Source organism: Anopheles funestus, chromosome 2RL (assembly GCF_943734845.2).
Source record: "Anopheles funestus chromosome 2RL, idAnoFuneDA-416_04, whole genome shotgun sequence".
Classification (NCBI taxonomy): Eukaryota; Metazoa; Arthropoda; class Insecta; order Diptera; family Culicidae; genus Anopheles; species Anopheles funestus.
In genome coordinates this window covers 74,566,445-74,670,176 of record NC_064598.1, presented here as the reverse complement: position 1 = coordinate 74,670,176, position 103,732 = coordinate 74,566,445, and the positions used below count along the sequence as shown (strand labels likewise).

At 42.1% G+C, this 103,732-nt stretch overlaps 4 protein-coding genes and 1 pseudogene across 12 annotated transcripts; 1 reads left to right on the top strand and 4 right to left on the bottom strand.

Annotated features, from left to right (window-relative positions):
* Positions 1-4,614: 4,614 nt before the first annotated feature.
* LOC125766595 (protein adenylyltransferase Fic) lies at positions 4,615-7,189 on the bottom strand. Its single transcript, XM_049432779.1, has 2 exons — positions 5,140-7,189; positions 4,615-5,066 (listed from the first exon to the last, which is right to left on the bottom strand). Coding segments are annotated over exons 1-2 (1,626 nt in total). The 5' UTR covers positions 6,765-7,189; the 3' UTR covers positions 4,615-5,065.
* Positions 7,190-7,487: 298 nt separating this feature from the next.
* On the top strand, positions 7,488-87,824 carry LOC125766578 (nuclear pore complex protein DDB_G0274915). 9 transcript variants are annotated; one of them, XM_049432669.1, is made up of 12 exons: positions 7,488-7,695; positions 48,637-49,117; positions 73,687-73,834; positions 73,909-74,072; positions 74,135-74,355; positions 74,427-74,677; positions 74,768-74,850; positions 78,491-80,221; positions 81,639-81,938; positions 83,138-83,599; positions 84,687-84,898; positions 84,982-87,824. In XM_049432669.1, exons 2-12 carry the CDS (start codon positions 48,942-48,944, stop codon positions 85,101-85,103), a joined length of 3,870 nt encoding a protein of 1,289 aa, XP_049288626.1. In that variant the 5' UTR covers positions 7,488-7,695; positions 48,637-48,941; the 3' UTR covers positions 85,104-87,824. The 9 variants fall into 9 exon arrangements, with proteins under 9 accessions (XP_049288626.1, XP_049288627.1, XP_049288629.1 ...); XM_049432670.1 differs by having other exon boundaries at positions 48,430-49,117; XM_049432672.1 differs by having other exon boundaries at positions 7,488-8,989; positions 48,430-49,117; positions 84,696-84,898.
* Positions 15,296-22,002, bottom strand: LOC125774962 (uncharacterized; annotated as a pseudogene).
* LOC125766599 (uncharacterized) lies at positions 22,575-25,760 on the bottom strand. The gene is made up of 2 exons (XM_049432784.1): positions 24,080-25,760; positions 22,575-24,006 (listed from the first exon to the last, which is right to left on the bottom strand). The coding sequence occupies exons 1-2, from the start codon at positions 25,418-25,420 to the stop codon at positions 23,995-23,997; spliced, it is 1,353 nt and encodes a 450-aa protein (XP_049288741.1). The 5' UTR covers positions 25,421-25,760; the 3' UTR covers positions 22,575-23,994.
* Positions 87,825-88,205: 381 nt separating the features above from the next.
* On the bottom strand, positions 88,206-98,213 carry LOC125766575 (collagen alpha-3(V) chain-like). Its single transcript, XM_049432656.1, has 13 exons — positions 98,047-98,213; positions 97,058-97,456; positions 94,399-94,961; positions 93,621-94,334; positions 93,196-93,558; positions 92,199-93,125; positions 92,086-92,130; positions 91,819-92,025; positions 91,180-91,755; positions 90,302-91,111; positions 89,491-90,223; positions 89,232-89,416; positions 88,206-89,157 (listed from the first exon to the last, which is right to left on the bottom strand). The coding sequence occupies exons 2-13, from the start codon at positions 97,212-97,214 to the stop codon at positions 88,792-88,794; spliced, it is 5,646 nt and encodes a 1,881-aa protein (XP_049288613.1). The 5' UTR covers positions 97,215-97,456; positions 98,047-98,213; the 3' UTR covers positions 88,206-88,791.
* Positions 98,214-103,732: the final 5,519 nt, after the last annotated feature.

Below are 103,732 nucleotides of genomic sequence, written 5' to 3'. Positions count from 1 at the left end.
TAAACGATGTCTTGTTGGTATTGGTCCTTCTCTCTTGATGCAAGATCTTCCTCCTCTCGTAAGTAATAACTATAACTATCATTAAAAAAAACTATAACACTCAAGAGTGATTGGATATTCGGACATTCCACTAGCAGACTCCCACTACTTTACACTTTCGTTTTACATCATTCTAACACTAGTTAGTTTTATTCGTCTTGCTACAATCAAATTTGTATCATCTGTATTACTTTCGTAGCCACTATCCTTTAACTTCCTTCCCCCGATGGTCGGAACTCCTCTTCCGAAACAGCACAGCGTATGAGCTTGTCCATTTAATACACCTTCACAAATCTACGTGACAACACGCACAATTAGTGATGAGAAAAAGCACATACACGTAGAATAGTTGTGGTCACAGGAAAGATTGGTTTGCACAGTTTGGAAGGAGGGGAAGGATGGTTTATGAATTATACAAAAAAGAAGCAGAATGCAACATAACTTAAAAGCTAAAACGTGTGTACAAATTAGCAGACAAACAACAACGACAAATCATTCGTTTGTACCTCATTTTCCATCGGATCGAGAGAAAATTTGCATACACGGTTCTACACAGAACCGAGATAGATACTTTGCTCCCCTCCCGGGGACACACCACAGTTTCCCATACATGTTCTTACAATTTAAAAAATGAAAAGCGAATCAAGAGTCAAAAAATATGCAGACAAATACGCGAAATTACAAAACATTACTCTGTGGTGACCGTTAACTAACCACACCAACACAGAAGAGTGGAAATGAGGTGGGAGGAACTGGGTAGGGGGGATGAGTAGGGTTTAAAGTTCCTTCTTAATTCGCTTGGTGAAGCGTTGCTTTTGCGCTTGCAGGCTCGGTGCCAATCGGTGTATGAATTTGGTTTTCGTCTCCAGCAGCAACCCGATACTGCTCGTTCCGGATGGTCCCGGAAGGGATGGCGCATGATGATGATGATGATGATGATGATGCTGTAACAAACCGGATGCGGTGGAGTAGGACATGGTGGACGAGGAGGAGGAGGAGGAGGATTGGGGATTCGCAAACGAAGGACCCGCCTTAAGCTGATTCCACGGCAATGAAAAGCTACCGCTGGGTGGAAGAAGCGGAATAAGCTCACCGAACGCCTGTACCGGTACGTCGTCCGTCACCTGAATATACTTAAGCGTGTCCACCGTCGGGTAGAGGGTGGTGATCGTTTTCTGCGTATCCTGTTCGGTCGGTTGTTCCTTCAGCTGGCGCTTCTTCAATCGCTCGATATTTTTCTGCTCGCGTATCCGCTGGACGTCCCACTTCTTTCGACGCCGCTCATCGATCTCGAGCTTGATGTGACGTTTGGAGTACGCCTCATCGCTTATGTTTTCGCGCGAAGGTTCACTAGCCGAAACCGATTCCTCCTCACCAGCTGCCCCCGGTGGATGATCGCGTCCTTCCTCCGTCGGTTCTTCATCGTCGTCCTCGATCACCGTCCAGGACGGGATCTCCAGCTCGGCCGCCTCGTTCGAGAGCAACTTCTCCAGCTCGGCGGTAACCGCATCGTCCTTCCAGCTGCAACTGATGTACTGCTTCTGCGTGACCATATAAGCCGGGGTCGGTTTACAGTTGCGCTTTGCCGCCATACTCCCATCGGAAGAGTTGCCCGAAGGACAGTGCAGCGTTGGATTGAAGCGCTGACGAGAACCACCCGGATTGTGACGCTTTTCATGACCATTTTCACTACTCTCCGTCGGTTCACTTGTGCAGCCGTACTCCGTCTCCAACGAGTCCTGTGTACCACCGGTTGTTACTTCCGTGGATTGGGCCCCATCCTCTACCGGCATTCCGCCACCTTCCACCTTAACCACCTTACAATCATCGTCCTCCGGCTGTTCACCCTCACTACCGACCGTACTCTCGACGAAGGGAACGTTCACTTCCAGCCCATTATTGCCGCCCATGGACGCGTGCTGCGATGAGTTCTGCGATTCCTGGTACACCTGCGACCCTTGTGAATCTTGCGAGTCTTGCGATTCGTGCGAATCTTGGGACGATTCTTGCGATGCCGGAGAATCGGTTTCCATCGTAACTTCCACAGCTCCATCATCGATCATTACCATCGGTGTGTCGTCGTAGTTGCCACCCTGATCATCGCTGGCGTACTGCATCGGATTATCATCTTCCTCGCCCATACCATTCGACTCGTATCCACCCTCCTCTTCATCATCCATCACTTCCGCCTGCTGCTGCATGCCGTCGTAATTCTCGTACACATGTTGAGGCTGTTGAAGCAGCACATACTGTTGTTGTTGTTGCTGGTGCTGCTGTTGCTGTGCCTGTTGCTCGTTGTACAAATCCTGCCCTTCCTCCTCCTCCCCATTATCCTCCTCTTCCTCATCCTGCTGCTCATCGAAATCGTCGTTCATTCGGGGCGAAAGAGATTCATCATCGTCCGATTTGGAATAGTTTAGAAAGATTTCCCCATCCACTTCATTGTTTTCCGTGTGGAATTCTTCCTCCTCTTCATCGTCCTCATCCTCCTCTTCCTCCTCTTCCTCCTCTTCTTCGTCACCATCATTATCGTCCTCGTCATTGTAGTAAGGAGACTGCAGTGCATCACTCTGTAGCACTATATCGTCCGCGAGATCTTCCTTCGCAGGGGATACAGTGCTACTAACCTCCGGGTTGCGTATCGGTAGGCACGGTCCGAAAAGTGCACCGTCCGTTACGCTCGACGAAACGAACGGTGGCGATGAGGACGATTTCATGATGATCGTTCTCAACCGTCCATTTTCCATCTGGCTGCGAATTGTTAATGGTGAAACGGTTCCTTCCTGCTTCGGTTGTTGCATGATCATCGGCTGCTGCTCATCGACCGGCAGTGCCAGACCGTTCTGTTGCAGCTGCAACATCAGCAACGAAACGCGTCGATTAGCCATATCGAGCTGGTGCTTCAGCACCTCATTTTCATCCTTCAGCCGGATGATCATCTTGTCCTTGTTCAGTATCTGGTCGCCTTGTTCCTGTATGAGATCGAGATGCAGCAGCAGGATGGATTGCAGCTGCTTAACCTCCTTTCTTGCCACTAACGCTTCATCCATTACCGGACCATTGTTGCCATCACCGGGATCATCTCCTTGCTGATCGTCCGTCAATACTCCACTGTCCGAGGCAACATTGTTCGAATAGTAATCATCCTCATCGTTACCGTCCTCCTCACTTTCCTCCTCATCGTATTCGCTTTCGTCCGGATTGATCAGTGGGGCGTCGTTTCCATTGTGCGCCCCGTAATCATACACGTCGTTCACGAACTCTGCCTCAGCCTCGTTCTCAACGGCTGGTTCCACATTACTATTAAGCTGCACATTCCTTTCGTCCTCGTACGATGCATCCGCTTCGGTTTCATCGTCTTCCATCATCAGCGTCTCGTCCTCCATCGAAGGCAACGGCGAAGAAGGTGCTGGAGAGGAAGGAACGGACGACGACGGTACCGGTGAGGATGGTCGCGGTGATGCCGGCTGCGGCGAAGATGGCAACGGTGATGATGGTGACGGTGAATACTGTGACGGGGACGACTGTTGGAATTGGTCATCGCTGTTACACGATTCCTGTGCCACGATTGCCAGTTTTGGAAGCTCGCGTGACCCGGCTGCCACCGTTGTCGCCGTGGTGGAGGTAGTGACTGCACTCGGTGAAGTCACCGTAACCGGAGCGGCTACCGTGGTCGTGGTCGAGTTGCAGTAAACGTGGTCATCCATCGTATCCATCATGTTGATGGCACTGGCGGAGCTGGCACCCATGTTTGCCGGCCACCAAGAAACATGTACGCCTCGCCTAAGCCCGGAACAGCACAGATCGTCGCCAACAGTGCACAACGCACGTGGATGTAAACAAATCAAAGCGATGCACTTTACTCGTTCGCCGCTGCACACCCACCACTGTGGTTCGATGGAAGTTACGGAGTAGTACACGAATTCACAACACTAATGCAATGCATCGGGTTCGATGCATCCGCGGGGATAACATTACAACAAACGCGTTGCCGCACAGGAAAAACAAGCCAAAACTTTTCGCTAAACGACGCAAAACAACGCAGTAAAAATCCGTTGACGTTGAACTGTCATGTGCGCGTTGACAGCTGCACACTGGTTGGTTAATGGACGAAATGAATGTATTGCTTTCGAGTGTTTTATTCCACAGTTTCATTATTAAAATTTCGGTGTGAACAAAACAAGAATAAAATAAAAATATAAAAATTCTACATTTTGTGTAGTGTGTGATAGATTGATAATGAAATATTTGTGCGCATAACTTACCTAAAATAATTGCGCCATCCCACTATGCAATATCCAGTTCGGACATTTGCGTTTCTTGATTAAATTTGGATTGGCTAAAAAAAATTCTTCAAAATTGTTTGATATCTTCTTTATATTGGATTGATTGTGCATTTCATATTTATGAAAACCAAACATTAAATAACTTTTTATGATACACCTTTGAACACCGTTCAGAATAGTAGGATACGAACCCTGCACAGCACTTTGCCACATTTTCTGGAATTTTCTTTTGGCTCTCTTTACATGTTCGGTGTTCGATAATTTCCTATGTCCTTTAAACTATACTGTATGATGATTAAAATTTGCTAGTTTATTGTACATTTTGGATTCTACTATAGTTTCTAAAAATAATCACAGTATCACAAAACAGTAGTAGGACTCATATTTGTAGTTTCGATTGACTATATACGGATTGTTGTAATTCCGTTTCTGTGCGTTTTGGTAGGTTCCCCGTAATATAGCTTCCCCGTTCGCGGGTAACCTGCGTGATTCGATCACATGGTACTTGACGCTCATTTCATAACGGACTGTTTCTTTGTAAATGGTAGAAGGTAACGAGAAGACAGTTTAAAAACGGACAATAAGTTAACAAGCTTATATGAGAAGACGGCATTTAAAATACGTGTGCAAAATAACAAAACTATGTACAAACAAAACACACTCCACCAAACGCTTGTGATGATGGGAAGATGTGGTGCACCAAAAGCCACTGTTCCAGCCAGGGCTAGTAGAAGCCAATATCTGTGGGGAGGGAAGAAAAAGAATAACTCTATTAATAAAAAGCACTACGGCTTAAAGACAATCGTTAACCAACCAAATAACACCTATCCGTATCGTATCACCAGCACCGCTACCAACATCGGCTCCGTAGTCGGTAAAACTGTTAAAAATTAACGGCATACCCTCCATGCTTTCCTGCGCCAGCAAGGGAACCGGATGGGACAGTTCACTCGTTGCCCACAGATAAAGATCCAGCGTGCGCTCCGTACAATCCGCAATAAATCGCACAAACGGACGAATATCACCCTCGTTGGCCAGCTGCAAAAAGTTGTAGTACTTGTGCCGATGCTGTTTCTGTATTATCACCGGCGGATAACCGGCACGCATTAACAGCGTGTTCATTAGTAATCGCGACGTGCGACCATTACCATCACTAAATGGATGTATGTGTACCAGTTTGTAGTGTGCCATTGCCGCATACTTGACCGGATGCATCAGAAACACCTGCTCCGAATTGAGCCAGTTCTCGAAGCGTCCCATCAAGATCGCCAAATCACCGGGTCCGGGTGGGATGTGACCGCCGACGTAAACCTGCGTCCGACGAAACTCACCACCCTCGATTGGATCCACGTGGCCAAGCACACGCCGATGTATCTCCAGGATGTCCTTCAGGGTAATGTAATCGTTTTTGTTTACCAGCGTTGCGTTGATATACTTCAGGGCCGCGTCCAGACCAAGAATTTCGTTATGCTCGTCGATACTCTTCCCATCGACGGCCATGCGCGTCTCCAGAATCGAACGCGTTTGTGCTAAACTCATCGTATTACCCTCGATACCGACCGAATGGTAAATGTGCTGAATGTAAGCTTCCTTTTCCGCTCGTTTCAGTGCCATGTTGGATGCGTGCACCGAGCTTAACGCATCGCGCTTCCGATCCAACGCTTCGAACCGTTTGGCATCCATCTGCTCCACAATGTGTGCCGTACGCTCTCGGTTGGCCAGGGCTTCCGAATAGTACGGATTAACCGTGAGTGCTTGGGTGTAGTACTGATCGGCCGACACTACGTCCTGCTGGTTGTGCTCAAGGAATTCACCGTATTTGGTGAGAATTTCCGGATGCTTCGGGGATAGTGCGAGCGCGTGTTGAAATAATCGTAGCGCCTTATCATCCTTCCCGAGCTGCTTCATTTCCAGTGCCATTTTAAGCGACCCAAGCGCTTCCTGTTCGTTCGTTAGTGTGTCTTGTTTCTCATCGGACGGTGTGGCTAACTTCCGTGCCGGCAGGTACGGTTCCATTACGCGCGTCTCATCCGCCAACCTAAGCATCGATTCATCGGGAAGATGCCGCGGAGCGTACAGAGCCCGTCCACCCTCGGAACCGACGCGCCGTATTGAACCTTCCGGCTGGCGGTGAGGCGATGACGGGACAAAGTCCAGCAGGATAAGCATTAGCACCGAAAATAATACGCCACTGGCAAAGATGGTGATAACATGGCACTTGGTCTGTCGCAAATGCTGCTGCCATCGTTGTTTGTTGGGGCTGGGCTTCGTTTCACTTACGGATCGTTTCCGGTGCCTGTGGAGTGTGGATTGCTCGGACGAGGTGGAACTTTTCCTTCGCTTCCTTTCGGTCGCCTTGGTGGTAGAGGTGCCATTCGCGTTGGTACCAAACGTGCCATAGCACAACTCCAAACGCTTACGCTCGATGTCGAAAGTCATGGTAGTGCTGGTGAGTGCATACTACTGGTACGGGCAGCTGCTTGAAACGAGACTTCGGGCGTTTGAGGGGATTTTCTTTTACGCGATGGGCGTTCTAAGAAGCACTAAATCAGTGTACGTGTCCACCGTTCTCGTTCTTATCACTTGCAGTTTGGATTTGTTTGAATTTTCTCGCGCAATTTACCAGCTGATTAAACGCCTGCTGCATTGACGTGGTGGTGTATGTTTATGGTTGTTTTGACAGCTGGTTGACTGCCAACCACTTTCCTAGCACGGTAGGGTAGCTAAATTTCGATTAATTTTCAAGCTTTGCAAGTTGTTTAATAACAAAATTTTTAAGAAATTAATGAAAATCAACAAACCACATATGCTCAGAATTAGATTTTGTATAATTTAATAAAGTTTTTGAAGCTGACAGCAGTAAACCATTGCACCACGGTTTGGCAACACTGTCATCCTCGATGTAGTGATGGGCCGAAGATTTTAAAACCTAATTTTAAATATTAATTCTCGTAGATATTTGTAAAACCTCACGAAGCGATTAAAATTAATTTAAAATTTAATTTAAATATCGCTTTCGACACGTTGAAAATGTTCCCCATGACTTCGTTTTGCAATATAGAAAAAATGTTTTAAAAATATGATTTTGATTTCAATTCCTCCCTCCATTAGTTCGCTGTGTAGAGGAGCGTTAAGATTATCTGAAACGACACCGTGCGTCAAACCGTTCCTCGGTCTCACTGTGTGTTTTCGCGGCCAGTGCAAAAGAAGGGTGGATGTGTTTTGTGCGTGCTGAGCGATTTTTTTCGTGGCGCATAACTATCGCAAGTGTTCATTTCAATGTCTCCCATTTCGAGCTGATTGGATTTTGTCCCTGTGAACACGGTTTAGCTTGATTTGCAGAATTAGTAACAGTATTTTCTGGCGTGAAGTGAGTAAAAAAACCAAATATCTTCCACCTCATCAAACCAGAAGAAGGAATCGTTGCTTCCCGAGTTGTGTTGCTAGTGAAGAAAGAAAAAAAAAATCCAGATCTTTTATCCCACAAGCATAGCGGTGGTTACAGACTCGCGACTGTTGCGTTTGTTTTACCCTTTGCATCGGTCAGCTTTACGGAAAACCCCTTTTCTTTCTCCGTGAATAGCATCACTGTCTGTTCTAGTATTTTCTTGCGCTGGTGCTTCGAATACGCGTTTCTTCAGCAGTATCAGGTTCTCGAAAGGTGTTTCGCTATGTGTATATGAGCGTGTATGCGTGTGTGTGTGTGTGTGCATATGACCAATGTCTGCAAAAGCAGACAACGCTAGCCACAAAGGGTGGAAGAAAAACCAACCCCACAAAGTGTGAGGGCGCTAAAGTTAGCTAAAGTTAAAGCAAAACGTACTACTCTATCTTGGTGCGCGACGTGATAAGGAAAAGGGATTTCCACTGATTCTTTCCCGATGAAAGAAGAATCCATGGGTGAAGGAAACAGCCAGTGTTGCAGCAAGTGATGAGTGTGTGTATGTGCGGGGTGGTGCGCAGTCTGTGAAAAATACGTTTTTGGTCGTTGCCTATACTTTTCCTTTCACATTACGATCGCGAATGTCAAACAGGTCCCGTTCAATTTTGACAGTCGTCGCTTGAAACAAAAAAAAACCAAAATAAAGAAAAATCCCCAGCCTGCTTCGTGTGCGCGTGTGTGTATGTTGAGCGTACGTGCCCAGTCCAACGCGTTCGCGTGTGTGCGTGCATATGTACGGTGTGTTCGTTCATATGAGCGCAAGTGTTTTTTTTTTGTTATGTGTTTTGATCGCTGGTGGAAAATGTTTTCTGCACAGTTTTTCTTTTGTTTAATGCGCTCTCTCTCCTCTTCGTCGAGGTTGTTGTGTTGTGTAATGTAAAATTGTAAAACCCATTACAACCCCACACCCCCAAAGGAGGGTGCACACGATGTTTGGCGTTTTCACGACCACCCTCTCGTTCCCATCTCGCACTGTGCTACGCACCGATCAGCTGCAATCAATAGAAGCTCATCTAAAGTTGTCTCCAGTATATCATTGTTTTTAATTGAAGCAGAAGAAAAGAAATTAAGAAACGAAAACAAGAGAGTAGTTATGCGAAAGAACGAAAAGGAAAGTCATCAACAGTAACCATAACAACGTGTGCGGAATCGAACAAAAAATAAAACTAGTATTCGATTAACTTCCCCTTTATCACTGCAGCGGTACGGGAGAAGAGAAAGGGTAAGTGCATTTCGAAGAAGAAAACGGTGGTGGGAAAGCGTATTCGTTGTAGAATATTCAAGCAACCCCTTTTTCTCACCCTTAAACACACACACACACAAATAGGTATACAACGTTGGAGAAACACAATCAGCACACTTGCGGGCTTATTTGTTGGTGGTGGAGTTTTTCGCGAAAACAATTTATCGCGCCAGTTATCGCTGCAATAGTATGCAGCAAAAAAAAACAAATGGAAGGCAATGCACCGGGCACAAGGCAAACTACTCTGGTGCGTTGCTAGTCGCTAGTTGTGTAAACCAGCAGTCACAATCGTTGTACCGTCCACACACACACAAAAGCACACACATAGCGACAGCTGTAACGAGTCACGTAAACAATATCGATGATAAATGTATTGTGATGCGGGCTAAGCAACAGCGCCCCAGCATCCAACATGAAAAGGATGGTGTGTGTTGTTTATTTCAGTGAAAGCTAGATGCAAATTTTGGATACGTTATATAGTACGTCTGATTAGACTTTTATATTGCAATGTTAAATAACTGTTTTAAATCAACCTGTTTGTTTTGCAAGAAAATATATACAGCATACACTTGTAACGAAAGAAGCAACAGAACGAGAGAGAGAGAAAGGAAAAGAGAGAAACAAAATGCAACGCCTGCTAAGAGATTGTGACTGACCCTTTCTGTTTGATGAAATAGAAAGAGAGAGAGAGAGAAAAAGCAATGGGATGCTGCATAAGTGAAGATGCATATTGCAGAAGAGAAAACTGCAGACGAAGAAAACTGCATAGCAAAGATGCTTAGAAACGATGGTAGAAGGAAAAAAAAGACAATGCAAAGCAACAATTCATTTCACACGCACACACGCACCCACACACACATACAAGTGGGGAAAAGCAGCTGTTGAAGCCCCACAGTACAAACACTTGTTTTACGTAATATTTTTTTGCGTAAAAGCAAGGAAGGTGCGCCATAGCTGAGCTTGGGAAAACAGTTTAGATGACAATCTCGTTTTGTCACTGTGACGTGTATCAGTTTTTTTTTTTTCAAAAAACTTACATGTGCTGTTTTGTTATTTTTTTATTTTCATTTTATTTTTTGGATATTTAGTTCACGGTAGTGACCTCGGTATGCTGTGTAAGAATTTTTCGCGCACGCCTACAAACAGACCGGGATTCCTCGTTTGGCATCTTCCCGGTATGGTGGAATGTGCCCATGTCTAATAATAAAACAAAAACCAGACGGAAGTGAGATATTGTGGCGCTTTTGAGTAGGTGGGCGTCATTATTAATGCGTACGGGATTTATGTCTTTTTTCTTCTGTGGATTACGATCTGCAATTTAAAACAATGATATTTTTTTAAAGGTTATCTTCGTAACGAGCTTTTAATGTTTTGTTTCATGTTGATTAGATATTGTAAATTATTTCTATAAGATTTTTTTTAAAGGTCTTGTGTTCTAAAATACATAATATTTATTTACACAATAACATTTAATTTTGTTAAATGATCAAAGGAAAAAAGTTCATTAGAATCTTCAACACCTTATCAGTATTAACATAATTCATGTTCAACGATTTATTCCAGTTCCTTCAAACGTACTTAACAAAAAACATTTCCTCATTTGAATTATGACTGATAAAAGTAATGGATTGCACCCAAAAATGCCTCCCTTATCGCAGTTCTTTGATTGTTTCCAGCCTTTACCACTTGTACGTTTAAAAATTTCATCTCAAAAACGTTTGAAACACAAAGCTTCACAATCGAACCACTTCTGCGCAGTGTCTGCAGTCGAAGAAAATGCATCCCACAACCACTTACCTATGCCTCCCTTACGCCCTCCCTGCACCATCATCGAATGGTTCAAGAGCATCATGGAATGCAACAATCAAACAAACTTCGTTTCCACCTTTTTTTGTTTTGGTTGCGTTTGATGAAAAGTAAAGGGAAAACTATTTGCCACTGGCTCCATCATTCACTCGGTTCTAAAGTTATGCGGAAACACATCAAGCACAACTTTTGTGGTGCGTTTTTCCGCACTCCCCCGATATGGACATCCTTTAGTGGAGAGTATCTTTGTTTCTAGTGGTAGTCCTCACACCCAAATGCATTTCCACGGGGTCGGTTAGTCAATGTACTTGCATTCACACTGTTTCCGCATTTCCGTGTCAATCAAAAAAAGCGAGGGAAAATGGTAAGGAAAAACATGCAAGAAAATAGCGCCATGTGAGGTCGGTAAATGAAATTAATTTATTTGAACTTTTGCTTTTCTTAAAGGCATCTGTTTTTCACACGGGACAAAAAAAAACACAAGTAGGAAATTGGCTTCCACTGAGCTAAGCGACTGTAATCGATTTTCCTTTCCCTCGTTTTTTTCCGTTTTTTCCGTTTCTTAACTTGTATGCAACAGGGTAAGAAACACACAAGGAAAATGCGTCACCTTTCTTACTAACCTTTTGCCCATGAAAAGTAGAGTAATTTCCCGCAGCGGTTGTAAGGAAAACTCGCCTTAGGTAAAGTAAGAAAAACATGACAAACCCACCCTGTCGGGTGCTGGGGAAATGTAATAAAGAACCGTCCATACGGATGTCTACGAGCGACCGGAGTGTGGCTTAACAGCATTTCCATCGAAATTAAATCGGACACACACAGCAAAACCACCCGAACCCCCCGCGAACGAATGTGGAAGGGAAAAATTGTCCAACCGGATGAAATGTAACATCTTCACCGGGAGCGTCGGAATCGAACGACCAGGAATACCGGTGGCAGTTCGTTGCACCGGGGGTTTTTTTTTATCAGTCAAGCTTCTGTTAGAGCTCCCTAATAGTCGTTGAACTCTCACTCTTTTTCTCGCTTTCCTTCATCTTTTCTTCTGCCTGGTAAAGGAAAACCACTTTCTTCCCCGCGTGTTTGTCGCCATTCCCCTGTCTTTCCATGTTGGTAGTACACCGGTTCTTATCGACGAACCGTTGTGTTAAACTATCAGCGAAGGGCTGAAGAAGTTGTGTGACTTGAACCGAACTGCATTCCAACGCTCGTTGGAAGTGCATGAGCAAAGTGGTGCAAGTGACACACTCACCATCACCACCATCACCGACGGCCAAGGCGCCTTGACACAACCGTCCAGTTCATAGCACTCTGCGCGAAAGGTGTTTGGACCGTAAGGTTTAACGGAGCAACTGGAAACCGTCCCGTTGATTTGGTCGTAAGCGCCGTGAGAAATCGATCCGCGTCGAAACGAGCTTTTCACACTCCGATACGAGCGAGAAGGAAATTTAACACGGCACTAGGACGGTACTTTTGCAGATGCAAGTGTTGTTTAATAACGTGTGAAGGAGTAATAAGTATAAATGTTGGTATTTGTTTAGGAATTACAAGATAAAATTTACTACCAGAGCTGAAACAAAACTTCGATACATCCGCACAATCAAATCAGTTTATAACTTTCAATTGATAAATTTAACTTCATTACCTTTTAATATTTCTTATAATTTCTCTTCTTATTCTTCTTCTTGGCTTAATGACCTCTAAGGTCACGCCAGGCATTTCTGGCATACTAGACTTATTTTTACCGCGTACCCGGATAGTCAGTCTTTGCTACAAGGATATGGTCCTGACGGGATTAGATCCCCGGTTCCGTCCTGTAAAACCGGAGCCGTTTATCAAATTTACCACCGGGTCGTCCCAATTTTTCTTACATTTTCTAAAACTCTAATCCAATTTGTTAACTAAAGTTTGTACAACAGGGATCGATTTTGGATTCATTTGATGTGAAAAACTCATAATAGAAAACCGAAAGCTACTCCCACCGCAGGGTCGATTATATCAACCGCAGAGTTGATATTTAAGTTGCTCTCCTCAAATAAAAACCATGGTCACAATTAAAAGTCGCCAGAATACTGACTCATAATTGGAAGATTAGCAAATGTTTCAAATGTTCGCAATATACGATTTTTGAATAGGCCCACCGAAGGGGTAATTTGCGAAATGCAATTATAATTCTTTTTTTTTTTTTGTAAATTAAACTCCTTTTAAAATGATGCCTTTTCCCTTTAGTTTAATTTTTTCAATCGTATTTGTGTCACATCATTTTTATAATATGGTCCTTTCATATTGCATTGTATCATCCGCATATTCATTGATTTTTTTTTTTAAATATGAAGTATCATATGATCTTTCCGGAATTATGTTGAAAAGCAAATTTTTGCATTGCGAATGCAGAAATACGTGTATTTACTTTCCTTATTATGTGTTCGTATGTGATCAGCAATATAATAATCCGAGGTAGAAACGTAAGAAAAATGAGATTAAATTACATACAATCAGCATGCAACATTATACGCTGAAACGTTCCCTACCTCATCGGCGGTACGATGGTCAGGTGCGCTAGGGTCGAGGGCTCTTATAGCCCTTGAAAGGGTCATTTATATTGTGTATGCATACCAACCAAGAGCATTTCTGTCCACTGTGCCACACACATGTAAGAAACGGACACACAAGTTTGATGATCGTTTTGAAAAAAAAAACAACAAAATATGGTTTAACAGACGGTTTTGTGCGAATTTAAAGACATCGCAACGTTTACATTCGCTTGGTGGTCTCTAGTGTCTTTAAGCGTTTAGTTTTTATTGCTATTGGTCGTCTATTTCGCGTTGCCTCACATACATACCTTGTAGTGTTTTTTTTTTGGAGTCACAAACTGAAGTTAAACTTCGGTTTCCAACCGGCTTCCCGTGTTCTTGAGCAATACCGGTTTTCTTCCATTGGGTGTGTTTCGATTTCCTTTTGCTTGCTTGCTTGCTTGCTTAGCTCATTCCTTAGCTGTGTGTGATTTGACACAAGATTCGGCACTGTATGCGTGCGCCCGAAACGAAACGCGACTTTAACGATCATCTTGCGCGATGATGCAATCCAATGGGAAGCTAGATTTAGCCAAAAAAAAACGCAAAAGCAACCCCTTAAAGCGGAAACCACCCCGAAACCCCGAAGTAAAAAAAAATGACACCAAATGTGGAGTAAATCCTGGAATTTCTTGTACATGGTGGCCGACCATATGTTCCTATGTGTATAAAACCACACAAGGCGGTCGCGACTACTTCTTTTTGGGGAGTTTTTGTTTTTTTTTTGTGGTGGCCAGTTTTTGGCCGGTAGCTATTGGGAAAGAACGCTTAGTGTCCAGATTTAGAATGTTTTTTCTTCGTCGTTGTCACCACCATAAAACATGTTGATGATTGCTTTTTCGGGCATTCAGCTGGAAAAGTCAGTTTTTGGAAGGTGGAAATGCATAAGGAAAAGAAGTAGACCTCAAGTCCAAAAACAACCCTGCAAGACATATAGAGTGGTTCTCCCCGGGGATTCATTTGGTGTGTGTGTGCTCTGTTTGGCAAGGTAATATTATGGCGTGTTGTGTCCTCTTCAAACGAAGAAATTTGCTCTGTTAAGCAGGATTTCATTAGAGAGCGGTTCACAGTATTCGGTCCTTTCTTGTCCATTTCCTTTCTATCGTCCATTTTTTGTTGGGGCAACCTACGGACAACGTTTTGCGAAGCACCAAAATAACTTCCAACTTTAATCATGACCCATTATACGGACATCCGGTTCGTTTGATTCGATTTACGGCGGTTCAAAGTGTGCTTGAATTCTGTTGAGATTACAAAAAGATCTATAGGAAAGGAGAACTTTAATTAAATTATCTTCTTGGAGAGAATGTAATACTTCTGAACATTATATTGAGAGCAGAACTCTCTGTGCCCTTATCAGGTGTATTTTATAAATATGCATCTCTAAAAGGTCTAAAAGGTTAACCAGTGGGTTGTTTGGAATTTGTTGGCCAAAACCATTATCTATGACAATAATTTTCAATATAATCTCCGATTGTCGGCGGGATTTATCAGTACGTTATGATTCGTTATCGCACATCCAGTATGCGGATAGCAATCCATACTTCGAACGATTAGCAACCATTTATTCCATTAAACGAAAGTAACCCCTCTCTGGTCATGTGACGACCGCGCCGATCAACGAAACGTACTCTTTAATTAGGCGAAGAAAGTGAAACTAAACAAACGCGAAATGGTCCGTAGGCAGCAGCAATTAGTAGCGCCAAGCAACGAACACCTTCATCGTGGGTGTCGTAGTTCCTTCTACTTGTCTCGATGTGTTTCAGCTAAAGCAAAGCTGCTTCGGTTCTTTTGCTGCTGGAGGGTGTTTTTTTGTGCGTAAGAAAACATTATTTTAATCAACAAAAATTAGCGTTTACCTTCTGGTTTGTGTCCCGCAGCGATACTGGACAATATAACATTTCTTTAATTAGTGCTTTCCATTCTTACTGTTGGAAGTTTCTTCCTGAGGGCCTCCATGAGCGCTGTGTACAATTTTGGGAAGTTAATTTGAGAGTTATTTTTAGAGTAATTTGTTTAAAAAAGGCAAGAAGTACGCAATTCAGTCACTAATGGAACAAAAATGTGTTTTATAATTCGAATGGTAAATTATCAAGACGTTTATACATGAGTGCCTGAACGTAAAACACACTTTAGACGAATCATAAAGGTAAAATGTTATTTTTTTAATATCTCACTTTGAAAACAGAACATATGTGCTATCACAAGCCATCTTTTTGTCCCCTCAAAAAACATTTTTTTTAATTTGATAAAATGCGTCATCTATCCTGTCAAGAAGACAAATGATCTTTTTTATCTTTCTGTTCCTTCCTTATGAGGATGTCTTTCATTGAGAAAAATGAAGAAAAAAAAACGATACAAAAACAAGTGACAGAGAACCTTTTTGTAATATTTCCAACACTCTTTTCAAAACCAATAGTTTCGCTTATAAAACGGTTGTTTTTTTTGGTGCAAAACAATTTAACGTTTGTTCGCAAATTTTCAAAATGGTCGTTTGTCCTTTTATATTTCGTTACCTACCACTTACCTATTTTTTGTTTGGCGCTTCTCTTTACGGGGGAGAGAGAGTTGTCCTTGACTTAAGTGGAGCACATACATATTATGTGTGAACGAAAGCGCAATTCGATAAATGTTATTGTTTTTTTTTTGTTCGTTTCGTTTTGAATGGGTTTTTTTATTGTGTGTTCACGATCGTACAAAACCAAAAGGAAAAAACGCAGCACATCCGACATGGCGTTTGTCTCTGAGTATCTGCAGAGTTTGGAAAAAAAGTGTCGAAAACCGGTCAATATAATGATGAGTTGCGTAGCAGCGTACAGCACGAACAATGTTGATAAATTGGAGCCCCTAAAGGGAGACGCAACAGCAAGAGCGCCATTAAAGGTTGTGAGAAACCTCACGAAACCAGTCGTGCGAGATTGTTTCTTTCGCAAAATCTTTCCGGATTCCTTTTAATACGTGTAACGCGCGCGATGATCGGTTAGCTACTGTGTATTCATTTGTCCTTAAGTTCATTTACATCGAGTTCATTTCCTAATCCTAATAGTTCATTAATCATTGCCCTCGATCGGTTGTCATAATTATTCATCTAGTGCAGTTTTTACCTAAGGTCTATATTGCATGTAAATTTCCGTGAAATATTTCAAATAATTTTAATTAATTCAGATAAATCTCAACATTCCGGCCACCAAAGAAAGTATTTCTTTAACTAATCTAAGAAGTTCAATATTGGCTTATCTATAATGATTACATGCAATTCACTGTTCTAAACCTATCATGTGTGATCTCATGCCAAGTGAAGTGTATGTGTATGTGTATGTGTATGACACTTGTTTTGTTTATGACATTTGATCGAAACCGAATGATCCCTCGTGGCTACTTATCTTCAAAAAGATTTGGATTCGGAAGAATAGCTAATCTAGCTGCTGCACGTACTATTTCCTTCCCTGCACCTGTTCTCAAAGTGACAACTCGAACCGTATTATCTCTCCCTGGGTGTAATTTCGTTATTCTGCCCATTGGCCATAAGGTAGGTGGTATGTTGTCTTCCTTGATAATAACTAGTTGTCCCTCTTTCAGATCTACCGGTTTTGATGAAATATGCTTTGCACGGGCCTGTAGCTGTTGCAAATATTCTGGGTACCACCGTGCCCATATACACTGAAGGTGTTTTTGAACGAGCTCGTATTCTTTCAACCGATTTGACGGAGTGTTCGTACAATCAACCTGTGGTGGTGCTAACATGTTTGACCCTACTAAGAAATGACCCGGTGTCAACGGTTCCATATCAGTGGGCTCGCTCGATAACGGAACTAATGGTCGAGAATTAAGACATTGCTCAACCTGGGCCAACAATGTCAACCAGCCTTCTTGGGTGAGGCTCGCCGTCCCAATCGTCCGTATAATGTGATGTTTTGCGGACCGTACCGCAGCCTCCCACAGTCCACCGAAATGAGGCGCCCGTGGCGGAATGAACTTCCACCGGATTTCGTTGATCGCGCACCAATTGAAAATTTCCGCCCGTTCCGTGTTCCTGCACTTCAGCATCTGGTACAGACGATGCAGCTCGTGTGCAGCCCCCTTAAATGTAGTCGCGTTGTCGGAGTGAATTTCCGTAACCAGACCTCTGCGAGCGATGAATCTTCGGAGTGCGGCTAAAAATGCAAAAGTGGTTAGATCGTTGACCAATTCTATGTGCACCGCTCTCGTCGAAAAGCATACGAAGATCGCGATGTATGCTTTGGTTGCGCTTCGATTGCGGATGGCTGACTTGATCATTACGGGTCCGCAATAATCAACCCCGCACACTGCAAACGGCCTTGTCGGTGACACTCTAGATGTAGGCAAATCGGCGGCAGCTTGTCTCACCAACGAAGGTTTGCTCTTGAAACACCTGTGGCATCGATGGAAAATAGACTTCACTAAAGTGCGGCCTCCAATTATCCAAAATCGCTGACGAAGTGAAGCTAGCAAAAGTTGCGGTCCAGCATGCAACAGTTTGCGATGATACCAACAAACCAGTAATGATGCGAGCGGGTGTTTCGACGATAGCACAATCGGATGTTTCGTGGCGTCTGTAATCTGCGCGTTTCGAAGCCGGCCACCAACACGCAAGATTCCATCATGATCAACGAATGGTGACAACCATTTTAGCCGTGAGTGTCGTGGTATCTCGTTACCACTCCTTATCGCATGAAGATCCTCCGGAAACGAATCTTGTTGCGCAAGTTTACACAAGCACATCTCAGCGCGATGTAGTTCATCCTTGGATAGTGCTAAGATCAATGCGATAAGTTCTGCAACTGTTGTATTTTTTCTGCTAACTGCTGTTACCGAAGATACGCTATCCTTTAAGCATCGAAGATAGCGCAAGGCGTAGGCCGTCGTTCGAAGAAGTTTCAGGTAGCCAGAAAACCGTGCGAAATATTTGCTGCCAAAATCGTTCCTTGTAGATGTTGCAGCAATCAATTGTGTAGCTCTCTCCTCGTCATTGCAAACGATTTCTTCTGTGGTAGGGTTATGTGGCCAATCTGCCTCCTTGCTACTTAACCAATGTGGCCCATGCCACCAGCGATGAGAAGATAGTAGCTTGTCTGGAAGCAGCCCACGAGATATATCATCTGCTGGATTGTCCAACCCAGGAACGTGTCTCCAGCATTTGATCCGAGTTTCCTGTTGGATTTGTGCCACTCTGTTGGCGACAAATGGCTTCCAGCGACGTGGAGGTGACTTCAGCCAATATAACACCGTCATCGAATCAGTCCAACAGAAGATGATGATGGGAGTGTTGAGTGACGTACTGATTCTCTTAACCAATTGTATGGCTAACCGTGCAGCGCAGAGCTCGAGTCTGGCGATCGAGTGAGTGTTAGTTAGTGAAACAACCTTTGACTTTGCGGTCAACAGGTTCACAGAAATCCCGTGATGATTTTCTGCCCGGAAATAGCAACATGCTCCGTATGCTGCTTGAGAAGCATCCGCGAAGACATGCAATTGGGTGGTAGTTGCATTTGGAAGCGATATGAACCGTGGAATGTGCAACTCACGAAGAGAATGTAGCGCTGAGTGAAACCTGTTCCACTCTTGTTGAAGATGCAATGGTAGCTCACTGTCCCAACCCAGTGCAACACCATTTTCCTTAAGCGACCATAACTGCTGCATAAATAGTTTGGCAATAACTATCGTTGGGCCGAGTACTCCGAGGATGTCGAATATTTTAGCGATATACGATAAAACCAAGCGCTTTGTCAACACTGATGCGGAAGGAGGTAGTTCGATGCGAAACCGAATTACGTCTGCTGCTGGCTCCCAGATCAATCCCAAAGTGGACACAAATTGCGATTTGTTCCATTCGTGGCATGTTTGCAATGCCAAATCCTCCTGAGGGATCCCGTGAAGCGCCTTAGGATTGTTCGATGCCCACTTTTTCAGCGCGAACCCAGCTGACTGCAACATGGATGAGATTTGTTTCTGCATCTCGATCGCGTCTGATATCTCATCTGTCCCCGTCAACAGATCATCAACGTAGAAATCTCGAAGCACCGGAACGACTGCTCGAGGATACTGTTCCTGATGATCGTATGCAGTTTGCTTCAATGTCCGTGTGGCTAAGAATGGCGCAGATGCGGTACCATACGTTACGGTTTGTAACTCGAAGGTTGCTATTGGTTCTGACGGATCCTTTCTGTACCGAATCCGAAGAAAGTTTTTATCTGCAGGGTGATGTCGGATTTGACGGTACATCTTTTCAACGTCAGCTGTGAGCGCAATAGCATGTGACCGAAATCGAAGCATAATAGTGTACAGATCTTGCTGAACGACAGGTCCAACCAGCAGGGAATCGTTTAAGGAATAACCTGACGACGTCTTACACGAAGCATCGAATACTACACGAACCTTTGTCGATGTGCTGGATTCTTTTACAACAGCATGGTGCGGTAGGTAGTAATGTGGACATAATTCATCAATTGGCTCCTCGAGCCTTATCATGTGTCCCAAATGTTCATACTCTCGCATGAATGACGAATATGCTTCCCTCATTTCAGGATTAGCCTTCAGTCGCCGTTCCACCGCTAGCAAACGACGATCTGCTATCTGCCTTGAGGCTTCTAAAATGATATTGGGATTAGACTTGTGTGGCAAGCTAACGACATACCTTCCTGAACCATCCCGAGTTGTATTAGCGATGAAATGATTCTCACAGATGTCTTCTTCCACAGATAGAGCGGGTTCATCGGAGATGGTTTCGCTCTCCCAGAAACGTGTCATGATTGCCTCCAAAGGACATTCGCTCGTTGCAACATGACATACACGTGGAGCTGGTGATGACTGCACTGTATTTCCGGAAACAGCCCATCCAAATCGGGTCTCCACTAGCCACGGCTTGCCTGCGCCTAATGATCGCTTACGTCCAGTATGAACCTCCCAGAATGGATCACTGCCGATGATGAGATCCACCTTACCAGGAACGTGATAAGTGGGATCAGCGAGGGTCACGTTCGGCATATCCTATGAAGAAACGTCTACCGGTTTGGTAGGAATGGCTGCGATTGGTGTGTCAAGGATGAAAAACTCCATCGGTGTGGTGAAGTGTAGGTCCTTAGATCGAACACTAGCGGTGATTGAACCTTTCACCTGCTGCCTTGCTGACCCGATGCCAGTAACGCACACATTCACCTTCGTACGAGGGGTGAGGAGTTTCTGAGCCAATGATTCCGATATAAAGTTTAACATCGATCCCGAATCAAGAAGCGCTCTAGCCTCGTGCTTAATTCCATAATCGTCTACGATGTAAACTATTGCCGTCTCGAGAAACACCATTTCATCGTCGGATTGAGCCGCCAGAGTAACTTTCGGTTGAACAGTTACGGATGAATGAGAAGCGTGATGAAGTAGGCTATGATGACGTTCACGGCATGATCGGCACGAGTAGTCTGATCTACAAGATTTCACTTGGTGTGAGCTGCTGAGGCAGTTCCAACATAGACCCTTTGCTTTGACAATGTCACGTCGTTGTTGTATCTCCTTGTTGATGAATTCCGGACAATTGCGTAGTAGATGAGGTTCCGAACACTGCAACGGACATCGCTGTAGTTGTGGTGAAGTAGAGATGGATGCGTTCTTCTGCATTGCAGCTGCGCTCGTGATCGACTTCCGTGATGCAGGAAGACGATGTGCGCCGACCACCTTGGTCGGTGCAATCTTTGCGCATGCAAAGCTCTTACTCGATTTCAATATTTGAACACGATCCTGCAGGAATTCAATCAGCTCACTGTACTTATCCCTTTTAAACTGCACGGAGTGTTTTTCCCACGCTAAGATGGTTTCGTTGTCCATCTTCATTAAAAGCATGTTAGACAGAGGTGTGTCCCACGATTCGACTGGTTCTTGTAGTTTCACCAATCCATTCACATGCCGCGTGAATTCATCCACCAACGATGTCAAACCGTCGACACTTTCTGCTTCTATTCCCGGAAGGAAATGAAGCTTCCGCCAATAATCGCGAATCAGCATCCGTGTATTGTCGTAACGCTTAAGAAGTGACGCCCACGTCACACCGTAGTTCTCGGTAGTCAAAGCCACATGTTCAAAGGGCACCGCTGCGTCGCCCTTCAACGAAGAAAGCAAATATTGTAGTTTTGCAATGTGTGGTAAGTCGGGTGAAGCGTCGATCATAGCGACAAAACGATCGCGGAATGACAACCACTTTGTTGAATCCCCATCGAACGTCGGCAGTTCGATTTTTGGCAACCGAAGATTGGGTGCGTTTGGCCGTCCAAACGCAAGCGTTGAATTTGCCAAAAGAGTGGATTCGTTTAGCGGGTTGGCGTCCTTCCGTTGGTTCTCTCTGAGAAATGATTTCAGCCGCCGGCACCGTTCTTCCATATCGATCCTGTCGTTGATACAGGATTGTATCGCCTCACTGCTGTCGTCGCATTCCTCCAGTTTCGCCACTGCGGTGAAAAACTCCTGCTTGTACTGCTCCAGCCCTTCCAAAGCCTCCGGAATTTGGCTTGCATCGTCGCTGCTGAACGCCTGTGTAAACCGCTCCAGCGATTTAATGTTCTCCAACGCGATTAGTTTTTGATGCTGGGCAGTTTTGATCTTTTTGTCCATTTTAGTCACTTTCACTGACTGATGATTCATGAAAAATAACTACGACCGAAAAGGACCGAAAAACACGATGACACAAATTTGAACGATGGCGCAATTTCGACCGTTGCCCTTTCCGTAGGGCGAATGAACTTTCACGCGCGAATTCGGAATGGCGCGTAAGATGATTTGCACCTTGCTCGTGATGCGGAGCGTACCGAATATACTGATGCTCTTGATGCAGAGCGAAGAAAGAAACAATTCACACACTAATCCGTATCTATCCGGTTCGAAGGACCAAAAATGTGAGAAACCTCACGAAACCAGTCGTGCGAGATTGTTTCTTTCGCAAAATCTTTCCGGATTCCTTTTAATACGTGTAACGCGCGCGATGATCGGTTAGCTACTGTGTATTCATTTGTCCTTAAGTTCATTTACATCGAGTTCATTTCCTAATCCTAATAGTTCATTAATCATTGCCCTCGATCGGTTGTCATAATTATTCATCTAGTGCAGTTTTTACCTAAGGTCTATATTGCATGTAAATTTCCGTGAAATATTTCAAATAATTTTAATTAATTCAGATAAATCTCAACTGTAATACGGATGTATTACGGAAGATTTAACTTTTCGGAAGGAGGCTTTGGTAGCCTAATAACAAAGACGGAAGGTATAACGGAAGAACGGAAGACAGAACGGAAGAACGGAAGAACGGAAGAACGGAAGATGTTGCTTGTACAACGATCCAATAACGAATATCTTTATTCAGCATGACAGTTGCGCAGCACACTGTCATGTCCAATGGTCATAATTCACTCTGACATTTCGAAAGCTCTTCACAATGATACCGGTTGCGGACCTGACACTACAGTATATTACAGCTCGGCTATCCTGACTTAGGATTGACCTCAATCCTACTTGACTACATACCTAATCATATCTACGTATTAGTGGCCCACTTCCTAAGCTTATCAACTTCTAGAACGCCATCATAGGTCATTTGTGTATGCTGACATCCCTCAACATCTCTAACAACATAGCGGTCATGAGGAAGAATTTTGTGAATTATATAAGGGCCGCGAAACCTACAGTTAAGCTTTTTGTTGACACCGCTTGTGTCTGTATATTTGATAGCTACTAGATCTCCTACGGTGAATTTAGGAGCTGGCTTGTTCCTATCGGCTAAGTATTGCTCATTTCGATTTTGCGATATTTCGATATTTTCCTGTGCTTCGGAACGGAGACGATTAAGGTCTCGACTAACGTCTTCTGTTTTGGACTCAAGATTAACGCGTTCGACCTGACCATTCGCTTGGGGAGAGGCTGTAGCATTAAGTACATGGGAGATATTGTGAGACTCTTGCAAGACGCATCCATTAACAGGACCGACTTCGAGTTTTCGTTTTAAAGAGTCAATGGAAGGATCTCTTGATTGAGCTACCTGAAGTTGAAAGTCGAGGTCTAATTCACTAATTGCACCTACTGCTTCAGTTCGGCTTAATGCATCCACGTGAGCCATAGAAGTCTGATGAGTGAGATTGATCTTCATTTTATGGTTTACTAACTGAGTGCATTGAATAGAATCGTCGAGATAATTTTCCTTAATGATTGATGGGACAATAGCGGATTGCTTTGAAGATAATGTGGGGCCAACATCAGGCTCAATTTCTGATTCATAAACGTCAATAGCAGAAATTTCATTGGTTGCCACATCTAGTGAATCCTGGTTCTGGGTTTCAATTTCCCCCCGAGGGGGTTGCATAAGAGAGACGTAATTCTTAGAGTACGTAAGACGGACGTTAAACGAAGGGAGTATATCTTTACCTATAATTATTGGCCAGGCCATAGAGTTCTCGGGTAATATAACAAATGAATGATTGAGGATCACCTCCTTAAATTTTATACGGCACGTTACTTGACCACGAGTATAAAGTCGGGAGTTCCCTAGGCCACGAAATCGAGAAGGGGCTAACGGAGCCAGGAGTCCAACTGGCACTATGGATTCATTTATAAAACTTACAGAACTACCTGTATCAAATAGAGATTGTATTCCTTTTACTACCACAACCGGTTTTCCTAACTTAAGAAAAGAAACACTCACCTCTTGTAATTCATCTAATGCCAGAGTTTCATTATCATCACCCGCAATACGAGCAATTGGATCCGGATGAGCAGCAGCATTCGCGACCTTCTTTGGGCAGTTTTTGTAGTTATGCCCCATCTGGAAACACGTGAAGCATGCCCCCGGTGGTCGGTTGGGGCGAGAACAGGCACTCTTAAGATGTCCAAACTCCGAGCAGTTGTAACATCGAATGATGTTCTGCGTTGCTCCTCGATTGGTCGAAACAGGAACTTTCTCCGGAATTGAAGATGATGTCGTCGTCGGCTTGGGGACTCTTCTGGACCGAATAGTCTCGAATTTCTTAAGCATAGGCTTCAGATCTTCCACGTTGTTTGCCATGAATCGCATCCCAGCAGTAAGAGATGGGCTATCCAGACCATCAAGGATAATGTTGATCAATTCAGGTTCCGGGATGGGGGCTCGGCTGGCAATACGTTGCATATCCAACACATAACGTAAGGCGGTCTCCTTTGGGGAGAGACGACGGGATCGTAATTGTCGAAGAACGGCTTCAACCGTGGGCGGCACACTCAAGGTTGAGATGAGTTCTTCCTTTAACTGTTCCAGCGTAAGGGCACGAGATGACTGGGCAACAATAGCCGCAGATCCTTTAAGCAACCGACGAGCATGAACGAATTTATCAGCATCCTTCACACGATGTAGGGAGAAAGTATAATCGAGGTCATCCAACCATTGGATGATACATCTGTCGTCGTCTCCCGTGAAGGGTTCGATTGTTTTATCGAGTTTTAAGTCAGCAATCGGTGGTGGAGCATATTCAGACTGGTGTTCCAAAGCCTGAATCTTACGGCGCAAATCCACTAACTCCAATTGTTGCTGCAATCTGCGAATTTCGTCATCGTAAGTAGCCTGGGTGCATTTGTTAGTCGGGTTACGTTCTTTGGCCGCACTATCGATATCAACACGCTCCGCTTCGGTAGCGTCCAACATGGCAACACCGCACTTTACGGGGGTAACACTTGAAGCGTCCAAAATGGCGACATCACGCTTCGCGAGTGTGGCACTCGAGGCGTCCAAAATGGCGGCATCGCGCTTCGCAAGTGTGGCACTCGAGGCGTCCAAAATGGCGGCATCGCGTTTCACGGGTGTAGCACTCGAAGCGTCCAAAATGGCGGACAGGCACGTGGTAGGAGCATCGGTCAAAGGCGCTTCGGAAGCTGGTTCCTCGTCGGGTATCGGTGTGGCGTCAATTCCCATAATTTCAGCAAACAATCTCCGGATCTGGGCAACGGTAGCGGAAGGGGGAACCGCAATCCCAGCGTCCGACAGAACGCTCAACATTTCATCACGGCTGTGCATGATCTAAACCAAGATGACACAACGGCAGCACGGGGCGAATCCCACTTCTGAGATGTAATACGGATGTATTACGGAAGATTTAACTTTTCGGAAGGAGGCTTTGGTAGCCTAATAACAAAGACGGAAGGTATAACGGAAGAACGGAAGACAGAACGGAAGAACGGAAGAACGGAAGAACGGAAGATGTTGCTTGTACAACGATCCAATAACGAATATCTTTATTCAGCATGACAGTTGCGCAGCACACTGTCATGTCCAATGGTCATAATTCACTCTGACATTTCGAAAGCTCTTCACAATGATACCGGTTGCGGACCTGACACTACAGTATATTACACAACAAAGGTTTTGCTTTGTTTGTATTTTGTTCTTTTTTTTTGTTTTAGTTTGAATGTTGGTGACTTAAAAAGTTGAATGACTCTTGACTATTTAATGTTCATTATACATGATCTAATAGGAGTTTACTCTGAGTTCTTCAGGTTCAAATATCTAATATTGGGATTTGTTTTTAATTATCCTATTAAAATAAGTTCTTCAAAAGCTTTACTTATAAAAAAATATTTAAATATTTGAGAATATTAAATATTTGTCGTAGTACATAAACGCTATGACAATCCCATAAAGTTATTTACTATAGCTGATACAAATAATGAACGTTTAAGGTGCATTTTAATCAACTTTTGACATTATCCCAATCACTCTGTGCCTTGTTTCCAATCAATCTTTTACGGTGTGTAATTATATCTGTTGATCTCTTTTCAAGGTTATTTTGGGGTGTGTTACGAAATAATGATCACGCTTCTCTAGCATTAACCTATATTTAAGCCCAATTTAAATCCAATAAATGTGAATCCCATTGGGCAGGTCGTTTTGCAAACCCGTGCAAAAATATAAAATCTTAAGCGATCGCTGACACTGATGTGATTTAACACAAACGTTACATAAAATATTCATTACCACACTACACCCGCAATAAACCATTCTTTCTTGGGTACGGCGTCCAGTTAGTAGTAAGGTATACATAAAATATACATTCCCAAAATTTGTCTCACATCGTAACCGCTTAGTTGCGTACACTGTCGGTTCAGTTCAGGTCACATTATTGCTGTGGGAGGTTTTCCTTAAGGAGGGCAAAAAAAACACAACCATAAGCACACAGCCCAAACACACACTTTCCCAGAAGAAAAGCCGCATCTTCCCTTTCATAGTCAGCAAGCATAATGCTCTCGTTGTTATGCTTCATTCGGTGCTTGATTACTTGCCCGAAAAGACCAGAGGCGTAGACGATCGGAAGATTTGTTCATTAAACTTTACGCCTTTTTTGGGGCCTCACACCCCCTATGTTGCTTCCTTTCTTTTCTCACCGCTTTTATGCAACCTGCGGGAGGCTGTTTAGTTCACACTTGTGTTTTCCTCCTCCTTTTTTATGTCACAACTCTCTCTTCTTCTTCTTGGAACCTTTTTGGACGACGAGATGGTCAGGACAGAGCATGTACTACAGTGGTACAGATAATTTATTAATGGTCGTTAGCTTTCAGGCAGAGTCTTCAACTTTCTGCCACTAACGATGGTGATGATGATGCAACAGAATGCAGAATGAGTCTTCACAGCTGTACCTACTACACCCGCCCACGAGTTGTGGGTTGTGTTGGGCTTCAAAATTGTCCTGTTGTGTGTGAGTGTGTGTTCTGTTATCGAGTTGGAAATGTATTTTCAGCAGACGACTGCAGGTCCTGCTTTTCCCCTAGTGGATCGCTCTTAATCGATTTGCTAAACTTTTGTGATGTTTTCCCATGCCTTAAGGAAAGGTACAGTAAGGTGTGTAGAGTTCAAAATGTGGGAAGTTTGTTCATACATAGCTTTTCCGTATGTAAACGAAAGTCCCTTGAATCTGTGAAGAACCGTATGCATGGTGCTGATGAAGGCAGAATGTTCGAAAATTCCTTGAAAATGGGTTTGGCAAACCATTACCAAAGGTTAGAGCGTATTTCTATATAATTATTTAAAAAAAATCAATAAAAAGAAATAAAAATCTAATAAATCTAATTATAAATATTTAAATACGTTCTCAAAAATGCGTGTACATAACATGTAATAACGAATTGTTTTAATTTAAACAAATATTAAACAAATTAAACTTCAAAAACCGTTGAAGTTTATGTATCTCTGTATTTATTTATTTATTGCCATATGTCTGCCATAAGGCGACCCAAAAAATATTTCAAGTAACTTAAATAGTAATATAAAAGTAGTAAACTAAAATCAGAACTAAGATAAAAAGTTCATGGAAGTAAAGTTACAGATCAATGATCAATATATGAAAGATTAAAACGGGAATCTTAAACGGCAGTGGCGTTACATATATGTATAAGTTATGTAATATTCAGAGTGAAATAATTATGATGATGATGATTAAAATGATTAAAGTGACATTGTAGTAAGGATTTTAAAAAAAGTTTTATTTAATATGATATTAAATATTAATCTTTACAATAAATCTCTTAAACGTAACTTAATTGTGGATATAATTATCAGTAAAAATCATATAATTTGAAAAATATACAGTTACTCAATTGTGTAGTAATTAACTTCGTTTACAGATGATTGTGAATAATTTCGATTTAATTGTATTGAACTCACAAGTGTTCTGTGTAAATCTGGAACGAACATTCCGTCCACTTTTTGGTCGATTTCATTGGCAACAGAACATCACCTGTCGGTGTTCTACTTTCTTTCCACCAGCCAAAACACCTCGATTGGCCCCGTTTCGTACCCAATCTTACACTAATCAATATGGTGCCACCCGCGCACCACAGCGGTGACCATTTTCTCCATTTCCGATGGCGGCTGGAGCTGAAGTGTGTGTTTTTTTTTCACGGTTCACCCCTGGGATTTCACTCACCGCTTCACGCATTCAATGTCATTCTAACGGATAATCCCGGCCATTGGTGCGGGATGATCATCTGCACCCCAAAACATTTGTTCGCTGGCGAAGTGTAAAGCCAATCGGTCAAGCAAAACAGCGCCAACAGTCGCTGCTCACCGTTCCCATGCACATGTGGTGGTGCTGGCAGCCGTTCGAAAGCTGTTGGTTTGGCCTACATAATTCGGTACAAAGCACCATATCGACTTTTGGGCCGGTCAGTTCTGTACAAATCGACCAGCATGATCCGATCTCTCGATCATTCAAGTGCCGCCGCCGCGGGTTGAAGTTTGGGGAAGAATTTCATTAAATGCACATTGGACACACACATGCAGGGCACATTTAGGGTTGTTTGGAAGCGGGTTTTTTAATTGACGTTTTTACCGAAAAAAAAATGTTGTCTCTCCACGGGTGTTCCAGCCAAGTTCAATCACATTTCAGGGTCGGTATCGGTTGGGTGTTTCAGTTAAAGAGGTTCGCCCATGACTGTTATTTGGGACGGCTTTTCAACAGGAATCCATCAGAAGGTTTTCGGAAGCCAGCAAGATGCACGATGCGGGCGAATGTTTACAATTCTTTTTAATGTACTTTTTATTGCCCGCCTCGTCGGTGGTTTAGGCATCTGTTTATGGTTGGGGCCCTAGGGTGGGTAATTCCAGCTTGTGGTATGTTCTTCAGCTTTGGGTATGTGAAAAACACATGTATTCATACACAGACACACAAGCAACTTTTTTGCGGATTGTTTGGGTGAGCGAAATTTGAAAATCATCTGGAAAAGTTGGAGCTACATCAAGAATCTAAGAGGATTCGTGTTGAAATAACAAACTCCGGAATCATTCAAACGCAGCTGGAGAATGTTAAAACAATGTATTTCGTTTGCCTTCGTTGTTGATTCTGTTTCTTTTTTATGAGTTGTGTAGAGTCTGTTTTTTGAATGAATATTATGTTTAAAGCAAATAATGAATAATGTCTTGTTGAAAAGCAATAAAAAAATGTTGCAAATAAAATTAGGAAAAATACAAACAAAATTCTAAGATAGAGAAAACACCAATAAAAGACTATTAAAAAATAAAATAGAATAATCAAACCAAGGAAAACAAAACAAAAGTATACAGAAGATACAAAAGTATACAGAAAAAGATATGCACAAATAGAGATTATATTAAACTAAAGAAAGTAAATCAAATTAAAGTAAAACAATATATTAAACATTATTATGAAGAGTCCAATATAAACAACAATAAGAAACAAAACACGGATAACATAGAAGTTAATGAAAAACAAAAACAAACATAACCAAACATGAAACATAAGCTTATGATGTAGCTAAATAAAACAGTCTTTATATTATTATCGATATTGATTTCATTCTGTATAAAAAAACATCAAACAAGTAACAAAACAATAGAAATAAAAATAGTTTGTAATAATATTCAGTTTCTGTAACTGTTCGTAACATTGCACTGACGTTCCTTTATTGTGATGGGCCTCGGTACCGATGCTTACTCGACAGATATTTATGCCCATATCCTTTTTGCTCAACCTTACAATCCTTACGGGGAATTTGTGATGTTTGTGGGTGGGAAATCCCTCACCCATATCTGTTCCTTAAGATCTCATTTCAACCAACCGACACGGACGTTGGCGCCATTCTTTATCCAGCTCCATCCGACAAGGGACCAATTCAGCCTTTGTTTTTCCACTGCCCTTGACGTAGGCGGCACGCATGTGTTTGACCGCGGCATACACCCACACACTTGGTTGGATGGAAATTCCACCAAACAGCGTACACGGTTGTCAGTTGTTGCATGTGTTCTCCACCGTCCGATGAGCCGCTGAGTGATTGCAGCGCTGTCAAAACTTTTGGGAAGAATTCTGTGTGGAAGTGTGGAAGTGACGCCCTTTATTACGGTAAGCAGGATTTTCCCTTCGAAGTCGGTGAAACCGTTTTTGGGGCGTTGCCGGGTACACGTGGTAGTCGACATGTCCTGACGATAAAGTTCGCTCCATGGTTCAATGCATCACGGGGCAAATATCGATCACGATTTAGCAGGACATGCTCTTGGAGCTAATTGAGGATAAGCCCTTCCCTGATATGTGTCCATCTAGGGACGTGGAGTGGTGAAGAGGGGAGCTGAAGGCGGGGGGATCGAAAACCATGTTATCCTCTTTGTTACCTCTCCCTTTTTGAGCCGGCTCAAGGTTACCCATTGAGAGGAATCAAGCGCCTAAGAATGGAGCAAAGGATTCGTTCACAAAAGCCATTCCGTCGCCCACGGAGGAGACCATTACGGATGCCTCCGCTGTTTGACCGCGCATCCCGTGTCGCGCTGCTGGCTCCTTTTCGTGCTCTCGTCGCTGACACTCGGCAGCTCTCTTTTTGGTCCCGACGCATCCAGACGGGATTTCGCATGTGGCGCATGTGCAGGTGCAGCGTCCGACTGCGAGCAACAACCATCTTTCCCTCTGTGTGTGTTTGTGTGTGTTTGATTGAGAAAAAGCGCGTCATGCTCTCCCTGTGTAAGACACAGACACAAACACACGCGGCCGTCCATGTGACCGTCAAAAAGGAAATTGCTCTCTTTATGTAACCACGATACACAACGTACCAAGTTCGGCATCAACTTCATTCAACTCCTGTATTGGGCCAGTCGGTACTCGGCAGTCCACAGACATGTAGCTCGGCAGCAGTCGTGGTCTATTCGTTGGACACAGTTTAGTAGTTACGGTGCGCGTCGACTGGATACGCGACTCCTGTGGGCCAAAACGTTCCGAAGTGATTAACCGTTCGTGCGTGTGCTGTTTGCCATAGGGTCACGGAAATGGTGGTCAAATCGGACTCCGGAACACAACATCGACCACTGGGAGGTAGCCGCGGTAGGTGCCAGGTTGGGTTATTACGTAAAAAACTCCCTTCTTCCTGTATCCAACCTTAGGTTCGTGTGTCTGTACGGACATACGCTTGGTACGTTCACGTTCGTCTGGAGTGTGCGGTTGTTTCGTGACTTTTTGCAAGGCCACGGTTGAACGGCGCGACCTCTTCGCTTCCGAAAGAAAAAAAACCAGTAGTACAGCGCGAAATCGAATTATCGGGTGGGCGAGTTGTTTAAGTAGTTTCAAGTTTCGCGTGTTGTGGGCCCCGCGGTTGACTAGTGTTTCCTGAAACATCGGGGCGAATCGAGAAACACAAAAAAACCCTTCCCTAAAAAGCTAGCTTCTACTCCCAACGAAAGCGACCAGGATACTTTCAAATTTGCTTCCTTTTTCCCTGCCAAGAAGAAGGTCAAACTTCGGCAGGAGCTAGACATGGGGAAGTACCCCTGTCGCTACATCTGCATTCATCAGAAAACACAAAGCCCCTCGGTCGAAAAGAAGGCATCCGCGTGTGTTGTTACCATCTGCTTAACGACCGACTAGCGTGTCTCGTTAGCGGGGTTGGTTGTGTTTGGCTGGTTGGAAATTGTAAATATCAACAGTGCAGTTGTTACGGTTTTCGTTACGTTGTTATGCCATTTTTCGGCGGGGGGTGGTTATGGATACCGTTGCCCCTGGTGGCCATTGAAATGTGTTGCATATTCGTATGATCTGGGTTTTTCTTGTCTGGTGTGTTTTATTTAAAGGTGAATTCATCATAATGGAAATTGAGTCGGGTTTCCTTTTATGAGCATTATGAATTGAGCGAATCTTGCGTCCTTGATATTTGTTTTTCTTTTTGGCTTTTTTGTAGTAAATTCTATTGACCTTAACATACTTATTATTGATTTAGTTTAATTCCAATTATATTCCGGGAATGGAGACATTTAAATGTACCTTTAATATTATTAATAGGTGCAATAGTTCTTCTTCTTCTTCTTCTTCTTGGCGTAACGACCTCTGAGGTCATGCTGGTCATTTCTGGCTTACTAGAATTATTTTTACCACATAGCCGGATAGACAGCCCTTGCTACGGGGGTCCGGATGGGATTTGAACCCGGTCCTATGCAATAGTTATAACTGTTGAATAAATGTGTTTAAACCTTTAATATATGACAGTCTTACCTTTCAAGAATGATATGTACAAATCCATATTTTAATATGGTTAGCTGCATCGACCTCAAAAGGGACTAGCGTAAGCGCAAATCCCGATAAGAATCCTAATCTGGTCGAAAGTGAATTTTATCTCTCTATTTTTCTCTTATTCTTTATGGCTATGGGTGTAGCACAAAAATCGACTAATAAATAAAGTCTTTGCATAAAAAAATATTTCAAAAAAACCTAACTAATAAACACTAGAAAAAAAATTAATTTAAATAAGTTTTCTTCAATTTTGGAAAAAAAACGATTTGCTTAAAAACATATCAAATATCATCTTACAAATTTCAATTAAAATAATTTATTTTTTAAATAATTTTCTACACTTTATTATAATTTATATACGTGAGTTTATGTCTTAAGTACTATTTATTTATTTTTATTTGTATTATACTTATTAGCTTTGTCCATCACTATCGTCACTTTCTAATTTGCTGTTCAACAAAGTTGTTTAGAAATTAGCATTGTGTGTAAACATAATATCTTTGCTAATGAAGATCACACCTTGCACTTAACCGATCGGCAACGATTACCAAATAATTGTATTGTTTGGTTTATCATCTCCTGATCGCCAATGTTGACCGGTTTCGATCACATTTACGATCGTCTTGTTTGTGTCGATTTCTAAGTGTACTTTCATGATTTCCAACCAGAGGGAAAGTCTATCACTTTTCTTTCTCATCTCAATTAGACTTTTCCACCACGACTGATTCTTGCACCACGCAATTTCTTCCGTTTGGCAATTTCTTTTCCTTCTGCTTCGGTTTGTTGTGTCTTGTCGGCACTGAACCTTGGAAAGTAAGTTGGCCCCGAAGGCCCAATCTGTGTTGTGTGGGCCACCGTGATCGGTGCCGGTGCGTGGAAGAAGATTGGACAAAACAATTGACCCAGAAACCGAAGCACCCGAGACCATAATCGGTGCTGATCTTCTGGCACAGCAGCATTTGCACGCACGGTGTGTTATCAGTGGCCGTGCGCTTTTGCTTGTTCCACGGTCCATCTAGTGTTTCTTTTTCGGTTTTGTTTGTATGCCGAATGAAGAAGTTAGATAAGCATAACGGTGCGATTTTCGCCGACTGGCGCACCGACGGTAGTTGTATCGCTCGAGTGGAATTGTTTTTCGGAAGTTTTTTGGGTGGAGAATCCACATCTGCCGAAAACTGTCGGTCGGTACCGTAACCTACACGCACTTGTCTGCCAACAACTTCTTTCATTCCCGCTTTATCACACGATGGTTGAAACGATTTTTGGTTTTTCCCCTCGACAGAAAGCTAAGCAAGATCGGGATCCCCTACCACTAAGGTTTGCTGTCCTGCTGCTTTCCAGTCAGCAGCAGTCCGGAACGGACTGGACTGCACGGTAAATCTTTTAGATCATCGAAGTTCAAGTACAACTACAGTCTGTGATTATGTCGGAACTGGTGACCTCACTGGCCATCGGTCGGTAAGGGGGGAAAAACCCCATTTTTTTGCGCTTCCTTTCTTTCCAACCTTCCAGCAAAATAGGTTGATGTGGGTTGCCAGGTCAGGTTGCAAACGGGAGCGTGAGTTATTTTTTCACCTTACATCAAACCCTTTCAATGCCATTGACCGTTGAGAAAAAGTGCCCAGTGAAAAGGCCTTTAAATGATTTCCTTCCCAGTTTGAGGTTTAAAGCGCCATCGTTTGAAAGGCGCTTAGAGTGTTGTAATGTGCGTGTAACGCAAAGAATGGTATCTAATAAGACGAATGAAGAAAAAAAACAGTTGCTCTAAATTTATCAAACAAACAATCGAATTGCGGAAGGCTTTGTTTGGAACATTGGGCTATTTCTATTCTTCTTCCCATCCGTTGATTTCCCGCGTGGTGGTGGAGAAAATCAACCCCGCGAATGATTATTGGTCGGGTGATGTCTTACCAGACGTTGATTGGGTTCGATTGTTGGGTGAAGAAAAAAAAAATAGAAACTATCCATTAAAACCGCTACTAGCGTTCGTGTGTATGTTCGAGGGAGAACCGGTTGCACGGGTCGATCAAACAGGTGGTTCTCGAACAGTAATTATTTAATCGAAATCTAGTACAAATGAATATGAAACGGGCACGAGGCCACCCCGTGTTGTACTCTGTTTGGTGGTAAATCAGTACGTATGTTTGCTGGCCCCTTTTGCAAACAAAAGGGTTGTTTTGCCAAATAAAAAGGGATTTTGATTTTTTGGGGAAATGGTTTTGATGAGCCGGAAAATGGTCTGTCCAGCGTAGCAAACGAGCAAACGGGGCAGAATTGTTCTATTTTTGATCGAGTTTTATGTGCATGAGGTTTGTTTTTAAATAAAGGAATTGAATAATGATTAGATATTCAAGTCATGAAGATAAAATTCTAATAGAATATAATCTGGTTTAATTAATTTATGTTGTCAAAATTTTAATTATGTTTTAATAAAGAAACAAAGCCTAGGTAAAATAAAGAACAAAGAAAACGTCATTCTTTGATTCACGTCATAATAGATTTGATATGACAACTAATCTAATCACAAAAACCGACCTTTTGTATCATTTTTTGCTTTGTCCATGCTTTAATGTAATTTGTTCCTGCTCGGGGTGAAGATTAATCTATTGCTCTAAAACCTCATTTACTTTAGCGCTTTGTAAGAAACACTTGTAGTTCCAGCGATAACCTTCCATTGCCATCTTACACCCCCGGATGGGCTATAATTACCCAGTGCGTAGCCCTTTTCCATTCTTGCCGTTGGCACACTAACCACGGCGGAGCAGCAACACGGAACGGCATAAATCCCGCTACTTCTTTTGTTTGTGTGTTTTTGTGTGGCATTTTTCGGCTAGGAAAAGAAAAGGAAAGAAAAACAAACGGATAACGCCAGCAAGACAACTAGCAAACAGTAGTTTTTCGGGCATCCCGCTCAAGTGAGGCACATCTTGTCTGGTTAAGCCTAGACGAAAACCTTGTGCCATGTTGAAGGGAGACTTTTTTTTGGTATTATTTATTATTCGTATAGAAAAGAATTAGCTGTAGCTGTGTTTCGAGTTGTAATGGAATGGGCCGTCTGGCGTTTACATTCCAGAGCGGAAACCGGAGATCATGATTAGATCGCTAAGGATCCTCCAACGGTTTTTTTTTTGTTGGGAAGACTGGGTCAGCATTTGGGAACCATCGAGCTAAGGCAGCTCAAGAGTGCTTCAAAACCAACAAAACAACAGAGCAGAGTGCTTCTCTGTATCTGAAAAGGAGATTTTCTCCTCTCGGACCGAAATGTCGAAACGTTCATTGTACGAGACGTGGAGCTTCTTCGAGAAGAAACAGAAAGGAATTTCGGTGCAATATTTTCCCATGCCTTCCAAGGCATCTTCTCCGCTGAATGATGAATGGCGGGAGGTTTGCTTTTTATCGTGCTGTCGAAAAATTACTCAACAGATAACTAAACAACACGACGTTGGGCATACACCAAATAGAGCGTAAAAATTGTGCTAAAATATGTAGCAAATCAAGCAAAAAAAAACACTCCTTTCGAAGCCAAACAAATCAATGCGTTCAGTGCTTTTTGGGTGCAATGTGCACCATTAAACACAACATGTTCCACTGGAGGAGACTCCCCCGGAACGACACGTGCACCAAGTGGATGGTTTGGTAGGAAAGGTTTATTGCTTTGCGTGCATAAAATTTCCACCCAAAAAACAAATTCTCTCCCATTTACATTGCTGTTTGGTGTTATGAAAATACGCCTCAAAAATAGAAGCCACCCATATCAACAGTCCCTAAAACAGTGTCTGTGCTAATGATTATGTTTATGTTACTAGTTGAATTTTAAACTTTTGCAAACCTCATGCTTATGTGTATGTAACGCTAACGTGGTCAATATTGCCTTATGTGTCGTGTTTCGTTCAATTTAAGCGCCCTGCTTAAGGTAAGCGTCTGCCATTTCATTTGACCCAAGAACACCATTCTTGAGTTGCTAGGAGTGAATTTGATTGCAACATGGTACAATGAAATCACAACAACTGGAGGGGAGGTGTTGGGGGTCTTCATTTTGAAACTGCACCATATACGGTGTTCCTGTGGTAAGAACATTTCAATTCTCATTGCAGTCAATATGGTAATTGATCTTTCTGAACCACACGCGCCCGATTCATCAAATACGTTTGCCAATTGAATTTGAATTTATGAACCAATCAAAAGGGAAGGTGTTGTTTCTTATTATATGAGGGTATGAAGGAGTGTTCATAAATGGAATGGATGAATGAATTTGTTAACGAAATTTTGGCATCACAAAATATTATTCCTTCGTTATGGCAAACGTGTCAGATGATGAAGCAAAAGGGAGTTTTTTAAATGGAAACATATCGAGTGATTGCAATGCTGTGGCACATTATATTACAAAAGGTGGTTTATATTTATACTTATCTATTGTTTGATCTAAATTGGCTAAATTTAATCATTATTTTGTTTGGTTGATGATCATGCTACCCAAAATCTCACTCTGAATTAATGAAAAATAACTTTTTTAAGTCATTTTCCAAACCGTACAAACCTCCAACCTTACGATCCGCTAACGATGTTAATGGTGAGAAATCGTTTTCGTAATTCCATTTTTTTTTCTTCAAATAGGACCATCACCTCCGAAATGGGAAAGACGTGATGATGGCGAGCCCTCAACAAAATCACTTGAAAAGCTCAAACACGGTGCACCGATCGTTGTCGTCGTGCGCACCCGTGGAACTACGCCCCACAAAATTCGTCCGAAGCACGTCACGCGTGCCTCAAGTGGCAAACACGTGCAATATTTCGGTGCTTTTCGCGTTATGATTTATCGGGTTTCTTGCGTCAATATCGGCACGCTACTACACCAGTGGGGTTTTCAGGAGATACTTTGCTCAAGTAGCGCTGGCATTGCGTTTTGGAGAACCACTCGAAGGAAACGGAAGACGAAACACGTCGTCTCCTCGAAACGAAAATCAAACCACAGAACTTTTGGTGCGTGTGTGCGCAGGGTTTTTGCCGTAATATGGGCCAGCAAACGACTTACGGCCATGGAACGTGACGTGCCTCTAATGGAATGAACTGTTCGGGTCTTTGATACAAACCTTTCATGAATAGTAGTATTTTGGAGGTGTAAATGAAATCGTTGCTCTAGGATATCAGAAACAGGAAGAAAGTATAGAGCCGAAGGAATTATTTCGCCTTCAGTCCTAGAAGCACTATTTTCAACTTCCCCCCCAAAAACAAGCGCCATCGCTCGCCAGAGGGTGAGATGATATATCGCACAAACACTTGAATGGAAAGCAAAACAAACAAACAAAGTCCGGTCGAAAGGAAATGAAACGTTACTTTACTGTGGACGTAACGAGATTCTCATCTATGTGGTTGGTAATTTCAGCACAAAAGGGGCGTTAACAGTTAACATTAAAGTTACGGAGAGATAATGATTGAAACATGTACGTGACTAATGGGTATTAAGTTATGGCAAAACACTTTGAGACAGTTTTTGAAACAGTTTGTACGAGGTAACGAGCTCTAATGAGTTATGAGATAATCAATATTAAAGTTAGTTTTGATTTATTGATTGAGTTAGACATACAGCAATTCGATTGTGATATATTAATTGTATATTTTTGTATTGGACGAGACACAACAATTCGGTGTTGGGTTGACTTAGAGTACTTAGTCGATAGACATTTCTAATAATTGTGTGAATTTAGCTACAAGATCTCGTTCTCCTCTTATTCCTCTAATTACGTTTTTACTCTCTACTGAAACCTCTACTTCAGTGTACTCTACTGGTGTTTGTGATATAGTAGCACCGGTCTCTACAAAACAGAAATGGTTATCAAATCCCATCCGGATCGTACACCCGAACACAGGAATATTTCGCTTCTCTCTTCTTGGCTTAACGGCTTCTAAGGTCATGCCTGCCATTTCTGGATTCTTTCTCTCTTGTTGGCTTTAACGATCTAAGGTCTAAGGTCACGCCGGCAATTTCTGGCATACACGACTTATTTTACCTAGTAGCCGGATAGTCAGTCCTTGCTACGGGGGACGGTTTGAATGGGTTTTGGTACCCTATCCTGTCGTGAGGAACCGGCGCCGTTTATCACATACAGTACAGGGTTCCCGTTTATACCGCTTATGGATATTTAAAAGTAAATGAAAGCCAGAAATGGCAGGACAAGATCTCTGGAAGTTGTAGTGCCACAAAACAAGAAGAAAGTCTACTCAACTCAAGTCTTGTTACGGCATTTTTTATATAATGCATTACTGGAGATATCTTTTGGAGAAACCTGTAAAGTCACGCATCTCCACTTTTTCTATGAGAAAAATCCTCTCAAATAATATTATTGTATATTCAAGAAAAAATTGGTTATTGGTATTGGTATTGGGTATTGGGTATTGGTAAAAATTGGCTTCTATCCGTCTAGAAGTGTTATTAATAAAAATTGTACATTAATCCTAGACATTAGTTCACGCACGAATGATTGCACCCGGACATCAGTGCCATGTTTTCTGATTGCAGCCAGAAGTGCGATGCATTGTCCATTTGCACTTGTTACAATGCTTTTTCCAATGGTCATTAGGCGGTATAAACCCTTATCGCATACACGCACGCCCTGAACGCTTTGAGCTTGATAAGTAAACACATATTCCGTATCGTGGAACCTCACCTAATGCTTACCGGGCGTACCCATCGGTCGGGATTTTTGTCATTATTTCCTCACACAGTTGACACTTGCTTTGCTGGATGGGGAGGGAAGTTTTAGGAGAGGGTGGGTGGGTCGGGTTTGGGGGGAAGTTTAATTACCGATTATGGTCAACTGATAAAACAGAAGGTGTCCTCGCTGGAATGTCATTACCAAAGGTGTGGGAGAGGAGGAAGCCTAAGAGTTCTCACCAACCCCGGGGGGAAGCTTGATAGATAGTACGACGCCTAGACCTAACGCAATTCGCGCTATCTTTAGGGTGTGTGTGGTTGACGTAGTAGGACACGTATAGATAACGTGTCCCATTTTCCATTTGCTTCCCTGTTGAACCTGGAGCAGCAGGTCCGCGGATATCATCACAGGTAGTGATGGTTCCAACACGTTGGAATGGTTTATTAGTACATTAGTATAATGATCGTCACGTCATATGGTCGATATTTCTTCTCGTTTTTTTTTTGAAGCTAAAACATTCCAGCTTACATTCTTTGTTGTCCGATCTAAACCATTCCACGGACTTTGACTTTGAGTGTGACTGTGAAAACATAAAGCATTATTTATCTATCCAGCAAAAGAAAAAATAAATGCCGATCCTAACTATTGCCTGCTTTGTGAGTTCTAAGCCGACGGTATACGCTAAGGTAAACATACGCTCGTGACCATATGGAGCAAACAGCAAATTAAACAGGCAGTTTCTGCTGGACTACGTCCAAACTTTGTCCCACAGGAGTGTTGGTTGTGTGTTTTGCTGGAACTATACCAAGCCACACGAAACTGACCTCTTCCTCTCCCGATGGAGCTTGCCCACTGCATTAGGGCGGGGGGAATATATGGTTTTAGGGATAATTGGAGTGTTTCCGTTTTGGAGCAATTCCCGAACGGATCGCGTGTCCATTTTGACGGCGTTTTTGTGCGCCATGATGCACCGAACAGTTTTAACGCAATTTTTTGCCAAATCAAACACGGTGGGGAATAATTAAAGAAATATTTAAGTTTTTCTTCTTCGGATGTTTGTCTTTATAATTGCTTTTTGGAATCGCAGGTAGAAATGCAATTAATATTTATTTTTCAATTTTCATCCGTGTAATAGCTTTAGTTAATTGTCGTTTTTTTTAAGTTGTATATTCAAACAGTCGATCCTCAAACATATTACCCACACTGTGATTTTTGCTTAGAAACAGAGTGCTTCCTTTACTCAGCTCGGGTCATTTTGGATGAAATTTTGTGGCCATTTTGTGGCCAATGGCGTGTATAAATCAGCAACCGCCACCATTTAAACGTGGCAACGCTAAAGATTGACGTTGATCAAGACGTACGACGCGGAACTCAACCCTTTTGTTACGCCAAACATACATGAGAAGCTTCAAGGGAATGAGGAAGAGAATTTGGCTGTAACCTGTGTGTTTTTCCAGAAGATTTCCCGTTTCTTTGCCTTCGGTGTAAATGCGTATGGCAATAGAATGTGTTTATTTTATGTTCCTCCTCTAGGGCATGGCGTTGCTTCCTCACACGACTTCGTGTGACCTATTTGACCATCTGCTAGTGTTTGATTTAGTGCAGTAGGGCAGAGTTATCGCTTCCTTTAGTTTAGATTTGTGGTTAGGAATTTAGAATCCCATTAAAAAGCAAGCGGGATTAAACTGTGAAGCCAAACCGTAAATAAATTCTTGTTATTTTGTTTTTAATTCCAATATCCATGCTGCGGCATAATGTTCCACACTTTAGCTAGTTATTGGCTTCAACCATTTTGGTATGACCATTAATGACTTTAGCAACAAGTGCCTTCTCCGGTTTGTCGTGTGTGTTCTGTGTCACTTGTCGCGATGATTTATATGATGCCGCATATTGCGCAAGCAGCAGAAAAATGTGTGGTTAGATTTCCGGCCTTCCCTAACCTTTGGGGGTAAGGAAGACATATTGAGGGGAAAAACGATCCGCTGTCACGCTATTGCGGCTTGCGTTTTATGGAGACGTGCTAGTCGTTTTAATCCTAGAATGGTAATTTCGTAGCAAGGAATTTCGCTTGCCCCTCATGCCATTCTGCTGCCGACTCGGAAGGAAGACACCATCGGGTTTGTCGTCCGGAGAGGGTTCATATATATTTTTTTTTCTTCTTCTAATCCTGTCCCACCTACCCCGATGTGTGCTGCTACCACTTACACAACTGGCTCGCTCGTTACGGTGTGGTAAGCACATTTTTGTGTGTCATTTTTCAATTGACCATCGCTGGCGGAAGGGCAATTTGTGCACACCGGAATGTGGTCTTGATTTGCGAAAGAATTCAATGTAATTGAATGCAGATTGTGTGCCATTCGCAGACCGGCGGTACATTAGGCAGTGGAGGAACACGTGTTGGGTATCGTGTTGATGAATGATTATGCAGGCATTTGCTTTACTTTTTGGCACCAAAAAGAAAAAAACAGAAGGAAAGACATAAATACACATCAAACCCGTCTGTTAGAAAGGCGTATCTTCATTGCTCTGAATTGCTTTCGATTTTTTTTATATGGTTAAATAACCTTCCGAATTATCTGGAACCTGGAAAGCCAAAAAAAACAAATATTGTCCAAAAACTCGCACCCAGAGAGAGCGAGAGAGAGAAGCGTTTGTGACTCATCCTTTAGAGTTACCGATGCACTTAGCAAAGTGTGATAAAGCTTTTGTCGTTTTTTTTTGCAGGAAATTGTTGTGCTTCTTGATGATGCGTTATCGGTGTTGAACTTCACTTAGGGTGGAAGATAGGGTGGAGCGGGAGAAGGAGAGGGCGAATAATTTACGACTGTGTGATAAAAATACTGATAAACTTGACCCGTTAAAGGGAAGATGAGTGTTAAGTATTGAACTAGGTATGCAAAGACGGACTAAAAACTAGAATTATAGCAAACTAATACCAACACACACATTGTAAGAATTAAGAATAAAGATCAGTTGCAATTCAGACCCCGAACGGTTAATAAGTTATATTTTCGCTAACGCAATTCGCTAACATAAAATTTGGTCCTTCGAACCGGATCATTGCGTAAAACTGGTAACTTTTAATCGTTGTAAGTTCAAACAAGTGCATAATGTCGAATCCGGAAGTTTCCACATTTACCGGAATGCAAGCTACATCCAGTCCAAAGGAATCGATGACGAGTGTAGTAAAACGGTGTCAAACACATTTAATGCGTAGAATGGACTCTCTTATGAACGCTATCCAAGCGGCAAACGATGCCGATTATTCGTATGTGAAAGAGTGGACCGAACAGCTCAACACAATAGTGTCCGCGTATGAGTCGAAGCACGCATCGCTATTGGAGACAGTGGATGCTGCGCAGTGGGAGGAAGAAGAGCAGCGCTATGAAGTGTTTGATCGGCGTCGCTTCGAAGTGTCGGTACTATTAAAAAGGCGCGAATCCGATCTGTGTGCGTGTAGCCCAGAAACGCAGGAAACAAGTGTGTCGAACCCAAGATCAAAGGTGCGGTTACCGGAGATTCCACTTCCCAACTTTAACGGCGCTTGGGAAACCTGGCCTACGTTTCGTGACGCGTTTACCAGCATGATCGACGGACACCCGAAATTATCAGATGTGGATAAATTAATTTATCTAAAACGCGTGGTGTCAAAAGAGGCAGCGCAGTTGATCGACGCAGTGGAAACGACAGCGGCGAATTATAGTGTGGCTTGGGAGCTGTTGAAAAATCGCTACGAGAATAAGAAGGTGTTAGTGCGACGCTATTTAGATGAGTTGTTCGCCATGTCACCGGCAAAGCGGGAAGGCTACGAGACGCTCACCATTTTGATCGATGGATTCGAGCGGACCATCAAAATGGTGGAAAAGCTTGGAATTTGCACCAAAGGCTGGAGCGTTCTGTTAGCGCACATGTTATGCGACAAATTAGATCCCACCACGCGAAAAGAATGGGAAACTCATCATAGAAGCATCGAGGTAGCGAACTATGACGAAATGGTGCAATTTCTTAGAGAACACGCCTTGGTGTTACAGGCTTTGCCTCGTGGTCTCGCAAAGGATCTCCCGTCTCACGCACACACTAACCACAGTCGACAAAAATGGAAGCCAACGTGTGCGTCAGTGAATGTAATGGAAAGGAAATGCTTATTTTGCAAAGTAGATAGCCACTCAGCCTTCAAGTGTCAGACTTTCCGAAACTTACCCGTACATCAACGATACGACATGGTGAAGGAGAAAGGTCTCTGTATAAACTGCTTGGCGTCAGACCACCGCGTGAGGGATTGTGCTTCCAGTGCGTGTCGTGTTTGCAAGCTGAAGCATCACACTATGCTGCACAGGTCCCCGAGTGAGCAACAGCCATCTTCTGACATCAGTGTTCCCGAAACAACTGCGCCCAGTGATTCAACGAGATCGTCTGTGACACCCTATTCTATCGAACCGGCCAACAACGTCATGCTTACACCGACTGAACCAGAACCTTTAACAACTGTATTGCTCCCAACTGTTCTGGTGACCATCATCACCTCGAACGGCAACAAGATGATAGCACGAGCATTACTGGATGGTGGGGCGCAAGTTAACCTCATCACCGAGCGAGTAGTACAAGGATTACGAGCACAACGGCAACGGGATCATCTGTCGATTGGAGCAGTGGGCAAATCCAACCAGACCTCATCACATTCGGTAAATGTAGTGATTCAGTCCCAGTGTACTAATGTTAAATTTCCTTTAAGGTTGCACGTACTGCCGGAGATAATGTGGAACCTTCCGGCGGCTAATGTCGATAAGCAACAATGGAAAATACCACCGAATATTAGGCTGGCCGACCCGACATGTGGAGAGGTTGGAGCGATCGATATGCTCCTCGGTAGGGAAGTGTATAACGAAATATTGTTAGACGGTTTGGTCAGACTTCGTTCGGAAGATAATAGCTTGATGCTACAAGAAACGCTATTGGGTTGGGTAATGTCTGGAAAGGCTTCATTAGAAAGAAGATGCGTACCAAGAAGTCTTGTCAATATTACGTGCAGAACAGAATCATTAGACGAACAACTTTGCAAATTTTGGGAACTTGAAGCGTGTCAGTCATCGAACATATTTTCCCCCGAAGAATCTCAATGCGAATCGATTTTTGAAAGTACAACTACCCGCGGATCGGATGGAAAGTTTGTAGTAGCATTGCCAAAACATGAAGTAAAGATAAAGAAGTTAGGTTGCTCGTACGAAATCGCAAAGCGACGACTCCATTCGCTGAATCGTCGTCTAAAAGCCAATCCTGAATTGAAAACACAATATAAGGAATTTCTAGATGAATACGTAGGGTTAGATCATATGGAAGAAGTCGGTTTCGAACCTATACGCGAATCGCCTACGTATTATATGCCACATCATTGCATTGTTAAACCGGATAGCCTTACAACCAAGCTAAGGGTTGTTTTTGATGCCTCTTGTGCAACAGATTCAGGAGTTTCGTTGAACGATACTTTATTAGTTGGCCCTGTTATTCAAGATGACCTGATCAGTATCATAATGCGCTTTCGTTTCCCAAGATACGCATTGACGGCTGATATCGAGAAAATGTACAGACAAATATGGATAAGAGATGCCGACCGTCCTCTCCAACGCATTCTTTGGGGAGATGAAGCAAGTGGAATTCGAGAATTTCAACTAAAGACAGTGACGTATGGTACCTCGTCTGCTCCATATTTAGCGACAAAATGTCTTCAAGCACTTGCCAACAAGTCCAGTCTATCGCATCCGGTAGCTTCAAAGATTTTGTCGTCGGATTTTTATATGGATGATCTGATTAGCGGAGTAGACACGGTGAACCAAGGAAAACTCCTCTGCAGAGAATTATCTGACTTACTGCATTCGGCAGGGTTTCATCTGAGAAAGTGGGCTTCTAATTCGGCGCAGATACTGAATACACTTCCGCCCGACCTTCGAGAAATGGGCTCGGAACTTTTGATCGATCCTCACAAGTCTATTAAAACACTTGGTCTTAAATGGACTCCAGCGCAAGACATACTTATCTTCAGTATCCCAAAATGGAATAAGGATGATCAAATCACTAAACGAACTGTGGTATCAGATGCAGCTCGTCTGTATGATCCTTTGGGACTGATTGGCCCAATCATAATTATAGCAAAATGTTTCTTGCAAGTTCTTTGGGAAAGAGGTGTAAAGTGGGACGAACCGCTAGAAGAGGAGTTAAGAGAGAAATGGATGCACTTTAAGCAAAGCATTGTAGACATAAAGGATATCGCTGTACCACGTCGAGTAGTTACGGAAGAAACGAATATCGTAGAAGTACATGGCTTTAGTGACGCCTCTGAGAAGGCATACGGTGCCTGCATTTACCTACGCACGATTACCGCAGATGGACGAATCTCAGTAGAGCTACTGTGTGCAAAATCAAGGGTTGCACCTATAGAAAACGGCAAAAGGCAAAAGAGGGTGACGTTACCAAGGCTAGAACTGTCAGGAGCTTTACTACTATGTCATCTGTGGCAGAAGGTGAAATCGAGCACTAAACGCGAAATGAAGAGTGTATTCTGGGTAGATTCGACAATTGTACTGCACTGGATCGCTGGTAATCCTTCCCGAGGGAAACCCTTCGTTGCAAACAGGGTTTCGGAAATCCAACACCTTACGGATAAAACGCAGTGGCATCATGTGTCAGGGGAAGAAAACCCAGCAGATATCATATCTAGAGGTATGTTACCCAGCGAACTCAAGAACAATGAGGTTTGGTGGCATGGTCCAAAATGGCTGAGTCAGGAGCTCCAATGAGCATCACGAACAGCCATTTCAAATGCAAACTTCACAGCAGAGCAATTGGAAGAGCGAGTCATAGTATCGGTTGCTAAATCGAAAGGCCCAAGCCCGGTGTTCATGCTTCGATCGTCGTATACAGCCTTAGTGCGGTTAGTAGCGTATATGCTCCGCTTCCGTTACAATAGTCAAAGAACGAACCGATACCAACGACGAATAGGATTGCTGACGCTTTCTGAACTACATCAGGCCACAAATGTACTAGTTCGGTTAGCACAATCGGAAACATTTGGAGAAGAAATATTAAGTCTTAAAGATGGTCAAGTTAAAGCAACATCTAAGATGAAATCGCTTGCACCCATATTAGTGGATGGTATTATATGTATCGGAGGTAGACTTCGGAATGCTCCAGTTTCGTACACTCGCAAACATCCAATCATATTGGACCCCAATCATCCTCTTACCCTACTCATCATGAACGCATATCATCGTCAATTTCTGCATGCAGGTCCCCAATTGCTTCTAGCTCTAGTTCGTGAAAAATTCTGGCCACTTCGGGCGCGCAACCTAGCACGAAAAGTAGTACATAATTGTGTAAAGTGCTACCGTACCAAACCTACGTGCCTGGAACAGATGATGGGCGACCTACCACCAGAAAGGGTCACACCAACCTTTCCGTTCCTCAATACTGGAGTCGATCTATGTGGGCCGTTCTGGTATCGTCTCGCACCTCGCAAGTCTACAACTATTAAGGGTTACGTCGTAGTTTTTATATGTTTGGTAACCAAGGCAGTACACGTGGAATTAGTAGCTGATTTATCAACACAGGCGTTTCTTGCAGCCCTTAAGCGCTTCGTGGCTCGACGAGGAAAGCCAGCATTGATAGAATGCGACAACGCAAAAAACTTTCGAGGAGCAGCTCGCGAGCTAAAGGAACTGTACGAGTTTTTTAAAACACAACAATCTCGAGATGCCATTATAAGTCATTGTACTAACGAAGGAATTGAATTCAAATTCATTCCCCCACGTGCCCCAAATTTTGGAGGATTATGGGAAGCGGCCATAAAAAGTCTAAAAAAACACCTGAAGTGCACAATTGGAGCAGCGATCCTTCTAAGGGAGGACCTCGAGACCTTGTTAATTCAAATCGAGGCCTGTTTGAATTCCCGGCCACTTACGCAGTTATCGACAGATCCTGAAGATTTGGAAGCGCTTACACCGGGACACTTCCTAATCCATCGCAGTACTTACAAAGAACGGAGAGTATCGGCGAGCTATCTCTAAAATATGCGTATTACCCATCCAAGGCGAGAAATAGTTAGGGACATGCGGAACTCAAACGAATAGTAGTAGAAAGTAAACTTTCCACGGGGGGCGGCATGTTAAGTATTGAACTAGGTATGCAAAGACGGACTAAAAACTAGAATTATAGCAAACTAATACCAACACACACATTGTAAGAATTAAGAATAAAGATCAGTTGCAATTCAGACCCCGAACGGTTAATAAGTTATATTTTCGCTAACGCAATTCGCTAACAATGAGAATCACGAAAAAGAAACACTTTATTCTTCACTCGCTCTAATTACCACTGGGAGGAGAGATTCAACAGTTTGCATGACTTTTGTTCAGTTTTTGTTCTTGCATGTTTCAATCACCCAATGAGTTTTACCACATTTTATGAAAATATTGCAAAAAACTTTTATTGTATGATTTTAGTAACATTTCTTTAATGTTTTAAAATTGATCTTAAATATTTTTTAGTGCAATTTATCTCATTTACATGTTTTTCTCTGATCCAAACAAAAAAGTAAAATTAAGTTCAATCACCTATTTCTAAACACTGGCCGTTATCAGCCATTGTTTACACACCGAAATTAGTTTCGCAATCATAATTTGCCTTCCAGTAAAGAACTGGTGAAAAAAAACTTTTTGATAGTAACGATAACCAAAAAGCCCACACCCATTTTGGTACCGTTTACATCACATGTTCCGCTCGTTACACGTTTTATGTTACCTTCGCTATTTAGTGCAAACAAGATAGAATACATTCATTTAGCACATGTTTTGTTAGCAAATAGCAAAAAAAAAGACCAGTGTTTGACCGGGAAGTCCCGAATGAAGGCGATAAGTTTCTTTATTATCAGAACCGGATGTGTTACCGCGGTAGGGTTGATTTGTCTAATGTTTTCCGGCTTTTAATTCCGGATCTGGTACGGTACGATCGGTGCAAGTGTGCGAAACGTTTGGCGCTCTTGTTTGTTTCTGCAGACGTTGATAAACGTCTGTTTGAGATTTGAGCTGTCAACGATTATGGTTGAGGTTTTGTGATGGATTATTGTGGGACGCGATATTGGAAGTTGATAATTGATTTCATCCCTTAAATCGAACCGTTCCAAAGGGGAGGGTAGGACACAAGCCTTTTGGGATAGATGGAAACAGCAGTAGATTAGTTGACCCCTCTAGGAGGTGGACTTGTTGACGCGTTATTCGTGTTAACCTTTGATACATTCCTGTTACAAATTACTATCTATCATTCCAATCATCAATTAATCCTCTACCTTTATCTAATGTGTTTTTTTATCTCTTTTTTATCTTTTTTAGGAACAGTCCTCTCATTCGTAATGGTACTGTGGGGTCCACAAAACAAACGCAACCCGATGTCATTACGCTGAAACCTTAAGAAGCAGGACGTTAGCATTGTTTCGTTTTCGTTCTCCGATTACATGTTTTACAACAGAAAATGTAAAAAGTGTTACAGTTTGTGATGTTTTCCACCTTTGTCACTATCTATTTCTAATTGCGTTACAGCACGTGCGTGAGTGAATGAAGAAAATTATTGTGCAGTGTGTTGAGTGAATTCCGTGCCCGAAAGTGTGTAATGCTACATGTAGCTGCATTATAAGCTGCATTATAAGTGCAACATTTTATAGCAAGTGATCAGTCATCATATCGATGCAGTAGTAGATCAAGTAGTGAAACACCGAGTATAAAAGGAATCCTCCAAACAGAGGAAGAGAGCGAGAGTGAGAGTGTGTGTGTGTCCGTGTGGCTGACGGTACAAAGTTTCCGGACGGCACTGTACTACCCCATCATACTATACCATATCGTCGTGAATGACACTAATAGGGCCAGGCGCCCCAGGAATGGCATTTATGATGAAGAAGAAAAAGTACAAGTTCTCGGTGGAGCTCCACCTGGAGGAGCTGGTGGAGGTACCGTTCCTGAATGCGGTGCTGTTTGCGAAGATCCGTCTGCTGGACGGCGGCTCCTTCCAGGAGCACAGCAATAGGTAAGTTCCGTACAGTTTTATATGTAACCTGTGTCTGATTGGTTCTAACAGGCGCGTGGGCTCCACGTGGAATGTTGGGTAGTTGGGCTGTTTTGTTATTGTGACATGCTTACACGACTTGCATCATTATTGCTGGCCGGTGCTTTCTTACTTATTGCACAGCTGCTGCAGTTACACCCTAACTGTTCTAGACAAGTGACCGCGCTTGGTCGGCAAATGGATGGGTTTTATTGTATGTGCGCAGTTCTACCGTTTGGCACGTGCGTTTTTCCCTTCCATTTTGTTGATGGCACATGTCAACACATGTGTCATGGGATGATGATGATGATGGAAGTGGATCATTTCATTTTAACCTAACAATGTTGGAGCCATATTTGTACATTTTGTGATAAAGATTTTCGATGACGGTACGATAAGTTACTGGAAATTATACTAATGATCAGGGGCGGATCAAGCGTTACGCAAAGTAAGCGGCCGCGGGGGGCCTCGAGCTGATAGGGGGCCTCGAAGCAGCGATTGTACCTAATATTTTCTTGGAGAGGCCCCGAAAGACGACAGAACACAGGTAACGGAGCCCGAGCAGAAGTCCGTTTTCCAATGATGATATGAAGAATCAAGGCCCCAGAAATATCAATGGGTTGTTTTTCCTTCAAAATCATATGCGAGCGCGTTTTGGCTAAGGCTATTTCCCTGAGCACCCCCCCCCCCCCCCCCCCCCTTGGCTGCGTAGTTGTAGGGGCCTCGAGCAAGTACGGTAGGGGCCTCCAAAAATGAGTCCCCCCCCCCGGTCAGTACTTTTGAAAACACTTTACTCCCCGGTCATTTTTTTCAAAATTCAGCTGTCGATAACAGTGCGACCATAATTTTAGGGCCCCAATTACCATTCCGCTTAGGGCCTCCGACAAGCTTGATCCGCCACTGCTAATGATAACGTTGCAATGATGCTAACGAACGATCGTCTTGAAAATTGATCAATTTTAATACAAATGGTTGTTCAACGAATCAGAAAAATAAGATAAATTAAAATCCATTAAATCAAATTCAGTTATTAACTATAGTAAATTAGTTATCGCAATTATTCTGAGGTATGTCTTGGGTGTTGAGTACCTGAAAGTATGCAATATTACCAATTTTGAGGGAGTAAGCGACATTTAGCAGGTAGTGTTAAGAAATTGTTGAACATTTTTTAATGAAATCGTTTTAAATTGGATGATTTAAAAAAAATCAACAGACTGATAATTAGTGCTTTTTATTCTTAAGCGAATACCACTGACCAAAATGGAACCGTCAGTCAGTTTGCAACAGTATGTTAATTTGTCTTTTTATCAAAATATTACAACAAAAACAGTGAAACAAATATAGGCATCAATCGTCCTACTTTTTCGAAATGTACTACACTTCGATATTCATCAACCATTTTTGGGACAGGTGCTAAACAAAACCGCTCATTTATTTATCACTTATTTGTGAATTGGTTGTTTACCACTGCGTTGGAATATTTTTGGCAACCATTGTAGATCTACCCCTTTGTGTCCGTAAAAATATTCGCATGTTGTAATTATTTCACAACTCTTGTCTCTTGACTCTTGAACCCCGTTTTGTCGTAGTTTTATATTGAGAGAAATTAAACAAAAAAATAGTTTATTTAACTATCACAAATCAAAGCAAAAGTTTCAATGCGACAGCGGATGTAATGGTTTGTAAATTCCGATTCAACGGATATGTTTGCCAACGAAAGCGATTTAACGGAAGAAAAGGGTGGACAAAAACCCTTTCCATCCCTTTTTTTTCAACAATGCGAGGTTATTGCCGGTGTCGCCGAAAAGCCGATCGAAAAGGGGGAAAAAAAACATTTAAACCATTTGGCCCAAAACCCCGTTTCGTTTGCTACAAAACCAGAACCGATTTAACTGCTCCATGATGACGTCCTTCGTAAGACCGATCCTAGCGAGCGTGCTTCGGCTGTTCTGATGTGGTCGGAACCCACCGCAAAAAGGTCGCCCGTGAAAGGCTCCGGGCCCGTGCCAGTTCTGGTGGCGGTTTAGCCGTTGTTGTGGTTGTTGTTCGTAAGGAAGCCAGTTCTCGGGAGGTGGTGAAGCGTCGCAAAAATCGCCCAAAGAGCGAACGTCATGAAAACGCGCCGACGAGAGGAGACTGACCAACCAACCTTGAAACGGTCGCAACCTTGCGTCATTGTAAAATTCAAACCAGTTTACAAGCATAAATCCGTTTTCTGTGACGTCGGTATGGGGTTTTTTGTATGCCATTTCGGAGAACGAGTGCGTACCGTGGCGTATGTTTGCCTCGATCTCATTTATGAAATGATGTTGTTATTTTTTTTTACTAACTTAATTTTTTTTTGCTACGATAAAATAATACAAGCCGGTACAAATCGTTGCTAAAGCGTGCAAAACATGTTAGTGAAAAAATGAATGACCTTTACGATTCGATGCTTCTTTGTAGTGTAATAATAGAAATCACTTATTTGTTAGTGTTTCATTCAATCACATTACGACATTAAACTGTAAATCAAAAAGTAATCTCATTTTGTATTTTTATCCTCCGCTCCGCCTAGCTGATGAGTAGTTTAAATTTTTTAAATACTTATTTTGTGGAACATTTATTATGGTAATTATTAGTACCTTTGATCAAGCTTGATCACCAGAAAATGTTGATCACCATTTTAAGCACACCGTGAACAAGTTCCCAAAACCGGAAGAAAAGAGAATGTTCATACATATGCATAAGCAGCCATATTTATGGACCTGTTTGGAACACTGTTTTTGACTATACAGCGCTTTAAGCATGTGTATCAATTCAGCTATTCAGAGATTGTGTCAGAAATTGCTGCATGCGGTCATCGCAAGTTCTGTCTGTCTCGCTAAATGATACAAAATAAAGTATCCAACGGCACCATCAGCTGTGTACGATCAAGTAGAAGATGCATCCGATAAAAAAGGAAAGGAAAAAAAATCGAATTGACTGCACCAACACCGATGGCAGCGAATATTGCAGTGGTGAAGCATACACTAACACCAAAGCAACAGAAAACCACCCCAAAAACGCTAAAAGTAACCCCCACGGGTTGCTGTGGTTATGATCGACAATGAACTGTCATCGACGGTACACGCACGCATATGTACACGCCATCGAAGATGACGTGTGCCCATGGTTCAGCGTTACTAGAACACACATACACCAGTCTGTTGGTGGAAGCTGCTCTTTGACCATAGCGAAACAGAATGTGCGATGCTGTAATTAATGAAAATGCTCTTTTCAACAACAACAAAAAAACGGTACGAACGACATCGAAGCAGCAGCGCCATAACTGCCTGGTTTGGAACATAAGCAAGGTATTTCCTGAGTACATAGTCTGGGTACCATTCGAGATAGAAATACTCGGATTCTTCACTTCACCCTACGTCAACGTAGGTGCGCTGGTAGGTGCAATAAAATAAATATCAGTGTCGCGGTTCATGCTTAATGCTAACGATCCGCCCGTTTACTACACCCGTTCTAATGCGTTTTGCGGTTCGGAACCTTCCCTGTGCACAGCCGCAAGGGCCAAAAGTGTCAAGAACTAGACCGCTCGGTGATTGTTGTTTTGACATGGTGCGACCGAGTAACGAAGAAAAAAAAATACTCCGTTTATCTGGGTCAGCAAACGATTTGATGGAAGAGAAAATTGGCAGTTTGGTTTTGGAGTGGGATGGGATTTGAAACGAGAACTACTGATCTGAAGGAAGTGATCTTTTTTTTTTACTATAGGGCACAGACCCAGCTTAAAGGAAGTGATTTTTTGCTTGTTTAACATAATTTGTTTTTTTTTTGTATTGAGTAGGTTTTTTGAATATTAAATGAATGAGGCATACTTCAATGTGAGAGTAGGTTAATCTTATTAATAAAATATTTTGTGAACAGAATAAATTTTTGAGAAATTTTCTAGATAATTTTTTTTAGGAAAACATTACTTAATCCTAAAGATACTTAAGCGCTGTATTCTGTTCGTTTGAGTACAATTTATACCGATTAGATTATTCATCCTTAAAGATTGATTAAAAAGTGTGATATATAATGAACAGTTTGACAATACGGCCCAGTCTAGGTTCAAATCTCGACCGGAGTTGTGTTTATTATTTTTTTCACATTTACTTTTGGATTATGACCACTTTATTGTTTTTCTAACTTTTGTACTTCCACGTAAGTGAAGTCATACTTCAATAAAGTTGAATCAACTACCTTTCCTTCGTAAAGGCACCAACTCATTGATGTTAATCTTGAAACGGAACTCGAACAATCGTCAATCTAAACACCTTTTCTAACGACCCTGCAGGGTTTAATAGTATGCACGGGGTTGCAATGTACAGGGAGTGTTGAAGAGATAAAAAAACCCCTTGACCGGTTCGGAACACAGCTAACAATCCACGAGACAAACCGCCCCGGTCTCGCGGCGGCGGCTCCATTATAATCAACGGATCCGTGATTACGTGCCGTTTTTTTCAACCCTTCGAAGTAGGGAGAGGTACGCACGTGTCAATGAACCGTGACGATGCCCGGCGGCAAAAAGGTATTCTTTTTTATATATGTGTGTGTGAGAAGTTCATCTCATTTGCATAGGCAAAAGGTATGTACTATGGGGAACCGTTGATCGGATGATGAGGAGCTATAAGGGCAGTTCCACTCAGTTCGAGAAAATATTCCATTCCACGAAATTAGAATGAATCCGTGATCCGTTTCTACTGCTATCAATGTTTTGGGCTGAAAAAGATAAAGTTATATTTATGTACGTAAGAATATGAGCTCCACTTATCCCCACAGCCTTCCGCTCACACTCTTTTCCGCATATCAACCCCGGCGTTCGTACGTCCGGGGGGGGGATATGCTTGAGCCGGATGTGCTTTTTTTTGCTGTCGATACGAAGGGTCACAACATAGAATGGGGTTCATTTATACGCCATTCTTATTGGTGGCTTTTGTATTTCTTCCACTACCCCAAACGGTGTCTATGGTTTTCTGGAATGGAATATCTAAGACTGTTTAAAAAAAAGGAAACAGGGAACAGGGAACTTCCTCTACAACGCAGCATGAATAACAACCAATTCTTTCTGTCTGTCTACTGGGTGATGTGCTGCTGTACGGTACTTTTCCATTCATTCCATGTCCACAAGGCACGCGCAAATGACCAAATGACCCAGTTCTGGGTGGACAACAGGGTGGTACATTCGGGGTGGAAACTGTCTGGTGCGGTTGTGATCGAGCATGACCGCAAGGACGGGCGCTGTGTGATGTGCAATGCATTAATTTATCAATGAACGAAGCAATGTGCAATCGGACTGTTGTTTGCTGTTCGGAAACTGTGCGTTTACACGTCTTTTAGGGTCTATTTTTTGCTTGTAAATTGATGAGCAAATGCATATTTGCATCATAAATTAAATTTTATAATTGGAATTACTTTTTTTTTTGCACATTATTCTTGGATATCTTGCCTTGAATGTATGCAATATATATTTTTTCAATTTTCCAAAGTTTTAAAACTAGGGCGTGAGACATTACTGAGAGACAAAAAACAATCATTAAAAATAATAAAAAAATGGATTAATTTGAATATTTTGAATACAAAGCATTCTGGAAATGTGAGAAAAGAATTACCCTCAAATTGTTTAATTTATGAATTAAAAATAAAAACACACGGCAATTTAGGGACGCCATCATGGTCATCCAGCAAAATGTATCGATTTTTCTCGTTGTGTATTTCTTCCTTCAAACTTTACGTAATACTTTTTGAGAGCCTAAGACGTATATATTTTGCATACAGACCGGGGCCGGTGACCCTATAAATAGCATTGCTCCATGTTTGGGTTTTTGTGATCGGATTTCCAAATTTCCATCCATCCTTCCCCTGCCCGGTACTGTGCAACCTTGAACTATTTTTAGCCTGCCTGCGTTCTAAGATGTTGCGTGTAAAAGCCGCTCAGTGCCGAAGATTTCCGGCACCTACCTAACTCTCTGGACATGGTAGCGATTTCCGCCGTTCCAATGTGTTACGTTAGCTTTGATTGCTGTGGCTGTGGGGGACGCTGAATAATGATGTCGCTGGGAATATTTTTCCCTTTCCCGTGGAAATACCGACCTGAATTGATGGAAAACGCAGCGCGAGACGGAGCAAGAAATCCGTGAAGACGTAATGGATAGACTCATAAAATTGAAATCGCACGTCTGACAACATGTTGTACATGTTACGAAATCGAATAATTTTAACGAAAGAATGGTTCACAACTCCCCCCCCCCCTTCCCGTATCGCTTTTTGAACGAATTTCCATGTTTTGATATGTACCTCACATGTTTAGCTGTGGAAGAATTTCAAAATACACAAGCTCGTTTCTAAACATTTTCCAATCGCTGACGAGAAGCAACTTGGAATCTGAAATCAATTCCCTTTCCGGCTTGCTTGCTGATCGCCATGTTTGTCTAAGCTATGCAACGCATTTGACACTGAAATTTTCATCCACACCCGTGTCCGTGCTTTTCCGTGATTTTTTCCCCATCCCCGACATCGGCGAGGTATCAAGTGGATTCAGCAGGGGTAATGGAACTGACGGAATGGACGGTTTATTTTTAATGACATTCCCTGATGGTCGACTTCTGGTCCCGACATCTTGGCGTGACGCGGTTTCCTTCCCCTGTCTACCGACAAGTGTGGCACTCTATTCTTAGCCACGAGCAAACCCCACAACCAGACGGTTTTCGAAGCATCGGCGTGATCGACGTTTACCGTTAGTTCTGGTTTTTGGACAATTTATGTTCATGTGTTTCGTGCCGACCGAACCGCAGTGGATTTTAGAATAATGATTACGGGTTTTTCTTCTTTATGTTGTATGTGACATTCTTCTAAGCTTGTCGGTTAGTTGGTGAGCAGTTGGAAAACAAACGAAAAAACCCACACACGCCTATTGCAGTGCAATTCTTTCCCGGTGGGTTTCTCATCTTTGTCACTAAGCGATCACAACCTTCGCACCAATATGGGAGCAACATTTACACCCGGTCATTCACCGGCAGGTTGAACCGGAGATGTCAGTAACTTTGAATCGAAAATGGATTGCAACTGGAGCTTCAGCGATGGTGTGCTGATTTTTGCCGATGGATCCATTTGGCCTTTGCCAGTGTTTTGTGGTTCGTTCACATTCGACAGGTTGGCCCATCGATGACAGTAATCCGATACGGTTAACACCCCGTCCCGTAACACCGGACGGTTTGGCAACACCAAGGGGCGTTGTGGCGTTGTTGCAGATTGGCGTTGACTGCGGATGTCTTTGGGACGTGATTTAACCTCTGCACCAGCTAGCAAACAGACGGTTTGCGGTTTGGAAAGCGAAATGTGTTGGTTTCATGTCCTCCTGAATGTCACAAGAATTTTATATCATGGCTGTAACATCAAAACGCATTGAATGTCGTTAGATTAGTAATGATTTGTGTGCGTTTTTTTTGTGTGTGTGGTTCTACATGTGTTTGGCTTCTTTTAACAGTTTCAAATGTTGTTTGATGTTGGATTAAATTTTTATTTATTTAACCATAAAAATAAGCTTTACTTCCAAGGCGGTAGGAGTTGTAGCTAATACAAAACATCAAAGTGAACAACTTTTAATGTAAGCAATAATTCTAATGATTAAACGTAAAAAAAACAATGTTGGATTAATGAGTTGTCAGACATAGTGATGACATCGGTTAAGTTTTTATGAGTTTCTAAATTTGTTTGATTTTTTTAAACTTCTTACCCAAGCTCGAAATGTACTACGAATTATTCGGTTTTTAATTTTTATTAGCGTTTTTTTATTTTGAAGAATTGTTAGAATTACAGGGTTTCGAATCATATAAGGGAACAGTTCAATCGGTAAGGAGAAAGATTCAACCGCTCAGGGGATGTTTGCAACGCTTTGGTGGAACTTTTCACTCGCTTAGGAGAATTTTGCAAGCATATAGGGGAATGTGTCAAGCAATTAGGGGAACCGTGCAATCATAGTAGGGAATTTTGCAACCGCTGTGGAGAACAACCTGTCACCCGCCCAAATGTCATCGTTTGCCGGCTGTTGTTTGTTTACATTGTGCAGCTGCATTGCAAAACGTACGCGAAAGCAGAATTCGTGTTTTAATTAAAAATTTGCATTTACATATACTAATTTTTTTTATTAAACTATTGTTTGCATCATACAATTTTACTATCACCTTGCACGCGTCGTTCTTCTACACGATCTAATGAATAAGCCGATGTTAAATAAACAGCCACGAACATGCTGCTGTACGCCAGCATAGTGTTACATACATATGTATGTAATCTAAATTATAATCATACATAATAGTTATACATTTTTACGATTTTTTATTTATGTAATTCATGCAAATACAAATTCAGTTCATGGCATTCAAAATTCATTGTAACATAATTAACAACAAAATCTAACTAATCTCAACTACTACAAAACTACTATTCTCTAAATACATTCTAAATACATTTTACTCTTCTATTTCCTCTCCGTTGCAACATTTTCGCACATACCGGAGCATATTCCTATAAAACCCATCGGAATCTTGCCGTGTTATGAGATCAGCCCCATCTTTGATTGCTTTCATCAATTCTGTCTCGTTTAGTGGACTAGCTCTTCGTACAATCTCTTTCCATTTTGAAAACATGTTTTCAATAGAGTTTAAAAACGGCGAGTATGGTGGAAGATACTCCAGCCTAATGTTGTTCTCTTCCGAAAATGATTTTACAATGCCCGTCTTGTGGAAAGCCACATTATCCATAATTATTATGGGTTCAGTTATATTGCTTCCGGCAAAACCTGCTTTCAGCTGATCTAAAAATGCAACGAATAAGTGTTGGTTAAATGCACCATCAGCTGATTCGTAAGCCACTATGCCATTTCGAGTCATCGCGCAACAGATAGTAATGTTGCGGCTACGAATGGACGGAACAACTTGCGTCGCAGGTTTACCAGAAGCAGACCAGCCTCTTTTACATCGTAAGGATACATTAAATCCAACCTCATCTAAAAATATGAAGTTGGTGTCGTTCAATTCCGCTTGCCACTCTATAAATCGAAGAGCATATTGTTTGCGTACCTCGACTGTTTGCGGGGTGTTGCGACGTTCGGGGATTAATTGAATCCTTTTCAGGGTATAATTAAATCCAGCCAGATAGTTCCTTACAGTTGAAATGGAAACTTGCACCCCAAATTCTTCACGACATTTTTCAGAAATTTTTTTTAGGCTTAATGAACAATCCTCATCAATCCAGTTCTTCACAATCTGCAGTTGCTCTTCGTTTAATTTTTTTCCATGTGGTCCCCCTTTCTTATTTGAATTATCTTTTACTTCCATATCGTCGAGATATTTGTGAACTATGCGCGACACAGTCTGGATGTTAAGTTCCATTATTCTCGCTATATCAGTCATACGGTACTGGTCTAGGTATAGCTTCACAATTTTGTTTTTGTTTTCAAGAGATATGGTTTTTCTTCCCGACATGTTGGTACGTTGAATATTATATGCTGCAATGGAAAAATACAGCCGATTTAAGTATGAACCTACAAACATAAATATAACAGTCGTATTCAAAATGTATATTCTTAATAATTACTTGGCTTCTGCAATTATTTGTGGCTGTGTTTGTAGATAGTAGCGATTCGATGTTGTAACAACAGAATGAACGAGTTGTTTTCGTAACGAACGTAAATTTTTAATTAAAACACGAATTCTGCTTTCGCGTACGTTTAGCAATGCAGCTGCACAATGTAAACAAACAACGGACGCAATCGATGACATTTGGACGGGTGACAGGTTGTTCTCCACAGCGGTTGCAAAATTCCCTACTATGATTGCACGGTTCCCCTAACTGCTTGACACATTCCCCTATATGCTTGCAAAATTCTCCTAAGCGAGTGAAAAGTTCCACCAAGGCGTTGCAAACATCCCCTGAGCGGTTGAATCTTTCTCCATACCGGTTGAACTGTTCCCTTATATGATTCGAAACCCTGTATGCGTTAGGCAGCGCGCTGTGAACAGCCAAACAAACCAGACAAACACGACACTGTTCGAAAGATGCTCTGCCATTTGTCGTGTAGAACTGTCACTCCATCGACAATTTCAATGCCTAGTACTGTCGCTAAGCAATCTTTCCTCGTTTTATTCCAATTTCGGTGAGTTTATGTATGCTAAAAATCTGAAATTCTCTGTTCCACAATAACTGTTAACAAAGCAATCCAACACACAAACTGCTTCGGTGCCATTTGACAAGAAGGTATAGAGTTTCAAGGTGTGACACAAACATGCAAGACAAAATCAAACTGTTTTGTTCTATGTCGTGTTTGTCTGGTTTGTTCTATGCAGGTTGACAGAGCATCTCCATATGATTGCTTGGGTTTGTTCTTGTGGTTTTGTCTGGTTTGTCTTGTTCGAGAAGTGACAGCGCGCTGCCTTAGATACAAGACGCCTGTTAGTATGCAAAAGTTATTTTAATTCCATTTTTTTGTGCAAGAAGATGATAAGTTGTGTTTTTGTTTACGTCCAGATATCGAGATCTTTAGGACAATAAAAATGATCAGAAAACTAAAAATCGTATACATTCAGGAGCTAGAACTCAGGATAAAAGTATTGCGAATAAGCTTCATTTTTTGAAGTTAAATTTAACGATTATTTAAACTTCTGCTTTCCAACCTTAAGAGATATAAGATCACTTAATACAAGCTTGAGCATGATTAAAGCATACAACAAAAAATCTGTTATGAAACCTTCTTACTGTGTGTGTGTGCCTATTCATTGCTATCTTCCAAGTTCTCCAACTCTAGTCTCATACAACCTTCTATTAGTAGAATATCTGGGTCGTATAATTTATCACCATTCTACCATTCTCTATGCCTATTCTTCAACATAGATGACGGTAAAACGGAACTCAATTTTAATTCCATTTGCAAACAAACCCCTGCCCCCTGTCAATCATTCGCACTACCAACCTTCTCAAGCATATCAAACGAATTCCACGCTGTATCTCGTGTGTTGTTACCTTGCATAAGTTCGAAGTATAAAAACAAAAAAAAAACACGTTTAGTGTCACACACCTTTACTCGAGAGTTTATTGAGACATTTCCGATTGGTCGACCTTGGCTACGATCGACCTTTGGAGGATAATCAGAAGCCTTTTTTGGCATTGACATCAAACAAACAATCAGAGGGAAAAAAATACAGTGATAAAAGCAAGAAAAAAACAAGCTACACATTGCGAATGTCATCGTGTGTTCACAGCGAAGATAAAACTCCCCATTTACGGGTACCTTAACGGAGTGATTACGATAACTGTAGCGATTCGTACTTTATAGTGGTGCCTGCCAATACGTTGTCCAATGTCGGAGGTTGTTTGCATTGGTTTTATTGGTTGTTTCCTTTGCACTTTCGTTGATAGCTTTTCACACGTTTGTATCGTTCTGGAAGGTAGATATTGAAGGCAGAAAAAAATGTGTCTACCTTCACACGTGTCATTTCGCCCAATAATTATCCTTTGCTCGCTTCAATTCACCTCTGCTACTAACAGTACCAAGCATATCTGGCTTTTATTCTCTCACTCTTGTTATTACGAAACATTAAAACCATTTCGTAAAACGAGTGGCAGAAAATGGGCGATTCACAAACACCGAGATCCACGGATTTTTCGTTCCAAGGCAAACCTTGGAACCAGCAGCGCGTCATCGTTTGGTGTTTGGCGTGTGCAATTGCATGCCTTCCAGTCGAGTTGACAAAAAAAACCCCATCCCAGCGACACGATGTCGCTTTTGTCAGCTTTATATTTAGCTTCAATAATATAGCATTTTGTTATCAAAATGAGCATTTCTCCTTTTTTTTTCTTTTTCACCATTCCAACTATTGCTTCCTGTCTCTTCTGGGAGAGGTTTAGTGAGGTTTGGTGGCAGGAAAACTGTCGGATACATCGCCGACTAAACCGGAACAGCACGATAAGAGTTCCAAATACGTCATCGCTACCGTGTTTGCTGACGTAATGCTTGTCTTGTGTGGTTGAAGTGGAAGAATCCCATTTTAGTCGTTGGGTGCAAAACAAAAAAAAAACGGGACAGTTTAAACCGGGCCGGCACACGTGCCTGGAGAAACGAACCTGGGAAAATGGAACTCCTTTTTTGCTGCCATCAAGTGCCACCCCAAAAAAAACATCATGACCGTCTTATGTAATTGCGCTTCTTGCTGTTCCATTTATGGTGCCGAAAAAAACAGTCTTCCATTTTTTTTTTGTTTTTCATTTTTAAACCCGCTCCAGTGACGTCTTAAATGACCTTTACAGAGGGGTTTTCAAAAGGGATGTTTTTAAAATGTTCTTTCGTTGACTAAACATGGTACTTTGTGGTAAATTTGTTTTGTTTACAATTTAGAAGTTTTGCTTTAGTTTAGTTAGTAGTTCCAACTAATTAAGAGTACCTACACTAGGGTGTACACGTGGGAGAATTGTTACGAATGTTCGATTAGCCTTTTTCTACTGCCCATTCATGTTATAGTACTTGTTCCTACCATTCCTTACCTTGCATCCTTCGTTTCAATTCCAATTTCACCCTCAAACGTTAGCACAATAGTGGCGGCCACCACTCCAAAAGATGGCGAGAAAAATCAATGTGTTCTGCTTTACATTTTTACTCACGCAATTGTGAAGTGTTCGTGCGCTTACGCCCGAAAGTTAATTGTTGTGCGCACGCGTGTACGCTTTCGATTGCTCGCTCTTATTCCAGCTCACCTGCCCATGAAAAGATATACGAGCTCGTGATCAGCGTGATCGTGGGTCATTCGTGTTGAAGGGAAAATTGTGTGCATTTATCCATTCCTCTTGCCGCTTTTTTTTCTCGACCCCTCCGTTTTGAGGTTCGCTAGCATTATGAGCTTTGCTCTATTTTCCCCTTTTGCAACCAACACTTGTGATCCCCGGGCTTGTCTGTCTGTACACAGACACAATGTGATTTAGCACGTGAAAAGAAAAATGTATCAAAAACGAATAGAAGAAATAAAAAACAGCAGTATCAGTACAAATGTAATTAGTCAAACGAATCTCTCAACGATCGAATTTGCCTTTCCGATTCGAGATTTCCGAACTAGCGTCTTGTATTGTACACAAAATTAATTGGTATCGTGTGTGGCAGTGTATTTGTTATAAGGTCTGAGAAAATTAATACTTTTGTTGTGAAAGATCTGCATAGTTGTGGTTTTTCGTTTTCTTGCTTTCATGCTTCAGTTACGTGAAACATTTATTATGGTAGAATCATGCAGGGATTGGTGAATAAAAAATAAAATGATATTTCCTTATGTTCAACGGGAATTAAAAATGAATTGGAAAAATTAGGGAATTTAAAAAATAAGAAAAATATACAAAGAAAAAAAATTATTTAACGATTCAAAATTTGTGAAAAACTATAATGCTACATAAAACAAAACAAAAACAATATTTAAATAATAAAAGCAGTACAGAAATGAAGAAAACTATTGGTAAACAAAAAAAAAGGTAAATTAAAAAAGCATAAGAATATCCAGGAGCAAGAACTAAAGAACACAAAATGTAAATGTAAATAACCAAACCACAAAAAAGATGAACAAACGTCACGTGATAGATGATAGAAATATTCTACAATCTCACACAGTGAAGAACACGTTTTTTACAATCATGATGTGTGTTACACTATTAAAAGTAATTTTCACGTAAAAACCAAGTGCAGCACACTGACTATGAGTGTATTGTGTTGTTATTAAAAATGGCCTCTTATTACCAACCTGCAACCCGTTTAATAACAGCTTTTTTCCCCCCCATTCAACTAATTACACAGTGGCTCACACACCTTTTCTGTTGTCTTTTTTTTTTGTTTTCAATCATATGATAGCGCTGACACTATGCAGTTTGAATGCAGTTGCATCTCGCTGCCCGTACGCGATATGAGAAATGTGATGCCCAGTTTTATTGAACATCCGGTGTTTGGACTTTGACTCACGTGTATGGGGATCAGTCGCTTTATGGGTTAGTTTGTTAGCTCGCGTCTGTTCGCATTTTTATACTGCTTTCATTTCGTTGAGTTTATCGAAAGGTATCCGGTTTTGGTTTAGGGCATTAGGGCCCGTTGAACAGGATCTTCCATGATTTATGGACAAGTCAGCTCCATATAAAGGTTTGCTATAAAGACATGCTTTTCTATTTGGTACCGCATCTAAACGATCTGGCAAATCAATTACTGCTCCGAAATGGTCACATGCGTCCGTTAGACAACGAGGAAAAGCTTCCACTCCATTTGCTACCTCTGTGTCCAGTTACAGGGGCGGGATATTGCGGAACTGTGAGCGGAACAAATATACGACGATACACACAACGGTGATTAGTAGTAGGTCGTCTACGGTAGAATGATCCGGGAGCGGCTGTTGAGACATAGCCGTGCGCGCGTGGACAAGCGAGTTATCACGTCTCAGCTACCTTTTTACCCATTTTGTTTGATGATACTCGTTTTTTTCTCCCTGAATGTCTTCCTGCATCAAACGGGCAGTGGGAACTACAACACTGCAGTTGTTCAAACAATCGTCTCCGGATTTCCTTTCCCTCTCGGCCTGTCTCGGTGCGGAGATGCAACAAACGTAAGGTGACATGCTTTGCAATACATCAGGGGACGGTTGGTTTGTTGTGTTGATAAAACCCAACACAAAGCCCCTGGCATGCGTGGTGGTGCATGCGGGATAATGGTAGCAAAGATAACTAGAATTGCGAGCACGTTTTATCGCCTGATTGCACTCACCGTATGGAGCGATGCATTGCGTGCCGTTTTTTACCGGAATGGAGCTGGTGAAATCAAAAGTCGAGTACACGCGGCTCTCGTTGGAAATGCCTCAACGCACCACGTTTCCTACCGATGGTATGCGATGGTTCACTGGATCGCCGACCGTAGACCAGCAAACGATTAGACATAAGTGCAACCATGTTTGATGCAGCCCGCCCGATGATGGGTGGTTCGTGGCAACTTTCATAAATCATTCAGAAGTGGATCAGAGATCTGGAGAACATGGTTTCGCTAGTGAAAGGGACGATACCGAGTTTTGTGTTTTATGTTTTTTTTGCAGACAATTCCTCTAATGCTTTTATTTTTATAGATTTAATGGCAGGTGTTGAAAATGAAATGGAAGAAAAATAAATTCCCTTGCGATAGAAATAATTGGAAAAAGGCATTTAGAATAATTTGATTTTTAAGGTAAAATTTTTGTATTTTCTTTATTGGTTTTTTATGATTATTTTAAGGTGAGACTATTATAAATAAAATATAACTTTTTGAACTACATTGTACTGACATAAATACATATTTTCTTTAATCCGGTCCGGATGAGATTTGATATCGAGACCTGTCGTGTAGAGACCGTCGCTGCTACCATCTCCACCAAAGAGCCACTAGTAAGCCTTATGTTCAGTATTACATATATTTTCATAAACCGAAGCAACATAAAACACTATATTGTTTATTTTTTCAACAATAAAATAATTTCACAACAACTTTCAGCAAAACAAAAACTCCTTCAAAAAACCATCTTTTACGTACAGTTGATGCTTGGAAAATAGTTTTACTACCATACGAACGAATCAAAGTGCGCCAAAAAACAATCTGTCCATATTTTTCTCCTAAACGGCGCATCAAATGTGGGTCAGTAGTAAAAACATACTTTAATATTCTTGGCAGCTTCTTAAGAAAGTCGGCCGTTTGGTTTTCCATTCTCACACAGGCGTACATACACTTCTTTGCTCTTGGAGTGAGCTCTTTCCCGGTTATTCCGGTAGATCCGGCCGGTCGTTTTTCATGGCGTTCAGCAGAAAATGGGTTAGTTAAATATTTATCTTCCATGTTTCGTTCGGCCGTTCGTTCGCTTCATGTTCGCGGCCAGCCTTGTGAAAGCCATCAAACCATCGGGCGGGGAGTGTACATCGTCACATTCCATTGCTGAAAGTGAAATATCGTGTGGAATGTGAAATGATCACATCATAACTTAAACAATGCTTTCGGCGGTGTTGAGGGTTTTAGTAGGTTTTGTTTATAGTTTTGGGCTTTGATTAGTGGAAGCGATCTTATAGGCTTGAAATAATATCCCATTCGAGTGTGTTGTAATATCGTCTTGCTGCGTAAATACATTGAAAATACAAAATCCATAAAACTAAATAATATTTGCATCGCTTTACTGATCTTGTTGCACTGTTTGCGCTGGTAAAACAAAAACCCCAGACATACGTTCGCGAAAGCGAGAAAAAGACATCCAAAGTCAGCCATTTTCCTGCCCTCCCCCCAAAATTTCATCACCAACATGTCGCAACGGGTGCTCTACCTTTATTACGTCTAGTGTCGCGACACTAATGACGTTGCGTCATCTGATCGCAACTAAGCAAGTGTGATTTAACGTCATCAGCCACCCCGAATCGACTTAATGGTTCGATTGAGCCGTTTACGATGGCGTCTTGGTTTTCCGCATGATCGACCAAACCGAAGCAGACGAGGCTGAGCGATTCGCTCTCGTTATACTGAGGATCATTTCGGTAGCTTAATCCGATAAATCAAAACGCACTCCACTCAATAAGGTCAACCTGATGGGGAAAAAGGGGGTTTGCACACATAAATCAAATAGTTTGTTAAATTTTAAAATTCCTTTGTAACGCATCTTTTAAAGGCCTTTTTTGCCTTCTCGGCTTATTACATGAATCAAGGCGTAAAATTAAATCTCTTATTTTCCGTATTTCACGTGCGGATTCTATTGGGTGTCTCACTGCGTCATTTCTCTAGCACTCCGTCCAGAGTGTGTGTTCTATGCTGAACGATAGAACGATAGAACGATCGGATGAAACATATTTAATGGGAATTCTTCTCGGAATGAGAATGAAAAGCTGGCGCTATAGAAAACGTTCCCTCATGGACCATTTTGCGAAATTATGCTCTTTCTCAGTCACGTTGCCATCATGCCGCCGGTGTATTGGTTTTCATGATTTTCTTCGAACCCCGTAAAAAAAGGGTTTATTTTATCCGTTGTCAGTGACATGTAGCAGCCCGGCAAGCTATAAATCATCTGCGTTTTATTGCGTCGCCAAAACGGAAATTTTCCCACCGGCTAGAGCCAGCCAGTCTTTCTAGGCCGATTAGTTAGCGGGAATTGAAATGTGTTTTGCATATGGTTTGGTTTGGTTCTCGCATTTGAGAAGACATGCCTGTCAAGAGCATGTATCTACATGAGAAGTAATTATGGAACACGTGTTCTAGAAGAAAAAAAGCGAAATTAATTGAAGTATTAATTAAAAATATTAAATTAAATTATGAATCTTCATCATCAAAATGACTAATTCTTTGTGTTTCTTTTTTTATTTTCTCATTTTAGGTAAGCCCTAACCTTGGAAATGGACGACGATGCATTTGCTACACAAGGGTCATGAAGTATTTCTACAACAAACCTGTTTACTATCGAAATCAATTTTCCCTTTTTTTTGTAAACTCTCCATTTTTTAAAGTGTGATAAATTTTTATATGTGTTTTGATTCGCTTTCTGCTCACAGCTTTTTACACTCTTGTATATAAAAGTTTCAACCACCTTCCATCTTGATGGAAAACGTTTTCTTATACGAAATATGCCATAAAATACATTCAGTGTTATATGGCTTCACAGGAAGAAGCAAAGAAATGATACCATTCACACCACGATGTGAAACAATCAGCTGTAATTCAACGTTCAATGTAACTTTTTCACTGGTCGTCCTTAAACCAAGGCAAAGATTTGGTGCTATAAATCGAAAAGATGGTTACCGCTAATGTATGTGATAGCAAACAGCAATCTTTCGGCTGGATATTAATTTAACCACCTTCACGCATCACGTCAACTGCTCCTTCATCTTCAATGGCGTAACACGCGCGCGCGCGTTTGTGTCTGTATTGTGCAACAATCGGACACAACCTTCGATTTCGATCGTTGCTGATTGTGATAAATTGCATTCATGCATTCCGCGTTTGTGTGCGAGCTGTATCACATAATACACCTTGGTGTGGGATCTAGCATTTTGCATCCCATTTCTGCCTTCCTTGCCTACCCATAACTTGTCTTGGAGGGCAAACAAGTGTCACAGTGTTTGGTGAAGGATTTTAATCCTCTTGACATTGCACTTTACTACTTCCGTCAGTGATGCAAATTACGTATTCATAATGATGGCTTGTGTTTTGTTGGTCTCGTAGTTACAGTTTAGTAGATAGCTTTCAGGGTCGGAATTTTGGCAAATGTCAAGAGAGATCAAAATTAATTGGTTGCAAGCATTGAGGTCGCTAAATCCAATGCACCCGAACAATTCAAGAAGATGTCCTTCAGTTTGTTTTTTAATTATTCAAATTCGGGGTCACACTTTGAGATGTTGATAAGGAAACAATTTATTTTTCTAACGTAAATCGTTATGCATTGATTAAAACTTACTAATTTTAAAATACTTGTTTTAAATCGAAGCAATAAAAAGAAATTAATTGTTGATTTTAGTATAAAATATATTTTTGCTAGTAATTTAAATGTGATAGCTTTTAATTATTTTCTTGAAGTGGAATAGAATTCTATAATATTCAGTTCCATCCTTCCTTCAAAGCTACCTTCTGTTAAATGGAATTAAGTTAAAAATAAAAAAAAATATTCGTGATGGAATAATCTATTATTTTTATTGCATCTCATAAATAAGCATCAAAAAGCGAGGAGCAGACGCTTTTTTATCCAGTTTTGCTATATTGCAAGTCCAATTCAAGACGTGATAAACTGATCTCCCACCAATGAGCGTACTGCTCTCTACGCTGCTGAACCTTTTGACCCTCGCCTGCTGGTCACGGTCTTCCCCTTGATGTCTCGTACGTTCCACTGGCTGTTACTAAGCTTCCAACTAGCCTATAGCTACAAAGCACAAGGCCGTCGGTTCCGGTCAGCGATAGAAACAATACTGTTAGCCTTCGTCGTCGTTTTGCATCACTAACGAGCGCACCCGGCATTGCCGTTTCGAAAGAGATGGCCAATGTTTCACCATTTTGAGATGGTCCATTTGAATGAAGTTCACGCCACTGAACGGGACGCACTGTTAGAGTGGTAGGAGAGTTTAGTTTTGTGCCTTGGGAAGGAGATTCCGATCGTGAAGAACGTTTCAAGTTCGTCCCATACGGAGCACCATGAAAAAGTGCGTACATCCGGGAAGGCATAATGCACCACACGCTCAAGTTCAATGCTGCTTTGGGGGGTTTTGCGTGACAGAAGAAGGGAGCCAAACACAAAATATGCAAATATGAGTATCACGTGTGATGATAGCCAACGGTGTAACACAAACACTTCAATGAATGACGGTGTGTTGAACTTGATCGCTGTCTGTTTTTTTGGGGTGGATGTTGTCACATTTCTCGAATGCAATAAATTATCGATTAAATATGTAAGATTATAAAGGATGCATTGCTACTATTGTAGAAGAATTTTAATATGCTGTCTAAACATTACATGCTTAAACCGCATTGAATCTCCACCAACCGAACACGAAGTGTCATTGATCGGTGGGATGATGCCACATCTTGAATCGTTGCCATGAGCGAGTTGATCCGCAGTTACTTTCGTCCAATCACCATTCCTGTTACCTATTTTTATTCTACACGTTGATCAGTACCATCGGAATGCATGATAAACAAATGCACAAAGGAAGGAGTTCCCTTTTTCGTCTTCGACTTGAAAACTCTGGTTGGCATGCAATCGGAATTGCACATATCACCTCTGATCCCTCTGAGTAAACTCACCAGAGTGTCACGATGAATCACGCTTCGAAACAACGGAGTGAGCGCGTTTGGTTTGGTGGTGACCTGGTGCGAAGGCATTAGCATCACCGAAAGCCGCCGTAATGGCGTAAGACTCTTTTCTTAACTCGATGACACTGTTCCTCACTTCTTGGCGTCTGTTTACTAACTGGTCGTTAGTGACGTTCCGGACCTTTTCTGTGCAGTGTTAGTTTACGCTATATTCAACTATTTGCTCACTGCTGCCGCTGCTGCACCTTTTGCAGCTGTGGGAAGCTTAAAGTTAAAGTTTTGTTGTACATTCGCATGAACTTACTGTGTGGGAAGATGATGCATTTGAATTATATTTCAATGTTAAATGCAGCTTCCCACTGTTCGCGAACAATGTTTATTGCACACTTCCATCTTTGCAATGAAGAATTTTTAATATTTTACAATAGTTTTTTGCGGCACAGTAATGTGTCTTAAACGTTGGTTTAATGATTTTTTTCCCCAATTTTGTGTTGTGAAACTGCTGAGTAACATTTTTTTTACAACTTCAACTCAGACTCTCGGTACCTGCCAATGTCATAAAATATCGATTAATGACGTCATTCATTAGTAAACTTTTTTGTTTTGAGATCGATAGCGTGCGAAACTTCATCACTCAGTGAAGAATTGGCGACCAGAAGTAGCTCGTTAGAGAGGAGCCGAATCGTGCTATTTCTTTCCGTGTGTTCTTTCCCGTGCACGTGTATTCTCAATGGGATTCAAAGTTTTCACATTAATTACGAAAGGGCATAAAGTTTACCTAATCGGTGTAAGAGATGAAGGACGATCGGTTCGTTACGTGGCATATATTTAAATACGCATAAATATGATGAGCCATCAATCAAATTCAATTTTATACCTCTTGATAATTCTTGCTCTTGCATTGTGTATGAGCATTCTTCCTCTTGAATAGTAAATGAGAAAAACTTCTTTTGAAAATTTCAATTTGCAAATGTTTTGCAATTTGTTTCGAGCAATTGAAATTTTATTGGAAAGTAATTTTCCTACTTTTTGACTCACAAGAATTGAACTTCTTCAAAATCAATAATAAATAATTTCATACTCTATAAACTTCTTAACTTAACTTAAGGTTTAACTTTATCTTTAACACTATTCCAAATGTTTACATCATGCTACGTATAATTATTTTTTTATATCTATTTTGCTTCGTAACTTTTTGTAATTTATTTGTGTATTTCCGTACACGCATTACACCTCAATGTATGAATAAATACATTGCGTGACAACTTTAACACACGCTAATGCGCTTTGAACCAATTATCTGTCGGTTCGTGAGCTTTTGCGGTTTAGGTCGCTTACTGTCCTACACAGAGTTGTTAGCTTTGCTGTTATTCTTGAATTCTTACCCACTTACAAAACGATCCCAGCTCAATCCTGTTCAATGATCCCTTCACCGCTTCTTGTTTTTTTTGTTGTTGTTTGAATATTCACCTTTTCATGAAATGTCAACTAAGCAATGATTCAACACATTCACACCGTGGTGGTACCTCGGGAAAACTCCATCCACCGACACCGAACCTGACACGCGTGTACTAAATTATGCTCCATTTCGATCGATGCGTGTCACAAACAAAAAAGGGGAAAAGTCACTGACCGTAGCAAGAGGGTAGAGTTCAACGAAAAGGAACGAAAGGGCCAACACACAGGTTCGATCGAGGAGGTGTTGTTACGTTTTTATTTCGTTTGTTATTTGTTTGCCATCATCGTTTGTCCTTACATCGCCCTACCAGAAGCGGATAAGGGTAGCTGAAAGCCCCACTGGACTGCTGCTGCTGTTGAAGGAAATTTATTCGATTTTCATATCGACATGATGTTGGCCAATTATGTGGTTTGGTGTACGCTTTGTACCGTCGATCGTCGCTATATCGTTGTCCTTTCGGGTGCTACTACTATTGGCCCACCATTATGGTGACATTTCGTCGCGGAATTGTTGTTCGTTCTCTGCGTGATTTATGGATTTTTCATTTCCTCCGGCCACACATCCGCTGGTGCTTTGTGTTTGTACTCTTTCTACACCGGAGTTTCGAAAGGAGTTTATTAGTATTTACATGACACCGATTTACAGATCAACTTTTGCCACGGAAAAGCGAGCAGTTGGGGCTTGTGGGCTGGTTGGCGGGGCAAATAAATCACAGCCAAATGTACAAATCGCTGTTCACGCATGACGCACACCGACAGTGGGCTAACAAACAGTCTCGCAAAGGTCAGAGGGTTTTCGCTTTTCACTGTTGCTCCAAACAATTTTCGAACCGAGACTTTGGAAAAGTGATGATAAGAAGCTAAGGGGTGGAAATGGTAGAAAGGTTTGAGGGTTAATATACGCTTGTGCGCTTACCAAACCCAGCCACGAAAGCAGTACAATCGAAACGGAAGTGACAAATTGAGGCAAACGGATGAATGAATTAAACGCACGTGCCCTTGCACATTAATTAATGCATGCCCCATTATGACATCGGAGCAGCACCCTGCGTGCACCCATTTCTGTCTACAGCATTAACCTTTTGCCAACGTTGTGTTGTAGCATTTCTAATTTCCTTCCGCTGTATGGTCGCATAACATTACATTTCTGGCCATTAGTGAGTCGATGAAATGTAAGTCAATCAAAAGGAATTAAATACATCCATCGAATATGTACCACGCGATCGCACTGCACACACGATCTCGCCGCGGGGGTTGATATGAAATTTTTGCTGTCCTTTTTTTTCCTTTGCCCATAATGTTACAAATGTTATAGCAAAAAGAGGCAAAGGAAAACAATGGTTTAAAAAAAACAATAACTAACCCTTTGTGTTGTTGCGTGTGCGTGTCACGTTCGTGGTTGGATGAATTTATGCGGTTGATCCGGAATCGTTAAAGTATGGCTTATGCGTCAAAGGATTAAGTTGTTCAGTATGAACAATTTCGCTTTCACTTACTAGTAGTTTGAAATGATTTCCTTGAGATACTTACCAGAAGTTAAAAATTATTTTTATGTTTTTTTTTTTGTTACACATCGCATGCAAAAATATATTGTTTGAAAACAAGTGCAAAACTGGTGTTAAAAAGACTGCTTTCTGGTGTCAAACACTGTTTTTTTATATTTCTAATTCATTGTCCCTAGTTCTTTTAATATTCGATTCTATTTTGTTATTAAACAGTGATTCAATGCTGACAAATTTTGCTTAAATTTTCATTTATTTTATTATACACTTTTAAAATGTAGCTTTTGGTGATTTCTTATAGAAAATTTAACTATTTTATTCTTTATTTAAAATTTGAAATAAAACCATTACCGTGCTCATTGAATGTGTGCTGCTGCATTGAACAATTTGCTATGATTTACTATTATCTTCCATGTTCAACAACTCCCACCATTTGATGACAGTGAAATGTACCACGAGGGTGGATCGCTTTTGTTTGGCTTCCCATGACGCGGCACGAACCTCGGCGCGATGTTCAAACTAATTGCATTCGCTCTCTCGCAGACAGACAGACAGATTGCCGGCGGGGTATCGGTTGAGTGGCAAAAGAAGGGCTTTCAATCGACCTCCTCTCTTGGGGCGGGAGAGACGTTCCCACCCGAACATCTCGATCTCGTTTTTTTTTTTGGATCATTTTATGCTTCATTCCATGGAAATAGATTTTTAGCCATTTAGAGCACGTTGTCACGGATGTGTGTGTGTGTTTTTATTCTCTCACTACATTTCGTGATTTCATTTGGTAATGCATGTGGTGCTGGAAATCAATCCACCATGCCCCGCTACGACCGTGGACTTGGGCATGGGCATTGTTCCGGGCGCGATCAATAATGTCCGAACGATAAAATGTGTCCCCGCACCTGAGCTTGACTTCTCTCTCTCACGTTCAAGGTTGTGCGGTGCAGCGATTTGTTGCACACAGAACTGTGGGACTGTGTCGTTACAATATGTGTGCCGCCTGAATGCTAGCGAGCCGTGCGTCACACGTGTAGGTTGCTGGTACACAAAAAAAATAAATTCCATCAACTGTACCCGGTAGTAGGTGCTGTTCTATATAGAGTACAGGCAAAGTGTGGTGTACCATTTTCCGACCGAGCAGTTTTTCTTATCGGTCAAATTTTGTTGTTTACTTTTGTCCCATCTGCACGTCGTGTAATGTTTCCCGCTGTCATGTTACCGCCGCTGTGTTATCAGTTTGGTACTTTCAAGACTTTGCTGTCGAAAGGTTGTAATGGTAACGATAAAGAAAATAACATTCGTGCTTCCTTCTCTTGGACGGGTTCGCGACGTGACAGCCCAACGTCAACCTTGTCCCCGTGGACATGGCGCAAAGTAGGTCGTTTTTATCACGACAACACCATGATACATGAAGGACAATGTTTCCGCGTTGGGGAAAAGTCGCCGCTTTTCAATGTCTGATGCAAATATGTTGTACATTTTCAAATGGTTACATTGTTGCGTTGTGTTTTTTCTGTCCGATCCATTAAATGGAATTGAGTTGAGAATTATTTATCGAAAAACAGTGAATTGTATTACGTCATTATAGAGGTAGAAAAACATAAAAGAAAACCAATGAAATCCATTCGATCGTTTGTAATTTGTCAAGGATCATGTTTCTCTACCGTAAAGCCGTTGAAAAAAAACTGACTGCTCGAATACAAATAAGCTCAGTTTAATCCAATATTGTCCACTAATCCCACCTTCTATCTTTTCTCTATCTCTTTCAACTTCAGGGAGGAAGTGAAAAACCACACCGTGAAGTGGGGTCAAAAGTTCGAGTTTCCCTGCAAAATGACGTCGAACGCGTCGACCGGCGTACTTGACCCCTGCACCGTACGGATATCGGTGCGCAAAGAGATTAAGGGTGGCAGGAGTTACCAGGTAAGTTCCGTATCACACATCGTGTACTTTTCTGTTCGAATATTAATCGTTTCATTCGCTTGTCACTTGTGCAGAAGCTAGGATTTACGGATCTAAACCTGGCCGAGTTTGCCGGTTCCGGCCTAACGTCGCGCAAGTGTTTGCTCGAGGGATATGACGCACGACACCGGCAGGACAACTCCATGTTGAACGTGTCGTTGCGTATGCACATGATTCAGGGTGATATATTGTTTAAAGTGTAAGTATTTCTAAAGCGTTACCTTCATCAACTTCAGTTAATACATTTGCTTTCTCCTACAGTCCTTCTCCCAGTCCGAAATCGAAGACTGCCCTCCCACAGGACAACCTAGCACTCGGACTACAGCCCACCGATTCGGCGATGGCGACGGTCGGCCCCGTCGTTACACCCGTCGTAACGCGCGTTACTACCAAAGAAGATCCATCGGCCGCATCCGTTGCGTCCGGGTTCGATTCGCTGCAGAAAAAGAAACCCCCAACGCAGGGCCTAGCGACGACGATAGGTACGTATGAGCGGACAGTTTTATTGAATGTGCTGGCTAGCAACTCAACGGTCTTGCGGTTCAATTTCCAGAGCACCAACAATCGATCGACCTGGACCCGCAATCGTTTATCATTACCGATTCCGGTATCTCCGAATCTTCCGAACCGCCATCGTCTCTGCTGGACTTCCAGTCGAATCTTTCCCTCGTCGCATCGCTACCGATCAGTGTCGGTGCACCGCAGGCTGGCAATGTGCCCGGCAGTCAGGTAGTATCGACCGTTGGTAACGTACCCGGTGCGATCGAATTAGGTCACTCGCGCAACTCGAGCAATACTAGTCAAGTAAGTGTGGAACGGTTTTTATCGCAATCTGTTCCGCTTTGTAAACTGTTTTCATTTTTTCATTTATGCTTCGTCTTTTCGCTGCACCAGATGTCCAAAGGCTCCGGTTACAGCAGCTTCTCCCACAGTCAACACTCGAGGCAAAGCTCCGAGGGAGATTCCGGTCACCAGAGGTAAGCGAATGGGGACAGTTTTTAATCAAATTTTCCAATACCGTACCTTTAGTTACTTTCTTTCTCTGGTTTCCATGTGTACCGTAGTTCACTTTTACGTTTGTCGAGGTGTGTGCAATCATTTTTATTTAGAAGGATGCTATCCGTAGCTCATTTCGGTTTTTACTAGTGATTCTTTCACAAATTGTAATAGATTTCCCTTTTTCATTAATCCTTCTCACGATAATGTTCCCCCTTTTGGATCGTTTGTTGTCGGTTTGACTATCTTTTAATGCTGATTGATCGTTTTACAAGGCGGGAAATAATTTTTTTTTATTTTACCTTGAGAAGACTAAAAGTTTGGAACCGATCTAAGAAACGAATAATAGTCGTATAAGGAAAATAATTCTTTTTCCTTACGTACTGAATGTTAAGTTCTGTACCATTTTGTTCTTTCAATTCCTTACTTTGTCGTTTTTAATATTGAATCCTTTTTCTTGCTTGTTATAAGATCTTATTATTGGTTAAAAATTTCAATTCTACATCAACATCATACTGAGTGTACTGTTCTCTTCTCAGTGGAAATGATCGTTAGTCGTTTTCCTGTGCATTTCTTTCGGAACTGGATCGATCGTTGGTGTGTTTATTTCCGTTTTTCCCGTGACTATATTTGTATATTCCATTCACTGTTTAAATCCTTCCGACGTGTCCGACAAGATACTTTCTATTCTATTATTTCATCTACTAACAAAATAAAATGGCTGTACTAAAGTGAACTAACGTTTCTATTTACACATTTAGTTTACAATCTTAATAATGTATCATGTATTATTGGAGCTCATTAAACCATGCAGTAGAATGTGACTAACAATCCAAAACCTTCTAATAAAGCAATTCCTACCATGTGTGCTATTGATTTGAAAAACTTCAATTCCCTTTTGAATGATTATGACAAGGATGCGACTAACAACAGTTTTACGAATCATGTGATCTATCGAATGCTGCGTGTGTGTGTGTGTATCTCTCCTTCTACTTTTATGATTTTATCTTCGATTCGAAACGATTTCTAACGAAGAATACAAATGCGCGGTCATGCGGCAATAAGCGAATCTGTTGTCTGTCATTTCAATTTCTGCCCGAATTGATCCAAATAATGTGTCTGATATTGTGCATTGTAGCATTATTTATAGAATTTGATGGCTGTTTTCTGCGAAATTATTGATTCGAATAGGATGTGTAGGGAGGAGCACGATTAAAAGTCTCAATATGTTTACCGAGCTGGTAACATGATAGATGCCGATGGAAGTCAGTTTGGAAGATTAAATCGAATTAATTATAAAATGTTTTAAAATTAATTGGTGTACAGTTTTCCACGAAGAAGGTATATAGGAAAATTTTTCCAAGCGATATTTAATCGAATCTGACTTCTTTTTCGCATTTGCGTTAGTGTTTTGGCAGTTGAGACAAGAGATGATTTGTTTTGCTTTCGTTTTGTACCCAATTTAGAGAAGAAGAAAAAAAAATGGTGCAATTTAATATCCGCACCGGGTCACTTTATAGACCGTTCGTGATTTTTCACCAGATCGTTGTCTTTCGCTAGCATTTTGCTTTAGATAAAGCATGCGAAGGAGTACCTCTAACAAGCTGCCGAATCATAAAAATAATATCGCGATAACCACACAGACCGTGGAGAGAAAAAAAAAACCGGCGGGTCAGGTCAGAATCAAGCGTGGTATGAATTTCAATTTAATGGTCAATCCCAGACGGATGAAGCGCTCCTGGATAAGAGATCGTTTTTCATAGTAATGGATACAAATTCTTGAAGGTTTTTTTCCGGTGTGCAATTAAAAAATGTAAAAATGCTTTTATCTGTTTAATCGATTATTTCACCATCGTTATTGTAGAGTGTGGAAGTGACCCTTTTTAGGGCGATTAAAAGTTTAAGGTTTCACAAGCATCTTAATGGTTTGGTTCCTTTGGGTCAAAGTTTATAATATGCTTTAGAAATAAGGGAAACATTAGTAAGACAGAATAAAACAAAAAATCTTAATATCTACACCCCAGAGGGCGACTTTTGCCATATTTGTTGTCCCTTTCTCTAATGCTAATGTTTCACGCTATGGTAAGTTTGATCTTTACCGATAAGCAGTAGGGCATTTCGCTACGGCCAGAGCCATAATTCTTTGTGCTGATTAGTTCAAGCGAATGTGCTCTTTCGATTATGTATGCTTTCTAGCGTGTTATTCACCTTTGATGTCGGTGACTTTTGAATTTGTTTATGCGTGTGTATGTTTACTCGTCTGCAAAGTGAAACGCCCCTGATGTGTAACTAAAGATTACAGAAAAGAAGTCACCGCTTCAAAGTATATCAAGCGTTGGTCAGGTTGATGCACGTTTCTTGGAATGAAGGTTTTTCGCATTTTAATATGGCTTATGGGAATTTGTATCTCATAAAATTGTTTAAGTAAAGTCTGCTCTTCCAAGAAGAAATATTTCTCCTGCACAAAGCTGCAGTATTGGGGTAAATAGGAAAGTAAAATAAAAATTAAAGCATGTTAATAAGAATGAAACAAATCGCATGATCTTTTGCCACTTGCCTACGCGAAACTATTTTTTGTGTGCGAAAAATAAGAATTTCAGGCTTGTTAGAAACTAGTTAGTAATGTCTGCAAAATAAATGTAACTCATGCTTGAATTATTTGAAAGAGTAAAAATGAACTCCTCAAATACGCTTGTCATTCAATAGAAACCCTGAAGGGAACGTTCATTAAATTAAAAAAAAAACTTTCATCACAGCAAGTTCTTCTCTATCTGTGTTTAATCCCGTTGAAATATGCTTCAAACATTTTAAACCTTTTCAATGTGTGTACTGGTGCGATCCTTTCTTACATTCATTTCTCAAGGACCTTCCACAAATGATGGCTCCGCTGCTGGTGAATCTCTCATTTCATTAGCAGCAAACTCTGGTAGCGTTTCAGCTATATAGTAAATGCTCTGGATAGTTCCTTTTTCTCTCGCTCTATCTTTCCCACGCCGCATCTTTTCTATAGTGGTATCTGTTTTAGTCATCATGTTTAGCTGTGCCTCCCTTCTCTGTGCTCTTCCCCCCCGTTTCTAGCTTGGCCCTTCATTAGTGTGTCTCTTAATTTCTCTCTAGTCCTTATGCACAGCTCCGCTCTGTGTGTCCTTATTGTCTTTTTGTTGTTGCTGCTATCACAGCCAAGCGTGTAGGATAGTGAATAGTTCTAGTCTGTTTTAGAATTGCGCTATGTTCCCGTTTTTTATTTCTTTTTTTTCTCTTTTCTTCCTTTTCTCCTCCCCATACCTTTCCTTACGCTCCTGTCCTGTTTTCGTTTCCTTTTTTTTAATTTTATTTTTGCAACACCGATTGCGCGATGATGTGGAAATACGTGTGCCGTAATTATACCGTACTTTTCACTATATAACCGTACTGTGGTTGTTGTGTTTCGAACACACTACTTACATACGCAAACACACACACACACTCACACATACCTAAACACAACACCAAAACGACGATGCATTTCGGTGCATCTTTTGTGGGCGAAATGAATGTGAACGCCACTGATCACAATGCACGAAACCGTGTGCCTACATACAATGCAAACTGAAACGAACATCAACAACAACAACAACAAAGGTTCCGTCCGGCGACGGCAACGGTTTTCCATGGCAAACCGGGCACGGTGCTAACGGTGGTGCCGGCCACCAGCTCCACAACCACCACGACTAGTAGTAGTACCGCACAGTCTGTAGTTAACGGTGGCTCTAGCCGTTTCGTTACGATCGCTAATAAGAAACTTCTCACCAGCGGTATCAGCAACAGCAGCAGCAACAGCAACAATACCACCACCAACAACGGAAGGCCTAAGATCAACCCTACGAAGCAGCAGATGATGACTGCGAACCGGTTGCTTATGAAGTTGCGCATACCCCAGAGTCCGAACTCCGATTCGGGCGATGATGTCTTTGTCACGCCGGACGTGACAGTACTGTCGGAGGACGAAGGTGGTGGCAGTGACGATCGAACGGAGTCCGGTGTGGAGGAGTTCGGAACGCCCACGTCCGAGATTCCGCTAGCAAAGCTAATCAAGATCAAGAGCATGAACAATTTAGCCGTCCCGAAGGGTACCTTGTTCTCGGATGACGAGATGGATCACCCGGACGGCTACATCCAGACGGACGTTACGGATGAGCATCATCTTACACCCGGCATGAACTTAAGCCGTATGAAATCGCTCGGCAACCTGTCGGCGTACGAACGCGAGTTCGGCCACACGCCAGTCGATTTGTTACAGTCAAAGCGGGACTTCGAGACGAGAAGGTTCAGTTTTGCGAAAATGCGCTCCTTGACAGATTTAACTGCGGGCGATGAGTCGGATGATGTGCTAGTACGTCGCCGACGACAGCTAGAAGCGGAAGAAAAAAGTTCCTCGGATGAATCGAAACCACCATCCTCGTGTCAACTATCACCGGCGGGTACAACCTGCGGAATTGACCTCGCCAATCGCTTCCTACCCTTCCAGATGCGCAGCTCGTTTCATAGTGGTGTGTATCGGAAGCGATCCGGCATAGGGTATACGCGCTACATCGGTATCGATGATGATCCGACGACGACGACGACGACAACCAACGGTGAACCAATGCTTGGCGGTACTAATCTAACGAAGATAAACTCCCTCAGCACGATTCCAACCGTGCTTCCAGGCGAACGAGTCAATCATGTGCCTTTCCTGACGCCCAACATTGGCCGTAAACGGTTCGCAACGAACAGTAGTGCCACCAGCAGCCCGGATGAAAATGATCCCGATCCGATTAGATTAGCTAAACCGAAGACAAGTTCCTCGCCTACCAGTACGGTAGCGAAGGTGATTGCACGTAGCTCCGTCCGGGGCAATAATCCGTTCGAGCGCAACTTCCGCAAGAGTGCTCCGATCGGTGGAATCGTTGTTGGGCAACCGGAACCAGCGACAGGTACACGAAGCAGTGGTCTGCTTCGAACGTCCAATTCGTCCAGCTCGGTGCAACAGCTGCAGCAGGTGGGTGGATTTTTCCGCCAGTCCGACAGTAACTTCTACAACATCGTACGTAACTACCCGATCGGGAAGTCTTCCTCCGCTAATCTGGAGTCGCTCAAGCATCGCTCTTCCTACAACAACTTCCCGCTAAGTCTTAAGCCTCAGCAACAGTCACAGCAACAACAGCAGCAGCAGCAGCAGCAACAACCTCATCAGAAGCAATCAAAAGCAGCAGGTGTGCTATCGAAGGGAGCCGGTGAACTGAAGGGCATTGTACCTTTGGTCGGTGCGAAACCAGTGGCTGTGAACCATCAACCAACGACGACAACAACGGGCAACCGTGTCTACCATAGGTAATAATATTTCTCCTCTTCCCTTCCCGTGTGTTACGCTACCAGGTGACAGCGTGATACTGTGAATAGCGCGTCTACAGTCATCCGGTCTTACATCGGTCACATTACCACCGAACCCGAACCGGTGGTAAGAAAGTGAAACAGAACCCATCAGACTGTTCCTTCACTTCGCACATATTCGCAACACCATCCATAAGCATTCGTTTGAAAATCGTACAGTTTTGTTTCTTGTTGCTGTTGTGTTATGTATTGTGTTGTTGCTGCCTGTTCCCCCCTGTACAATTGCATAGGCATAGCCCGGAGTGGTATCGCCTGCCCAGAAAGATGTTCATCGGAAAGGTGCAACTTCGTGCGGAGAGTGAGCGAGTGTGTACAAAACAAAAAAAAAAACACGCCATTACTAGAAGTAGTGCTATGTTAGGATGAATTTATGGCATAAAAGAAATGACTGTTGATTGCTCGTTATGATCATTACACACACGAACCATGCATTAGTGGCTTTATACATCCTGCATTTGTACGAATACATTTGGCTGATGGAGGCGCCCAGTTCTTTGTTCGGACGTGAGATACAAGGCGCCTCCATTGTTTAGTTACATGCTGATAAAAATATGAACATTATTTAGTTAACATCAAAATGGACGCGTAAGCATTACTACGTAGCGCAGAGAAGATATATCGAGTCGAGTATGTTCGAAGCTTCACTAAAATTGTACTACAGTGAAAAACATAATTTCTACAAGGAGTTTAAAGTTTGCAACGTTTTGGAATTCTTTTATTAAACAGGATTTTCCATCCTGTCATTTCATTGCGGAAAACATGAAATCATCATCAAGCACGGAATCATTCATCAACATTGGAGTGTGTGCTATTAGTTTATTTTTTAATATGAACGCTTTCACATACCTCCTTCGTACCTTACCTCCTCCGTTAGCTGTGTGTTTTTGTGTGTATTTAATGGGTTTTTTTCTTGTCTTATTTTAAATGCTAATTAATTTTATGCTATCTGTTTTGGTTAATCGTTTTACTTAATTTTTTCTATATTTTTAATATGTTTTGTGATTTTTTTTTCAATGTTACTCACACAACGTTAACATTCGTGATGCAACGTTTTTGTTTTGTTATTTGTTTCGTACTATAACCGTATGTTTCATCTAGTATAACTAAGTATCGTTCGTATGCGCAAATGTTTTGAAAGTTTTCATAAACAAACACACACACATTTACCATTTGCAAACCGTCCCCACCGTCCCTAAATTTACAGTGAAATGAAAACAGAAACAATAACAAATTTGGAAACCATTTTGAATTTCATTTTCTCTATCGTTTTTATTTCTTTCTTTTGCTCTTTCTTCTTCTTCTCTCTTTCTCTCTTCCGCTACCTTATCTTTCTTTCTCTCTCTCTCTCGTCGTTTAGATTCCGCTCAGTAGTGCGGGTAGTACTTAAGTTTATCATAAAGGGACAATCGAACCAATCGGCTAACGATTGCCATAAGTCTGTCACCAGCTCCACCAGCATCAGCAATGTTACCAATGCCAGTGGTGGTGGTGGTAGTACCAACGGTACTACACCAGCTACCACATGTACTTCTACCACTACTTGTACTTCTACTACTACCTCTGCTACCACCGCTACTACTACTACTACTACTACTTGTTGTTACAATTCTACTTCCACCACTACCACCATATCTTCTACCAGTGCGACGGTGTTAAAGTAAGCGACTAGTATCCATGCTAGCACGTGTTCAATGTGACATTCACACTGTATCCTTTTCACCCGTGGCACCCGCCTGTGAGGTGTGAAAAGGAAGGGGGTTACGAAGCCGCGATGTTTGTTTGTTGTCGTTTATCGGTTTTTATTCTCGTTTGTATTTCGGTTTCTTGTTTTGATTGCAATACAAAAGCAAGAAAAAAAAGAAGGCATTCTTCCACTGTGTCTGCACACTTGTTCGACAGTTTTGTTTGTTTGTTCGTTTTTTCGTCGTGTGGTTACTACTCCAGCACCTAGTAAGAACGTAGAGTTACACGCAAGCAGATGCCGAAGCTACGGGAAAATCACGCCAAAAACACATGTACACACACACAGGAACAGATTGGAAAAGTTGCATCGTTGTTATCTTATTGTTCCCCCCCTTTCCCTTCGCTTGCTGTAGATAGAGAGAGTGCGGAGTGTGGCAGTAGAACACGGTACAAGAAGCCTTATGGTATAAATCATCCTGTTGTTTTGCATTGTAATTACACACAACGACACAACAATTTCGATTTTGATAATAATGTGGGATGGTCCTTTAGAGCCAGTTTCTGTTTTCTTCTGCACAAGTAGAACCAATAATGCTAAATGTAACATGCAAAGCTTTTTTTGATAAATTTTACATATTGTTCGTCTTTTTATGACACACTTTAAACCACAAAAACACAAATTATTTAAATAATACAACGATGGATTATTGAAGCAAATGGAATATTTGTTGGAGGTGTTAATCTTGAATTATCTACTTCAATTATGTTTGAACCAAAAGATAGAATAATGAACCTTTCAATGGAACTTTTTTTTGTACTGTATGAACTTGTTCCAATTTTGGATGAATTGCCTTTCAGGTTTTTTTCTTTTCTTGCTGAAGGTTCGTTCCAATCTTCGTATCAGTTTTCTTTCTCCGTCCGAAGCGATAATCAATTGTTAGCGAATGTTTTAGGGTCCTATTTTCGTCCCCGGATCGATATTGTACTTATATTTCCATATTTTTCTATTTACTTCAGTTTTTTCTCCCCCCTTACAATCAGTTTTCTTTTGTGTGTTTGTCTTCCCTGCTCGTTTTCCCCCCCTGCTTTTCCCCATGCCCAACGTTTGTACGCGCTGTTGTCACTTTTCCTCTATATCTATAATTACCGTTTATCAACTACTTACTCCTTTAGGAACATTTGTGGTTTGCACCGGCGTTTGCTGGACGGCAGCACCCGTCAACTAACCTCACTAACGCTAGCGACACCGTCGACTTCCGGCGCGGGCACATCCTCGTCCGGCTCGAGCGCCATCAGTCCATCGTCGACGGGTACGTCGGTCGGTACTGGTGCCGCATGCTGCACACTTCCACCGGGCACTGGCCCCGGTAGCATTGCGTCCAGTACCGACTGTACGGACAACATGGTGGCCGGCCCGAGCGTGGTTCTACCGCCCGGTGGAAGTGGGTCCACCGAACGTACGATAGGTGGCGTCACTGTCTCGGGTGGACCAACCGGTACCGGGACGGGTCTGTGCGTTGCCTCATCATCATCCTCATCCGGGTTCGATACGTCGATGCTCAACAATGGCACTAACAACTCATCATCCCTCAATCTACCATCATCGCTTGCGCTCAGACGTCCCAGTGCTAACATGTTTGTGTTTACTTCAACCTATTTCCAACTCTATTTTCATCTTTCTCTCTACCTCTCTCTCTATCTCTCTTGTTTTCTATCTAATGTTACTGTTGTTTGCTAATAATAATAATCGATCGTATTTGTTCTCTGTCGTCTGTTGTGTTGTACTTGTTTGTTACTCCTGCATTTCTGTTCTTGAAGTAGGTTGATAATGTTGTGGTATCTGCTTTGGAAAATGATGTTTTTTTTCTATTTTAATTGGCCGTTCCTTTCGATCCGGAAAGCATATTCTGCTGCAAACAATCAGATATTGACTGCGTTTTGTGATTGGCAACGTTGAAGTGTTATCAAAATATTGTAAAACATCTAAATTGTATAATAATGTTACAAAAATTCCACACAAATGTTTCTAAACATTTTTTTCATTTCCATTGAATCGTTTTTTCTATTTCTAAAAGGATAATTTTATGCATGTTCCAAAAACTCTCCACTTTGTTCAAGTTTTTTTTTAAATCACCTTTACATAAGTAGCATTCATTTTGTTTCATTTATTACGCACAATTGTATAAAAGATAAATTTAATTTTCTTGTTTATACTTTTGTTCCGTTTTGTATACTTTTTGTTCTAGTTTTATCTTTAAATACGATAAACGCTTTGTGTGTTAATATTTAATTTCATGTTGCTTTATATTTTGCTACGTGCTGTAAATAATGCTAATGCTTTATTCGCTTTCAATTTAAGTTTTTTGTACATTTTATATATTTAATTCGTTTGTAAAACTTTGTTCCACCGATTTGCTACTAAGGTGCTACCAACACCAGTTTGAAGCGTGGTTCCGCATTCCGAAGCAGTACAAATACAGTGTGTTTTGCTTGTTCGGTACAGTTGGCGTTTATTTGTTGTTTCACAAAAGAAAAAAGCAGCGTGAAAAATGATCATTAACTAAATGTATTATTAATAAAATATTTGTTGTTTCTTCTTTCTTTCCCTCCATCTTCCAAATGATGTATCCTTCCCCGTCACTTTGTCTCTGTGGCTGTTTTCCGTATTTTGAATCATCCCCTTTACACTCGCCAATGGGTGCACTGGTGACGAAATGTTAAGAAACCCCAGTTCTGGTTCCATCCCGATGAGCGAAACCGGATCACTCGATCGCATGAAGTCGGCGGCAGAGCGAAGGAAAAAGGGCTCGGGACACGACGGTGACAGTGGGCCGACGTTGTCCGGCCGCGTTGAGGACACTCGCGTCAACACCGGTCTGATAATTGACGAGTTGTTGAAAAACACCAAACTGGACCACTTAGAAGATGCCGAAAGTAAGTTTTCCATTCGAACCGACTTCCTTTCCGTTTTTAAATCTTTTCTCGCATAATAATCAACCAACTTGCCCTCGTTTTAGATCCCACCGGGCTAGCACTGTACATCGGTAGCGATGGTACGACGATGGTTGGCAGCCACGAGGTACATTCACGCATGCCGGCCGGAGCATTTAAGCAGGTTGTCATGGAAACGCCAAGATAGTAGCAACAGTAGCATCCATTTTCTTCACACTGTTGCAACGCTTACCATCGGACGAAACCATCGCAGTGTGCAGCGACAGATGGTACCTATTCTGGTGGACACACGCGAACGCGCATCAGTATCGTCATGTTCGTCATCCAAATTGTGTATTTGCCATACCTACGTTTTTCGCTAAAGGGCTCGCACGGTGCTACACCGAAGAAAAAAGTAAACAAAAAGTGTGATTATCCGTGCATGAGCGCGGCCTGCAGGTGTTGTTGTACAGCAGAAGTATTTGTGTGAGTCGCTTCTTTATTATTTCACCTTTAATATTGTGTCCTTTTTTTGCGGTAGCCGCCGTAAACTGTATTTCCCAACAGCTCAGTGGGCAGCTCCCATCGGCACGAATCGAAATACGATCATATGAGCCTTGTTCTTTCACCAATAAGTGTGCGTATGAAGGAAATATGTGAATTTAAAATTCATTATCCTAAAATTCGACGTACCGTTCGGGTTTGAGAAAAAATGGAAGATTCAGTTAGCTCACCTAAGAAATTGTCTTTCTACGAACGCATAGTGGTACAGGGAAATGAATTTGGTTTTTGTTTGTAGCTTTTGTTTTAATTCATTTTATTCCCTTTACTACATAACAAGCCCAAAAAGCCGCCGCCGCGCAGAAGAACGAGCACGAGAAACACAAAAGCAAATACCATTAAGCCATTACGTTGTGATAAACTTTAACGGGTTACAGAGTTTTTATTTCCGTTTCTTCTATTCTTACCTACCCTCCCTCCCCCCCGGAGCAGCGTGTAACCGCTGCTATTATTAGTACTACTTCTAATTGGTGGTATTTTTAAATGAAATATAGTTAGGTATTTTTTCCCCTGTAAAAAAAACAGTGTTTCACTGATGGTGCCGTTAGAGCCGTAGACCGATTGCACCTGAAGCAAAAGCGTTTTTTGTTGGGAAGAATTTAGAATCAGTTTTGGCTTAGCGTTGAAAAACATAATAAATTTAAAATAAATTCAGCAGCAGGTTCGAAGCAGCAATACCGAACGGGGGGGACAAAAGAGAAATTCATATGCGAGAAGAAACACAACATGAGTTTGCTTTACAACAGCAAAGAGTAAGAAATAGTATAACAAAAACAAAAAGAAACAATAACACAAACGAATCCCTCCCCCCTTGAACTGTCCGCCCTTTGGGTAAAACCATGGTGGAAAGTGATACGTAAGACAAGCTACTAGTGTGCACGTGTTCGAAACACGTGTATCTCTTGCATGAGACCGCTAGTGAGTGTTTGTAAGTGTGTGGAATGATTCAGCAGGACAGATAAGTGGAGGAAATTGTAAATTGTGTGTTTATAGTGGAGGTATTATTATGAATTATTATTATGTTTAGTGTTAACTTTATTTCTTTTTATCATTATAGTTCGTTCCAGTTAACGTAAAATTGTGAGGAAAGCAAATGTAATTTGTTTATGTTTTGATTTTAATATTATTACCTTTTTTATGTTTTTTTTTCTTTCTCTTTCGTACATTACCATTTGTGTATCCCTAGCGCGGTATCAATCGTTTGACCTGATCTTACAACAAGCAATTGCAAATACTATTTAAAGTGTAGAGTTGGTTTTATATTACGTTTGCACGCACTGTTTAAGTTCCTGCAGCACTGAACCGTGTGAATAATGGTCATCTGATGGGAGCATTCCGTCAGGGCAAAGTTAGTTGATTTCCTTTAGACAGTTTGTGTTACACACCCTCTTCTGTAGTTGGGAATTGGAAAGCTATTCACGTTAGAGCGCTGTATTATTATTATCCCGTTTTATTTCATTCTCTCCAAGAAAAGAAAAAGGTTAGATGGAGTTATTATTTCTTAATATTATTCAGTGTAAATAATGAATTAATAGAACCTAGATGGTATCACACAATCAGCGATACATGTGTGCAGCACTTTGTTGCGTTTCATTCAACTCTAATTGATAGAAATCATGGGGAAGGGGAAGAAAATAAAGCTCTGAAAGGGAAACAAAATAAGCAAGCAATGTAAAATTGTGTACAGATGCACCAGGTAAAACCACAAAAACAATGAACAGTCTCCCTGCGTATAATGTGTGCATCTTAGGCAGGTATCATATTGTAAGGATCGTCCGACAGCATTCATACCTAACAAACAAAAAACAAACAAAGTTCATGCAAGCAAAACGTAAACCTAGTACTAACTCAAATACCGATCAATCAATAGGAAAGGAAAAGGAATAATACAAAATTAATATCAAAGCCGGAAAAGTATCGTACATTTTTTGGTAGCAAAATTTGTTTCCCTGTTTTGTATGGAAATCGTAAAAACAAAAAATTCATCGTAACGTTTGTAGGTAGCACAGTACCGTAGAGTAACAACTATTCCATCGCGTTAACTGTAGTGCGGCTAAAGAAAGCATTTCGAACACTTTGTTGTTTGTGCGTGTTTTTGTTGGCTCCACTAGCACGAGCCGTGTTTTCATCGTGTAGTGTGACAAAGATTCCTAACAGCGCGCAAAGTCATAAGCGCTCGATCATCTGATTTTATTCGCAAGCAGTAAGACGGTATTTGAACGGTGTGCGGAACGATATGTTAATAGTAGCGTACGGAGATGTATTCGGTTTAGGATAATTCTCTGCCACACGGTAATGTCAAGGCATGTGCGCATATACACGGGTGCAGAAGAAGTAAAAACAAAATATACAAACCAACAAATCTAAACACGAAGGCTCAATGATAGATACAGCTCATAATCAATGTTCAAATGTGTGGTGTAGTTATCATGTTCTTTTTTTTTGTTTGTTTCCCGGTTGGAAAAAGTTTCTGGAAAGTTAATCCGAAAAGTGTATGATGTAAACTTTTTAAAAGCGAATTTTAAACTAAAATATTGACTAACTTCAATATATGTACAAAGGCCAATTAGGTAGTTTCTAACGAATTACGCTAGAGGTCGCTTTTTCAAGCGTTTCTTTTGGTATATGCATTATTGAAACATTTCACGGTAAAGTGAAATATTTCACATTTAAAATAGTCAAGCGTTTGATATAGTTTTAATTTAATTTTTCTCATTGTTGAAGGGGTGGAAATGTAAATAAAAGATGGTTTTGATCAGTTTCATTTCTTTTTTAAATTTTATATTGCAATAACAAACGATCTTTGGCAGTGTAAATGGCATAGTTCGTCTTTGCCCGTGATTTTTGTTCGTTTTTACAATGCTTCTTTATCCATTCATTTCTACTTCTGGCACGTGCGCTAATGTATGTGTGTGTGTATGTAAATTTTAAATTGATTCATATGTGAAAAGGAGCAGGGAGAAAGGGGGATCTATTTACACGAAAGTAAAGGTCTAACAACAAGGAAATGATGGCTTAAAGGGGTGTGAGCTTTTCCCTTTTTTTAGTTCGGCCGATTCCTCTTCTGACAAACAATATGCTCAGTCCAATCGATATGATACATGTTTTCCATTCGTGCTAATACTAAATACTATTTCGATGTTTTCTTATCCTATCCATTCCTCTATTCCTCTTCGTCTTTTTTCGAGCGCAAATGTGTGTGTGTGTGTTCGTATTTTAAATACTAATCTTTAACAATAGAACTAATCTCATTAAGCTTATACATCATATACATGTTTAACAGTATAGTGTTAGACATCGAGAAAGATCATTGATAACAGTATACTATGTGTTTGTTACTTAAAACAAACCGGTCCCACTTGAAATCCGAACGCTTGCTGTGGCAATCCGTAATCAATTGGATAGAAGTCAATTATTGGAAGGTATTGAAGTTTGGGTGTTCTCACTTCAAACACCGTCTCGCTCTTGCTACGACCGGTCTTGCAACCGTCCACCAGGACAGTCGGTTTGATCTTGGAATTATCGTACCCGATATCGATCTCATTCTCACCCAAGAACCGTATCGCATTGTCGTAACTTTCGTCCTTCGTGCTGTACCAGGCGACGCTGTTCATGCAAGCGTACGTGAAGTTCTGATACGCCTCTTGCGAAAGAAGCCGCAGGAAGGTCATCTGAACCGTACCGACTGTTTCGTAAGATATCTGAAAGTACGCCAAAACGATTAAAGCTTTTCTATACATTGGTATAGTAACAAAATAAATCGTATCCAGCTCACCCTAAAACCACCGCGCAAATTCGAATACCAGTCGGTTTTGTCGTTCTCTTTGCGCCATGGTATTGTCGGCATTTGGGAACTGTGAATATCTGGGAAAACACACGTTTCGCCGGCTGCCGTCATGTTGCAGAAAACGTAAACCGCATCATCTCCCATTCCAAGGTTCGGATCGATCCAGTACCAGCCTGTTATAAGAAGTAAAATGGATTTGGTGCCTTATTTGCTACAAAAGCAAACTCCCGTTAAAGCAATTACTTACCATCTTTAAACTGTGGATGTCCATGATGTAGATCGCGACACGTCCGCGCTGGGTTTTCCCGCGTTCCGACTGGTTTTCGTATTCGGTCGAGCTCTTGTCGCATCGAGTAGATCGAGCTGTACATATCTAAGAACTTTGGACCAAGATCAGCCGGTTTTGACTTTGATTTTTTCTTCTTGCTCTTTTTGCGTGGTTCCACCTTCAGGATCTCCTCATCAAAGTCGTCCACCTCGAGTAACTCTTCATCCAGCTCCGCGAGTGTACCAACTTCACCAGCTTCGCGCTTCTGTCGATCCTCACCCTTCGTCAAGGTGAACTCGTTCATGCGGAACAGCAGCTCCGGTGGGATGAGCGGTGCATCGGCTGGAGGTCCAGGTGGTCCCGGCGGCCCTGGTGGTCCGGGTTCTCCCCGCAGACCTGCCACACCTTCCGTTCCTTTCGGTCCTAACGGTCCTTCGTTTCCAGGCGGTCCCTGCGGCCCATCGTTACCCTTGAGCCCCAGCGGTCCAAGCGGACCAGGTTCTCCCTTGGTGCCTTCGGGGCCCGCCACTCCACGCACTCCTTTGTCACCTTTTTCGCCAGCGTCACCCTTTAAACCAACCAGCCCCAGTTCACCGCGATGCCCTTTCAAGCCTCGCCGGCCACGATCACCTTTCGGCCCCTTGGCGCCTACTTCTCCCGCTTTGCCAGGTGCTCCACTGTCACCCGGTTTACCTACGGGACCGATTTCACCCTGAAGTAATTAAGATGAAGATGCGTTTATAAGGAGATGCATTTCCTTTCCTGTCCTTTCGTCCGTTCTTCAACTCACCGAAGGACCTGGAGATCCCCTTAAGCCCGTTGATCCCTGAGGCCCGGGCATTCCTTGCGGTCCGGTTAGTCCTTGATTTCCCGGTGGTCCTGGTAATCCACGGTCACCCTTTTCTCCAGACAATCCTGTTGTACCTTGCAGTCCTGCTGGGCCTTCGGGGCCAATTTTTCCCGGTGGCCCGATCTCGCCTGCAGGTCCCGGTGGTCCCGGTTCACCTGGTAAGCCGGATTCACCCTGCTTACCATCGTCGCCATCCTTACCCACGTCTCCTTTCGGTCCAACAAGTCCTGGTTCGCCAGGATTTCCAGGGAATCCAGGTGGACCGGCAACTCCCTTAGGGCCTTCAATGCCCGGTTGTCCACGTTTGCCTGGTGGTCCTGGTGGTCCCGACTTTCCTTCTTCGCCCTTGGGTCCAATAGAACCTTTTTCGCCCTCCTTACCCTCGGGTCCAATCGGCCCTGGCGGTCCTTGCGTGCCAGGTTCGCCCGCAATTCCTTGCGGACCGGGAGATCCTGGAGCGCCAGGACCACCTTCGGCACCGCGTGGTCCACGTCGACCCACTTCGCCTGGTGGTCCTGCGGGGCCAATAGCTCCCGGTGGGCCATCATCACCACGACCTCCTTTCATACCCGGTGGTCCTGGCATTCCTTGAGGTCCGGCCGGTCCAGGTGAACCAGGTAAACCAGTAGGCCCATCTTCACCCTTGGGTCCCGCACGGCCAATCTCTCCTGGAGGTCCCTTCTCACCCGATGGTCCAACAGCGCCCGGTTCTCCACGACTTCCTTGTGATCCAGGCGATCCGACAGGTCCCTTTGTAGGGGTAGCAGTTCCGAAAACGTTAATATTCGTTTAGATGCTTAGTACGATGTCATACATACCGATTCTCCTTGGGCACCCTTGAAACCTTTCTCACCCGGCGGACCCATGTCACCCTTGTCGCCGTCCTCCCCTGGTGATCCTACCGGACCAGGTGGTCCAGCTAGACCCCGTTGTCCAGGCAAACCGTCTCGTCCAACTGGCCCGACCAAACCCTGCTCTCCACGTTCACCCTTTGCACCGGACGGACCAGTAGGTCCAGGAGGTCCAGGACGTCCTTCAGCACCTGGGGGTCCTTCCTTGCCCGATTCACCTGGTTGGCCCTTGTCACCGATCGGTCCCGGAAGTCCGGGTAATCCGAGCTCTCCCTTCAGGCCAGGCAATCCGGGCATTCCCATCATGCCACGTTCGCCGGGGAATCCTGGCAAACCCTGACCACCTTGCGGCCCATTCTTTCCCGGTGGTCCTGGAGGACCGTTCTGACCTTCTTTACCAGTATCTCCCGGCACACCCGGTTCTCCTGGCAATCCCGGAAGTCCTGGAATGCCTGGTTCTCCTACCGGTCCCGGTTCACCTGTTGGCCCTTGCGGTCCAACAACACCAGGAGCACCTATGGGTCCAGGGTTTCCATTTTCACCCTAAAATTAGTCACGTTCATAGAGTCGTGTATGTATTGAAAATAAAAGTAACCATGAACATACTGGAGGGCCACGTTCGCCTGAAGCTCCCAAAGGTCCATCTTTGCCATTGTTTCCCGGTGGTCCTGGAAGTCCGATGAAACCACGCGGACCTTCTGGACCTTGCATACCAATTTCACCCTGTGCTCCGGGAGATCCTGGCTGTCCGGTATCACCCTTTGGGCCAGTGGTTCCATCTGCCCCTCGTCTGCCACGCGGACCTCGGAATCCCTATGTAAAAAGATATCGAGTTATTCCTTGTGATACAACGCGTTTCAAATGGTTACTTACTCTTGGGCCAACTTCACCGCGCTCTCCTTGAAGTCCAGTATTTCCCTACGGAGCAATTCGATACAATAGTTATCATAGAATCAAACACATCACATTAATGCAGTACTACTTACACGTTCTCCCTTTTCGCCTGGCAGACCAGCCATTCCAAAGGATCCTTTGTCACCCTTATCACCTGGTGGTCCTGGATATCCCGGAAAACCCTGTACGCCTTGCTTTCCCTTATCACCAGTCAGTCCCATCATGCCCGTTTCTCCTCGTGGTCCTTCGAATCCTTTTGGACCTTCGGGTCCTTCCGAACCAGGCGCTCCCGTTACACCTGGATGTCCACGTTCGCCAGGAGAACCCATATCACCCTTGTCACCATCATGCCCTAGTTCTCCTTTTTCGCCCTTATCGCCAGCAGAACCTCGTTCACCGTCATCTCCTTTCGGTCCACGATTCCCGGGGAACCCTATGGGACCTTGAACACCCTGTGGTCCAACATCACCTTTGGGTCCACCGATGCCCGGATTACCGTCCCGACCCGGTGGCCCATCAGCTCCAGGAAGTCCCGGAAGACCCGGCTTTCCGTGTGGACCGGGAATACCCGGCGGTCCAAGGTTTCCTTGCGGACCCGGTGGTCCTACTGGACCGGGCGATCCCGTTTGTCCCGGTGCTCCCGGTTGACCCTGCGGTCCCGGATTTCCCTTCGAACCGGAAATTCCCTCCGATCCTGGAAGGCCGGGATTACCGGATGGACCAGGAAATCCACGCGGACCCGAGAAACCACGTGGTCCGAGTTCACCTGGTAAACCTGGAAGCCCCGGAGGGCCGTCTTCACCTTGTGCACCATCATGTCCTTGACTGCCTTTCTCGCCCACTGAACCCTGTCGTCCACGTTCACCTTTCTCCCCAGGGAAACCGGGCAATCCAATAGGACCTTGTTCACCTTTACCACCTTGCAGACCGGTTGATCCTCGCTCTCCATCTCTTCCAGATCGACCACGGCGTCCCTCGCGTCCCTTTGCACCGACACCGCCCCGAGGTCCGATGGGTCCCTGCAACGAACGAACATTTAATTACCACAGAGACTCTTGGCAAATGCGTAGCTAGAAGAACAATTCTTACAGGTTCACCAACATCTCCCGGTTCACCTTTGGCTCCCTCAGGTCCGGGAGGTCCGACAGCACCCGGTACTCCAGTCAATCCCATCGGACCGTCCGCACCTCGCATCGCTGTCATGTGTTGCGAAAGCATTTGTCGCAATGCTTCTGCCTGTGAGTCGGGCCCTTTTTCGTTACCGGCGGAGGTGAGTGGCATCATGAACACGTGTCCTGCCGGTCCGGGGGGTCCCGATTGGCCGCCCAATCCATCACGGCCTGGTTCTCCTTTCGGGCCTGGATCACCCGGTGGTCCACGAGGACCTCGAATGGTCTTAACACCACCAACGATGGTTACGGTGGATTGTGCCGGAAATCCAATTGAACGATCCTTTCAAAACAACAGCCAAACATTAGAATATTTATATATGGTTTAACATTCCACTAAGTTACCTCCTCTTCTTCAAACTCAGGACCATATCCTCTGGAATCGGCTCGTGTACGGTTCACAGTAGTCACACGTGGTTTCGTTGTTGGACCTCCTGCTCCCGTCGGTCTTGGCTCTCCACCCGCTGATGCGTCGTATTCCGGGTCCGGTAAAGGCAAAACACCAGGACGCAATTGATCATACGCTCCCGGTGTGACTTTCGTTCGATTCCTTGAACTCTCTTCCGGTAGTGTCTCTACTGTCGTGACGCGACTTAAATCTCCACCAAACTCTAAATTATTGTAATAATCATCGTCATCTCCAATCGCCTCCAAACCTTCACCATCACCGTACAGATCAACAAAGTCTCTTCCACTACCGGAGGAGCTGGCCGCTGCTGTCTGTTTCCCACGGGAACTTCCAGAGTTACTTCCTCCCGCTACGGATACAGACTCACGTAACACCTGATCACGAATACTTGCACCGGACGCTTGTGAGGTTGCTCTTCCACCAGATCCACTGGAGCTAGTGCTGCTACTACTTTGCTGACGACTAACCGATCCTCCCACTGTACCGTTGCCCACAGTTCGTGTGCTTTGTATCGTAACGGTGCGCGTAACGGTTGAGGAAGATCCCGAACCGCTGGATGACCCGCCGCCCGGACAATCGGGAGCATACCTGGTACAGATGTTGTACGCCTCATCCGGTGTGTTTGCAATTATGAAGAGTTGAAGATCACCCTGGGAAGAATAGAAATAAATGTCAATTACACACTTTGAACTTGCCGTCATGTGTTCATCGTACCGTAAAGAAACCATTCTCCTCGTTTAACTGCAACCCAGTCAGTATTAGACCATCCGTAACAAGCTGTACACCGGGCCTTCGGTTCAGTGGACGCGTGATCTGTGAACTACAATCCAAGATCAGCGTTACCGAGTTCCCTTTAATACTCAATCCCAACCGGTGCCAACGTCCATCGTCAATGCTCACACCGAAGCTGACCATGTTCTGATACTGGTCCTGCTCATCATCTTCCGGATTGCCGTCATAGTAGTACAGTGCAACGTCACGGCCCACCATCAACATCAGTATCTCATCCGAGTCACTCGAATACACCGCAAACAGAGGTGCTCGTTCTAGGTTGGGACTAGCACGGAGCGTTACCAGCAAGGAAAAATCTATTGGAAACCCGGTTGGAAAACTCGTGATCGTGGGTATGCTGAGTACTGTGTCTTGGTTGAGATTGTAGGCTGGTTCCGGGTGTGGTTGATACTGGTTTCGACTGCCATTACACATGCCGGTGGTAGGTGATACGCCGGATGGTAAACTTGGCATACCGAACTGTTCTATCATGTCAACGAGACCATCTGTAAGAAAACAAGGAAAAGACCTTTTTAATGAAACAAATTAACTGAGGAAAAACAATTGCATAAAAAAATCACTATTAATTTATTTAAAGTTTGCGCACTAATGCTCGTCTCAAAAAGAGATTTTAAAATTAGAGGATTAGAGGACAGAAGTAACAGTTTAGTATCCTACTCTATTGCTTACTTTTGGGAATTAAAATGCATTCTAATCTACGCAATTGATTAAAATTTTTGAAATTCACTCAAAGACTAGCGATAATTCGAATACAAAAGTTCTGTACTTTCACGATTGGTTAAAAAATCCCTAGTTGTAATTGGAGATAAACTTAAATTAATCTCAAAGCGATATTTTGTAAATAATCGTTACAATTGGTTGGAAATAAGCTGTATTCTCCATTCTATCAAATGCTGAATAAAGCAGCGCTCAGGAATTAGCACAAGAAGAGCGGATTAGATCTTGCATACACTTCAATTATGAATGCATGTGCAGAATGTAATATGCGTACAAACTCTGTACTAAAATATTATTGTTTTCTATTACCCCAAACGATAAACAACTAAATCATGGAAATATTTCCACTGTTGGAACACTTTTGAATATTTAATCGCTTCACCGAGACTCCACCTCCGCCTGACCGATATTTTTACATTTTGTGATTACGAACGGATGGCAGCTAACATTATGGTGGACTGTTTGAGGCATGGTTCAGTATGTCATTTACAACTGGCCATAGATGGATGTGGATGTGTTACTGTACAGCTTTAAACACAGTTGTCGATTGAAACCCTTCTTCCCTTGCGCTAGAATGTAGATTAATTACAGCACGGTCAATACAACACGTTGGCCGAACATTGTTGCTGTAGATGTGCAGCGTTACCGGGGAAGTGAAGCGAGTGCAATGATTTAAAACCCATAAATTTCCATAAGCCTTCATTGACCGAAACGCACCGTACAACTTTCGCCTGGAATCGTGACATTTGCTGTCCGATTCCCATGCTACGTGGGCTGGCGTGTTTACGCAGATTAACAGGATGGCGTTACAAGCGTGTTATAAACGTTGCAAACACGGAATTTGCTTATGATGTTTCAGCGGCATGATAATCATTATGATTACAACGATTACATTACCCTGGTGGGTCGAGTGAGAGTGTGGAAGAAAAGGGGTTATGAAGGAATTCAGAAAAAAACAAATCCCACTGGGTGTGTAATACCACGGATTTTACTCGTTTTTAACCTTTACTACATGATTTTTTTCACTGATAGAAAATTCGATCATTTTTACTTTGTTATTCATTTAGCTTTATTACTTTGATCTAGTTTAATGCTCTTATCTGGGTTGTTCCAATGATAGAGTCGCTCCCAGTGGTCCACAGTTTGACGTAGTAATAAGATTCCCATAATTAAATTCTTTAAGGCTTCGGTTTACGGTAAGGTTCGTATGAGGCAAGATTCAAAAACATGAACAGACAAGCGATTTGCTCATGTGGCCAGTATTCTTTAAATTGTGTTGTTGTGACGAATAAGAACATAAATTAGGATTTAAATAAAATGAGTGTTTTAGTAAATGAAGTTTAGATTTTATTTGGGCTTTTGCTGGTCCAGTCATATTTTGTCCAAACCTAGTCTTTAACTGATGCAATATAACAAGGACTCAAAACGATAATGGAGTAAAATTTATATAAAAACATCTGAATCGCCCAAATTACTCCCAGTTCCGCCCAATAGAGAGGGGAATTGGACAATAAATAAAAAGAAATTTAAGAAAAAAGGTACGGTAAATAAAAACATTAGAACGAATGAAGAATTTATGGAGTTTAATGGCCAAAATAGTAACTGAAGCAGCTCGACAGTTTTGAAACTAAATTCTGTACCACTAAAATCATGTACTCCATTTTCAAATACTTAAAATTGCCAGATAACCAGTATTTATCGACTAAGACAATTTACAGATACAAAACTTTACCCGATCGCCTAGAAATATCCAAAACCCGTTGTTCGACTAGTTCGTTTTAACTCCCTTCTCAAGTCACATATTAAAAAAAATCGCATCATTAGTATGTTAAACTGATTTAAACACATGTGCTAAACAACTTACCCGTCCGAGGTTCGGCAGCTGCGTACACGATCAACCCACCAACGATCATCACCATCACCAGCGCCGCACTAAACCATCTTGGGAGGTTCATTTCGTGGCGCTTCCTTCGCCCCCGGGGACGATGGAAGGACATGCCGTACTGATGCAACTGCTGCATGCCCTCTGGCGGCTCGGAACGAACGAATGTTCCACTTGTGGCGCATACACGCAGCCGTTTTTTCCGTATCTTTCTCCCTAGCTTAAGACCGTACTCGTACTTGCTTGCACTTTAGCTTCTTTTTTTTTCTTGCTCAGTATACACGCACTCATACACACATTCATTTAACAACAGTTGGACAAAATTGCGGACGTTGATTCGTCACTTCACATCCCTGTCGCTTCCGGTGTCGGAGGATTTCACTAAAGAGAGTAAGAATTTGAACAAAACGGAAATTTAAGAATTTAAATTAAACATATCAACAGATTCTAATTAATGGAGCAAATCAGACAATTTTTGAAAGATGAATGGAAATCATCACGAAATATGGAACACGAATGGGGGAAAAAATCACCACGAAACTATGTCACTTCCACTGAACTAGTTTTTCCTATTCTTATGATCCTCTTTTCTGGAACACACTTTGCTTTATTCTTTTTTCGTTTTCAAACGTTTCTTCACTTTATCAAAACTGCCACTGTCGGCTCTCTTTTTCTTCTAAGGCCAAGCAGTGTAAGCGTCTTATCAATACGAGTAGTTGGGTCACACTGAAATAGCATCATAATTAGGCTAGCAGCCGAATTTAAGCCACGTGGTGAGCAGGAACAACGTTTGATAAACCACCCAAACTAGATCAAATCACTAAACATGGCGCGCACGCATTTCCTTAAAGATGGCTACTTAAAATCAGTTTTCCCGATTTGTGTCATTTTGACACGCTTCCTTATTTGCACAAGCTCCATCTTATATTCACTATGTTCGATACTCCGACCATTCCTTCCACAGAACCTACTTTTCACGGCTCCTGTTTTCCGATCTGCAGGCCACGAACAACGATCACCGACTGATCGGAAGCCGGGCTGCGCACAGGCTTTTAGTGATGGGGCGTTAAGAAGCGTTTAGATTGCGTTGCCTCTTGTACACGACACTTGGCTAGTTGCCGGGTGCGTGGTCGTTCTTGTTACTACATCTTTGCTTGTTCTTATGCTGTAGCTGGAGAAACGATTACTGCCGTCGATGTTGGGTGGATGCGACGGTACGAAGTATGAAGTAGGACACACACAGTTTAGCGGGATAAATTAATAGCACAATAGTGTTGAGAGATTGATCTTTCGTGGTATGTTTTGCTAAACTACTTTTGGTGGTAGTTGTTTTTGCCTTATTCTGTACTTATTGTCAAATGATATCATCCGTACGTATACATGTGTTAATCATGGTCGATATGTTTTGTTTTATGGTTTAGGAAAATTATTAGTTAATATATTATACAAAATATAATAGCGGAGCTTTGTTTGAGCTCTTCGAGTTGAATATAGAAAAATCACACTAATTAATAGCTTTTCATTTATTAGCTTGTTTTGTTAATAAGTTAACTAAACCCACCACACATATGACACGCGTTGGGAAAACTATTAAAAGCATTCCGCAACCACTAGCTCAGATGGCACTGGTTGTCACTGTCATCACTCACACCATCTACACCGAACGATCTTCCACCGCCGTCGATCCAAAAAGTAATCTGACTGATGGCTTTTGATTAGTTTAGCAGATGTGTCGCAGAAGCTGATCGGGTTTCAGTACCAACTTTGAGAGTGTTTGCCAAATTTAACGTGCGAAGAAGCGAACCGAAATCCACCTACAAATAATTCACCCAAAAGGAGACGAATTCGTGCGTACAACACATCCTTTGCTCCACTAGATTTGATTGCCACGTGTCCAATTCACACCCTATAGCGCGCGGGTTTTTTTTTATGCTGCAATACACAAAGGTAGCTGAATACAAAATGGACCTGACACTGTCCACTTGAATGGTTCATAATCCGAAGTGGGCAGTTTGTTTGTTTGAGCGAAACATCACGCGTACAGGATTTGATGCGACTTTAGGGCAATTTCGTAAAAATCATCCATTTTTCACCATGAAAAGGGACACTGTTGGTTTTGTTCGTTTGCTGTCTACTTTGAAGTATCCGACAAATTGTGTCATTAAATCATTTTACGCGATCAATGATAATGCATTGAGTTGTGATCTAATTTTAATATTCAACTCATTTTATAAAAAAGGGAATGAGACAAAGGTAAATAACGTTAAAAAAATAAATTTGTCCTGCCAATTGCATACTTTGTGGCGTATGCATCTGCTAGTGACGTTTTTTTTACTTAATTCCTTATTAGAATTAAAGAAAACGGTTCCGAAAAATGTGTTCCCCAATAATAAACCTTTTGTTGCTTATCGGATTTCTTTTTCGTCACAAAAAAAACGTGCAAGCCGGCAGAGCAATGTGTAAGCAGGCACAAGAATTATCTACCACATATTTGCCACCGCGCGCGGGGAGCGCAAAAGCGAACGCTTAGCAAACCAGCTGGGACGGGTACGATTGCGCGAGAACTGGGCAGATGACAATTCCATTAGCGCAAACCTCCATCCAATCGTTTCCAGCCGTACCCGTTACCAATCGCACCCGATGGAAAAGGCTAAATGGCGTTTCCTATTCATCCATTTTGAATATTCATCGAGTGTGATTTCACTTTGTACCGAAAGCCGCCCCGTCGTTGGAATGTGTCTTTTTTAACGCTTGTCACATCTTAGTTTTTTTCTCTCGCCTTTTTTTCCACTCGCACGCTCCGTTGTTGCTGCTACTAGCCCAGTTCCTAGCGATACCAAAACAACCACATTGGGTTGGTCTTGGTATGTCGCCGTGGTGATTTTTTTTATACTTCTTTTGAATCCATTTCACATGACGAAAGGAGGTTGATTCAATAAGTGGCAAGGGTGGGATGGTAAAATCCTTTTCCACATCTGGTTTTTGTGTGTGCGGCGTATCAGGGTGTAACGGTACACGGATATCATCAATATCCTGGATGACGCTTTGCTCCGAACGTGACAAATTGTTTACCTTTGATGTCGCGCAACCAAGCCCTGAATCATTAGTTGTTGTTGTGAGGAAAATTTGTGGGGGGAAAGGATCACAATGATAGCAGGAAATGGTATCGCAATGGTGCGGAGATGAACCTACATTCGTGGGCGGATGTCTTTTTACTCTTATATTTAATCTTTCTGCATGATTTTTCGGCTGCGTTTTGCGTGCAGAACAGGAAAGATGTTAGAATCGCTCCTAATTGTAAACGGTTCATTCCGTTGCTATTTTAATAGTAAATTAATGTGTTTTTTTATTGTATATTGAATGTACAAAATTTCCATCATATCATTTCGGTAAATGTGGCTCAAATTATATCGTAGTCGTTTGTATAGATTGAAACGCCTGAAGGTATGCAATACAAACACATCATTTTCTTTACTACTTGTTTTGTCTTCTTTACCTGTAGGAACGGTTTTCTATTTTCCCTATTCCTTTTTAGTATTAGTTTTCTATAAATTCGTTATTTAAATTTTATTTCGACATATTTCACATTCATTATCTACCTCTACATAGCTGGTTTGCGCTAGGGTGATACGACATGAAATACCTTTCTTCTTATACTCTATCAGTGGAAGCTTTTACTCATCGAATGACACATTTTAGGACTCGTATCTTTTTCAATTCACATCCCATTCATCCCGCCGACCGGCACAGCCTTAAATCGAGAGCTTCTAATGTTTGGAACTGTTTGTACCATTTGCTCCTCATTTTATTCATTTCCTCACCTTCGAACCTCTCAAACAACCAGCACAAAACTACTGGCAATGCCAGTGATGACATTGGCAGAAAATTCAATCCACACACACACACTTTGGCGACCTCCGAGATTGATTGTGTGCAACTGTTGTCGCGTCTGCTGCCACCGTACTGGAATTGGAAAAAGCACCTACACCTCCAACAACGAGCCCCAATTGAAATATTGATGTAAAATAAATAATCGATATGTAATAGAGATGCTATTCTCCTGAGTACCGGGCATTTCACAGCTAGTCGTTTCCGCTGGATCGTTTCAATGGGCACGAAACAACGCCGGAAAAGTGTGGAGATTGATTATTTGTGGGTAAAAAAGTGCTGATTCACTTGATAAGGATTCAAATGTGGGGTATATTTTGGAAAGAAAATGAGCACCTGTAGGCGATTAATTAGTTGAGATTTTGCTACAGCTTTATTACCGAAAATCGAATACACTTTAGTGCGATTGGGTCGAAATGCATTTTAGATTGGTTTATGGGGAATTCAACGCAAAGTGTAGAACAAATATCAATCTTATTGATGGCTCTTTCAAACGAGAAAAATGCTGAAAAATATGTAATAAATATTATGATACCGTTACCCCGTCACTAAACGCTTAGCAATTGTCGCGTTTGCGATTATGCTGGCAATTACAAGGTAAACAAATACAAATTCAAAAATTAGATCGGTTGATTTTTTATTAAATATTGCAAAGTTTAAGAAAATTGAGTGCTTTTTTATTTTTTAAAGTACGTATGTATGTGTTGTATATAATTACTGTGAATGTAAATATTATTTTTAAAATAGAAGAATGGCTGTTAATTCGAAACAAAATCTAATCTCGTGGACATTTCCCAAAAAAAAAATCTATAAATTTACCAATCTTCTAAGGCTATAGTATTAGTTTTTTTGGGAAATTTAGCAAAATTTATAAATTGATGTATTTTAATATGAATGTGTTAAAATCAGTTTCTTTTTACTCAAATGATGATGATTAAATAAAAAAAAGAATGAAAAATAATAAAAATATAAAAAAATCTATAAATTTGAAAATCTTCTAAGCCTATAGCCTTTTTTTGGGAAATTTAGCAAAATTTATAAATTGATGTATTTTAATGCAAATTTGTTGAAATAACTTTCTTTTCACTCAAATAATGCGTCAAATATAAAAGAATAAAAAATAATTTAAAAAAATTATAATTGACGCGGTGGGCAAAAACATCTTGGGTTCACCTATTTATCTTGTTACAATTTCTTCTGACTACCGGAAAATTGTGACAAGATTTTCCAGCGCCAAACACACAAGAAAACAAAACGGATAAATCTGCGGTACTGTTAGCGGCATCCGTTGTTTGTATCACAGGAGTCAGCAGCATCCGGCGACGAGCTTTCTTGATGGTCCGTTGTTTTGAAACATCGTCACTTGGCTTAAAAAACTTGCCTTTCCCATCGACTTCATCAAAACAATAAATTGATTATTTATTATAGTTTTCTTTGTTTAAATTAATTTAATTTAATTCAAGATTATTTTCTCGCTACCGGCTCCAGTAAAACAACCTTGAAATCGTGCCAGAATCGCAAAATTATTTTGTAAAATTGAGCTAAACATGTAATAGCTGGGTTAAAGATGAACTTGTGAGAATTGCATAGTTTGCATAGGAGCTGTAAACAGTTTATTTTTATTTACTTTTCAAACAAATGGAAGCTGAATTATAATAAACCCTCTTTGTTAGTCTCATTTACAGAAAACGGGAAATAAAATTGTGTCCTTCTGATTATTTCAATGTTGCCCTATTTTTCACTGACAATCATAATTCTTTTTTTCCTTTACAATTCATTTCATTCGTTCCCTAAGAACAAAAAATCATCGTTAGTAGAACATTTTTGGTAAACGAAATGGATGCCCCAGGTGCCAAACAAACCTACCGCTTGGCATGATGGTCGATGGTCCCGCTGTGGCCACATTGGCTACATTAAAAATCTCTCATCAACTTCCATCCGGCTGTACTATTGTTCGGCACGAAAGCCATCGCCGTACCGAACCGAGACTTAAGAATTGCTAACCTGCGAGTTAGCCCCGACCACCGTGTACCGTGTAACAGTTGCTACCATTCTCACAATAATAATAATGTTTTACAAGTATCAGCATCACATCACATTTCCCCCTAGCAAAACGATTGCACCGGTCCGGGCTGGCACCGGAACCTGCGCCTCACACTTATGCCGGGAAATCGGATAAAGGAAGTTGTGGCTCGCCTTCCAGGATGATCCTTACCGACCCGAACGAATAATGCTTGTCGGTCGAAAAGCGACCTGGCACATGGAGCGGACGGTTTAGCGAGGTGCGAAATTACTTCCACCTTTCAACCGAGACGCACGGAACACACGGAACGTCATAAAGTGGAAATGTTGCTGCTGCGGTGAAGGCAACCTCAATCTGTTCCCTCCCGCACCCCCCGGTTCGGATTGCTCGTTACGGTCGTCATCGGTCACGAAAACGACAAGATGAGCTCATCTTCACTTTTACCACGCTGGATGAGGCTTTATGATGATTTCCCTACCTCCCGTGCACACTGGGTGTGATGCGGATAAATTTGGGGTATAATACTTAAATGTTTAGAATATTTGTACTTAGAACATTTTGTTGAGCAAGTTTAGCCACTACGGCCAGGTAGTGTATGTGATAAACGACGCCGGTCCACACGACTGGACCGGGGATCAAATCCAATCCGTTCCCCCATAGCAAGGACTGACTAGCAAGCTTCGTGGTAAAATGTCGTAAGTGTCGTAAGCCAGAAATGGCCGGCATGACCTCAGAGGTCATTAAAG

Bases quoted from the DNA above. Each gene is read 5' to 3' on its own strand.
- LOC125766595 (XM_049432779.1), bottom strand. From the start codon at position 6,764: ATGACTTTCGACATCGAGCGTAAGCGTTTGGAGTTGTGCTATGGCACG.
- LOC125766599 (XM_049432784.1), bottom strand. From the start codon at position 25,420: ATGCACAGCCGTGATGAAATGTTGAGCGTTCTGTCGGACGCTGGGATT.
- LOC125766578 (XM_049432669.1), top strand. From the start codon at position 48,942: ATGACACTAATAGGGCCAGGCGCCCCAGGAATGGCATTTATGATGAAG. The intron at 73,835-73,908 runs GTAAGTTCCGTA...TCACTTGTGCAG, and splicing joins AGGGTGGCAGGAGTTACCAG to AAGCTAGGATTTACGGATCT. The intron at 83,600-84,686 runs GTTTGTGTTTAC...CGAAATGTTAAG, and splicing joins AGACGTCCCAGTGCTAACAT to AAACCCCAGTTCTGGTTCCA.
- LOC125766575 (XM_049432656.1), bottom strand. From the start codon at position 97,214: ATGCAGCAGTTGCATCAGTACGGCATGTCCTTCCATCGTCCCCGGGGG. The intron at 91,112-91,179 runs GTATGTATGACA...ACCCCTACAAAG, and splicing joins AGGGTGCCCAAGGAGAATCG to GGACCTGTCGGATCGCCTGG. The intron at 89,158-89,231 runs GTGAGCTGGATA...GCGTACTTTCAG, and splicing joins ATTTGCGCGGTGGTTTTAGG to ATATCTTACGAAACAGTCGG.